This window comes from Athene noctua, chromosome 2 (genome assembly GCF_965140245.1).
Source record: "Athene noctua chromosome 2, bAthNoc1.hap1.1, whole genome shotgun sequence".
Taxonomy (NCBI): domain Eukaryota; kingdom Metazoa; phylum Chordata; class Aves; order Strigiformes; family Strigidae; genus Athene; species Athene noctua.
In genome coordinates, this window is record NC_134038.1 from 123,193,193 (window position 1) to 123,318,341 (window position 125,149).

A 125,149-nucleotide genomic window follows, 5' to 3' on the forward strand; every position below is an offset into this window, starting at 1 on the left:
TAACTTTATGAAGAGAATACTTTGAACATCCTGAACAAATTTCCAAATATTACCCTGAATTTTTAACTGGACGGCAATTAAAAAAAAAACCCCAACCTGTGGAAACATCAGTCTTGAGTAAATATTGTAGTTTATGTTCACCTCTCATAGCTTTCAGTTCACTCTCTGAATGGACTCAATCCTTTTATTAAATTTGTATCCCACAAACCAAATGCTGTCCATGTTTAATTCCTACATACTTTTGCTGTAACAAGCTCTTCTGTCGTACTGTTAGCATGTTGTGCTTCTAGTTGCACAGTTTCTCTGTGCATGGTCATAGTTACATGTTATATGTATTAATATGTCGATTATATATAATATATGTTATAATATGTACTAACGTATATATATATCTATATGTAGTAATGTATATATGTACAAATTCATTTTATGTGATGTATTTTTGATTTTGGATTTGCCTGACTGTTTTTCTCTTCTCTGAAATTTTATGGTGCTAGTACCTTGCTTTCTCATGAGGGTACCTTGGCAAATGTCACAAACATACGTACCTACCATGTTAATAAATGAGAGATGAGTGTTATGTACTGACAAATGAAATTGTATAATCTTCATAACAATACGCAAATTTGCCGATGATATTTAAACTTGTTATTTTCATTCGCCAAATCAAATTCTTTTTTTAATTATTCCTAACAGCTCCTCTGTGACAAAGCAATGAGTACAAGGAGGAACCAAGCAGAAACAAAACAGCACTGGAAGCATTGCACAGTGAGTTAGAATCAACTGAAGTAGTACGATTCTATGATTCTATGGTAAGTGTTAGGATACTGGGTGCAGTACTGAATTATTACTGTTACCTTCCTTAGTGCCTAGATGGGTTTCCTGTACAAGGCAGCACAGTCTGGGACTTGACAGAGGCACCGTAAAACCATGTGCACAACAAGGACCGAAGCAGCTCTCCCGTAGCAGCCATCTTGTACCACCTCTTCGTGGTCCTCCAGCTTGCTCCCCCAGCTACTGTCTTAACGTTAGAGCAGTCAAAGTTGGAAAAAATGCTAAAGATGTCCCTCTGGTGTATTTTTAGGTCTGCACACTTCTTTTTTAATCACATCTGCAATTACTGTGAAGTAGAAAAGGACCTTGGAAGGGTCATGCATCTATGAAACCGATAGAAAATGTTCTCTCCGGAGAAATAGTTCTTTGCCCCCTGGTGGTGAATTAATTTTGAAAAATATTACAAAACACTTTTAGGCTAAATTTACTTGAAATTAAAAAGAGATACTAATTGCTTCATTCAATACAAGTAAAAGTAAACTGCCAAGCAATACTTAATGTGTCAAACATAATTAAGAAAAATCCTGTTATGATCAAGGTCCATCAATCTCCGATAGTCACTGCAGAATAGAAAAAAAAGGAATCAACATCACTGTTTGAAAATTGTATCAGACTTTCAACATTTCAAAATCATGCTTATTTTGCTTTTTTTGGGGAGGGTTAACACAAATGTCTTCAGAACAGGGTTTAGTCTTGAGAATTTCCAGTGTTCTTGCATTATGGACTGTGGGAATTCTATTCATCTTCACAGCATCTTCAGATATGCCTCTCTCTGGAGACTAATAATGTTGTCCATACAGTGAGAGCTCTCATTCTGGGAAACTAGGATAAACATTCTCTGGATAAAAATTTTAAAAGAGCTGTAGATATTTCTAAAAGTTGTCTAGAGTTTTTTAAGCTTGTGTATGCTGAGCACCTCCACATGTGAATAGAGCACCAGGACGTTGCTCTTGGAATAGTAATAACAAAGTTGACATTGGACATCATTCACTTGCAGTTTAAGCCACAGATAATTTTGAAAGGTGTCCAGAATACACTGTTTAAAAAGATGGCATAAGCCTTCTAATCACTGGTTTTGTTTTGTGTTTTAATTCTTGTGCCTCCTAAACTTCTCTTTAAGACAGTGCTTCTCCATGTTGATTTTCTTCTTCGGGAAAATAGATATTAAAATATGATAGGCTATTTTCATGTCATGCAGCAAAACATTATGCATTTATACTGGAAAAGGGACATTTATAATTATCAAGTCTTCCATACACTGGCTTTATACTATTAGGACATGGCTGATATTCTGAATATGAACCCTCTTTTCCTATCCCACAGTCTGTGAGTCATCTTGTAGGATGTTAATGTGGCTTCAGGTAGTTTTTTGGTTTGGAAAATAGCATCACAGGGTATGGCATGCTCAGTAGGCAGGGATTGTTTGGGTTTCAGCACTGATGATGTAATATAAGGAAAAAGAAAAAAAAAAAAAAAAAAAAAGAATAATGTAGCTAAAAGAGAGGACTGAGCTGCCCAGACCAGGCACAAATTAGCTATTTCCTAAATAATATTCTTTCATGTCTGATGGACCGCAATAGCTTTCTGGTTTTAGCTCTGTTGCTTTTGCTTCTCTTTCCATTCCCACATTTCTTTCTCATTACTTTGACTTATGTCTGGCCTAAGGTAACAGCTGGTCTACACAAATGGCATATTCCTTACAAATCTTTCAGCGGGCAAGGTTGCTATAAAGGGATCCTGTCCCCTCTTCTTTTCCCACTGCCGGGCTGGATGTTACTTTCCCTCGGTCTCCATTCCATTCTTCTGTTTGTGTGGCTACACTCTAAACTGCATTTGCAAAATGATCTGGCTTTAAAAAGAATCCCTTAAAAAGGCAATAACCAGACCACTTGCCTATCGGGACGGAGCACCACAGGACCCTCTGGAGCGAGCGAGGTTACTGCCGCCTCGCTCGCCGCTTTTGCAGGAGAACCCTCTCTTCCGGTGCAAGTCCTCCAACGTTCCTGCCAGCTGTGGAACAGAATTCCTCCCTCCGCTCTGCTTAGCCTCACGGCTCGGGGAACAGCTTGCTTTCAGCTCTCCGGGTGTAGCTATACAAAGGGTTTTTTCCAGTGGGAAAGCCAGTTTAAGCCAGGCAGTTTCCTGCCTGCTCTGCCCTCTTGTTCTTGCTCCTTCATCACTGTTCGTTGTCCCCATGATTGTGCGAATGCAGCTGTTTGTGGGTTGTGTTGTAAATTGGATCGCTGAAGTAAGTCTGAGTTTTTGTGTGCATATGTGTATACATGTGTGCGTGAACAGCTTTTTTAATTTAAAAAAAAAAATCCCCAACCTGAATCATTTCAGTCATTTGATTTATAATGTGACCCACAAAGAGTTGAATTAGCACAGTTGAGGAGGCAGCGAACAGCGATGCAGAGGTGGGAATGAGCACCTGGGCTGGGGGGAGGGTGCAGGAAACTCTTAAGCCAGCTTTGTTAACAGAGAAAACTACTGTTACTGTACAAAACCATGTGGAGCACCTAAACTAAACAGCCGGCATAGAAAACTGGAATAGACTGCAGAGCAGTCAGGCTCTTGAATCGCTGGAGATAAGGCTTTATCTTTAGGAAGAAAAGGGGTGGTCCCTTAATAAGCTCTTTCCCCTAGACATCTTCTGTTCATTTGAGACATCGAAATCGCAGCCTGTTTAGCTATTCAGAATATGATCGTGTGAATCCTACTGGGCTTATGAAGCATGTTGGTCTTTCAGTGCTGTTAAAAACGCTAATAATAACTGGTACATGCCTCGGGCCTTGGGTGCTACTGTCAATTAGCGTCAGAACAGAGATTTGTTTAAACAAATTATTTCTGTATATGCTGCTTTCCCTTACGGTTTGCAAAGGAGAGCTTCATGACTGAGCGTACCTGATGCAGTGATACCTGCCTGTGTGTGCAGAGAAACTCAGGGCAGAGAAAGAAAATGCCATCCTTGTCTCCATAACTCTCTATATTCTTAAAGAAGCTGCCCAGCTGTGGAGACTACATATAGAATTAAAAACCTTTCTCTGATCCTCTAGACATTTAAATGTCATGTCTGAGTCATAGACGAAAATACTAATATCCCCCAACATGAGTAGTTTTAGACTGTAATGAAAAAGCCATGTGTAATATTCTACCTTCTCCTCTACCTTTGTGTCAGAGTTTGCAGTACTAAGATTTAAATCGTTGTCACCAGTCACCCAGCTCACCAGTGTTGTTGGAAATTTCTCACGTATATCAATGCAGGCTCATAGCAAAGGCAAGCATTGCTGAATTTGATTATGTTTGTTTTGTATTTTAAGGCTTTCTCCGAAACTGGGAGAGAGAACTGACTTTTAATTTAACTGATTTATTTTATATTGTGGAAGCCTAGTGTGACTTGGATTAATTGAAGTGCTGGAGAAAGGGGAAGGGCTCTCATGACTCACTGAGAAAAAATAACTTCTCATGACCTTAAAGAGGAAAACAGAAGAATGAGAGGATAATAATGTGTCATTATTGTGGTGGTGCTTACAGCATTTTAATAGCATTTTTAGCATTCTCTTCCCAAAATCTCAGTATTTATTCTTGGAGTACAGAATGATTTTAATGGAAACATTTAAACTAATCTCATAGTCCAGAATTTTTTAAAAATCCTTTTTAGAAATGCTACATGCAGTATGAGGCCTTCTCTTCTAATGGTTTAAGGAGCAGAATACAAATGAGTATTCAAATTTCCCACATTGTTAAAACCGATTGGAATAATTTAAGTATGCTGACTTAAATGTAAGCTATCTCTTAAATATGTATTTTAAATAATCATATTCCTATTATCATTAGTGCATTTTTTCTCCTGTCATTCTTTCTAAATTCACATTCCTCTTGACTGAAAGAAACCATAATTTATCTGAAGAATTCTGAGATATTTCTTTCAAAATAACTATAATCTGCTGTTGTTCTCAAAATGCTTGAAGCCACAAGCTACCTGCAGTTGATGGTCAGTGTTAGGGCAGTTTTTCATAGTCTCAGTGGAACAGAATAGATCACCTGCTTTTATCAGGTTTTTTGACGTCTGTTTTAGCAGTTTCAGCGAGAGCAGTCAGAGGTGGATTTTGAACGGGGTCATTCTTCATAACAAATTCTGAATGATGAAAAATAAGATCAAAATAACAAATGCTTCTCTTCGAGATTAATCATTGCACTAGATCAACTTAACTAAGGAGGCTTAGGAGCTGATGAGGCAAGATGAAAGCAGATATGGAAAATACAGAATGAGTCAGAAGGGAAGGAGAATTTGGAAAGCATCTATTAAGGGGAATGGAGTATTGTTAATCTCACATTTAAAAAAAATCTTTAACCTGGTTTAAAAATAATGCTATCTTGTTGAACTCTCTATTTGTCCCTAGTTTCTGAGGGTACTTTGCATTGTTAAACTTTGTTCTACCTTATGAGTAGGTAGCTTTTTGAATCCAAAGCTGGTATTTTTGTGCAGTACAGCTTGAGTCTTGAAAGCAAGGAGAATGTAGATACAACCGGCAACAAAGGGAATTTATGCTGTGAATACTGTGTGCAAACCAGAACAGATTAAGAAGGACGAGGGAAGAAACTGATCTACACCAGGTTCAGTTACTCCAGCCAGACAAAGCAGCCGATAAATTAACTAGCCCATGACTTTCTCTTTACTTTGTCATTCTCTAGAAAAGGATTATTTTTTTGGCTCTGTGATCAAGTGGGAGAAGCATTTCTTAAGATGATCAGAATGAACAGTTAAGTGCTTCTTTCTGAGAAGGGTGAATTAAAAAGAGCCCATGTCAGACGCTGTTGGTTAAATTATCATTTCCTGGCAAATGGGTTTAGGTGTCTTCAGAAAACAGAGCCAGAGGCAGAATCATGATCCTAACAGCCCAGTGGGCATGCATATGGGATATGGAAACATGAGTTTAAATATTCATCTAATTAATATTTAAATAGTTTATACAAAAGGGAATGGTTTCAACAGAAGAAAATACCTAAGACTACTCTATACTTTATGAGTTGGAAAATTGATAATGGTTACGTCGGTTCAAGTCCTTACTCTGAATTAAGCAGTGTATTTTAAAGCCGCACCTATTCCCACAGAGCATCCAAGGCAGTGCTCTACTGTACAGTGATTTTTTAAATGGTGCCTAGCTCCTCTTAGATGAATTCAAGTGCATATAAGATTGGCATTTGGGATTTTTTTTTAATTGGAAAATCGATAAAACTGTTTTCTGAACTTGATTCAGTTCATAGATATTTTTGGGATGAAATTGTCTTTTCTTGAAGATAAGATTCTCACAGTCATTAATCAGGCCAGGCTTCAAGAGAGATGAAACAGGTGGGGCGTTCCAAGGAGTCTGACCGTACCAGAGAAAAGTGATTTAATGTTGATAATTTGTATTGTTAAACCATTAAGTCTCCATCTAATTTCTCATCTAGCATTCATGTTTAACATTAATTTAAGCAAGAAAAGCATGAAAGGTCCGGAAAAACAGCTTAGAAATCGCGTTGGTACTGACAATACGCAGTTATTTTAGGGTAAACCACGTTACCATAATCAAACCCACCCCTAAGGAGTTAGTAAATCCAGTGGTGGTTCCAGGGCGTGAGGGCACCGGCGGCCCCACCTGGGGCAGCCCGCGGGGGCTGCGTTGTGCCACCACCCATCGGCACCGGCGCAGGACGGACAGAGTTACCCCAAAAAAACCTCCCGCGCGCTGCTGCCCCCGAGGAGGCGCCTGGTAACGGGGGCCGGGGCGGCGGCTGTCGCCGCTCGGGACCGCGCTCCCGGGCTGAGGGAAGGCTGCTGGGGGCGGGGGACGGGCGGACACAGGGCCCGCTCCCCACCGCCGCGGCGGGCAGCGTGTGCGTGCTGTGCGGGGACACAGGCCCTACCCTCGGAGGGTTGCCCGGGGTGGGTGGCAGGGGGCCGAGGAGGGGGGCCCGGCAGCCCGCGGCAGGGCGCGGGCGCAGCGCGGCGCCGGGCGGGCTGCGGGGGAGAGGGGGAAGGGCGGGCAGGCGGGGCGGGGCGGGGCGGGCGCGAGGACAGAGCTCGCACCGGGGCCCCGCGCGCCGCTGCCGCCCCGTCGCGCGCCCGCCCGCCCAGCCGGGCGCCGGCACCCCGCGCCGCCCTTCCCCCCGCTGCCGCTCCACTGCGCGAGCGCCAGCCGTTGCCGGGGCAGCCGACGTCACCGCCTGAGGAGGCGGCGATTGGCCAGGCGGGGAGCGCTCCCCCCGCCCCCCTCCCTGGGACTCGCCGCTGGCGGGGCCGGGCCTGGCGCCTTCCCCCTCAGTGCGGAGCCGCCGCCGCCGGGGCGCGCGCGGCCTCAGCGGTGCCTCCCCAGCCACGTCCTCGCCGCCGCCGGGGCGAGGGTCATGGGCCGCCCGCGCTCCGCGCCGCGCCTCCGGCTGCTGCCGCCGCTCCTGGCGCTGCTGGCGCTGCTGGCGCCTCGTGCCCGCGCCTGGGACAGCGGCGACCTGGAGCTCTTCGACCTGGTGGAGGAGGTGCCGCGGAACTTCTACGACTTCCTGGGGGTGCAGCAGGTGAGCGAGGGACAGGGCCCGTCCGCCCACCCGGCGCGGGCCCCCGGGCGTGCCTTCCCCGCCGCCCCTTGCCCCGGGCCCTTCCCGCGGGCACGGGCCTCGCCTGTCACCGCCGTCCCGGCCTCCGCCGAACATGGCTGGCTGGGTTCGCGCTCCGCTGCCCCCCCCCCCCCCCCCCCCCCTCCCCGCTGCCCGCTGCCGCCGCCCGGCCGCTCTCCAGCTCTCCACCGCACACGGGCGTCGGGCATGCCGCTGGCCCCTTGCCTTCCCGCCTGGCGCTGTCATCCGCCTCCAGCCCCGGCACGCGTGCGGCTGCTCCGCTCTGCCGCTGCAGGCCGGGCTTCCGCCGTGCCCCGGCCCCCGAGGCTCAGGGCAAGACTCCGGTCCCTTCCCCAGCCCCTTCCTTCCCTCTGCAGGGGCTCTGCCTTCCTTCAAGTACTGCTCTATCTTTTTATCCTTCTGGCACCACCATAAATCAACCCTCCCTCTCCACTGTACCTTTTGTGTTCCTACTGCCTGTTGCACTTCTGAATATCTCTCTTCAAATGCATCTACAGCTAGGTAAAAGTAACTCGTGGGCTTCTCCCACTACCCATACATATACTGGGTATGGCTGCGTCTCATCTTTCCCCTCATTCTGCATAGCTGCTTGTTCCTTATCTTAAGATAGTACATCGCCATGTGTTGTGGCTCCTGTTTTCTCTCACGTGTCCCGTGTGGTAGACTGTGACCCTTTGCTATGGTAATGGCTTGTAGATTGTTATATTTGTTTACTTTCCATGTGTCTTGGTTATTGTGCATGGTTTTCACCTCTGTCTGCTAGGCAACGCTTAAGATTATCTTAAAGCATTTATTATACACCTGTGATTAATTTTCAGGGATGTGTAGTCCAGAGAGGCGCTCCTGAACACTTTTAGCCCATGTTTCTTGTGTATGTTTCAGATGTGGTTGCTGGTTTCGCTGTCAGTTGGCATCTTCAACTTGTATCAGTTGTCCTGGCTCTCACTTGATGGCCTTCCTCATCTCTAGATGCTCTGCTCTGTGTGTGTGATCTTGCTCGATCTCTCTTCATGCTGCTTAGCAATCTTCTTTCTGTCTCTTTCTTCCAGTCAGTATTCTTCTCCTCAATAATTAAAGATGCAGTTCTTTATAATCTATTACTTCACCCAGAGTCCCCAAAGGACATTTTGTTGTTTCCTAGCACCTCTGTGTTCTGGTGAGTGATCTCACTATTTGAATGGCTTCCCTGACAACCTTAAAGTTTATTCTGTTATACTGCAGTTTCATGAGTCTAAAAATTTAGGTTTTAATTTCTCAAAGGCAATTTTAGTGTTAGATAGATAGGGGTACAAAATTTTGAAGTTGGGCTTCAGTAGAAACTTGTAAGCATTGCAAGACTCTGTGTAGGTTTACAGGTTTTTCTACACCGTATCCTTTGTTCCTGCTGCTTGCGTCTCCGGCTCTGACCTATACCTGAAGCTTCAAACAAGATACTCAAGCAGGGTTCTTATTTGCAGTGACTCACTAGGTAGCTGCAGCCGTTGAAGTTACTGTATGAGAAGGGTAACTGGCCTTGTAACAGGGTCAAGGAAAGTGCGCAAATCTCAGGTGTGCCATATCTTACCTTTGATGTGTTAACACAGAGTTGCCGTTTACCACAATGTCTGTTCACATGTTTCTTCAGGTTTTCAACTATTTTTTAGAACTTGTTTAATGGAACTTACTGGTTATTTTATATGTCACTGTTGTTTCAGTTGGGATAATTTTGACCAGAATGCTGTAATAAACTTCTGTAGTTCTGGTGCCAGTGGTTTTATTCCCTGTGCTCAGGTGTTTTGGCATTTTGGCACAAGAGGGACAGTGTGTGTGACAGTGCCTTTGGACTGTTACATAATTTTTCATTCATCAAGTCTTGCTTTCCTCTCTATATTCCTCTTGGTGTACATCGTCTTGTATTGTGTCCTGATAATCCCTTCTTTCATGTACTTCTGGGGGAAGGAGTACTTCTCCCTTATGCAGGATGTAACATCTGCGTCTGAGATACAGATGCTCAACCATGTTTGTTAACAGTAGCTTTTCAGGGCTGCCAGATTTTTTTCTAAACATGTCATCTTGTGTTTTGAAAAAAATATAGGGAATGATTCCAATGCTTCCTTAAGGCATTAAAGCAGCTTAGGTTTTGGTGGGTGAGTTGTGGTACTGGTTGCTTGTCGGATGTCAGAAGCTGATGTTGACCTTGACTGACAAGGTGCAGAAGGCGTGGGAAGTCCTGGAGCTCTCTAGCATGCTTTGATGAAGCCTCTGGCTGGTGGATTTTTCCCTGGGATTGGAGAGCAGTGATTTTTTTGTCTGTTTTGTTGCTAGTCTATGCTTGTGGGAGTACGGATTTTGCGTTTTGTCTTTGCAAGGGCCTTGTGGAAGCCTCCTGGCATTGTCAGGGAACGGTCATCTAGCACTGGCCGGATGTTAGGTTTGAAGCTGTTGTAGTGTTTTCCAGTATCAGTGACTTAGATAGAGGATGATCTAATGGAAGCCATTTTTGTCGTGAAAGTGGAACATCAGAAGAGTAGCAAGATTGTGACTGTCTTGGTTGTTAGAATAACTGCCCTTAGTGTTTGACTTCAAGGAGGGGTTGGCTGAGAATTCTACAAATGCTCACAGAGTGGTTGAGGTTGGAAGGGACACCTGGAGGTTGTCTTGTCCAACACCCAAATGTTAGGGCTAAGCACCTAGATTATATGTTTGATTTTTATACCGGGACACTATCTATTTGTTAATCAATCAGATCTAATGGTAACATAGCATATATAAGTAGTTTTGCACTGTTACATTGTTACTATTGCTGTTCTGAACAATTCCTTAGTTGCTCTGCCTTCCAGTTTCTTTGGTGGTTTTTAAATTGGTGATGGGATTAATTTAAATGGCTCATAAGACATTGCTGTTCTCAAAAAGTTTGACCTCATAGAATGTGGAGATAGGATAACCTTTGGCTTGAGAAAAGGTTATATTTCCATGTCCCCCCAAGTGGTTACTGAAGAAAATAAAATCATAAACTCTTGACATATCAGATGTAATAATAATTTCGGTAATCACTTCAATATAGCCAGTTTCAAACTGACAAGGGGATCAGGACCAAATAGTATTCATCTAAAAATTCAGATGAAGCAGCAGAATTAGACCAGAGGCTATGCAGACTCAGTAATAAAATGACCTCGTTTCCTGAGAATGAGAACATGCAAATCTGATGTCATCTTTTTTGAAAAAATTCCAGGAAGGTCTGGAGAACTACAAGCTTGTATGGTGGACAAACAAGCTGATCAAGTTAATTTTATTGCCTCTTACAGCTTTCAGTAGCTGATACCTGCATAAATATGATACACTCTGGATGAATCAACTTGGCATCAGTTGAACCTGTGGATCTCCTTGCCAAAATATGCTTTTGATTATAACTGTTTATATGGCTTTCAAGGGAATTACCTGCTCCTCTACTCTTTTTGCCCTAAGGAAGGCACTACAGGCCTCTGAGTGTCTTTTGAAACTTTATGATATGATTGTTGGATACAAGGGATCTGATCAAGAAATCTTTAGGAAATGTTGTTTGTGAAGATGTGTTAAAATGCATGAGCTGTGTTACTAGAATTGGCTGGTGCAGAGTATTATGTTATGTATCAGTTAGGACAAAGGAATTTCTGAATAAGGCTTTGGCTTCCTTCTGCTGGTAATCGGTTAAGGGAACAGGTTTGTATTGAAAGTTCTGCTAGGCTTGTGCAGTGTTTGAAAGCAAACACAGAAAGTTTCTCCAGGCGCTCTTTGAGGTATAGAGGAGGCCCTGGGAGCTCAGGTTCCTGAGGGAGAGTTAACACGTGGGTGGGGCTTGCTGGCCAGCACTGTGGATAAATGTAACCCCCCAAAAATGTTGAGAGAGATTATTTCCTTCAGTGTTGGGTTATGCTTTCCTTGTGGCGCATGTGATTTATTTTGAACCAGGCTCTAATCCATTCATGTGACTTTACTGTAGAGAACTGAGAGTGTTGGATCCATGTCATTGCTACATGATAGGTTTACTAGATGATGCTGCAGCACAAAGTCAGAACTGCTTGTGCAGATCTTGGTCCTACAGCCTGTGAGATGCTGGTATGTTAGCAACTCTAAGGAAGTGTAAGACTTGAAAACCAAGGAGTCAGATTTCTTGGGCTGTGGGAAGCCACAACCCCTCTAGATGAGCTGGATGTACTGGGCTAATAGGCTCATTTCGAAAACAGTGGAACAGAGGAGCTGTGTGTACTGTGGCAAGTAGCAGTGTCTGATGGGGTTTATGTCTGTAGAACGCAATGTTTGGTCCGGAGGAATTGGTATCCATATGTTTGCATTTCAGGGATTTTTTTGTTGTTGTTGTTGAGCTAATTCCAGGCCGGCTGCATAGACTCAATGCCCATTTGTGTTGATGTGCTCTTTGTGCTCGTGGTTTTACATTTTACAGTTCAGTTCTGTCGAAATCCAGTTCATCCACTCCAGGACCACTTCATGATATGCAGTCGCTGGGTACAATAAGGAAATTTGCTTTATATGTGCACTCCTGATCTGCATTAAAAAATTGAAGTAGATGTACCTTTGAGACTATAGCTTATAGTAAATGGCTGACACTGAATTTTACCTCTTGGTATTGTCCTATAAGAACCTTACCAGGAACGAGCCCCATGACAAATTCTGTGGCTTTTATGGTATTACAAGGCATTATGGGAGACTTAAGAAAATTCTCAGTAATAGGGTTTTTGTGTAGTCTGTTTTATGCAAGTGTATTGACTGATGATGTGCAGTTCTAAGGTTGTGAATTCATGTTATATAAGTAAAAATATTTGATACAGATTTGGTAACCTATTTTTCAGAAGGAATGACAGTCTGAAGCTGTCAACGTTATATTGTCTGGCACTGCTGTGGTTCTGGCACTGTCCAGAAAAAAAAAAAAAGTAGATGAAACTATTTTTGCTGTAGAGCTTTTTGGGAACTGTGAGTACACAGTGGTCCCCTCAATTGGGAAGAGGCATATGAGGGAGAGCTGTATCTGTTCAAAGAATGCTCTTAAGTCCTCAGCAAGAACAGCTTACCTGTACCCATACAGGTCTTCTGTCTTCCCTGGGAGGCAAGGTGCATGTAAGGAGGACGAGAAAGGTGAAATAAGGAGGGATAATCCAGAAACTCAGCAGTTTGTTTCTTCTTCCCAGTGTGTCCTGGTTTCAGATGGGATAGACATAATTTTTCTTCTTAGTAGCTAGAATAGTGCTGTGTTTTGGATTCAGTATAGGATTTGATATGAGCAAAATGTTGATAATACACCGATGTTTTTAGCTGTTGCTAAGAAATCAAGGACTTTTCAACTCCTCATGTCCTGCCAGTGTGCAGGTGCACAAGAAGCTGGGAGGGAGCACAGCCAGAGCAACAGACCCGAACTGGCCAATGGAATATTGCATGTCCTATAACGTCATGCTCAGTATATAGATGAGGGTTGGCTGGGCAGCTGGCTCTCTTGCTTCTGGGATCGCTAGCCAGGAACAGGCTGGGCACTGGTTGGTGGATGGTGAGCAATCCCATAGTGCGTTACTAATTTGTATTTTCTACTGTTATTATCATCATTATTGTTTCTATTTTATTTCAATTATTAAATTGTTTTTATCTCAACCTATGAGTCTGCTTACCTTCACCTCTCCAATTTTTTCTCCTGTTCCGCAGGTTGGGGGAGGGTGAGCGAGCGGCTGCATGGTGTTTGGCTGCTGGCTGGGTTTAAACCATGACATGGTGACAAGTTGGATCACACTCCAAAGACTTGAGTTACTCTTCTAACACTTAAGGCTCTTCTCACTGGTGCTTTTTAAGGTTAACATATGTGGGTGCAGTGTTACTAAAATCGTGGAGTGTGTATCATCTGCAAATGTTTTAGAGAAAATCTAGGTTGGTAATACTGCTTCAGTTTTCCCAGCTTTGGAAGTATTTGATTTAGTGAGACAGAGCTTCACATGCGTGTAGTTACAACATTAATTTTTTCAGATGATTGTATCAAAACTGTGAGCTGTAGGCTGTTCTTGCTTTGATTCTTTTGTCTTTGCTTGACAAATAGGATATTCACTGTGGCCTTTGAAAGTCTTGTGCCGTGATGTGGAGGTGTGTAGCACCTTGATGTCTCAGTTATTCATCTTTGAGGAATTAAAGTTGCTGGGCTAGAGATTAAACATCATGTCTAATGGTCAAGATTGTTTTCTAGTTGTTCAAAAGAGGCATGCGAGGGAGAGCAGTATCTATTCAAGGAATGCTGACAAGTCCTCAGCAAGAACAGCCTACATAGTAGAAATAGTAGTAAGCAGGTCCAGTAGTTTTGGAAGGCATTAGATTTTAATGAATTAGATTTTAATTGCAACAACCGAGTTCTTAGTTGGAAAGATGAAATATGTTTCAACTTTCATGCTCCAAACAATAATTAACTTCTGTAATACACCACTAGGTGATAGTAGTAGCAGACCTTTAGTTGGACAGTGAGGGATTTTAGTAATTCCAGAAACTGTACATTTCTTTTAAGTGATGGATGAGGGAGGGGTTCTTCAAAATTGTTTTTTTTTTATTTTAAGATTTGGTTCCTGTTATGGCAGTTGCAGTCAAAAAAGCCCCTCAAAGCCTCTGAATATACTATCAGCATCAAGGCAGTAATAGACTCCATTGCACTAGTTCAAGCAAAATAACATTAGAAAATCCAGATTTATTTCTAGTGGCTTTAGCTGTAACCCCAGTTCATTCCATAACAGTAATTGTGCATTTTTTTCTCAGTATGTTATTGAGACATAATTCTGCATCCCTTCATGGTTTTAAACTTCCTGTTTGAGTCTGCTACTTATAAGTTACACATGGAAATGAGGTTTCCAGCAGTTCTGGAAGCTCTGCTTTTTATAAAAAAAAAGTAAGTTATTAAAATTGTGTGAAGTCATTGTTGAGATTACTCACTTGGATCCTATAGAACAAAGTTGTTCTGAGCTATAGAGTAGTTTAATTGCTCACAAGATTCACCATAGAGAAGCACTTATGATAACTGCTCAGATTTGTAACTGAGGATGGTGCAGGATGTGGGTTTTCATGTGTGTGTTTTTGTTTTTGCCTTTTTTTAATTGCTGAACTTCCAGGTAAGCTGCTGATACATATCGTAATCCATTTACTAAGTGCCCTGACACATACCGTGTATGCCTAACATTCCCTGATGATTTTGTTCACAGTTGGTGCATTCAAAAATGATCAAGACATCTAGACTTGTAAAACTTGTATTTTCCATAAAAGTGGGTTTTCTGTATTTTTTCCTATTAAATTTCTGCTTGGGTGTTGTCCAAGGAAATTCAGGCATTTTTTGTTTTCATTGTTGGCTCCTTCCTTAAAGACACAAGTGTTTCAGAATCTACCATTATAAGTACTTTTAAAGACATTTACTGTAAATATATATACATACTGTAAATGGACATTACTGACCATTCATATAATACTTTCTTAATTTCTTTTGGATTATATTTTTCTTCTTTCTTGCTGTGTAGGACATATAGCAATAGGAAGCTACTATGTTTGGGAACCCAAGGGAACTGACAGTATGCAAAGTGCTGTGAAAAGGATAAAATAAGCAGTCTTGAATATTTTTTTTTGTCTGTAGCAGCAATAATGTTTCAGCTCTTCCTCTCTATACTTCCCACTTCACTGATCCTTTAAGGATGTATCCATAATAGCTTGATCTTCAAATTGCAGAAATAAAAAATGGGCTATTTTTCTTCCTAGAAGTTCTGTGTTTGACCTGTTATTCATTGAAGGGAGGGACAAGTTTCTTGGTGAGGAATGGTAGGTCACCTGTGCTGGTGGCTTCTGGTGCTTACACAAGGCTGGATGTTTTATGCTTGTTTCAAATTATTCTCCTTTGCTGAAGTTCTCATGTATATGCCTATGTTGGTATCTAAACCAGCCACGTAATTCATCTAACATACGGTTTTGTAAATTACTTCCCAGTGGGCTTTTCACTACTTGACTGCTGTGGATTGTGGTCATCGTGTTTGTCTGTAAAGCTGTGTTAAAAAAAAAAACCCAAACCCAACATATTAGAGGCAGCCTTAATTTCATTATGTTGAATGATAAGCTTTTTATGCTCCATCTAGAGTAATTTTACAATTAAGATTAACAGCATTTTCTAATCAGATCTAGAAAAAAACTATAGCTTTAACAGACATATTTGGAGATATCTACGGTGCTATTTTAACTTTAAGTACTTGAAAAAATTTTAAAAATAAAATGAAAATTCAGCATATAAAATGTTCCTTGGTTGGGTTGGTGCTCCTTGTGTTCTCAGTAGAGCCAGTAACAAAGAGCCTGCGGTGCTGTTGAGCAGCTGAGCCAGTAAGAAAGAGTATAAGCCGTAACAAAGGGGTTTTCATCTATAAGAATAGGTCTGATATTAAAATGCATAAAAGGAGGAAATGAATATATATTTGAAATGTGTTGGGTTTTGCCAGCATCCTAGTGAGTGAACAAAATTCATGTAGCATATGTAAACCTGCAGTTTTGCTTTTGATTTGTTTGCTAGTGTTTATGCTTTTGCTTGCTTAGCTGTAAGCTGTGCCAGTTAGAAGTTTGTTTCTCTCAATTTTGGGTTCCTAAACAGTAGTATATATTTTTTTTTCCTCGCAGCTTAAAATTAATTATGAGGATACTTGGGGCTTCTGGGTTTCTTTTGCTTCTTGTGTGTTTGTCAGCTGTGTTTGGATGTTACTAGCTCTGTATAAAAGTGATTTATAAACAATCTTACCTATGTGACAATGTATTGTACATGTGGTGTATGTTACAGTTACGTAAACAATAACGCAGTTTGAATGTAACACTTTTAAAGCAGGATTGTGTAGCACTTGGACTCTCATTTGATGGATTGCTCAAGTGCAAATTTCTTAAATGACCTGGCTTGCAGGCCTTACAGACCGTTCTTCTTTTTGTCAAACAAATGAGCGGTGGAATAAGAGAAGAAAATTCAGCAGCAGTCCCTCATATCTGCTACATCTGAAATTCTTTCTTCTCAGTGTTAATCTGGAGACTTGTGGGTGAAAACCAGAAGATGCATAGGAGCTGTTGAAATAGAGTCACTCTGCAATCTATCTTTGACTAAAGAGAGAAGGAAGAACTAGGGGAGTCTTGCTTTTGCACATGGGCCGTAATTCTGAAATGCTGGTTTCTCCAACAGTAAAGTGCTTTTGCTTGTTGAAGGAATCATTCGGTGCTGATGAGGACATGGGAAAGCTCACTGAAGTAGCCTTAATGCACTGATTTGGGGTGAGTGGCTTCTCCTTTAAGGGACAATAATTGTTTTTACTTACCTCTGAAAATATTGCAAATGATTCTGTAGTCTGATTGATTAATGTTTTGTTAAATTTCAAACTGATTTAGACTAGCTTTTATATTTAATAATTACCATTTCGTAGTCAGTTATTCCTTTAGTGTTCTTTTATGGGACACAAATGCTCTAATGGGAGAGTAAAAGGGCTGTATGCTGTTTAATTTTGTGACAGTTTGTAATCACATTAGTAATTGCTTTACTGGGTGTTGTGTCTAACAGTGGCTACTACAGTAGATTAAAAAAAATCTGTAAATTTCATCCTATATGGAATCCTCTTCCCATTTCCTATTAGGAATTATTTAAAGTCATACTCAGTGGAAAGGAAATCGTACTCAATTCAAACATGTCATTAAAAATTTGAAATAAACTTGTTTTCCAACCTCTGAGTCTACTTGTCCATTGACTAGAAAGTATTTCTTCTGTCAATTTCTAACCTGTGTGGTTTGTAGTTTCTGTTCTACTGAGTATTTCTTTGTCTGCTCCAGTAGCTTTTCAACACTACAAGCTAACCCAGAAACATTCAAAACAAAATAGCGATTTTGAATGTTGGACTGTATCTATTAAGAATAGTATTTCAACAGTTGAAATACAAATTGAGGGAATCAGCCAGTCACTTGTCTCTTGCAGCTTACAGTGGTGAAAGAACAAACCTCTTCTGTACAGAAGTTATGTACTATATTTAAAAATCAGGTATAACTAACTCACATTCATGTTCAGTTACACAGTACAGAGTTCCCATGCTGGAGCGCACCAGTAGTCCGTTTAGTAAATCTTTGGTCTTTGTTTCCTGGTTGAGTAATACTAGGTGCTTAACCAGTAAGCTATGTTCATTTTGAGAAAAAGAAAAAAAAATCTAATCCTTTGCTGGACAGATAGAGAATAACCTATCAGTGTTACTGACTTAATCTCCTCAATCATGATGATTTATGCCTTTCACACAATTACACTTACCTTCCTTACCTACAAGTGGATATGATTTATGGACACCTTCATTTTCTAGCAGAGGTGCAGACTGCTGGTTAGTGAACTTAGATTTAAGGACAATAGCTGAAGTAGATCAGTAGCTTACTCCTCTGCCACGTCCCTGTGATTCATTGGCTGAAAATCACTACCTATCTCTGTGTAGTTAGATATTCTTTTGATCACTGTGTGGTTAGATATTCTTTTGGTCACTGGAGATACCTTCTGTTTTATTTTAAAATTGTTGTATTTTCCTCAGTGTTATCATGTAGTATGGCTTCTGAAGAGGATTTACTTTTTGGATAAACATGTATCATTTAAGAAATAATGTGATTTTAAAAAAAAGTTATATACAATTGAGAATACTAAACATGCTTGCCTTGTATTGGTTGCATATATTTAGTAATAGTCTAGTATTGTCTCAGGCAATAGATCCTGGTGCCTGTGAAGGCCTGTTCCACTCCCTAGTCTTCTTGGTCTCCAGTTAGGCCACCCCTGCATGTCATCCACAAGCTCACTGGATGCTTTCAAGGCTGCTAATGTGCTCTGTCAGGTTTCCACCCTGGTTTCTCATTATTTATATATTTATTACCCTTGCATTTCTTTCTTAATAAAGCCAGTGGCAATAAATGGTGTTGCTCGGGGAGAGCATGTGAACGTAGACATGTTTTGCAGTCCATCCTCAGCCTCCGCAGTTTTTGATCAGTCATGTTAAAAGGTGCATTCCTGGTGATGCCTTTCAGTCAGCCTGTGCTGTACAGTGGGCTTGGAGAGCAGTGTGTCTTGGATCGCTTAATGGCTTGTCAGCTCCAAGCTCTGCTCTGTTTAGGCGTGGTTTAGTTGAAGGCAACAGTATATGCTGAATCTTACCCCTCAACTCTTTTGCCAGATCACTTGTTAGGCATTCCCTTGCTAGTGTCTGGTATCTACCCAAAACTGAGTGTCACCTATGAACTGTGAGATTTCTCTGCATGCTCTACTCTTCAGATTGTCATTGAAAGTGCTGAAAAAAGCCAGTCCCAGCACCAGTCCCCCAGCAGGACACCTTTCAGCTGCCTATTTGCTGCCTTGAAAACTGGCCATTAAACCTTGTTTTTTGTATCCTGTTCATTAATTTTCTATTTGTAAGACTTTCCTCCCATCCTGTAGCAAGTTAGTTTCTTTGATAACCTTTGGTGTGGAACGTTGTCAAAAGCTTTTTCAAAATGGAACTGTGCTGTGTCTGCTGGACATTCTCTCTCTATCCTTACTGATGCACTTTGAGGACTTGGGTGGGTTGGTGAGGCAGGGTTTCTCTTGGCAGAAGCCATGCAACATCTTTTCCAACAGACCACATTTATCCCTGTCAACAGTGACTTTATTTTTATAGCACCTACTGCCTTCAGTAAGGATGGATGACAGACTTTCTGGTCTGTAATTCCCAGGATCAATTCTGGTTTATTTTTTTTTTCTTTTTGTGTGTGGATGGGAATCATGTTGGCAGCCTGCCAGGTCTCTGGTGGCAGTTTTTTGCAGTACTGGGTTTCTCACCTGCAGCTCTGCAGCTTTGTATATAAATTTAATTTAGTAATCTCAGGTGAAAGCCATGATCCTGGTGACTTCTTAGCATCTAATTTGTCTGTTCAGATAGTATGTCTGTATATTTACTTCAAGTTGGGTTAGCTTCTCTTGACCTGTCTACTGCAAAGAATGTGCTGGTGTGGGAATCTTTTGAACATCTCCAACAGGAAAGATTTATTAAATTATTAAGTTGCACAGCTGTGGCTTTATTCCTTTCCATAGTTTCATCATCAAGCAGTCTGTAGCTAGCATCCTGTTTCTGAATACATTTATTTGATTTTCAAAATCCTTTATTTCTTTAAATTGCTATTCTACTTTGCTTGGACAAATACAAAAGTCTGTATTAACAAGTTAGAAAGAAGTAGTCAACATGTATTAATTTTTTTTTAGCTATACATTCCATGAATTCTACTGGAACTGGCACAAAATTCACCTCGTTGCTGTGTAGTTACTGATCATTGGAAGGAAGAATAGCTGTTGTTATGTAGTTCTTCTGTTCTGCTAACTGCTACACATGTATGATTAAGCAAATTTTCTTCAGAGGTCAGATCTTTAACTGAGATATCTGGAAGGAGTTCAGGAATGTCATCTGCTTTTGGTCACTTTGCTTTAGTAACTATCATTACCTCTGTAACCTTTCAGTCCTGGACAGTAGTTATCTTTTCAGAAGGTAAATGGAGGGCTTGGATTTGTATTACTACTTGAGTAAAAACTGAAGCAGAGTTGGTTTGTGTTGTGCGTGTCCTGTCCCCTTCCCCACCCCCCCATTTTTGACTTAGGGTTCTTTATACCATAGTAATTTTGTAGATTTATTAATTCTCCAGCAAGGTTCTTACTGGTGATGTATTTATTTTTTTCGGAATGAGATTATTTTGAGATTATTTTACTCTAGTTATCCTAATTTTGTTGGTACCACTTACTAGCAATGTCTTCGCTTAGTCCTGTTGGTTTAAGGAGGATTTTGGTATTGATTTGTTTCAGTTATATAAATCACTGTGAAAACTTAAATTTTTATGGTTTTTTTCTAACGCTAACATTGTGAGGAGAAACACATGACAGGGTTTTATGAAATGCTCTCACTTCTAGAAGTATTTAAAAGATAGAAAAAAATTTTGCAACAGGGAACTTGTTTGAAATGCAGGAACTTCAAGAGAACATTAAAGCTAAAAGTTGTATTGAATAAAATGTATTGAATTTCAAAGGTTTAATACAGTTCTTTAGTGTACAATCAGTTTTCTTTTTCTGCTAAATAGAGTTGATCTGTTTATTGTTCAGGGACCTGATAAACTCATACTTTAGGTACTATCTAAAGTAATTAAACCTTGTGTCTAATCCTACCTGTTACTTACATGCTGTGCATGTGCCTTGACTAATGTCAAGAGATGTGAATTTAGGGTAGACTTGGCTGTTTGCTAACATCTGCATATCTGAAGTGATGCACTGAGAAATTGAGTTTGAGAACCCAAAGAAAGAGTAACTAGAAAAAAAGGATGGGGTAATGAAAGACTTAAATAATTGACTGCATTTTCTGGGAAGTTTAGTTTTGTAGGTACAATGTACTGGGTGTAGAGTTCAGAGGAGAGGTGGTGAATATTACTTATTTTGAGCTACCGTAACAGTTGGACCTAGGATTGTCTCATGTGGGCTCCAGTTTGTCATGCAATATATGGGTGTAATTAAACTCTGCTTAATGCTGCAGCTGATTTTTATCACACATTTTTGCTTTAGCTTGATTTTTGGGTAAAACCATAGTGTTTAATTCTGTCAGTCTCTGAAAATGTAAGTTTGAGTAGATTATATTTAAATCCAAAATGTTTATGTAATACTGCATTCTTCCTATAAAAGGGATAGAGTTAGAAATGCACTTTAAGTAAAAATCATATCCTAACAATAGAGAACTTTAAACTTGATATTACACTTTCTATTTTAAACCATGATTTAAAGTTTTCAGTAAAAACAATTTCAGTACAAAACAATACTACAGAACATTAGCTTTGTAGTATTTGAAATATAGAAAATAAATTGGGACACTTTTTTTTAAAAAAGTGTTTGCAGAGACTGCCATTTTGCACTGCAGAATCTCAGCTTCTCTTGTAAATGTATTTGTGAATGTAAACACTGCTTAATATTGAATATGGATAGATATGGATATCAATATTTTCTTTCTAAGATATAATTTTGTTTTCTATGTGTTTGCCTTCCTCAAAGCTCAGATTTTTACCAATTTATTTCTTTTTTTTTTTTTTAAGAAAACCCCTCTGGTATTTAGAAAGCTGTTAACAGGGGCATGGTATCTTCTTAAATTTCTGACCTAAAGAAAGCAGGAGGCTGTAAAATGTGAGTTTCTATACTTCTGGAACATGTAAGATGCATTCCCATAGCTTCTGTGCTTTTTTCTAAGAGATTAACTCAAAGACACTGTCATTGAATTAACGGTATCCCGTTATTATCAGGGTATTGGTTATCCTGTCTGCTGTCATGAGATATGAGAGCCTTACATGACAGCTGGTTAGACGTGATCAGATTGATACTACGGCCAGGAAAGACAGTACTGGACTAGGTTGGTTTCTAAAATTGATTTCTCAGTCAAGATAGAATTGTATCTTGATCAGATATTCAATATTTTGCAGTCCAGCTAAGACAAATATACAGAGTATTTCCCATTCCAGCTACAAGAGCAGAATTTGCCATTAGCATAAAACCCACCTTGCACAAGGGGTTGCTTGTGGGGTCCCAGACTGTTTGGCTGCAAGCCTTAAGAAAGTACATATATTGCAGTCATTTCTATTATTCATCTGAGTATCAGATTCACATGACAATTTAGTAAGATAATTATTTTGGCTGTTCTTAAGTAGTGTGACTGAAGTAATATACAAGTTGCTAGTTTCTGTGCAAGGCTACGGTAAGAGTATTTGAGATAACTGTTCAGTCTGGAAAATGCTGTTTTGACTCTCAGCCTGATGCTTGTGCTCTGTGATCTACTGAACTTCAGTAGTAACAGATTCACACACTGGCAGCAGGCACCATGAGAACGGGACTCGTTTTCACAAGGATCTGTCTTGTAATGCCTTGGTTAAGGAAAAACATCATTAGAAGAGGTGAAGAAATAGGTGAGTTACACTAGTGTAAAATCTATCAGTTAGTCAAAGGAGATATAGTGTGGGTTAGCACTTTGCTGAGATCCAGCATGCTGGCAAGGGGAAGGAAAGTGAATGAATCTAGAGGAACCAGTGTGTGTTTGGAATGGCAGGTTATTCCAGGGAAGTTTCTTATGGTCACTCTTCATGATTGCCTAACAGGCTCAAGCTCTTCTGTGTTACATTAGGATAAATATTAAATTGATGATTTTAGCAATAATTATTGCATGTGCTCTGATATAAATGCTCTAAAATTGTATTTCATTTCAAGCATCAGTAACCTGGAAAATGTACTGCACTTGCTAATATAGCCCAAGGAAAGGAGTCAGTCTTCAAGAGAATAATTGCTGATCTTTTGATGACATGTTAAGTTGCATCTTGCTTATTGTGTTGTCCTTTGAATTCTGTTTAAGTTGGACCTTGGTAGTTTTATTTAGATAAAGTATGAAAGCCTACCCCATTTTCTGACAAAGCCAGGTTCAGACAACATTTTGGAAGAATTGATCTTCAATTTCTAGGCCATAGCCTTCCTGTAGAGTCCAAATGATATTCCCATTTTGACAAATGTGGGCAAAGGCAGGTTTCCTTCCAGCTACTACGAGAATGAACACCTGTGGCCCAAAGAAGGAAGCAGATGCTTGCTGTAGACTCTGCTGTATTTTGTTTTAGTTGTTCTTTATTATTTCCTTTCTCCAGAAAAGATGCAAAGAAATCCTCAAAATGAATGACCTGTGCTGTTTTTTTTTTTCCTCTTTGGTCTCTTCATTAGTCTCTAGACAGATTTGTTTAGACCTGCCTACCAGGGCTTCATTTTCTAGATTAATAACTGGAAACAGGTTTAGAGTTTTCACTAGCCATTATCTCACTGGGCATCATGGAGATATTTTTTTTGGCCTTTCTCCCCCCAGACTAAATCCATCTCCAAACTGTTAATCCTAGAACAGTGATGGAGAATGGGACAGTTACCTAAATGTCGTCTTGTTATTTGCTATGCCTAAAGCTTTATTTTTCACCAAGACAGCATTGTTGCTGGGACTGCACTGAGTGGTTTTCTTTAATGAGGGCAGTATGTAGGGTCCCTGGTGGCCACAGCGGAGAATTGCTGAAGCTGACTGTGATGCTTGAGTATTGTTAGGGCTTTGTAAATACATCTTAGGAACCTTCTGCTTTGCAGTTCATGGTGATTGTCCACGCAGCCCCTGGAGCTAATGATTATTCTCGCTTCTTTGATGACACTTTCCATGGGACTTCTGCTAGGTTTTTTTGCTGTTCTAATTTTCAGAAGCTGAAAGAGTGAGTAGTCTGACAGTCCTCTCTGTCCTGCTCGAGTATATACTATACTTTGTCTTCCAATTCCTCTCTTTTTGTCCCCTTATTAAGAACTACAGTTATCAATCAGGGATACTATACTGGGGTATCTGTAACTTTTAAAGCACCCTTTCTTTGGTTGCTTTTTCTCATCGGTGTACTTGATACATCCTTTTGAGAGATCTGAAATCAGCTTGAACTACATGTAATCATCATGTTTGGGAAGAAAAAATAAGGATTTTTTTTTTTTAGGTCTCCAATGTCTCCTACTTCTGTTTGTCACTCTTAATCTTGGAGGTCATCTTTTTCTCTGTATTGTGTAGTTGGTTGGTTTGTTTTTAAATGTATTCCCGCTGCCATCAGATTTTACTGCGGCTTTCACTGCTCATCATAAATTCAGTCTTTTCTTTCAGCTCAGGAGCTAAAGTGGTTGTATGCACCCTGGTTAACTTACGTTTCCATTACTTCAGGAACAGCCTCTTTGTCTAATCCCTATGCTTTCTGTAACTAAAATGACTGTCTAAAATTGGTTTTGGCTTTTCAGTTGGACCTCAAGATTGAATTGCCAAGCAACAGGCAGGCAGTGTTGGCTTGAATTTGAAGCTGCATGTGGCTTTAGGTTGCATGTTATATTCCCTTTTACATTTTTTGCTTATTCACTAATTTCTAGGCCCTTTCTATTCAGTTTTTGGGCTCTTGTTACATAATTTCTGAAGATCCATTTTTACTTCTGCATGGCAGTACTATTCTTCCTTTCCCAGCGTTGCAGAAGAAATAATTTTCCTAAGTTTCATGATATATTTATTGTTTGTGACTTTCTCCAGTCATTGAACAAATATTTAATGTAATCTCAATATGTAGGTGTTATACAAATTATTATTTTGAAGGAGTATTTTTCACAATGTTTGAAAATTGCTGGTCTAGAAATGAAGTGTCTTTGGATGAGCAGGCTGGGTTCCAGGGCCAAGCAAACACAGAAATCAGATCTTTCAGACTGACCTTTTCCAGCTGGAAAGTTTGGCTGTCTGGAGGTTCCTTTCCTAATGGCAAAGTTGTAGCAGACTGCTTTGTGTGAGCCTGCTTTTCAACAGAGAGCTGGTTCTGCTCAGTTAGAAGTAGGTAAGCAGCCACCCAGTGTTTACACAGTACAGATTTAATCTGCAGACTGGTAGACACAGGATTTGATAGAAATAGTTCAATAGTTCTTTCCTTAGCAGTGAAGTACTGATAAGGCATAAAATATCTCTGGTATAGAGAATACTATTTTTTTCAGTTCATTTGAATCTGGTAACTATTCCTTTTTCTGTTTTTTGTTTGGGTTTTTTTTTTTGTTTTGTTTGTTTGTTTTAATTTCTGTAACAGAAGTTGAATTCTTAAGTTCCATTGCATGTGCTAGTCACTCTTCTGTCTAACAGGACAACACCAAGAAGTCTTTGTACTTCAATTTCTTCCACGGACAAAATACCCAGTGGGAATGATTGCTGAAGAGAAAGTCTAGTGAAATAAGATGGTGATCATGGAAAAGCATGTAGAAGCAGTAAATGCAGTTTCACTGTGTATATATGCTAGGAGATTTATTTTAGAGGTATTCCTAGTCATGGGGAAGACCTTGTGACACTTCTGTAATCTGAAGCATTGTATGTGGGAGTGATAGGCGACTGTAGGAGTAGTTGTGCCATAAGTCACTCAAGGGGTTGAAATTGAAGTAATCAAGATCTCACAGCCTGGCTCCGTTCTGCTTTTTTCCTATTTATTTGATCTAGACAAACCCTCCCATTTTTTTGGTGTGTTGTGTTTCCCTGTAGGTCACTTCTGATTGTACAGCATTAAGACTTCTGACATAACAAATGTCCACAGTTGATTACAGCTGTGGAGCACAAAGGAAGAGACTGACATAGCTGCATATTTGCTGCATTAGACGCTGCCAAAGAGATGGGCTGCTGGTTTGCCCTTTCTTTTGAGATACTGCCAATAGGCAACACTAAGTCTGAGGAGACGTTTGTGCTGTTCCTTCTTATTATATTATGGAATGCCTCCTAATTGCCAAATTAAATATTTTTGAAGTGTTAAGTGTTACATATATTATTGCTTAAAAATTCTTTTATTGTGATGCCTTTTTGTTCTGAATATAATGTTGGGGAATATGGATGTAGATTTTTATTCTGTGCAACTTGAAGTAAAAATTAACCTTACAAAAAGAGATTTGAAACCATTGCTGAATTTATTGTGTGAGGCTTAGTAGTGCTCTGGAGCAGATATACCAGAACTTCAAGGAAAAGACCCATTCAGATTTTCAGTATTCATTATTTATAGTTGTCTCTTTACTATACTGATCGTTTAATCTGATTATTGAGATTTTACAGTTTTAAGTTCAGTTTTGGTTTCTTACCACTTGATGGCAGTGAAGGAGCTAGTGTTGCCAGGCAAAGGTTCAGGGCAAGAACCCATTATGAATAACAAAAGAGGAGGTACAAAGGAAGCCTCTGACATTTAATATTGTTCACATTTCTAGGTGATATTACATATACTACAAATGACAGTAGAGGAAGAAAAGCCTCTAGATGGAGCTTCAGTACTTCCAATGGGGGAGAGTTGTGGGGTTTTTTTATACTCAAGTGGTTTGCTTCTATTTATATTAATTATTTCAAACAACAACTTTCCCATTTAGGAATGGAATGATAACAGACATGATCAATAATTACTACCAGTGCTTCTGCTATTATAAACATACTATACTTGAAGAGCATGCGATTCTGATGTTTTTCTCACACCTTCTGTTCAAATCCTACAGCTACTCTGTGTTCTTAGGAATTCTCAGATATTGTTAGAAATGTGTGATGCAGATTAAGGATCGGCATAATTATTCAAGTTTTTTTTTAAAAAAGGAAATTGGATTTTATTGGTGGACCAAAAAGAGAAACTTGAAAAATACTGTTCAGATTGGAAACTGCCCTGCAGTATTTACTGTTTTGCATGGTCTAGTCCTAGTGAAGAAGTGTTTGTTGTAACATTAAATATTACAATGCATGAACGTGTGTTTGAGGCACTTTATTAGTGAAGGTTCTTTTGCACTTCCTACACCCATGTACACCTCTTGCCAAGCTGGTATGGGGAAATGAACCATATAATGGCCCTGCTATAGTAATTGGCTCCACATGGGTGGACTCTAGCACACAGACAAAACCTTATTTGAAGTAATTGGTGCTTTGTGTAGGTACAAGGGTCTGTACATGCAGATTTATTTTGGATCCTGGGTCAAACCTTGGCATTAGTAAAGGTTTCAATTTCATGCAGTGTCTTTGACATGTAAGTGATTTTGAATGAGTATCTAAAACATCCATGCAGATGATAGCAAGCAACTTGACAGAACTTGTTTGTGAAAAATACACATAGCTAGTATTTTGCAGTTTATAGTTTTGATTGAATACTACATAAACAACTTGGCTGGTTAAGTTTTGTGAACATAAAGTCTGTTACTAATTTTATGAAATATTGAAAAAGCAAATTATAAGTCTGCATAATTATTAAATATCTTAGTCATTAGCAGCATTATTCTAGTTCTATAATAGGCAGTACTACATAAACTCACAGTTGAAAATAAGTGAAAATTTACTGGAGTTATCAAATATTTACTTTGGTTTCAGCTGCCATTCTTATTTTTAAAAGGCATTCGTATATTTAAAAAGCATTTAAGCACATTATTTCTAGTGTTAGCTGGCATCTGTTAGCCTAATTGATGGATTGCTTTTTCTACTTTAATATAATGGCAGCCAGAGCATACTTATTGGGCAACATTAAATTTTATCTTATCAAATAAGTATCAAATACATATTCTGGCTAGTGGTAAAAAGAAAGGGTTAGAAGACAGAGTTGAAGATAGTGCGGTATTTAGAATGAATGTTTCAGCCAGTGGAGACTCATTTGCTGTAAATGCCCTTGTGAGATTGTAGCACTTCTTCATCTATGGCATTAGTTCGTCACGTGGCATAAAATGGTATTGAAATGAGTTTCTTGTCAATTCTGTTTTGAGTAAGATTTGTTAGAAAACAAATTTTACTTCATTGTGTGATATGGCTTGGCTGCATTTATTTTAATGTGAGTGGAAAATCTTGGCTACTGTGGTACCATACAATTTTAAGAGAACCTAGTGCAAGCTTTTCCAGCTGCTACTATTTGATTTAAGAGAATTTGAAAGGTACAAAGAAAAATCACAGCATTTGGAACATGAAATCAATTTGGTTTAGAAAGTTAGTGTTAATCTTGCTCTGTTTGCTTGCCAGGCTGAACACGGTAATTACCAATATCAGATATGGGAAGAATACATATATTTGTGCAAAATAAATTTTATTCTCCTAGGTGATTGTTAAGAATGTTAGCAAATGTTAGCTTTAAAAGAATCTGTTTTGGATGGTTTGTTGTTGTTTGGCTTTTTTTACCTGAGACGTAAACTTATGTAGCTGATGGGCAATTTATTAATTCAGGGATTTGTTTCATGACTCATTACAATTGTTAAATCTTGTGTTCAAGAAATCACTTTTTATAAAAGAGGAGAAAAGAAAAAGCTGTGCGTGTAATGCAATTCTTTCACTTCCTCGAGGGTAACTAGTTTATACTAAATAGTTTCTATATTAATCAGTGCAGTGGTACCAATTCCGCAGCAGCAACGTGTTATTTTGATTTCTCCTTATCTGGTTAAGAGTTGCAGATAATAGTAAAGGTCTCAATATCTAAGTTTCATCTCTGTTAAAGTCAGCAAATTCATATAGATCTTTTAAAAATCCCTATGATAACACTTGGGGTCATTTTTGCCCTGAAATTGTCTCTTAGTTATATCTTTATATCACCTTTATAATTAAAACTTTGAGGTCCATTGATGTCTTTAAAAAAACGTTGATGACATTTTTATTTATCCTTGACTGCTGAGCGAATCTCAAATGGTTACCTCCTGTTTGGGCTGAAAGAACAAGTGAATTCTTTTAAAAGGCATAAAATTGCATAAATTAACAACCAATATATGGAGTAAATTTCCTTGTGTATTCCTGGATTCACTACTGGTCTGTATTTTGAACAAAGAATTAATTCCATATCTGTAGGCAATACTTAACTTTGTAATTTAAAAGCAAAAATGCCCTACCAGAACTGAAGATTTAATACAATTATGGAGTTCATTTTTACCTTAGCTTACTTTTTAACAGTGATGGAAGAGATTCATTAATTAAAACTACTGAATTAGTAAAAACAGTCAGAAGTTTTGCTTCCATGGAGAGATTTCTAAACAATTTTATTTTACTTTGTTAGAATCATAGGAAAAAAGCTGACAAAACTGATCATCAAAAACTGTGTAATGATTAACATTTCTTGTTGTAATGTTTAGTGAGAGCAGAATAAGCAAGTATGAAGAACTTAAAATTGCTCATCGAATTAACTCGTCGTGTTTTTGTTTTATTTTGCCATAAGAGAACCTTTCAAAATTTGAATTTCATTGTGTTGTAATTCATTAATGCAGTGAGCAGCAAGTTTTTTGTTTGTGTGCCCTTATTCGATATTCACCTAAATTTCTGACCAAATTGAAGATTTCTGGAGACTAGTTCAGTAAAGAAGGCAAAAAAAAATTCCTTCTTTTTTTGTCACTATAGCTTTTTTACTTCTTGTATCTGGTTTTATTTGTACCTCCTGTTAATAACAGTGATTGACTGAACAAATACCCTTGACTTGTCTTTTAAAAATATTTTTCATTTCACTTTTTTTGGGTACAAATATTCATATAGAAATATGGAAACTAATTATAGTTGTACCTTGGTAGACCATATCCCAGTTTTCTTTTGTTGTTTCTTCATTTTTGAGAGTTACTTCTCTCCTCTAGATCCCTACTTGGTCTTATCTGAGTTGAAAGAGGTGGGTGGTAGTGAAGAGTTCTAAAAAAATAAAGTTTTTCAGGTGAAGAACATTACGTAAAGTATGTATGCATATATATTATAACCTCTGTCGGTCTAAATTATCATGATTATGGAAATTTTCCTCATTTCAGTTTTTCAAGGAACGCTTGCTATGCTAAGAATCCTTTATAAACAAGACTCTTTTATGCAACTCTAGATCAATATAAACAGAAAGGTTTTCTTGGGTAAGATAAACTGCTCTCCATATGTAAAGTTGTCTTGCTTGTAAAGGTGTCTGTAATTTTTCAGTTCATGGATATTTAAGTCTGACTCTAGATCTATAAATATTATTGAATAAAAGCTTAGCATGCCTGTCAGTTTATTTGGGAGCATAATTCTACCAGTGTTTAGGCAGCAGTCATACTTAACTCCCGTGTAAATACATGCATGAGTCCCAGGATTCCTGGCAACTTGAGGAGTTGGAATTTTAATCTTTAAAACAATGTTGTTTTAACTGCATGCAAATTTTGATTGTCCGACGTGGGAATAGTACAGTTCTATATTTTAAATTATTCTTGTATAGTGCAAAACTACCATCAAATATAAAATACATTAAATATTGTTTCAAAATTATGACTACAAACACTTTTTTTTTTTAAGAAAAAACTTAGATTATTCATGTTTATTCACCTTGATGGAGTTTGTCTTCCAGGGTACATAAGGCTTTCTAATTCTTAGTCAAATGTTTTACTAGGATGTGGTGATAAAATGAGATAGAGCTGATACAAAACTATTGCAACAATGTCTTGTATCGGTAAACACTAACAAAGCCATTCACATAAGCAAAACAGTTCTGGATTATTTGTAACTTCTGAAAATGTGCCTCACAAATTATATTTTAACGAGATTCCAAGTAATTTGGGTAAAAAATGGTTGCAGTCATTTGTGGTCTGAAAGTAGACATCTCCGTTTGTGCTTCTGGAGTACCCTCATGTGTAGAGAAGCTCTGCTGAATTATTAGGGAAGAACTTTCTTGTACTGTAACAGAACTGGTAATTAAAACAAAGACAGTTTCTCATGTGGCTGCATTTATTTTTAGAATCTCATTACTTTCATTATACTTGAGAGATTTTGCAAGGTACTGGGTCTTGTGCCTCTTTGTCTTTGATAAACATACATATGCCTTGCAGAAAGTGCTTGGTAACTACTTCTGGGTCTACTGAGACAAAACGTACACTTTCCTGTAAGAGAATCATCAGTTGCCTGGACACTCTGTGTTTCAGAACTGTCGGTCTACACCTGGGCTCATCTGCTTGTAATACGTGAAGTCTCCTTCCCCCTCCTAATTGATGCACTCGGTCAACTGATTTCTCCCTGCCCTTCTAAAATGATAAAGCATATGCTGGTTTTTAGTTCTGTGGAGATACCAGTCTAGTAATGCATATCCCTCAGAAATGTTACACTTTCATTATTTGAAGGAATAACCCATTTTATGCTATATTTAAGATTTGTAATTTGAAATAGGCAAGGTGGTAACTAGCCAGATCATTCTGTAATTTAGTAGGGCCTGTTAGAATCAAAATGATTCTTCAGAAAGCTGGGGGTTTTTTGAATGGGGGGTAAAAAGCACTCCTTGTGAGTTAGTGTTATAAAGCAGGTCTGCATTACTTACGCAAATATTTTTTTCCTTTTTGAATTTGCTCGTTTCCCTGCCTTTTTGTACAACAGCCATGTACCTTATTATTGCATTAAAAGACTAGTAACAAATTTCTGGGACTGCATACTGTAAAATTAGGGAATGTCAGTTTTCAGAATGTCTCAAATCTTAATTTGGTTTCTTTGTGCTTGTTCATTGTGATGATTTTTAATTCACTACATTATATTCTACAGGGTCTTTACTTATTCAGGCTCAGGGAGAGATCTGGCCCCAGTGCAGCTTCAGGCTTATGTATTGAAAGAGACTGTTGTCTGTAAAAACTGTTTAACCTGTAGATGTTGAGGGTATGTAGAGAGTGGGGGAGAAGATTGCAGGGGGGAAAAAAAAAAGGTTTCATGGGTAAGCTAGTCAGACGAAAAGTGCCCTTGAGGATTGGATTCTGTTCCTCTCTCTGCCACAGAATTCCTATGTGATGCTAGGCAAGTCGTTTAAACGAAACTTTTCCCAAGTGGTGACTAATTGATTTGAGTGCTCTGCAATTCTGGTTGCATAATTTGAGTTACTAGGGGCTTATATGCAGAAATGCTGAGGGTTTGCAGCTGCAGCTGAAGTCGATTAAAGTCTGTGCCCTGAATGTGTGGAATGTTGTTTGATACTGAGCGCTTGGAAAAATAATATCTGAGATAAAATTGGCACCTGAGATTACCGAAGATTTTACCTTAATCTGTGCCTCATTTTGCAATCTATAAGAAAAAAGGAACATAATACATGCTTATGTCAAGATATTACAATGGTGAATAATAATATTGATGAACTCTGTTGCCATTGTCATGGGCTTCAAAACAAATAACCACAGCTTCCAAACGTGTTTGAACAGCATGCCGCTAAGAGCAGATGAGGCCACACATGAACAAATGTGTGGAGAAAAATACTGAATAGCTGCTCACTGGGTAAGCAGTCATCTTCAGTATGTTGCATAAAGACAGAGTGGCAGGAGTAACGACGACAGACTGTAGTTCCTTTTCAAGGAACCACCGAGTTCTTCCCAAATCTCCTTTACCTGTTCAGAATAGTCATTATTGTCTGTAGCATGTACTATCTTTTTAGCTTTATCATATTTCTGTTATTCCTTAATTTTTAAACTGTAAGTTTATATTTTAGATTTAATTAAATTTAAATCTTTAACAATCTCATTTTTTTAACAATAGCTTCTCTTACTACTTGGAAAAAAAAAAAAAAAATTTACCATCCTTTCTCTTGATTCAAAAAACAGAAATAGAACTTGACAAAAAATTTTGATCCTTTTGGTCTGTTTGCCAACAGTGTGCTCTTTGTCGACATTGCCACAGGGTATACAGCTTCCACTGCTGGCATCTGCCTAAAGTTGGCCCAGGGTTTGTGTGGGACTAATTGGAAGACGGGAGCTAAATAAGGAAATGGACTAATTTTAGTCCCCTTCTTCCTTTCTTCCTGCTTCCTCAGTTTCTTTACCCTGCAATAAATATTTCTTTTATTTTGTACTTACTGTGACCGATTTTTTTTTTTTTTCCAGAAGTAGTTTTGCAGTATTTCTACCACCACTGTTTTTTGTTTGTTTGGTTGGTTGGTTTTTTTTCCTTCCAAAAAAGAAGTTATGAGAGGAAGAAATTGCATCTGATGGAACCAGATTTTAATTTCTTGGATTTGATTCCATGGCTGGGGTTATGAGACAGAGGGAAATGTGGCTTTGGCCTATTATTGATACTTGTAGGATTGTCAGTAACAGAATGCTTTTTTCCATATAGTAGCTTGTGGATTTACAATTTCAGTCCTTTCTTTTCCGCCTGTGTCAAAAGTTACTTAGTAAATGTATTCTTGCTTATCTGTCTTGACTTCATAACTTTAAAGTTAGGGGAAAAACCCATGTTAGGATTTATCTTCATTTTATTTAAGTGCTGTGATCACAAAACTTTCTCTGTAGCTTTTGCATTTGAAATATTCTATATTTGTCAGTGTTTCTCCTTGAGACAGTAGGACCACAGTTTTATTTTACGACTTTCACTGTTATCGTTGATGCTGATAATCCTGTAATCCCATGTTGAGAGGCAAGTAAATGAATTGTTAATAGCCACTATCTTCTGCAGTCAGTTGGCTGAAACAGATTTCTGGTAGCATAGTTAATGGGATGTAACCTGTGCCAAGTTTTTATTGCTGCTCACTCAACTGCTGATTCTTCTTTTTCACAGGCACAGAAAGCAGCATACTTTTACCTTTTATTTTGGTCTTTTCTCCTCTTGCAGTGTTTGTCTTGCTACTAGCTCTGCTCACCCAACTTTGTAGTTCCTGCAGTTAGCTATTGCTCTCTGTCCTGCACTGTACAGTTGCTTCCAGAATAAGGAGCTATCCTTATGTTACTTCTGCTTGTGATGGTGGGGAAATGAAAATGGAGATGGCAGAAGCAAGACATCTCTTTTTTTTTTTTTTTTTAGCTCTCTGGTGCCAACCCTACTGTTGTGACCTGAGAATAGGTTTCTATGGATGGATGAGAGATGACAGGAGGCAAATAAACTCCATGCCACTGCTGCCTTTTAGTATCAGTGGTTGAAAAATCTGACCTCATGTTTGCCCCTTTGCTTACTTTTCTCTCAGCAGTAAGGAGCATTTCCCAATCTGTTTCACTTGTGACTTCAGAAGGAACATTGGGTAAGAGCTATCATTTTCACAGAATAGCATATTTTGCCTCTCTCAGCCCAATGATGGTGGTGATAGGCTGTTTAGCTTCCCAGCAGAAAAGGCTTGGTTTTGCTGAATTATTTTATATCTGCATAAGGAGAGAAGCAGGCACATAGATGTGTTTGATACCCACTGCCTTTTGTAGTGATGAGGTTGTTGGGTGTTGCGCTTACCTAACTGAAGAATGCTCGAAGTAGATCGGGAGAGGTGTTTACTTCACACTCATCTTCTCAGCTTTTTTGTCCTTGTGCAGACCTGCCCTCTGTCTCTTCTTGACTTGTCTGGGTTTTCAGAGTGTATGGTTCAGCAGCAGCCTTGCTGTGGATATTGCTATGAGAGCAAAAGCTCAGCACATGCTGCTGTTCCCTAGGCTGTTTCTGTAGGGGAATGCCCCGTTGTGAGGGTCTCCCAGTTTGGGTTGAGTCTGTCTTCTGCTCTTCTTCCGGCTCTTGCAGGCCCAGAGGGAGGCAGTTTATGGATCAGTATGAATTACTCCCCTCCTTCCCTGATGCAAATGATGCCTCCAAGGTAGTGCTGGGAAAGCAGAGCAGTAACTGCTTGCAGGGAATGGCTTTATGAAAAGCAGGGAAGTGATCTTTCTGTGTCTCACTTGGGCCTCTGTGGTTCAGTTCAAATGTTTTGATTTCAAATACATAGAGGGCAATTCAGGGAACAGCATGCCCCTGTGTGTAACAGTATCTGCCCACAGCTGCCATAAATCTTGAGAAGTAGTTATCTTCCTTAAGGATTATTTGGCTCATTCTCACTAGAAATAATTTCAGATAAGCATTTTCAGTGACCATAACACCAGTTTTCCATACAAAATTGCTAGTGAATGGGAAGGGAATGGGAACTGTCTTCAAGTCAGTTTCATCACAGGTCTTTGCATATTTGTGAGCTTTTAATTGTGGGCACGATTTTCTAACTTAATTTTTATTTAGCTTTCAGTTGCTTTTAAATTAATTTTCTGTGTGAATTTTAATTGATGGTTCCTAATGCTAAACTTGATTTCTTTATCCAGGTACCTTTGAATATCCGCTGGCTAATTTATGTCTCATATAGACTCTGGCAGGTTTTGTGAATAGTCTTTGGGATGTTAGTGTCCCCTGCCTTCTGCCCTGGCCCTTTATCAGATTTGCCATGTTTTGTGCCATCAAACTGAGTTGAGGTGGTCAGGCAATGCTCATGCTTTCAGCTTACTTTGTTAGGAGTGTGATAACTTTTAGGAAAGTGATAGGCCATAGTAACAGGCAATCTGTTAAGCTTATTGGAGTTTAATGGAGATGTTTGTTAAGTTTTAGGCTGGGATGTGCCTTACACACAGAAATTTTGCTGACACTGGCATCTGTACTACAGAGAGTGATGGAGGGCATTCCTATATCCTTTCAAGGAGGCTATGTACTAACTCAGCAGTGAATTACTATATAGGTAGTGGCATGTTACAACCTCCCTGAGGTCTTCTGAGTCCCGAGGTAGTAATAGCTCATTAAAATGGTAGTTAATGAGAATAAAGGGATCATTATGTGACTCTCCTACATGACGGGTAGGGCTAAATCCTAACTAGTTCGGTAGAAAGTATTCTAAATAAAGAAGCAAGGAATTTTATAAATACTGCTGGTAGTTCTTCATAAACCTAGCTATTTAAAGCAATGCTTTTGAAAAAACACACGTAGAAATGCATTTTGAATAAATTAATGCAATTTTGTAAATGTATTTTAGGGCTTTCAGAGGTGTTTGTTTCCTGTATAATCTCAAAGTTACCTTAACATAGCCTGTAATGAAACATCTTTGGTTAAAAATATGCAGTGTTTTGCCACTTCTGAACAGATGGGTTTGAAGTTCGGGGGGAAAAAAAAAATTCCCCTAATTACCTGAATTTGGCTTTTTTAAGATCTCAAGAGTTGTAGACATTTTCTGTTCTATATGCCAGAAATAAATGGGGGAACAATTTCGCCCTGAAGGAGGAGAGTAACATTTACCTAGTATGATTTTGTTTGTGGAAAACATAACGACTTCATACATGAGATCATCTTTGTCATGCCTTTCATTTAACTATGGTTATTTTCTGGAGAAAAGTATTAGGGATTTAGTCAAAATGAAGAATGTGGATTTTGTAACATTAAGACAAAAAAACTCTTGATCTCATTAAATGCCTCAGGTCTTCTTCCAGACTCTAGAAGGACAAACAAACAAATAAAAGATTGCAGGCTCAGGTACACCTAGATCACAAAGCTCAAGTTCAGTGGACAGGGCTCTTTTTATACGTCTTTAAGAAAAATGACATATATTCTGCAAAATGAGTCCTTCAGAACTGTTATGGTACGGAAGCTAGGTAAACAATAGGAAAAGGAGGGTGGAAGCAAATATAAAATATGTTACTTAAATATATTTACTTACATTTACTACAGTGGCTCTACCATATCCTTTTTTTTTGTTGCAGGAATTTAGCATGTATTTATAATAAGCTAAATACAGAACACTTTAAAAGGAATAGTTTAATTTTTAAAACATTTTAATGATATTTGTAGAAATGAATGATTTTCTTGTTCCACTAGTACTTATTTTCATCTGACATTCTCAAGAAACCTTCCTGATAATATCCGTTCCATATTATCTTTCAAAGCTAAAGCTGATAACAGATGAAGAAAGTATTCCAAACTCAAATTATGTGGATGACTACTTAGTGATCATCTGCTACAGGATGACTTTCTTAGTGGTTCAGAGTAACTGCTATGTAACAGGATAAATATGCCTATTGCCTAGTGGTCCAAGTCATGGACCGGAGCCCCAGGGGGCTTCAAAATCATAGCAAAGAAGTGTTTCCTGCCAGCTCTTGATACTTGCCACTCCTTTCGAAGCCCTTTTAGGTTCTGTGAAAATCTCATTGACTCTTTATCTTCCGGCATGAGCATCTGTCATCTTCAGTGTGACAAGAATATTGTCTTTCAGCCAGGACCTTTTAAACTACATAAACAGATGCAGTAAATCCAGTTGGAATATTTTCAGGGTAATTATTAAATTGATCATCAAAGGGATATTTAAGTTCTAAAATTTAGGACTGTTGGTGACCTACTATACCCTGCTGTGACAGAACTGGTTAAATCTATGTCATGCCTGATAAATGTATGCAAAACCTGCCTTTAAAGGAGACTTCAGCAGTCTGTTCCAGTGATACACTAGTGATAACTTCTAGGAGGTTTTCCTTATACCTAACTTGAATCTTCCTGTGCTGTTATCTGACTGTTACTGCTTAGTCCTTATAGGCAATTATTTCATTTTTCTTAATGGCTACCTTTTACATATTTGAAGATGTAATTTCCTTGTGTTGGCTGCCTTTTCTTTAGGCTTCAGTCACTCTTGTTTCTTCAGTTTCTCTGAACAAGTCTCTTTTTTTTTTCTTCTTCTAGACCTCTTATTATTCTGTTTGGGGTTTTTTTTTGGGTTTTTTTTTTTTTTTTTTTGCTTATCATCTGAACATGCATATAGCTTTCTTTAACCGCATTGTTTGAACTGGACACAGCAATCTGCTGAGGTCTTAAAATTGCTGCGTGAAATGACATGGTTGCTTGTTGCCGTGCGGCTCTTGTCACGGCAGGCTGTGCTGCATGGAAAGGCAACATCATGCTCAGCTTGTGATTCACTGATCACTTCTGCCTAACTGCTTTTTTCTATCCTGTGTTTGTGTAGTTGATGAATTCTGTCCAGATGTAGACCATTAGTCTTTCACTTAAGAAATAATATCATCATTTTTTAGAGCAATTCTCCAGTTTGTCCAGATTTTTAAAATTCTGGGGTTTTTTGACAGCATCTTTGTAGGTTTTCCCAGGTTAGTGTTAACTACCAGTTTAATAGTGATTCTGTAATTCAACTTGCTGGTTAAAATACTGAGTATCAGTGGACCTGGGACACACTTCATAAAATCTTACTTGATACACCCTTTCATTTTAGACAGTTAGATCCTTAATTCAATGTATGATTTTTTTTTTCTTTTTTTTTGCACCTGCAAGAGAAACTTCATGATACCCATGTTTTTGTCATTTGTTTTAAAAACATTAAGTCGAGATTCGGAAACAATCACTGTATTCATTCCAAGTTTATGTAACAGCTTTTGTTTAACTGTGTTCTTAAAATACTTTGTGAAGCTGAGAAACAATTACAAATATAAATTAGAGCATTGAATAAGCACTAAGGACTGCTGCAGAGGTACACTTGTTTACATGTGTTTTTATATTAGAATCTGTGTGTGTGTATGAAAATATATATGATGGATGTGTGTGAGTGTAAGGGTGTATAAATTGGTGTCCTTCACTGCTGATAAGGCTGAGGAGGTTGCTAATAAATAGTTAATGTTTATTCTGAAAGTTGATGCCTGTGGGGATCATTCACCATGTAAATGTGTTGATGTGTAAGATGGGTAGATTTTTGAAAACTTCTGTGTTGGAGAGAATTGTTCTCTGCTGGTTTCTTGTGTGGCTTTATAATATTTTCTTTTCAGCCATACATCCTATATCTTGTCTCTCAAATGCCCTTTCCTCATATTTTGAATGTTAGAAGGGAGGGTAATAAATATCTTCCAGAAACAGGAAAGGTTTTATTAGAGCTTACAAGTCAATTAAAGATGTAGTCACAAAAGTGACAGGAACAGTTCAGGTGACACAGGAATTCAGTAAATAGTAGCCCAAGCATTGTGAGGTGTATCTTTTTTTTTTTTTTTTAAATTTATTTTGGTCTTCGGTTTTCTTTAAGACCTAGGTTTGTGGTCACTAGGAATCTCCTTCCAAAAAATTACTCTTAGATTGACATCTGGGAAGCAGTTATTTGAAAAGACAGGCTAGGTGTGTAGGAGCATCTGGGTCACTAGTGTCAGTTCTGGTGGAAGGGTGTAACGAGAACAGGGTAAGAGGAGGAGGAGGTAGAGCCCTGATGGGGTTGTAGCTTTGCTGATTCTCTAAATTCCTTGTCCTCTGGAAAGAAGTTGGAAACATACTAAAGCTGAAATGTAGCAAGACAACTATTATATAAACAGTCAAATAGCAGCGTCTTGTTGTAGGAAGGGTTGGAACTTGTGAGATCCGACACCACAAAAATCTCAGTTGATGCTCCCCAGTGGTGAGTGTGGACTGCCTTCAGCTGTCCTTGGGCATAGTGTCACCTCTGTTGTAAATCAGGGGGTTGTGCTATCTAGGGGCAAAGGCATTGAGCAAGAAATGCACTGTAAGAGATGTCATATTTTGCTTTCTCTGCCAACCTGGACTGTAAAAGCAGTGGTCGGTCTTTGTAGCAATTTAGTTCCTGTGAATATGTTGCAGGATCAGGAATTTTGTAGGTAATATTTTATCTGAGATCTGTAGACTTGGAAATATCTGATGCAATAAGGAGATTTTCAAGAGCACTCCCTAGAAACAACTTTCTTTAGCCTATAAAGCAATACACACAGGTATATATAAATATATGCAACTATCTGTATTATAAAAAAATATGTAACATTATATAAATATATAAGCACAAATGTAATATATAAAATGTAATAAAAATAAATATGTAGTAATGTTCCTGGAAAAACATGTGAAATAAAGGATACCCACTCATTTCTTCATTTTGAACTACCAGAATGAAAAACTAAATGGAAGTAGACTATAAGTAGTCAGGATTTCGAATTAGTTGGTATTGGCTTGAATAGTGGCCTCTGTTGTTGTTTGATAGCTTTTCTCCATTTTGAATTTGAAGCGTAATTGTAAAGATGTTGAGAGTTGGTGACTGTTCTCTGCATCTCGGAGACAAAGCTCATGTTAAATAATAACTTGTGGTTATACATGACAGTGTTCTCCTGGGCAATCTAATGTTTCCTAAGTAATCAGTCTCTGAAAATCTAAGTAAAAAAGGTAAAAAGCTAAAATAGTTTCAACAGAAGAAAAAAAAAAATACTGTTGTTCAAATTGGTCAAGAAAACCCAAGCCCATGTAATTGTGCACATGTGCTGAAGAGAACACTTTTTTTTGGTTTCTCAAGCATGAGGCAGCAGAATTTTCATTCATTTGGCATGCTAGGCTGAAACAGAGTCTTCTTTCATTTGACACACTCCCCTGGAAACAAACATGCTAGTGAAGGGATTGTGCCAGTTATCAGAAGCTCACAGGAATACATTGTGCTGGTTTGTATTCATTTTCATTTCATGAATTGCTTTAAAACTTAGCAACATAAAAAAGCATTAAAACACCTTTTTAGCATTATTTTTAGTTCCTACATATTTCCCTGCTGTGCTGTTATTCAGCTTAAATCAACGGAATGCTTTGAGACACATGGTTCGGTTTGCAGCAGAGCAGATCTCTCCTGTCTGGGTATACTTGGAGCATTCATCTGTGGAGAAGCAGCAAATTTGAGTTTAACTCATTTTACGTCCTTGAAAAAGATGAATGTCTTAGAAAGAAGTTCAATAAAAGTAAAGGGTGAATTGAACAAAGATTATGCAGCAAGAAATTCAAGCCAAAACTCAGCTGGCATCTGTTAACTGTAGAAGTTCACAGATAATGCTTGGTCTTCTGGAAGACACTTGCTTTTCTTTCCTAGAGTTATATTCTTCAGGATTGCCAGCAGGTCCTTCCCACCTCTGGAATTTGCTGCATGGCTCTATTTCCCTCATAGATGTTTTTCCAAGTGCAAACTTGGCAAACTCAGGTGTACTTCTTGGAACTAATCTGGACATGGGAGCTTAAATTAGGACCAGGTTGCAATGGATGCATGTGAAGCAAATATGGGAGTGGTATTTTATTCAAATTTGATATGGGTAAAGATGAATTTATTTCCTAGTCTTGTGCTGTTGCTGCTGTTAGAGGAGCAACCATGTCAGATATGGGTATGTCTGCTTTATGTAACTGTTGCTTTTCCTCCTGGTGCTACTGAGCAAATTTTGTGTGTAGAAACAGGATGCAGGTTGGATTTTTGTATTATTATTGTTAAGGGGAAATTACATTCCAAAAACACGTCTGAGGAAACAGGGATGCTTGTGGTTTTGTGCAGAAGATAAGTGTTGTGATATTTAATGCTGTTGGTACTGATGGTGGGAGTTCTTGTGTTTGTTTCTGAGAGTCTCATTTATTTTGTTATTGTTTGTTTGTTTTGGTTTTTTTGTGTGTGGTTTTTTGTTTGTGTTTTTTTTTTTTTTTTTAAAAAAGAGAAAAGATACAAAGTCTAGAGCAAATGAAAGCCATGGAATTATAGTTTTGGTGGTAAGCTTCCAGAGTCAGCATGGCCTTCAAGCAGGTTGAAGAGATATGTGTCAGTTTACACTGAACTAAAGTGGGGTGAGAATCGGGTTGGAAGACAGGTCACAGCTATATGGTTTCCATTGCAAGAATTACCTAGAGAAGGGTTGTGGAGCAACAGTGGTTGCTGTTCTGTCCCCATATGAGAATGAGGCTCTTAGGAAGGGTCATATTGTGTTCCTTGATGTTGCTCAAGGAATAAGGATTGTGGATATTTAATTGTTGGCCTGCAGTCATTTGTTTGGTCTCTGACACGTATGGATGTTAGTTTTCTGTGGACTTCACATGAAAACAACCACGATATTTAATAGCCAGCTATAACTTCTGTCCAGTTATCTGCCCCTGCTTGTTTTGTAAGTTTTTGTGGGACAGCCTGTAGTTTCAAATTAATGAAGAAAAATACGCAGTTGTGAATTTACAAAGCTTACTTTTTATTTCTTCTTTTTCCCCTTCTGCTTCAACTTGTATATCTGTTGGTTACCAAAAGGAAGGTAGTGACTCACCTTCTTCACAAAAATTCTGAATGGAATATTTTGTTGAAGAAACTATAAACATTTGTATTGTTCTTGAATAAAAAAAAAAAAAAAAACAAACACAAGGGTTATGTGAGTTTGATTTATAATTTGGGGAGGCTGAAAAAGGCCTTCCTGCACAGAGGTTATATAGAGGTACAAAGTTCACACTTGAAATAGTCAGCTGGTGCTCTGTACAGTTGTCACTTTTGGTTGCCATATAGCTTCAGCATCATGCGCCGTGGAAAATTCTACACAGCTATTCAGCAGCACTGCAATGAAATAGGTACACTGATGTCTTTCTCTTTTCATCCATTAACAAGAGACTGGACATACTGTACGTGAATAGAAACATGATTTCTATCTGCATACTTGGTCTCCTGGACCACGTGACTTCCCATTGCTAATAAAGATAATATCACCTCTTTGAAGACATCGGTAGGCATATTTAAAACCCAAGATGAATTGAGCACATTTACTGTGTTAGAAGCAGTTGCTAAATTGTAAGTAACAAAGTCTTGTTATATAACTGCATTGCACTCAAGGGAACAATTTAGGTTTTGAATTGTATATGTTGGTAAGTGAAAACTATGTAGACATTGATTATTTTTTCCTCTTGACCTAATCACTGTTTGCCTATGGCAATATCTGATACGGTATGTGTTCACCAAGAATTGTCTTGGGACCACAATGAGGTTTTTTTTAGCTTCATTAGTAATCATAGTTACATTAGGAATAGAAGGCAGTGGAGTAATATACTTGTACTGTAGTACACCAGTTTTTCTGTTTATTGTAAAGATGAAAGTGAACTCTGTAGGTGGGAGTCTGAGTCTGTATAGACAGAGGAGGAGACCATTTTGAATCTTTGTGTATTTTCAGCAAAAATTTAATTTTTTAAAAAATGGAAGGCAAATACCTATTTAGATTAGGTTTTTTTTTTTATGCTGTGAAAAAATTGTCTTTGTTTCTCCTTATGTATTTTTAGTCTAATACAGAGCTGTTCTTGGTACTACTAGAGAATATGAAAATGATGCTGAGTAAAATTTAGTAATGTGTTTTTCATTGTTTGAATGGAAGAAGCTGCCAAAAGAAAATGACATAAATAGTGAGAAGAATATTTCCTTTTCTCCCCCACCCTGGGAATCTGATGTGTATCATCCTTTAGACAAAAATTAAATATTCCAACAGAGTACCTTAAGAAATGTGTTTAACCTTTGACATACCGTTGATTCCTTCAAATGGTAATTTTGTGTGCTAAAATACTTGTTCATAGTAATAAGGGATTAGGTGAAAAAATGTAAAAGACTGAACTTTTAACTTCTACCTAGAGGTCATGTAACTAGCCGCAGTCAGATGGACACTGCTTGTTCAGTAAAGTGTTAGCAATTAAAAAATTACCACATGAATACTTGCACGTTTACATGCATAAGAGGCCAAACTGTGGCCTACCTAAATGCGGACTTAGAGTTTGGTATTTCTGAGAACTAATTCTAGCATAAAACACCTTTTCCCCCATTGACTTGTCTACTATTTGCTTTTTTTCCCACTATGCATCTGACAGCAGAGCAGTTTTTATTTTAGCATAAAGCATTCATTTTGCCTTATCTTTTAATATAAGTGCTTATATTATGCTTTGCTTTTCAAAATATACGGGATGGAATATTGTCTCTTTTCCTCCTGAACAGCAGTGACTTGTATGAAAGTGGACTCGATGCCGCACGTGGAAGTCTGTGCTGTTGTTGCAGTGAGAATAGTTCTCAACTTGTAAGGTCTGTTAACTTAGATATATTCAACTTTGGAAGTATGATGGGACAATATTGCTTTGAAAAGATAGGTACCAAGAAATAGGGTGATGCTTTTGATGTTTGTATCCACATGCAGGAGACTGTGTGACAGGCTCATTTACCTTAATTGGTGGCAAAACTTGCCAGCCTGAACCACAGGAGAAGTAGGAGAAATCAGTGAATGCACTAACTGTCTTACATCACCAGCTCCTTCAGCTATTAACTGATACACCTATACAGATGTTATTTTTCCCTGCTTAAGTGTAACTGAGATTGAGATATCTGAATTGTAAATTAAGCTATCCAACATGTCTTCTGAGCTTTTTCTTTAAAACAAAACCATAGTGTGGTCATGGCTTTCTGTCTCTAATCTTTGGACTTCTGCCCTAACATGTAAAATAATATCTTTGTCTGTAGAAAACACCCAGTGATTTCCTGCAAGCCTTTATGGAAATGTTACTGAAGGTGTCCAACAGAGTCAGTTAGCTATAAATGAAAGTCCTTTAGAACAGCTGACTTCAGTATGGTAGATGTTTCGTTATTAGTTCAGAAAGAATTGTTCTTTGTGGCTTGTTTAGGCTCATACACTTCTAGGAAGCTCTGTAGTGATGAGAGGCTTTTCTCAAAACCCAACGACTTTTGTTCAGGGCAGCTCTAAGAGGACCTGGAACCTTACCTGAAGATGTGCCTAACGTTACCCATAGGTAGCATTAATTAGGAAAATGTTTGGAACATACAGAATTTTCCTGTGTTGTGTTTGGCAGTATTGTAAAGAATCGGTTAGCAGGCACACTTATTGTTGCTTTAGAATTGGACCAGTTGTAATTAAATCATTTACAGCAACATCACATATTTAATTACTGACTAGTATCATTGTCCCCTTTTTAACCTTTGAGAGGCTTGATTACAATTAGCTGATATGTTCATAAAGATCACTTTCATTGTTTAGCTGAAACCATGGCCACTAAACTATTTCCTGATTTTTTTATTTGCTGTAGTAGTGTTGAAATATTATATTTTGTTTTGAAGACAAGCCCCCATTGTTTATGAAGTGGCTGACTGGATTGGTAGATGAGGGGAAACAAAACAATCTCTGAGTTATTTCTGGTAACTAAGATGAACAATCTGTTTTTGTAAATTTATACATTTTTGTTTTAACTTGTCAAGGTGAAGCAACATAAATATTTAAGCAAACATTCTTTCAGAGTTGACTTGGGATCTTGCTTTTCTTAAGTATGAAACAGATAAACTGCCATTTGTCCTGATACTTTACACAAATAATCGAGCTTCTCCCAAGTAAAACTAAAATTTAAATTGTTTAGATACAGCTGAAAACATTGTAACTTTTTTTGCTTGTTTGTTGTTTGAAGTAGATGGGATAATACTATGAGACATCTCTTTAATATGCTTTTATCAGGTTTTTAACTGTTCATCAGGAGTGTTCCAAAAATAATACCAAGCACATCTAAATGTATGGTAGAGAAGGAATAAGTTGTGGTTTATCCCAAATACAAGGTCTGGAGGTACTAATTTATTGAGGTAATCACGGTCTCAATCTGTAATTTTTAAAAGATTTATTTATTTTGCATTTTTGCATTTATTTCATATAATTAATTCTACATCTCAAGAATTTCATGTTTCTTTGTGCTTAGAATAGATATTTAGTCACTGTCTGTTCCGTCCTCTTCACCAAGAGTTAAAAATAAACCTGTAAAACAAAGGCCATATGAAACAACTCACTGGCAGTAATCAAGCTGGAAGCAAGCTGGTACTTAACCGGCGGAATTCCGCTTTAGTGTGCACACACCTTAGAAATAGCTGTTGGAAAACTAAAAAACTTCTAAAATGCATATGCAGTCTTTTCAGGAGAAATCTTCCCTGTCAGTAGTAGTAACAGCCCCTTCCTCTGACAGACAAGAGACTGTGGAAACTTCGGTCTTGCATTAGGGAATAATAGCAGCTTCCTCAAAGTATAATTTCAAAGCTGAATTTTCTGAAATTCTACATCTTTCTCTGCTTTATCCCCTTCCCCTTCCCTTCCTCCAGTCTTTCTCTAATATTCACTCCTGGCCCAAACTTGTATACAGCATTATTATAGCCTCATGTCATAAACCGGAAAATTTTAAAATGAAAATAATGATTTGTAATAAAAAGCCTGACAGACTAATTACAGTATTGTGTTAATTATTATCTTATTTCAGCTCTGTTCCTCTCACAGCTAATTCAGATCTGGGTTTTGGTGGTTTTTAATCCCTGTTGACACTGTAATTTTGAGAGAGAGAATATACTAGGGAACAATATATATAAAATCAAGAAATAAAAATTGTCAGATAAACAGTTGGCTTCTAAAATGTTTTCTTGGACATGTTAGTAATAGAAGGCAAGTGGTTCTGTTTAAATGTGATGCCTTCTGGATCTTCTGGTGAATGTAACACCTATATAGTATAAAACACAACTCTCGAACCCTTCCGTTTCTGAATATCTTTATAGCATGTACTAAATAGCAGTCATTAATTCAGAAATTTGTGCATTGAGCAGCTAAACCGGCACATCATTGGTGTATATTATGTTCTGAGTTCTATTTTTTCTCTCAAAATGCGTGCAATTCTTATAATGATTAACGTATAGATTGATGTCAGTGTTACAGTATAGCTTCAAGACTGCAATTTGAAGCTACTATAGAAAAATACAATTCTTTAGACATGGTGAAGCTGAAGTTGAATGGAAGTGCTATTAGTGGTGAATTACATGTAAATATTAATAAGAGAAGAGTTCATATCAAGTCCTGAGTTGGGAAATTGAGCATGATGATTTGCAGAAGCTTGTCTGTCTTGAAGATACACAGATGCAATAATTTTCAGTTTTTATTTGAACTTTTAAATGGTGCAGAAGGTGCCCAGGTTAATTCTTAAGCAAGAAAGTGTTTGGAAGTTTTGGCAAATACCATTGTAATGGCTGTATGGTAATGAAGGAAGTTAAGGTTAAAGATGAATTGGGCTGAATGACTGTTCAGTCATTTAGGCTAGTCTAGTTGCATGGTTTGGGTGTTAGAAGTCTCAAATTATGATTCCTTAGTTCCTGCACTTGATTGGCTATCTTGACATCTTAAAGTTCTGGGAATTAGTTTCTGACAGTTTGCTTGTTTTTCTTTTTCAGGATGCTTCATCTGCAGACATTCGGAAAGCGTATCGAAAGCTTTCACTGATTTTACACCCAGACAAGAATAAAGATGAAAACGCAGAAACACAGTTTAGGCAAGTAAGTGCAACGTGTGGCAATAAAAGCTTTAGGCAAAATAGAAGCAGAATTTTTTATGGCGATGCCATTTTAGTAAACAATGGTACACCTCTGAAATTACTGTGTTGAACATTGAATTACATTTTTTCTGACATAGGCAGAGTAGAAACAAGTACACTTTTTTTCAGAATTAACTTGATTTACTATTCACCTGTATATTAAAAGTACTTTGAACATTATACTTAGACCTATACTCTTAGGAGGAGAATACTTTCTGCACTTTATCTAAGACTGTTTATGGTCTTCAAAAGTAGTAGGGAAAATTTCTGATCAGTTCTCAGTGCAAAGTCATGTAGGCATAATTTAATGAAAATAATTAAATTTTGTTTCTGAATTTTTGCCTTTTGAATCTTTATGGAATAAAACTACGATACTTGTAATTAGCTCTATCTTTAAAAATACACTTCTGATGGCCAAATACAGGCTACTTCAGTAAGTAGTAAATGATACCTTTTATTTTTAAGGTGTAGCTAAGACAAGACTTCAGTTTGACAGATGTGAAGAGTGGAAAAAAAGTCTTTCGTGGGAGTCGTTTGTGTATTTGATAACACTTTGTGTATGAGTGTCACTTTCTTTTGCATACTGAGTTTGCTTCTTAGTGTTGTAGGGAAAAGTCAAAATTAGGTCATGTTGGTAAATGTAGAATACGATACTACCATTCAAACTTCATAAATTCAGTCTTAAAGTAAACTCTTTTGTGAGTCGTTTTTCTGTTTCTGTTTTAGTTGGTGGCCATCTATGAGGTTTTAAAGGATGAACAAAGGAGGCAGAGGTGAGTTAATTTGCACAGGTTCTTAAAGCATTCATGCCAGTGATATACTGAAGTCCTATCTGGCTTGATTTTAACTCTTCAGTTGATCCCCCCCCCCCCCCCCCCAATTTAAGTTTCTAATTCCTATGTAGCTGTTTAAAGATTGTATGTGGCTTAAAGGGGAAGCTGGTGTGTATCTTTGTGTGATGTACTGGTTATTCTCCTTTAAAATTAGTATTTGAAAGAACTTCAAAAGCTAGCTGTTGTTTGGAGCAATATTTTGAACACTTAATTATATAACTTTTTGTTGTGTCAATTATCATTGCTTGTTTTATTTAAAGCTGTGATTGAAAATATAGGCTATGGATTCAACTGTAACTGTCAGTTGTATCTCACTATATCAATAAAAGGTTAGTTGCATGATATGTAGGGATTATTTCCAGTGTATGTCTTCTTCAGCATTGTTTTATTGTTTTCTGTTGCTTAGTTCATTGTTTTTTCTTTCAGTTGTATTAGCTAGAATACTGTAAACTTTATCTATTGAATAATTAGTTTTAAAATAAATGATAGTTGTCCTTGCTGCTTCAGTAGAAGATCCAGCAGTACCTGAAGAGGATAGCATTAAGAACTGAAAATCTGGGGCTGTCTGCTTTCTGGAAGACTATTTTAAACCTTTTGTTTTTTTCCCCTTTTTTAAGCAGATGACCATTTAATCTAATGATTATTTGGAAAACTGGGACACTGAAAGAGTTTTGCTTTCAGGTTTGAGTTTTAGTAAATAATTTTTACCTTACGAGTCTTTTATGCAAGACATTTATTGAAGGGTTTTTGGCTTTGTAGATGCTTTAGCAGGAATTCAGGTTTTATAGTACAGATTATCTACTTTTTGGTAATCCTCTCGAAGTGTCATGAAGATGTACTTCATAGAAACACTTTTGGAAATTTGTGTGGGTTTTGTTTTGTTTTAATTTCACCTCTCACAAGAGAATTTCATTGTGAAGTTATACTCAAGGAAAGTTTTAAAAAATTGTTAGTTAAGTAGTTTCAGACCACTTGAAAAATGAGTTATCCCCAAAATTCTCTCACCTTTTGGTTTGTAAGAGTGTTTACAGACAGTTTGTGATACTGCGTCTCTGAAACTTAGTTGTAGCATGGGACTTCTAGGAATTTCCTTGCAGCTGTAATAGCAGCTTTCTGCATGGAACTATGCAGTTACTTGTAAAAATTACATTTTTAAGCCTTGTATACATTAAAAATGTGACTAGCCCAATTTATTTGTGAGAGTATTGTTAATTAGTGAAGCACAGTGATTATAAATGGGAAGTTAAAGCAGCAGTAGATTGTTCTAGCTTAGATTGATTTCATTGTCAATAACTTATTTTGTACATAGACAATGTTGTATTTCTCTTGTACGGTGTGGATGTATGGTTGATACTGCTTCTATAGCTGATTAAATGTAGTGGATTAAATAGTGTTTACGTTCAGAGAATTTTGTGGAAATAATATGCAGAGTTTAGAAATGTGGAGTAGCAGAGCTATGTGGTCTCATTGCTCTGACGAAACCTTTATTGATCGGAATTATTCCACAAGCTAATGATAAACACTCAGTTGAGCTTATAAGTGGAAGGTGGTCTGTCCAGTATCCCATAAGGTGGTGTTGTAGCATGTCTTTAAAACAAGTCTTAATTAAGTGTGTTAGGAGCTGCTCCCCCTGTAATATTGGTTCTGTTGTAAGGTAACTCCTGGATTTCTTGCAGCCATGTAGCAAAGGAAAGGGGAGAGTCATGGCTTTTTGTGATCTTCCTGCTTTAGAGGTTGATACTTGGCTATGCATTGAGTGAGGTGATGGACCTAGTGGAACAGGCTCAAATTTTGCTGTCATGCCCACACACTGGGGAGAAGCTATATGCTGCACTCTTTGTCTCTTGGGGCTTATCAACTCAGTTTTATCCTGTTTCTGGGGTCACATATTTGGGTCTGCTATAACAAGGCTTTCTGCAGATTTCCTCCCTTCCACCCCCCACCCTTGGAGGTGTGGTAGTTGTTATTTCTGAAGTAACTTGAAGACTTGATGGGGTAAGATGGAAACTAGTTTAATTTCTTACAAATTAGTTGGTGAGGAATTCTGGCAGTTTAGCTGGGAATCCCTTCACAACTGGACACTGAAATAGTTTGGGGCACGGGATTATGTGACCTCGAGAATGGTGAGGTGCAGGCTTCTGCTTGTGGAGAGTGAAGTCAGCTGTACCTGCCTCTTCCTTGTCCATCTCAAAAGGGATGTAGTCCAGCATTGATCCTGGTGTGCATATAGAGAGTGGAACCAGTAAAGGCAGAATAAGGTCCTGTGCTGTATGAGTGAGCAATTAACTCATTTTGTAACAATAAAACTTGGTCTAATTATAGTCTTCCTCTATGTCTTGGTGAATGTCCAAGGTGTTAATTATTTGCGTGTGTGTACAGAAACAGCATTTGAAAGACAGGTCTGTTGGCCAGCTATATGTAATTATTTTCCTAAACCCTTTGTTTTTTCATATTTATGAGTGAATTTTTACTTTTTCTGATGTCAGAAACCTTTCTTAAAATATTACAGTTCTTCTACTGACAATTATATTACAGGGCTTTATAATTACAACTTTCTCAAAGAAGCAAACCACATTTTATAGTTGCATGTGAGGTATACTAATATTGTTAGTAGTACTGCAGAATATAACTGTGTTAGTACTTTCCTCTTACACGTTTTGACAGGTACATGATCAAAACATTCTAATATTCTAACCTTAAACGTACACGCAACGTTGTTTAATGTATCAGTGTTTAACATTAAATTAAACATACGTGCAGCAGAACATAATAATTTTATGTTTTGGATACACACTGCAGAGTGTGTGAAATTCTACAGAAAAGTTTATCTTTAGGGTATGTAGAGATAGGTGCGTTTCCTGAAATACACTTTACTTTAGGGCATTTATTGGTAAATCAACTTGATGATAAATTTTATTAGCCTTTGATTACTTTTGATTTATGAAAAAGTAGATAGTTTTACACACTTCTATTAATTGTAATTAGGCAAAAATCTTAGATTTTAATCTCTTTGTTTGTGGCCCTTTTAAGGAGCTTGTTTTATGGACCAGGCCTATCCTTGGTAACAATGTGGGCTTGATTACAGGAAGCATTTAAAAGGAATCAAGATATACTTGTATAGAGTAAGAAAGGTGTTTATCTTAGCTCTCAGTATAATTAAATGTCTGTATTCATAGGTGTAAATTGTTCTGGCTGATGTTGCACTAGATGTCTTTGACAGCTCGAGGGAAAAAAGGCCCCCAAAATAAAAAACGCCAGTGCAGTCTTTCCGTAGTTCAGGATAGATCTCGTTACTTCAAGGCTATAGTATATAAACTGTATCAGATCTCTGAAATTATTTGAAATGTGAAATGCAGTGACTCTCTTAAAGGGAAAAGTAAATTATAATTATATTAAAATAGATGATACTGTAGTTAGCTTCTACAGTTAATGGATTTTTTTTCTTGCAATGTAGTTGATTATACAAAGAGCTCTGAAAACTATTCAATGAAACTTTACAGAAGAATGAAATTTTAATAATCTTGCAGTTGGTTACTTGGTAGTACAAGACTGTGTATAGAATCCTGAGTTTTAAAATAAGGATTCAACCTAAGTTACAAACTTTGTGGTTGGTTGGTTGTTTTTTTTCTTTTTGTTTCTGTATTGGTGCTTTTGGGTTTTTTAGCTTCCTGACTGCCACATGTGAGCGAAAACTGACAGGCATACTCAGAATGCAGTAAATCTTTGACGTGTACATACATCCGAGGAAAAAATACTGCAGATGTATATTTCTCTTTCAGCTTGATTTTTTTTTTTTTTTTTTTCTCCTTACATAGAGAAACAACGTGGGTTGCCAAAAGAAAAATGCTTTGTAATTAAATTTTGAATGTAGTTCTTGATGCACGTGGAGTAACTGTCTTTCATAGTTAATATAGGTTTCTATAAAGAAAATCTTTAACAAGAAACTTGCTTTTAATTAAACCGCATCCTAAATTTGGATATCAAGATTTAAAAATTGAGAAGCTTCTGAGTTTCAGTAGGATCGTTGTCCAGTTGAAAACCTAAAAATCACTGATATCTTTATTTTTCAAATACAGAGCTTAATTACTATTGAAAGCAGTGATTTATCTTTTAACAGTATATATTCTAAAAAGTGGGTTATAATAGAAGCTATCTTCCCTTAAAATGGCCAGTCGTGTGAGCCATAATGCTCATTGATAGTAAAATCAATAGAGCATTGATTCTGAGACTTAATCCTTGGAGACTGTTGTTCAGAACAGGGAACATAGCCTAGTAAATATAGAGTGCTGTTTAAAGTGTTTAATGCAAGAGACTCTGCTGTCTTAATTTATTTTTTCTTAACAGATAATTTATAATAGAACATGGTTGCCAAATGTTAGTTTGCAATCTTGTTTTACATATTACTGTATTGTTACCATTAGCATATATGTGCCTTGTTTAATCAGTAGCCACATTTTCAGTACATCATTTAACAAGCCTTAGTGTATAAGACAGACAAATGCTTAATAAATTTATAGTAGTATTAAATTTTTTCTTGCATCTACGTGTATTTCTCTGAAGTTTTCAAAGGAATAGCATCTTTTGAGAAATTATATTAACCCAATTTATTTTTAAAATTGTTTTGTTTCTAAAATATTTTCTTCTATTCTAACAATAAAATAGCAAGTACATTATTATTTTTTAAAGAGTTATATCTTCTACTTATACTTCACTTTTTGCTTAATAATTTTAGTTTTGACAGCATCCTAAAGAATTTTTTCAGAACAGAATGCTAAGGCATCAGTAGTTAGTTCGTTCTAACTTACTGGGAAAGGAAAAAAGTTAATTTTTTGAATTTTACCATCATGGATACTAATCTTAGTATTCTCATAATTTTCATGGAAGATGGAGTTTTGTAATTTACTTCTGGTAGCATTTAGAACACTGCAGAATCTTCTGCACAGAAATAATGGTGCCAACTTGAACAAATGTGTTCTCAGAAGTCTGCTTTTCTAGATGTGCTGAACTAAAGTGTATTTTTTCATTGAAAACTATTGCCTCTTTTTCAGCTTAAAAAAAATGAATTTGATTGTGGAAATTTTTTTAGTACATCTCCAAGGTATCAATTTAATAACTATCAAAGTAGCTAGTGCAGTTGTTGCATTTAAATTGATTTACATGTCAAGACTGGCAGTTTAGCAGCTGCGCTATTATTCCTGGATCGGTCAATTTACTTGAGAAAAACCTACTACTGAGTTCTACTGACCTGCATGACAATATAGGCCCTATTTCTATTCCTGTAATTAGGCCTGCGACTAACTCAGAATATTTTTAATTAAAATATTTTGGTCAATGTGTTGCACCAAATTAGGCCTTTCAGTGCAGATTTAATTCTGGAAATGGTGTGATTAGAATATGTAATGAGTTGTGTTCAATTTAAGATTAACAGGTTGTGCATCTTGAGCATACAGGTTTTTGAGTTTCGTGTAGAGATTTTTGTTTGAAGCTTTACTCTGAAAAGTTAACAAATAAAAAAAAATCTGGTTTGTATGTCTGTTTGTTTATTTTTAAATTGATAACATACTGTAAGTAAGACCCCAGACATACTAAGATATTTCAAGACATTTGTGTGAAGAAAAACTGACAAATTGTCATAAAATGATTTCTGTATGGTCAGTAGCGTTAGTAAAATTAAACAGTTTTAAAATAGATTGATTTTTGGAGACAGCTTTTCAAATAGAAAATCAAAACTGTCTAGCTGTGGTGAACTTTGTTTTCTAACATCAAAATCAAGCCTTTAACTTAAATTCAGACAGAATGGATGTTAAGTCTGGCAGCATTTTTAGCTAACGGATATAGTGCTACTGAAGGACAAAACAAAAGCAAAGATACCTCGCCCCTCCCCCCAACACTTGTGCTTTTAATTTGTAAAAGAAAAAACGTTTCTAGTGTTGGAGACTTTTGTTCTTTGCTACCTATTTAGTAGTTTATGATTTGTTATTTACTTGTGTCATTTGGACCTGCCTACTGATCATTAGGCAGGTAGAACACGTACATTTCTAGAATTCTTTTATTTTAGAAGTAAACTAACTGGAGGTGGGATGTTGCAGGAGCAATCACATTTTTTTCTTTTTCTTTTTTTTTTTTTTTTTTTCTTCCTGAGACTAGATATGATTCCCCAGTGTTTGTTTCTGGATTCTGTTTGTTTCCAGGTGCAAGCCTAGAAGCTGACAAAACAAGGCATTGCTCCCTAATAAATAACAAAATAATATTTTGTGTGTGTATTATTCAAGTGGTCTGTGGACTGTCGTTTGTTTTGTTTTATAATTGGATGGTTTGGCTTATTTAATTTTTAGCTCTCCATGAAAGCCTGTTATATTTGCTACTGTAGGTATGATGATATTCTGATCAATGGACTACCAGATTGGCGACAGCCTGTATTCTACTACAGGCGGGTGAGAAAAATGAGCAATGCTGAGCTGGCATTACTCTTGTTCATTATACTCACAGTGGGTCATTATGCTGTGGTTTGGTCAATCTACCTGGAAAAACAGCTGGTAAGTATTGGTAATAAATCAAACTTGCTTCAATTATTAGTATTGAATTTCCTGCAGAAGTTTGCCTGTTATAGGGATCTCTCCCAGTTCCCCTGGTTTGAATTTGGATTTCGCATTTTTTAAAAGGCTTATATTTAAAAGGGTGATGATTATAGAATGAGATATTGAACATATCGGAAATAATAATCCAAAAACTACTTCATTTTTCTAGAATTGGTAATAAATAGCAAGAGATGGTTCTTTGGTTTTTAACTGGAAGGAAGAAAAGGAATAAAAAACTCTTCCATCATCTATTCATGCAGAATCATATGGTACTGTAGTCATGTGTATGGTTTTCTTTAATGTTTAAAAATCATCAGTTTTTATCCATTCAAGTCATACTTGCTCTGCCTTTGTTCTTAGCTAAATGCTTTTTTGTTTTGGGTTTTTGTTAACAGGATAGGCATTGGTGAGCAGTATAAACCACATAAATTTTGGATTATATTATTTTTTGGCATATAAAAATAGATTGCACTTAACAGACTCAAAAAAACCCCGAAGCATAACTTGAAAAATATTCATACATTAGCATCTATTTACTTTTTTTATTTTCTACTGCATTATTGAAGTTGATGAATGAGAAAGGAGGCAAGTTGAATGCTTTCTCCTCTTAGAAAACTTTGATTGCTATGGAGATACACATGAGTGACAGAACTGGACTTCATGTGTGTTTAAAGACTGGATACCATGGCAACAGTTATTGTTAAGATAGATCATTTTACTTAATCATGTAGGACCCCTAGATACATTTGCATAAATGCTACTCTACTGTTTACCCTTCACAGAAGAGTCCCAGTAACGTTTGTGGTTTACATGTTAATGATAACCTGTAACCGTAGTTCTTTCTATATCAAGGATGAACTGCTTAGCAGAAAAAAGAGGGAGAAGAAGAAAAAAACAGGCGGCAGGAGTACAGATGAAGCCAAACTTGCTGCTCTAGACAAAAATGAAAGGTGGGAAGGATCTCTCTTGTTTTCTGCATTTTAAAAGATTTTATCAGCTACTGATTTAGTTCTGTATTTTCTCCTTACATCTTTGAAATATTTTATGAGAAAAATAACTATTAGTAGTATCAGCCATTGCTGATACAAAATGTGCCATTGTAGATGTGTTTTCAGGCTTTGATTTCTGAATAAATGTCTGGTGTTTATTCAGCAAATCAGAAATAGTGGAAAGATAAAGGCTGAATTAATGGTGTCTGGTTTATAGAAGGGTATTATTTCTGCAGGTTGTTTTTAGAAGATTTTAGAACTTCTGTCTTTGAAGATTTTTGTCTATGATTACCATTAACAAATTTCAACTTATTTAAGCTTTAGCCTATTACCATACCAACCAAGGAGTTTTATGGGGTTTTAATGCTTGTGTGATTTAATGCTTTTTGTCTGATTAACTTAAAAACAAGCGTGTTGGTAAAGGCTTCTAACACCATTGTTTGTTAAGAAACACATAGGGAAATAGTGACTTTCACGACACTCCAAAAGATACCACCATTTCTTCTATTGATTCATAGAAAGAAATAAAGGGTTTAAATAGTTCACACAGCAGGGGCATGAACTGGATCAATGCAGGATGGAGATCAGAGACCATTCTGCCTGTCGTCTTTCCTGATGACATCAGTGAGTAATGCTCCAGTGAACTGCAAATGACATTAATTTTTATGTATTGTTTTGTTTATGCTACAGTCTTCATATTTGGTTGTCAGCACTTGTGAACAGTTGGTTGAGGCTTGAGGTTTTCTTGGTTTGGCTTTTTTTTTTTAAACTGAAGCGATTGTGGCATACACATTTTCTTGAAGAAAAGCCCTTTTTAATAGATTAAAATACAGTGATGATTAGAAATTAGCTGTTATGTCTTGAATATCTAATTCAAAATATGTATCTTTAATATTATGTTGTTCCACATTTTTATAGGAGTTGACAAGTGGTAGTCATCTTAAAGCATAATGGGAAAGTTCTGAGTTTGAGATTGTGTGTCAGTAATGAAAAACTTAGTTTTGTTTGACTGCAGAGTACTGGACAAACCACAGTGGCATGACTTGCTTCCATGCAAGCTGGGAATATGGTTCTGTCTCACTGTGAAAGCTTTACCTCAGCTCTTCCAGGTAATAGTAATGATTTTAAGTTATATTACTTAATTTTTCTTAATGGTGATGTTATGCATGATCAGACGTGTAGCATTTGCTCTTAGAAATCTTTTGGCTCAAGCACATACCATATATATATATATAAAACCTCTTTAGAAGCAAATTTAATATAATAAATTCATAAAATATTATTATATTTTAAATGGATATTAATTAATCTTAACGTGCTAGGGAATTCCTGTGAGGCAAAACTAAAAGAATAAGTGATGGAGATGGGTCACATATATATACATCTAATTAGGAATAGCAATGTCTTTTACACAGTCTGTTAACAAAAGTATTTTTATCTCAAATAGGCAAATGCTGTGTTTTCATAACGAATATTAATGTCATTTAAATTTGGGGGAACAGTGAAATTACTTTTTCTGATTGAGCTTTTTTTTTAAAGTTTCTGGATAACACTATAAATTGATAACTGAAGTTACTCAGGTAAAGTAACAAAGGTATAGATATAATTTATGAACATAAACATGTCAGATTTGCCCACAGTTGTGTTGTTTTAATCTAATACTACAAACTGTAAAATTCAGCTGATATTAAGCCAGTGTAAGTATTGTCAGATCACTTACAATAACTTTATTAATATCACATGCTCTCTCCTCATTTCCATTGAATATACCCATTTGTTTTTAATACCATTGTCACTGCTTGTGAGTATGGATCATGGAATGCAAGGTGGATTTTACTTTGGTTTACAGAAATACTGAGTATTATTTCGGAAGTGTAAATAGTATAAATGGCATTGGTATTCAATTTCTGTCTGTGTTCAAGCTGGAAAAAGCATATAATTCATAATCTGTTAGTAAAAGGCTTGTAGAAGTTATAAATACAATAAAGTCTGGTCTTCAGCATCCATTTTTATAGCCTTTAACTTTTCCTACAAAGAGATGCAAAAGTTAATATCTCTTCCTCTTTTTAAAGATTTATCAGAACTGTATGGCTGTTTTATTAAACAAACCTTTCTCTTTGCAAGTTTTTAAAGCAAAAATGATGATGCTGATTAAATCAACTGTTGTGTCCAAATTAAGATTTGATGTTCATCCCTCATTGAGGTGAGTCAGATGGAAAAGAATTAAATTCAGCAGTTCCTGCTGGTGCATTTTTGAAACTTTTTTTCATTATTATAGTAGTTTCCCTTTTTCCTTAATTGAAATATATTCAAAATATTACAGAATATAGTAAGATTCATGACAAATTTTAAATTAGGGCTTCTTATAATCTAAGCTGTCATTTTCTCATTTTTATGATTTTAAGATAGTTTGTTAAGAAGTCAGTAAAACAGATTTCAGATATGTTGTTCAAAAAGCACCTCCTATGTTGGCCAGAATAGTCAGAAAAGGTGAATACAGCAGAAGTGATGTTTTGCACTTTGTAGACACCTAGCCACTACCTCTTGCTGTGGAGTTTAAATCCGTTAAATTAATGGTAGTAGAGAAAAAGTTATCCAACAACTCATGGAAAATGGGAAACCAGAAAGCAGAGATTTGGTGTCAGGGGAAGCATGATGTAGCGGAATTTAGAACAGGAAGGCTTTGGAGCAAGGAGGAAGCAAAGAGAGGGAGTTCTAGAGTAAATTACACTGCTTTTTAACTCCGACGTATGTTTTCTTGTTGTTTAAGATGACCTGCCAATTATGTAAGTTAAAATGCAGTAAAACTTAAGTAATCTTCAATATTAAGAATATACAGGACTTGAGGTAACTGGAATAGATTACTGTAGGTTATTAGTTAACAATGCTTAAAGAAGTATTACCTCTTCTGAAGAGTGTAAGAGCAGCAGTGACCTCCTGTTGGAGATGTTTTCTGAAATGACGGTGCAGAAGATACCTTGTATGTTGTAGCTAGCTGAATGGAGAGACCTCTGGGCTCTTTTTGAGTTGTATTTAAAGTTTTAGCAAGTTCTGCCTTAATTGCAATTACCATCATATAGCAAAAAAGCAGCTGAACTTATATGATTATATCCTGGTACAGAGATCCTGTTTTGAATATAAGTGTTTTTCTCTTCAATGGTACACTAACAAAGGCTTGAGATTTCAGAGTATTTCAGGCTTTTAGTAAAAGTAGAATCACTAAGACAGCCTATCTAGAAGATAAGATCCTACAGATACCAAGCAGTTCTAGTTACACGTGCAAATTATTTAACAAGGTGTTACAGTGGTTGGCATGAGGATGGCTGCTACAGATTGCAGGTGTTTATTGAGTTAATCTAAATGATTTCTTCAGTCATTTAAGAGCCAACAAATTCTTTTCAAAGTTGGCTGTCATTCATCTGCAAATAATGCAATTGTAGATTAACTTTAAAAGTGCATCCATATTTAAATGAACCCTGTTTGGGACAGAAAAGGTTAAAAGTTAGGCATACTTTTAATTAAAATGTGGCTTCTGCCGCTGAGTTTTTCAAAGCCCTGGTCAATGAAATAGCTGAACTGCTTCCTCAAATTAAGGAAACAAAACCACCTGCCTGTGTATACCAGTTCTTCCTCAAAGGAAACTTTATTTTAAAAAAAAAAACAAACACAAAAAACCAAAACCACAAGACCAAGCCAACAAAAAAATTCACAACAAGACAAAAAACATAATGAGAGGCCAGTTTAAACTTTTTGCCAGTTCTTGTATTGATTCCTTTTACATAGTATCCATCTCTCCTCCTATTCATTAATGTGAATATTCTACTTAAAACAGCTCTGTCTGAGAAGTCAGGTTGCTGAGCTTCTGCCTGTGCCTGGCTCTTATTTATCCAACTGAGTGTATTTCTCCTACTTCCCCTCCTCCTTCAAAATGTCAGATTTCCGAAGGAGGCACTTAAAATAATTAAGGTGGGCCTTTCTGAAGAAAAATGCTTTGTTTGCATGCCCTTGTGATGGCCTATGCCATTTTATCGTAGTCTGCATTTTGTGTCAAGAAACGGGAAGAAAAATGGGTGAGAAGAGGATGAGAGAAACTAAAAAATGATTGTTTTTTTTAAACTGTTGACAATTGTATTTTGAGAGACTAAATAGCATTTTATATCCATGCATTTAGTTTAGTTAAATTTGGGGGTGAAAACAACATCTTTAAGCTTGCTTGAAGCAGCAAAGGGAAAAGAATACATAAAATGTATCATAAATCAAATATCTGTGGTGTGAAAGAAACATTAAGTGGAGTGTAAATTACATTGACTATTACCAAGTTTAATTCTTATAATGTAGGCTCAAGGAAAAGCTAGAAAAAGAATGCAAATTGTTTCTAAGGTCATTTATAGTTTACTCTTTCATGAGAATGACCTGGAAGAAGGCTATATATTTAAGAAAAATAAAAAGACAAAGAAAAAAAAGAAATAAAACTCAATTAAAATGCTTATTGGAACTGAAAATTGTTCTTACAAAGAAATAAACCAGCTAAATACAGTGTGCAAGAATTTCAGTTCAAATGGTGAATGTAATACAGAATAGACAGTTGTTAAGTATACTTTTCTTTTGTGGGAGAACAGTCATATGTAAATTGCAGTTTATTCCCAAAACAGCTGACTGGTGTTTTTTCTTTGGATGTACAGACATACAACTTAAGTGGCCTTTCTTAAGAATGTTGTTAATTATTCTTCACAAAATATTTCCTCCAGAAGACTGAAGATAGGAGTGTTTGTTAAGTGTTCCTGTCAACTACTTATCCTCTAACTTGATGTGGTGAAGCTTAGCAATGAATGTCTTTTTTTTTTTACACCAACTTCATTAATGCCAGTCAGCACTAGGAAATATGTTTTATTAGTTAATTATGAGCCTGCTATTGTCCCAAGTATAATGAAGCAGAAAGCCTTCTTGTTTGTTTCAGACAGATATGGATGCTTGTTAAGAAAATAAAGTTTCTTATTACTTTCTACCTATAATAGTGTAGGTGTAGTGGATACACCCTAGCAGTGAACTGTCAGAAGAACTTGTGGTGGCTCACCTGTCATGAGAAGGCAGTTCAATACATAGTTTCACTGGGCATAACCTAGTGAGTTTATAATCAAAGCTTTCAATTACAGTTGAAACTTTTGTTTATAAAGACCTTTGTGTAGCATGAAGTCAATTAAAACAAAAAGGCCAGTAATTTATTTTTATGTGGACTACCAGATGGTAATTACTGTAGCTGATTTAGTAGCCTGGAATAGTTTCAAACTAGTGACCCAGAGGTGTTTAATTTCTTGGCATTTTTTCCTCAGGTTTTCTTTTAATCCATGATTACATTTCAACACCTGTTTAGAGATGGTTCGGCTTTGGCCTTAAACGAATTGGCAATGTGTCATTAAACTCAAGAGGCTTTGCCAGCAGGGCATCTCCTTTGGCAAAGTTAGCTTTTAAGCAAGATTTGATTAGGTCAGCAAACATTTAGTGGGTTGTTTTTGTCTACAGATATGACTTTATATAAAATCATGTGAGATTAAAATAAAATTTATTGCATTTAATAATGTATGCTTTAAAAAAGATATTTTTGGAACGGATTTATTCAGGTCATTAAGGTTAAATATTTGCTTAATTCCATGTTTTACAGGGTTTTGAATTGTTCCAACTTACTGTACAGCACCAATGTTGATATAAGTTGTGGGGAGTGAGCAATTGCAGGATGTGTGGCACGAGTGATTGCCCATTTGCTCTCTTTCTTGCTATTTGGTAGCAGTTGGGAGAACCAAAGTAGGGATGAAGCTCTTGACCCTGAGGTCAGTTAGAAGCTCAGAAGCAGGTCAGAGGAGAGTGGATGGTAAAACAAGTATTCTGGCTGTATGGAAGTGAGCAAAAATAATTTGTGTCTAACAGGGTACCATCTGAGGCTCTGGAGACAAAATGTGCTTTGCTGCATAGTAAAAGTTTTAAGTGAACGTAAGACACTAAAGCAATTTGCCCTTAATTGCCTGCTGTTCTGTGGCAGCCAATTTTGTTCTGCTCCTTCAAATCACTTACTGTATGTCTGCATAACCCAGCACACAGGTTAGAGGAGCGTAGCTCCAAGAGCAGCTCGTGTGTACAAGGCAATGCTGGCTCTCAATTAATGGTACTGTTCTGTTGTGGTCTGAGGCCTCATGGGGTGTGAGTGGGTCCCAGGGAGGCCCTTAGAGTCAGCCTCAGTTCCCCTTTATGGCTGCCTTTGTTTTACTGCTGTGGATGTGGAATGCCCAGCAGATACGACAGTAGCTCAGCCTGCTGTTGGTCACCCGGTGCATCCGAGGCCTGGGAACCATGCTTCAACTGTCCACAGGCTATAGACAGCAGAAGAGCCTGGCCACACCTGGTATTATTTCAGGGTCAAAGCATGATTTTCTGATTATAAAGAAGGAAGTAATGCAATTCCTATTTATTTACTAGTTTGCCTTTTGAATAAATATCTGAAAACGCCAAAGAGAAATGTAAGTCATAATGTTTAACCTTTTTAAAACATTATTTCTTACCATAACACCTTGATATTATTAGTTTATGAACCCATCAAAAAATTTTTTTTGCTGTGATATACTGGCTTGCATTTTTGTGGAGAAATAGCAAATTGAATGTGGGGTGTTGCAGTGATTTCAGTTTAACTCCCTTTTCTCTCTTTTTTTTAAATTGTACAAGAACACTGTACTCAAAGACAAAAAATTAGTTCAGGAACGTCATACAAATTTCGTAAGTCTATAGATTGATTTGATAAGAATTAATGCAGAGGAAATTATTTCAATATACTGATTTTATATATGCTTGTGGGAAAGTTTCCAGTGAACTGTAAGTTCTGTTTGTTTCGGTCCCACACCCAGAGAACTAAAATGTGAAGCTGATTCTATCACAAAATCTGTGATGAAGATTCACATATGGCCAATACAGCAAGTTGTTTCCAATGTTTGCTTTATTTCTTCTCATTAGTCTTTCTGAGGTAGACCAGAAAGCCAGGAAGATTAACTGAAGGGGGAAGAAAAAAAACCCACAAAGCAAACAAACCAATAAAACCTCATCACCCTCTCCAAAAGTCAAGGAGAGGGCAGAGTGACTGAATGTTACTCATTTCTGAAGTTTTTAGTTCCAGAATTAGTACAGTTTGAATAAATACTGTATCTGGTGATTTAAAAGCAACAAACAAACCAAAATAGAAAAAACTAAACCACCAAACAAAGAAAAAAAACCTCTTAAAAGTACAATATCAAGAATTTCTATATTTCTGCATAATTCTGCAGCTTTGTCTTGGCAATCTCAAATTTATTGACATGAGGTGATACTGATGTAAAGAGGAACTGAAATACAAGAATTTTTCAGTATCCTTGGTTCTTATTTGGGGTTAAAATACTGAAAATATGTTAATTGTTTGTCAATTTTTATTTTTATTCTGCAACACTTGAAATTTTTGGTTAAACATGAAGGTAATCAGAGGAACTTCCTATACATGTCAGTTGAAACATAATTTAGAAATACTAATAGCAGAATTTTGTGTTTCTAACACACTTTTTTCATTCTGTTCCTTTTTGGAAAGCTTATATTTGAAATCTTAGTATAATAAACTGGCATATATTAGCCCTCTTCATTTTTTTGTTTGCTTAACTATGTGCGTATTACTGCTTTGATGGTGAAGAAAAGTAATGCATTTGTGTTGGTGTTCTTTTCTGAAAACTTCTCAAACTCCTGCAAATGAGAGCGAAATATTTCTGATTAGATAAGCTGGAGCTTTTAGTTAGAACAGTTCCAAGCTTTGTATTTGTGTGTCTCTTTCCTCTGTCCCTTTCCACTCCCAGGAAAGAAATGTTGCTTTTCTTATGTTTATTACCTATTGAAGGTGAAGTATACATCAGGTGTAAAATTTTGATGTTGTGCTTATTTTGAGCTGTTTGGGGAAAGATGCTCTAAAAGAAAAAACATTACTGTACCTTGGAGAAGGAACATTAGATGGGAGGAGTCTGTATCTGTATTGCCAGTGGTTTTAGGGCCCTAAAATATTTGTATTGAGGCAAAATGGCTGCTTAAATTTGTCACTTTGCAAAAGTAAAAAAATCTGAACATAAATCTATTTTGAAATACTCTACTACTAAAACTGAATATGCTTGAAAACAAATATTCCTGTTTAGATTGATGCTGTTGAAAACTAGTGAGGACTAAATTGAAATGTGCTTGTTTATGTTAAGGCAGAAGTTTTCTTCGAAGAACTTCCTATTTTAAACTGTTTCCCAGTGTTTTTTCATTTTGACTTACAAGGTCTAATACCCATATAGTTTGTGTCTGTGGCTAAAACCCTTACTCAGGAGTTTCTTTTAATGTCTTTTTACAACCTGTAGAGCCATTTCTTATGCTTTTGTGGGAAGGATTTGATTTTCAAATCTTAAAAATCCATTTTGATTAGATTTTTTTGTTGTTTTTTGCTTCATTTTCTATGTATAAATTTTTACATGCTTCAAAATGTGCAGTTCCCCCCTTTTTTGTTATTATGGTATTCACCATAATGAACTGTGATTAATAAGATAAAAGACTAATATTGCCTTTGTTACCTGCATATTACTCAATTTTACTCCATTTGCAGTGATAACCCATTTTATATTTATAAAGCAACAATACTACTAAATTTCATTTACGTGCTTCTGACTAGTTTTCTTTGTTGTTCAGCTATTGTGTCTCATTTTCATCTGAGCCACATTTCCAATTGTTCTGTGATTGACATGCTGGAGAGATTGACAGTTACCCCCTAGTGCCTGCTGTCTGGAGATCCCACAAGCAATAATGGATTTTACACCAGAATTTAGCATCAAATATTGGCTTTCAGTGTCAAATGGGTTAAATTTAAATGCCGGTTAATTGTAGCCATTTTGAAATCATAGCCTTAAACAGAAGCATTTTTTGGGATATCAGTATGCCTGAGTCCTGTGTGTGCCACGCAACCCAAGTATCTCAAACTTACAGCAGAGGGTAGCCATTACATTATGGCTGTGTTTCTTAATGATGTAAATAGGCCGGATCTGGAGAGTACAAGGAAAGTTTCCATATGTGGTGGAGAATTTATGTTTTGGGTAAACTGAAAAGGGAACTAACGCTGATCCTAATTTTGTAATTCAATGTTCTAACATAGAAAGTGAATATGTTTCCTCAAAGCTTTCATATCTGCTGTTATTGGTAGTGCTCCTGTACCTATGTGTTTTTTAAGCTCCAGTTCTTCTAAAACCACCAAAACCTCCCTCTTTCCCAACCTCAAAACCAAAATGTAAGCATGTGAGATGCTCTCATCTGTTATGGTCCAGCAACAAAAAGTTATGTAAACTCTTTCAGGTTTCTTCTGGGCACGGTGATCTCCTACATAAACCTGGCAGAGAAATCTAACTTCCCATTTCCCGTACCCAAATGTAAAGACAAATAGAGAGTAGGAAGAGGTATTTTGGAAGGAGAGAAAACCTTACTCATCTTTTGTTGGAATTTGTCAGAGTTGTTCTTCAGGAGCTCTGACTTGTATCAGTGAGATGTTCCACGGTATTACAAAGATCTGCTCAGAGCTGGATAGTGATTCTATCCTGTGTTTTCCCACCTTCCTCAAGTATCTTTGAAGGTGTAGGTGCCAGTGTAATGCAAAGAACAACTGTTGTGTTATAGTGTTTTTGCAGAAAGCAATGGTTTTGGATGACTTCTACCATTAGAGGTAGCAATAATGACAGTTTAACTCAGTTTTTATTTTCAAAACTTAAGATGTCTTATTTTTTAATGAGGCCAGATTTTGTTCATTTTATGAAACAATTTATGGAATTGCAGTTGAAATTATAAAAATATTTACCGATTTTTTACAATACATTCTACATTAAAATTTTAATCACCCTTTATATGTAAAAAGTGGGACTATTAATGTAATAACAAGAATAAAATGATTTTTGGCTATAAAGACCTAAAATTAGATTTATCTAATACTATAATTTTAATTTAGTACAATAGATGTTCTGCATGCTTGGAAATGATACATATTAATTTGTCTGTTTCAGTTTTTCTATTATAAATTCATTGGTTTTGAATGAATATAGAAATTTCTTAAACTAGTAAGTGAGAGTAAGAAAACTCTCCACACCTCTTACTTCAGCAAGCTGGTTGTTCATATTGGAAAGCTTTCAACACAAATCTATAATTACTAATTAATCAGATTTTGGAAATATGTACCTTGTGAGATTTGTGACAGGACTTCTAGATTTGTGTATAAATTTGCCACATAGCTTTGAGATTAGAATCTAATTTAATCCTTGGAGAGAAAACTTAATATATATTTTCAACATTTTGTAGAAGTTGGTGTAAAAAAAAAAAGTTTAAGGAAAAAAAGAACAAACCACCAACAAGTTGGATTTTGGAACATGGAGTAAGTGTTGCCCTAATGAGTTCCCGCTAAGAGGACTGCTGGCTAGCAATTGCCTTTGTCCCTGCACACACTACTCTAATTAAAAACTTTTCTTTCTTTCTTGAATTTCCAGACTGCTGATACAAGCAAAGTGGGCACATGGCCTCTTACAAAGCTCTAGGTAGTGATCAGAAATGTTTTTCTAACCATTTTGCTTTTCAGGTTGTCAGTGAGCATCATAGTCTATAATATCAATGCTATTACATTTGAACTTTTATTACACAAAAGTTCTTCATTGTAAACAAATACTTTCTGTATTGAAAATTGCTGTAACTCAGGGAAACCAATGTATCATGAATTTTTTTGCAAGGTTAATTGAGAACTTAAAACAGAGCCATTGCAATAACTTGTTTATATAAGGATGCTAATGCCATTGCAACATTTTCTTAAAGGATGCCAGACAATTATATGTAGAATATAAAGAAACAAAAACGAAGGCGAAAGAAGATGCCCTGGCTAAGGCTGAACTTGAAACACTTCAGAGTGAGTTTTTATCACTGTCTTAATAAACAAAGATATGATATACCTACTACAGAGGATGTATATGAACAAACATTTTTATAATCTTTTAAAATATTTAATATATTTCTGTACTGCTGTTAAATTTAAATAAGCTGCTAATTTTGTGACTGATTTTGCAGTAGGCTGCTGGTTTGTTCCTATAGAAGCATAAAACTCAGGTGATAGTTATATTGTAGCAAGGAAAGCATACTTTGCTAGAAATGTTATTTTACGGGAGGGGGAAATCTCAAATGTATAGATCTCGAAGTATACATTTTTCAGAAGTGACCTCCTGTGTTTTGAGTTTGCTTGTATTCTCTTTGTAAATATTTTTTGAAGATAATATGTTTTATAATTATTTTGTGCCCATTGAGTTGATTTTTGTGATAGAAATTGAACACAATTTGAATTTCCAAAAGCATGGATGCAGACTTCAGAGATGGATTCATGCTATTGTTGAAATAAATGCCTTAAAGTCTCTACACTCTCATAAAAGACCAGAGAAGGCAATTAGCATTTCCCTTAATAAAGTATTCAGACTAATTATTAGGTGACTTTTCTTTTTCTTCTTTCAGTTGTTTGCTTTTGACGATGATTAAACCTACCCTCTTCTGAAGACAATTTTAAGTTTTGTTTTTTGTGTCTGTGTTTGTATGTGCATGCTTGCTTTATTTACTGTACTTAAGTGCATGCTTTTAAGTTCCTTCCTTCTGACAAGTGCATTGAGTGCCCTATAATAATTTACCAGGTTTGAGTATGCATAAGCCCTTAGGCACTTAAAATACAGCTGCATTATTTATATTTACAAAATAGCTTAATTTTGTAAAATCAGCAAAGAGATCCAGTTTCAGTGATAATTCCCAACTTCTCTGTAGCTGAATCTATTTTGAGAAAATGGATAACATTCAGCACCTCAGTGAGCATTGTGGACCCAGGTCAAATCTAGCAAAATAGTGCACTTAATGCTTATTAGGGAAGCCTGCCATTATGTTTGAGATACCTACCACAAAATAGGCCCTTGAAAAGGGTCTTGACTTGTGTTATTAAAAACTTGTTAAATTGTCAGATAGTAACGTATTGCCGTTGTTCAAAATAGCTGGCATACATTCTTCACTGAAATCTGTAAGCTACTGTTTTAAAAGGGCTAGTTTTCAAAAACAGAAGTGCAAGTGAAAGTATAAAGTCGTTAAAATTGTAGTGTGCATGTTCCTGTGATTCAGTGAAAGACCACATGCGAACTTTTCAGTATTTCTCATCTGCCAGGTGTCATGTGAGAGCCACTTTTTTTGTTACTTCCAGTAGCAGTGCCCACACATGAGGTGCACTTTCCCCTCCAGGTCACCCCTGACCTCTTACAGAAGCACCACTCTGTCCCTTGTCATGCCTCTGGGTGTGACATGGTGTGTGACCTCCATGTCTGCCAGGTGACCCAACATCACACACGTGAGCGAGGGCCAGTCCTCACCAGTCTCACTGGTTGATATCCTGCCCTCCCTTGGTAGGTTTGCTGGCAGGGAGCAAGAGGAAGGATTGAGAGTCACCACCTGTAATTAGCAGAGTTTGAAATTTGGCATGGAATTAATTTGGTCAGCCATAGCAGTGCTATGGCTGGGCAGCAGAATGAGCTGTCAGTTACCTTGTTTTAAAGGAAATAAGACTCTCCAGAGAAGAACAAGAGATGTATCTATGTTACTGTAGGCAAAAAAACTTATATATTTTTCTTCCTGAAGCTTGCATGCAAAGCATCTGTTAAATGTGCTTGTTTCATTGTATTTTTCTCCATTGTCACTTCACACTCAGCATAGAAACATTGTAAATCAACAAATGTGCATTTTGTTTGCCCCCATTCTCCTTAATTTTACAGACCATCCGTGGAATTCGAGTTCATAATAACAGTTCCATCTATCTAATTGAGTAAATGTATCTCATGCAGATTAGCAATAGCTGTTTTACAGTGCTTGTTTTTTCATGACCTAATTGCTAGTTTACCCCCATGTCTATCTGCTCTCCTGCTGAAATTGTGTGGCATTCTGTAGGCAGCTTGAACTAAAACCAGACAAGAACACTGGTGGAGGAAAATATAATTTGCAAAGTAGGAAAGAGAGGACAGTATTGAGATTTCATTAAGGTGCTGTATTTGGTAAGGAGTGTGAAAAAGTAATTTCTTGGTAGGTCAATATTATGCACAGTTTTGATTTATTTTTCTGGCACTTTTGCAGTGTTTCTTATCACTTCTCAATCCATTGAAAAATGTCATTACTGCCTTAGTAAAATACAGCTGCTTTACAACTTTACCTTTTTACATTTAGATACTAGAACACAAGACATATTTTTAAATTAAAGTGCTTTAATTTCTTTTAAATTCTCCCACTCCTGTAGCGTCACACATGTGTATAATCTGTGCATCAGGGAATGATTCTGTAACAATAGATAGCCCTGTTCTTCATAGTCATGGGATGTAAAGTAGAGTATGCATTAACTAAACTGAGTTGTCATTAAACTGACTTAGACATACATTATCAGGATAGATGACTGCCAGTTTTTAAACTTAAATTGCAAGGTTTCTAGCAACTCTCCTGGTCCTTTTCTTGCATGGAGTACTTCTTTCAACCATGTCTGTTTTGGGGGAAAATACATCTATTTTTCTTTATACTTAGCATTAGTAGTTCTCTTACTTTCTGTTCTTCTTATGTTTGTTTACTGTGACTTTCAATGTGAAGACTTAAATTTATTTTTAAAATATGCCTTTTTAAAGAAATAGCGTCTGCTAGATATTGCAGGTGAACTCTTCGGTCACAAACATATTTGCATTGTAAATCCATAATTCTTTCCCTGATGTACAAGGCATCTGGAACAATCCATGGCAAGAAACTATTTTGTTTCTGGTTATAAACCATGCTGAATAGTACTTTTTTGTGTGTGTTTTTTCCTCACCCCCTATCATTCAAGCTTTAACTGAAATACAGTCACTAGCCCTATGGCTGCATGACTAACCTTTCTGTACTGGGGCTTTATGATGGTATCTATAGTGTAATTTCTATTTCTGTGTAGGGCTTTATAGTAAGACATGTCTTACCTGAGTTCCTGCCGTGAAAAATCGAGAGCGGTAGTGAAACCTTTAATATATTTGATTGAGTTGGGTTAGGCTTGGTGGTTCTTCCTTTCCAGATGGCCTGTTTTGGCAGGCCTGCTGAAAGGATTTTGAACTTGCAAGCTTGTATGCTTTTTCCAATTGTTTCAACTACAGCATGTCTTTGGGTAGCTTTTTATATTGTTTCATGAAACTTAGGGATAGAAGACATGACTAGATCTTTTAGTATGTGTCTTTCAAAGCCTTACAGGCAAAAATCAGTGAAAAAATACTGCTTTTCGTGGCTCATCTTGTTTGACTTGTACCAGTGATATGCTTCAGCTTTTAGCATCTTGTTATGCAAGTTACAATATTGATCAGAAAACCCTGGGATGCCTTCTGTTCTTCATGGTTTGTTCAGACAGATAGTTTTACTGTTATATAGTTACATATTAATTTCAGTGTGGATTTCTCTAGCTTTAGCTTTCAGTTGTTCATTATTAGCATTTTTCTGTGCTTAAAAAAAGAAGTTTCATTTGTGTGCAGGTTTTCTTTATAATAAAGCATTTCTTTAGCTCTTAATTTCTGTGGATTTTCTGTACTCTAGTTTTCTGATGTAGCTGCAAGTATTAGACCCTGGATTTGTACATAGTGTTCTAATGTTTGTCATCTGATTATAAAATCATGTTTCTTCTAGTATTACTGTTCTGTTTACAGAATCAGATTACCTTACTTCCCATTGCTCTTATAGCTCGTTTCAGATTGCTTGTCCACCATAACCGCAAGCTCTTGCGTCAGAGATTCCTTGCACACAGTTCCTCATAAGTGCAGATATGGCATAAGGTTCTTATGTGTAATTTTCAAAAAGACTTCTGATTTCATTGGTTCCTGACTACCAGCCAGTCTGTATTCCTACTTCTTCCTGTACTTCCCTCTTGATGCTAAGCCATTTTGACCAAATTTATGTTATCGAGCACTATACTGAAGGTGACTTTACATTTACTTCCAAATAATTGACAAATACCTTGGGTAATTGTGTTTGGTATTAATCCCTGCCAAAATGCAGTGTTCACACGCCTGCTCTGTAATGATTTGCTGACAAGAAGGTTCAGAGAAAATGAATTCATATAATGCATGCTTTTTTGGTTGGCGTGGGTGTGAATGTTCTGATCACTTAATTGTTACCTCTGAAGCTTAATTATGGCAAACTAAGTATCATCTGTTTCACTGATTGTTTTGGCAGGCCTGCTGAAAGGATTTAGAACTTGCAAGCTTGTGTGCTTTTTCCAGTTGTTTTAACTAGGCTATATGATGCCTCTCCCTACAAAACTGGCTTCAGATTTTATGGAAAATATTCCATGAACATACAGTGTTATGAGACTTATTTGAAAGAGGCATGCATGGTTTATTTCTAACCCTTTCATATTATGGGGATGACGTGTTTTGGGAAGGGTAGATAGAGAAAAGGATGAAAGACGTCATACCCCACAGCTTGTGAGAAGTTTTCTGTAGTTGAGAATATATTCATCACTAAGCATGTTTTTAGTTAGTTTGCTCAAAAGTAAACTAGCCTCCAGATCACAGTACAGCAGATGTATACATCAGTCTCTAACTTGCGATGCATTAATGTAATCCCATTGACTTTATTGTGAGTACAGAAATGTATATGTTTCAAACATATGTTTGTCCCATATTTGCATTAATATTGAATATAGTTTGCTCCATTTTTTCGATAGACTGTCAAAACCTTAGTATGATTTTTTTCCAGACTTTTGGGTCTGTTGTATTCTATCTGACTGTGTTGCTATACATGCAAGTGAATTTTTCTGTCATGTTTTAAACAAATTTTAATGCTGTAAATGCTTTTGTTGTCTTACATAGTTACATAGGTAAGTGAACAGTGTTGAAAGAAAAGGAGATCTCAGTGCACTATCTTACTGCCTTGCCAAAAAGGTGTTTGTTGTCTACCTGTGTGTGTGGTCATATTTCTTGCTTAACACATGAGATACCAATTAGTCTGTCCCTTTCTGTGATTTTTTTCAAAACATCACTGTCTTTTTTGACCATATTGTCTGTGAATTCTTGTTCATGCTTAAAGCTTGGAAGTCTGGCAGAGAGAGGGAGCTCCAGCTTGATGTGGCGTATTTTCTTTTCAGAAGTGTTGCACTTCTTTTTGTTTCGTTTCTTTCTATATGAAGTGGTCACTTTTTCTGTGAGAAATTATCTGAATTCTTTACATCAGCTGGCAGGTAAAAATTGCTAAGATTGATAAAATTAATGTAGTAACAAGGTGGAAGGACTAACAAGGAAGGTCAAAATATCTGATTATGTGCAAATAATTAATCAAACTTCAAAACACAGATTATGACATCATAAACTAGTAAAATGTATAGCCGGTACTGGAATAATATTGGAGGCATTTAGAAACATAAAGTCCTGTACTCTTAGAAGAGTTAGCTAGTTGTTATCTTGTTAAAGTCTAGGGATCCCAGTCATGGGAATGTTTATATGCTGTTCAAACATAGGGGACAAATTATATTTCTCCTTTTAACTCTTAAATTGTAAGTCAAATTTAGTCTTCTGGTAAAGAACTTGATAGATCTAAAGGTGGAAAATACTCATAGAAAATTAGTATTCTTGGAGTATGAATTCAGCAAATGATAAAGTAATAAATCGTGTAAAATACTGATCATTTTACATTGGAGTGGCAGACATCAAACAATTTCCATAGTGCTTATGATCTTGGATTATCCATTTACTTTCTGCTGTTGCCTGTTTTTTTTTTTTATTCTATTTAATAAACTAGAAAAGTTACTACACTGTAATTTGGCAATTGAAATACATAATGTTCTCAGAACATAGTAGTGGTAGTAAGCTATTCATTTACCTTATTGAGCTTGAAGTCAGGCACTGGTTTCACCATGACTGTTTCTCTCCACTGCATTTAGTTGTATGAGCACTAGTAACTCTGGCATAGTTGTTTGCTGGTTATTGGTGCCCACATAGGGCATAGTGGTCTGATTGGGTCTCCAGTGGACAGCAGGTAGGCTGTCATAAAACTGGGAGGAACCTCTGAAATATTTTTCTGTATTCTTTTCCTGCATTTCAGTTAGGTTTATACACAGCAGTATTAGAACACTATTTGAGACTGGAGGAGAAAAATGCATTTTAAGAGCCTGTTCTGTTACAGTGGATGGCCATGTAGCCTAAACCCTGCACCATCAGAAGATGATGTGGAGCATTAAGGGAACACTTGTGTTTCAAAACTCTGAATCGCATTTGCAGTTGTGGCTGCTGTTGGCACCTTCAAACACATCCTTGCTTTAGGTTGTGGTGGTGATGGCAGCACCAGCTTCCTGGCTGTCTGTCAAGCCTTAGCAGATGAAGGATTCAGCTGTCCAGGCATCATCTACTGTTTGAAAAACCTGATCCTTATTCTCTTCAGGGGAAAGCGGCAGGTCAGGTCAGAGGTGTCTTTTGGGGTGCCAGCTGAACTGCTGATAATGAAAAGATGACATGAAGGAGAGAAATTTCAGTCTTAGGTGTCTGCTGTGGACTTTTGTTGTTTGGGTGAAATAGTTTGTGATCTGTTTTGTTTTCTCCATCTTCACCTGAAAGAACAACAGTGCTTGGCTGCCTTAAGTTGAAGCTTCATGGTGTACATCATTACCTCTGAACATGACTTCTGAACTACCCCTGTCTAAAATCCTTTACTGTTAAATCACTTTTATGTGCTTCCCTATTCTAAAAAGTGGCTTTGGAAAATTCTGAGGTGAAACTGTTCTCAGTGGGTTATTGGGAGCCCTATGTCAAAGGTGCTGTGACTTCAATTCTGTTTATTTTTTTAATTCAATATGGCAGCCATTGTGGTATGTAAGGAATATGCTGAACTCTCTATTTATTTATTTTATATATGCATGGGAGACAGTAGAGACAAGTATTTTAATTCTGGTTGAGTGCTTGTTTGAGGTTATACAGCCATCTTCTCTAGGTGGGAGTTCTCATTCCTTTGATAGTGAGCAAACAGTGGGGTGTCTTACCTATGTTAGGTCTTTCTCTCCCACTGATTGCCTGAAGCAAGCTTAGATACCATCTTTTTGATACCTCATTTTAAAGTGGGGTGCAGTGTCTTCTGGAAATACAGAATTAGTTCTGAAACTACAGAAATAATCAAGATGACCTATTGTAGGCTAGGCTTTAATTTTAAAATGTTAGTTAGATGCATTCAGGCATTTTCAACTGTTTGAATATTTTGAGTGGGAAAATGAGCAAACAGTAGCCGATGGGGTGCAAGATACAGGGAAATCTAACTGTCTTGGTGTGTTTCCACTGTAAAGTCAACACACAGTGTGCTTGATTATTTTGCAGGATTGAAATACAGTAGTGGAAATTGTAATTTAAGGTAACTTCCTAGAATATTTTTGCCAGTATATGTTTGCAGTAAATAGCCGGTGAAGCCATTGTTACTTATCCATGCAAACCTTAACTCTTGACTCCAGAAGCTATTATACGGCAGCTTTGGAGAAAAAGGAGATAATGGTTAATATATGTGATTTGTTTATAAAAATTACCTTTTGAAATAGATCAAAAGAATTTTGCACCAGTATTGTCTTTAATAACATCCACACAATGAGAGAAATTCTGGTTAACATTTTGGGCTTTCTTTTAGTTTTGTTTTCTGGAGGAGTATATGTAATTTCAGTATATTTGCTATGTGTGCCTATAGAAGGATGCTAAAAAAAAATTCCAAATAGATCTTTTTACTTAGTATTTTGTTTATTGAGAGTAATTTGACAATTACAAGCAAAGTTAGAGATTTTTTCATAAAACCAAGTCTCTGAACAACGTATATTTAAAAGTTTAAAAGATTAGTCATTCTGTTGACTTCCAAGATCTGTATGAATTTCCTGTTCTTTTTAGACTTGCACAAGGTGTTAGGAAACAGTTCTTTCTCCATTTATGGTTTTCTTAAATATTCAGTTCCTACAAGTTTGTCAAGTCCATGGAGTCTTTTCACTGTGCTCTTCCTGTACAAATACTGTTAGGAAATGGAATTCTGCATCAGAGTATGTAGGGAACAGTCCTTCTGTCCTCTTCAGGATTTTTTTTTTAAGAAGGTTTTTTATGATAAAAAGACATTACTTCTCTGATGCTCAGAAAAGCATTAGGGCATGGTTGCAAAGGCAGATAAGCTGATCTAATGGCCCACTGCTGTGGAGAAGTGTATTTCTCCTTTTCCTTGCCCACCACCTTTAAACAACTTGGATTTTTTCTTCTGGAGTGTAAAGGAGTAATTTTCTACAAGATTAGTGAATTAGTTTGGTAAGCGATTGGAGGACTGTCGAAGCACAAATAGAAGAGAGAGGAGCACATAAGCACACAACGGAGAGTGGAAAGGTGGAGGTAGAGCAGCAGTTTTCTCTTTTAACTGCAGCCAGCCATTAAATCAGCTCTTTCAGTTCAGTAGCATCCAGTTATATTTTTAAAACAATAAGAAAATAACAAGAGTCCCACTTGACATACCTGAGGTTTCTGGATGATTTCTGAGGGTTCAAGCTTCTTTTTCTGATCCTCGTCCTCTTGTCTTTTCTATGTTCTGGCAATTTTCAATCAATCTTAAATCTTCCAGATAATCTTCTATAGCAGTTATGTTTTCAGTTGCTGAGATTTAAGTGGCTGCTGTCTCTCCTTCCTGTCCCCTAAGTCTGCTGCTCCCATTTAATATATTTGAAGGACAGAGAGTAGAAAAGAGTGATCAATTTGAGAAATTAGGTCCAACATTTAAATATTCCTAAATGTGAAAGTGCTAGAACAGAGCTATTTATAGTTACAGAAGTCTGAGAACAGAGAAACTAACCACTGATTCAGAAGCTTTTACTCAGCACAGCTGACCATAAAGTAATACAAAATTGTCTAAAACTCACCTTTCTACCTTTGCCAGTTTCTTTGAAGCCACCTGGACTTTCAAAATCTTTTAACAGTTCCCTATGCTTTTGCTTCTACTAATCTTAATTGCCAGGTGGTGTAGGAGTGACAAGAGCTAACTGTGATTTTTGAGGAGCTCTTCATTTGGCCCTTTAAAGCATAGTTCAGGTAGAAGAGGGTCTTAGTGGGTGCATTGCTATTTACTTTTCATAAAAATAAAAATACTATGCAAAACTGAATTCTCTTTTTAGCAAAGAAATTGAAGTCCCTTCCTCAGTGAAAATTTTAATATAGCATTAAGAGTTGAGGAGCTAGGCCTGCTTCTGAATTACACTTCTCTGCTGTATTAGTAGCAATACTTTTTTCTTCTTTTTTACTTTTCTGTAGAGGAGAAGAAGCCTAAAGTCAAGAAACCAAAATCAGAATTCCCTGTATACACGGTCCTGGAATCAAGTGCATATATACCATCGTATGATCATGGAGCTTCAATTGAAGAGATTGAGGAACAAATGGATGATTGGTTGGGAGGCAGGAACAAAACACAAAAAAAGAAGGTAAGTTAAAAATTTTTCCTGTGTTATATATGTTTCATTTGCTTGCCTTTTAAGAAAATGGAATATTGTATGCATACCACCACAATATTCATATACCATTGAAGTCTAGAGAAGTATTAATTGTCAGGCAGAGACATAATGGAAAAGATTATATCGAAATTCAGTATAATTTGTGTAATGATACTGGAAATCTTGTTATAATAAGATGTCGATTAAAATATATGGAAGCTCTCTACAGTTTCTAATGTAAATACTGTTCTTGTTTGCTAGAAATTAGCAGAACATAATGCAGTCAAGTTTTGAAGCTTGGTTCTTTCTCTTAATTCCAGTTAATAACATTTTGATTGCTAGAATAGATTCTTCTCTACTTGAAACAAAAGCAAAGTGGGGGAAAAAAGAGAAACCTTTGCTTTTTAATATCCAGGTGTAGTATCTTTTGATTACAGAACTGCTTATGTACTTGTGCATTTCATCCGACTTATACAAAAGCCATAACAATTCACCTTAGGCCTGTTGTTAAGGTTCTTTCTACTTAGAGATAAGGTGTCTTAGTTACAGTGTAACTGTCTTCTGGTAAACTTTATTAAAACATACTGGCTTGAAAATGTGTAGTTTTCATCTTAGAACTGAGATACACAGGTGACAGAAAAAATGTTATAAATTGGTCTCCTGACTTGAAAATCTGCCTTGCTTGTAAGACTGAAGTGAGAGGAATGGTGTGTTTGGTGTAGAGTTAAGGCAATACATTGATTTCAGCATCAAAGCAGTGAAAGAAGTTCCTGCTGTCATTTGTTTGATTCCTCTCTGCTGCAGATTTGCTTACTCCTTGGTTGTTTTCAAGCCTGTGAAAAACACTCCCTCCCGTTCTAGCCAGACCTAAAATTCTTACTAAAAGAATTTTGTGTCACCTGTTTAATCATCTACCACTATTGGATTCTGAAGTTTCACAACTTCCCAGTTGTCACTCTTCTTTTGATGTTACTTTTATCTTTCTGTATTATTTAGTACATCTGCGTTATGTTTGCTTTTATATTTCTGTAACAAATCCGTTGTGCAAATGTGCTTAGCTTTTGACTTCTGTGTAAGGGATTGGATCCTTATTAAACACTGGAGCATATTTTCACGTACTTCGAGAAAGTAAGAACTCAGGTTCTTAACTCTGTAGAGTTATCTGGGAGTCAAGACCCTATGTACAGTCATTACTTTGTGTACCTTAACACAAGAGCACCCCTGGATTGGCTTCCTGTTAGTTGCAGCTGTGAACCAGCTTTGTTTACCAGGCTGTGTGGGCAGATGATTAAAGGAGAAAAGATGTATGTTTGTTTACAATCGCTTGGGTTGGTTGCATGCTTGACTACCTGAATCCCCAAATTCACCCTCCCCTCTGATGGAAATTAAGCCCTTCTTTGGATTTCCATGAAAATCAAGGAATTGAATAAGGCTGGGCCTAGTCCATTTATAATTTTGCACCTCCTACAGAGAATATATAGAAGTTGTGTCTTCAGAGACACTGCTAAGAGAACAAGTTGTAGGTACATGCTTTCAGAAACAGGAGTCACAAAAATTAAAACATATCGAACTGTTATTAAAAGGTAAGTAACTTGTTTTTCTATGCTTACACCTGGATGTTCACTATTGCATCTCATCACTTTGATTCATGAGGAGTTTTTTTGACTTATATTTGGTTACAAATGAGGTTAACATTTTAGGGATAAGCAGGCAATTTGCAGGTATACTGTCTGGGTAAAGTGTTTGACCTGAACAAACGGTGATGAGGTGTGCTTCCGTTCCTTGACAGCTAATATGTTACCATAATGCAAAATCGACATTTAATACAGCAGTGGAGAGAAACAGATTCATAAACTGTACAAAGAAATGGAGAATATGAGTTACTGGCTCTAGTAGTTTTTAAGAGACATTTGTATGTCAATATGAGAATGTCTGTGTCATACAATTTGTAATAAGCTCACTGGAAAAACTGTTGTACCACAAGTGAATTGTTCCTAACTGTCATTCGACACATTTTACATTTTAAAGATGTATTTTCCTCCACTACACATCATAGATGAACTAGGACAGCATCCCTCTTCTACCTCCCTCTTCTACTTCTTGCATGGATGTGCAATAAAGTGGTATGTAACATTCACCTTTCAGTTCTGCTTTTCTTACGAGGAACTTACTTAACTTCTGCAAATCATTTTGCCATCAGAATTTTTCTTGGGATTGTCATGCTTCACTCATGAGAAAGCTTGTTAGCTTTTCTTTTTAATTCTTTTATTTCATGATAGCTGAGGGATGTGGACTGTGTACAGCCAGCCAGGCTTGAGAACAGTTATCTGTGTAGAAAGGTCAGAGTATCTTGATAAAATAGTATGTTACTCTGTCATCCATCCAGAAATGAGGAAATGAAGTTGCTGTCCCTGGTGTTGGTATCCTGAGTATAGATGATTACAATTAATTTCATACTGCTCGTGAGCTCCTTTGCTTTAGGAGGTGCCTATAATCCATGGACTAGTGTTTTGGAAGTGTTGTACCATGCGGAGTGCCCAGTTTCATAAAAATTTAGATTATATTCAGTTGTTAGTGATTACTTTTTTTTTTTAGTACTTTATGATATTTGAATGCTTAGATCCCTTTCATGTTGGTGTTCAGTGTTTTAGTTTTTTGTTTTTTGTTTTTTTTTTTTAAAGCTGGTTTAATGGCTCATGGGCTACAGTCCTGTAAGCTGTTTACTAATGTTTTTTCCAGTTTGAGAGAGTATGTTTGCGCTTTTTGGAAGAGTGAATTTGGAAGTCTAAGGTTATGAATTCAAATGCATCTAAGTTGTATAAAAGAAAACTTCTATTGTTCCATCTGCAACAGGAATCCAGATATTTTTCTGACAGATATTAATCTAGGAAATAACATTATCATAGACTAAATAGCTCTGTAAAGTAGATTTGCCAACATGAAGAAGATATAATGGCTTTCAGAAGTGTCTGACTCACCATGGTTTCATTAAGGTTACATAAGAGCTCTACATCTTATTTGTAGATCAAGAGTGTGGCTTTGGCACTGCAGAAAAATAAAATGACAATTTTCTTTGTAAAATAAATATTGCTAATTTTTGATGATAACTGGAATTACGTTTGGTTGACACAACACCTAAGGATATGGTGTAGTTGGCAACTGTCAATGTTAGGTTAATGGTTGGACTAGGTGATCTTCAAGGTCTTTTCCAACCTAGATGGTTCTGTGATTCTTATGTTGGGGGCCCCAGAGCTGGACACTGCACTCCAGGTGGGGTCTCATGAGAGTGGAATAGAGGAGCAGAATCACCTCCCTCGACCTGCTGGTCATGCTTTTCTTGATGCAGCCCGTTTGGCTTTCTGGACTACAGATGCACACTGCCAGGATCATGTTGAGCTTCTCGTCAACCAGCACCCTCAAGTCCTTCTCCTCAAGGCTGCTCTTAGTCTGTACTCCACCCAGCCTGTATTTGTGCTTGGGATTGCCCATGTGCAGGACCTTGCACTTGGCCTTATTGAACTTCACGAGGTTCGCATGGGCCTACCCGTCAAGCTTGTCAAGGTCCCTCTGGAAGGCACATCCCTTCCCTGCAGCAGCAAACTTGCTTCATTCTCCCAGTTCCTGCCTTTGCCTTCTGCATCTTAGCCATTGTGACTGGAGCACTCGAGCACTTGCTGGTGAAGACTGAGGCAAGAAAGTCGTTGAGTACCTCAGCCTTCTCTGTGTCCCAGGTAACCAGGTCTCCTGTCTCCTTCTAGAGAGGGCCCACATTTTCCCTAGTCTCCCTTTTATCACCAACGTACCTATGGAAGCTTTTCTTGTCACCCTTGATGTCCCCAGCCAGATTTAATTCTGTCAGGGCTTTCACTTTTCTAACCCGATCCCTGGCTGCTTGGACAGTTTCACCGTACTCGTCCCAGGCTACCTGTCCTTGCTTCAATCCTCTGTAGGCTTCCTTTTCATGTTTGAACTTGTCCAGGAGCTTGCTGTTCATCCATGCAGGCCTCCTGGCATTGGACTTTTTGTATAGTTTTGATTGTTGCACTTTTCAGAAGAAAGTAACAGAAAGACTAGATCAGAAGACAGAAAGACAAAAAGAAATTTAGAAAATCATATTTATGAGGAAAGGTTAAATAAATTAAGTTTTTGACCAGAAGAGGGAAGCTTTTGGGAAATAACTGGATGCATGGTTTTAACAGTCCGTTACGGGCTGTTTTAGGTAAAATGGTGATAATTTATCATTACTTACTGCCTTTCATGGATTTGGAGAGAAAGACATACTGAATTTAATTTGCAGCAAGTATGTTTAAATTCAGATTTGGGAACAAATATAGGGGAACATGAGTAACTAGATTATTTATGAAACCTTTCTTTGGTCATCTATCCCATTAAACTCTATCTGTTGAAAATAGTGTAAGCAGACTCAATTGTATTTGAGAGCATGAAAATGAAGTAATGAGACGATTTTTTTTTTATATATATGAAATCATATACTTAGCTAGCACTAAATTGCATATTCATATAGCACTGTTTACACTATTAATGCCAACTGGATGACTACAGAGCTGAGAGGAGTTACTAAAAGCTGATTCTCATGATGATAACAAAACTCTTCAAAGCAAGTACTGAAAAAGTTTATTTCTGAAACTGGTTTTGTTTTGTCACTGAATGTTTGTACTCCCAGATTACATCTTCTTTTCAGGTTGTTAAAAGGAGATAAGTAGCTTAATTTACTTAGCTCAAACTTCTGATTTTTTTGTCTTTGTCATGAAAAATTGGCTGGAAAAAGTGTTCTGTGTGTGCTTGTTGGGAATTAAGAGAAATTTAGAGAGAATGTTACTGTGGGCTTCCTTCTAGGTTGCATTATTTTGTAGTCTGCATATATTATTAAGCCATTATTGCATTCCTTTGTAGTTGTTTAACACTTTACTTTCCTGTTGAGCGACCTATTATGTGGAGCTGGAAGAAAAAAGAGGAATTTGTTAGAGGACATGTTTTGTTACATCTGATCTTGTTCTGTCCTTTCTGCAAATATTCATGCAAGAATATATCTATTTACTGTTTCTGGAATCATTCAATTGATGAATCATTGCCAAGTAATTTCTCTCCCAGTGGGATTTCTTTCATATTCTTTGTTCTGGGTTGATTTTACATGATTTGTAACACACGTTGTTTTCATGAGGGTTCATTGTTTATGTGAATAATGTTGTTGTTGCATGAAAATCTTGGCCCTTGAGAAATCAATGGGAGATTTATCGTTGTCTTCAGTGCGACCAGGATTATAATTCCTTTTGGTTTACAGATTCCTCATCTTCTCACGCTGGAATCTCCTCTTCATTCCATATCATTATTTGACTGATTCATCTCTGAAGATAGAGTTCCAAGTTCTACCTCAATGAGGGGTGAATACTTTTGACCTTTTGGTATTTACTTGCTCTGTAAAGGGGAGATAAAGGTGGAGAAAGACAGTGCCTGATCCCTTCCAGCTGGGCCAGATGTATGGATAAAAAATCATGTTTCTCATTATTTTTGTTTTTCATGTTATCCTGCGGCACTTCTTGGCATTTGGGGGTTTTTTGATATTGCAGGAGCACCTGGCTTGATTTTACTAAAGCAGGACTAGTAAAAACTATTTTTGTGCACAGAGCTTGGGAAGCATAGTTAACATGGATCTCCTGCATTTGCTACACTTTACATTTTGCCCTTAAATTAGGATTATTAAAAATACTGTGAAACGAAAGTATATGTAAGTATTGGTTTTATACTATTTATTGGTAGATGCTGGAAATACAGTAGTTACCATTTTTTCCAATTACTGAACTGTAGGCTGTGGTCATCTCGTACTGAACTCTTTTCTGGTTAAAATGGAGTTTGTGTTTTTATTTTTTTCAGCCTAGGCCATCAAAGCACTGTGTTTCATAGATAGGATATTGATAACTGAGTGAGCTTTTTAATCATGAAGGTTTTATTTGAAAGCTGGCTGTGGAACAACAATATAAAATAACTTTAAATGTACAAAGGAGGTCTTGCTTTATAGCATTGAAAGGCAAAATGCTGTACAAATGCTAAATTATTATTTTGTTAGTTTAAAAAGTATAGTTTTGACAATTAAATCTTAGTCATTTTATAGTCTTGCACATTTCATAATTGCCAGCTAGCCTGCCACCTGCTCTCTGCTGCCTTGAATCTTCCCACATCTGTGCTGCTTTGAAATCTGAGTATGCTTTTTCTTTAGTAGCAAATAACATGGTGCTTGTTCTAATCAGACGTCATATGACGGATTACCTGAATACAGTTTCCAGGCTTTTAAAAAATGTTAATTCCTTAAGCAAGCAGTTTGTATCTTAGCAGGATTAAGGTGCTGTGTAAACCAGATGTTTTAATAAATTGGTCTTTGAGGGGAAGGGTTATTCTGTTTTGGTGTGCTACCTGAGGTCATCTAATTTTGAAATAATTTTATTTTTCTGAGCAGTGAAACAAATATGGTATCTGAAAAGTGCGTCTGTATTCTAAATCTCTTTTATTCCTCGTGCAGGTACAAGTTAGAAACTAGCAGTCCAAGGTCCTCATGGTATCCTGCTAGTGTGCCTCAACTCTGACCCAGAGGGATTGCTATAGGTTGAGAAAGTAAATCATTCTGTGCCCACTGAATTTAAGGCTCTATATTGAGACTGCCAGCAACTATACCTGTTAGTGTCAGTTATGAAGCTGTTCACTAGGAGCTAGTCTTAGCTCATAATACATTTTAACCAGAGCTCCAAACTCATCAAATGGTGATGACTTTGAGTCACTATTGATCTGGACCATATTGAATTTAGTAACCCTGAGGTGAAAACTCAGTATTCTATTACCAAACTCTTAAGCAATGCAGTGTCTCTGAAAAGATACTTCATTTAAAAAAAACGCCCAAAAGCCTCCATTAGAGTGGTACTGAAAATGTTAAGTCAGAAGACTCCAGGTTTTCCTGTGGTTTATTATGCTTTATGTCACCACAAATGTGGCAGACTCAGCCTGAGTAGCATATTGGGTTTTGCATTTTAAAATAACTCCACATTTATGTCCTATAGGTAACTCCTACAGTTATTATATTTACATTAGAGTTATTAGTGGTTAATGGAAAAGCTACTTTTGTCCTATGTGCATTTTGAAGTAGGTGTTTAAGTCCACCTATATAATATACTTGGGCTCCTGCCTGAAGTCAGTGGACAGGTACAGAACAATGTGTACATGTTTCTTCTGTGTAGCAGAATGATATTGATGGGACAGTGTGGAAAAGGCACCCTTTTGTTTATATACTGTGTTTGTGAAGTAGGGAACAGGACTAAATTTATCAGTAGAGAGACATCTTGGTTATTCTAAAATGTTTGTGTAAATTTTTTTGCCCTATACATACATATTAGTGATTAGATTCCTCTTTCTCTTCCTCTTTGCTAGCCAGCAAGTCAGCCTAATGAACAAAACTAGAAAAACTTTGATTTTTTTTTTCCAAGTATCACACTTAACAGCCATTGTTTTTGTTGGTCTTATAGCCGATCTTTTTGTTTCTTTATGTGACTGTTGAACCAGAGCAGTCTATTTCTAGCAAATTAGTGTATTTAGCATACTTCTAGCCAATTGGTGTATTTTTAATTTTGTTTAGAAACAATAGATTTATGTACTCCTTGAATCATCTTTCCTTAAATGCAGACAATAACCTTCTTTGCAGTCTTCTGTCTTAAATATTTAAGTCTCTATGGACTTTACTTTGGACTTGAATAGCTTTAAGGAGAAAATAAATATGGGATTTTTTAATAACAGTGGTTTTAATTATTGAGTTTTCCTTGGACAGGATGACCCACGTTTAAATCTAGAATAAGACCTTTCTGCTTTTGAGCTGTGAATATCAAATTCATTAGGGTCAGAAATCTAACTTCATCTGCAGTATTAAACTTCCAGGTTTTTTAATTCTCAGCTTTTCTTAAGGAAGAAGAAAGTTATAGGATGATGATATATTCTTCAGCTAGCATCTCAAGTTGATGTTTTCAGTGTTATGGCAGATATACATCAAAGAACAAATTCTATTTGTAAATACAAAGTGAAGAAAATAAATTCTCCTCGTGATGGATTCAGAGAAAATAGTTATGACTGGAACAAATGCCAGTAAGTAATTGTAAGCATTGTAGTAAGCATTGAACCAAGAGTTATGGAGTTATGCCTAAAATAGGTCAGGAATATATAAAAAGTGTGAAGAAACACTAACAACTGGTATGTAAAAATGTGAAATTTACGTATTTCCTTTTCTGCCTTTCTCTCTTCAACTAGTTAGGTTGGATGGGTTAACAAAGCTAACTTTATTTATTCTTGTGTTTATAAAAAGTAATAATGTATTTATAGAATATGTAATTCAATAATAATCTGCATTAAAGTGTGTCATGTTCAGGCTGCTGATAACTAGTATGGGTGGAGAGGTGTTGTAACCTATGCAAGCCGGAAAGTTATGCTGTGTGCCTTTAAGGAGAATATTAAAAAGCATCTAAATTACATAGAGAAATGATTTGATATGACAGCCAGGGAGAAAGTTTTTTGGGAACAGTATGTTTCACAGCACAACCAAAATTCAGTCTAGATTGCAAAGGAAACAATCAGCCAAAATATATATTTCCCTAAGGATATTTCCTAAAGATAGTAACAATATGTTATATAAACACTTATACACTAGTTTTTTAAAAAAAATCAGCTGTGCATATGTGTTGAATTAAGGCTATACAGTTGACATTTGCCTGATATTTCCTGATCTTGATTGAGTTTTTAAACTTTCTGTCTAATTAAATATAGTAGCACAGGTTCTTGTCTTGTACAGACAAGAAGAATAATGCACTGATTTCAACACCATGCTATAGATGCTGTGGTGTCAAATTCTAGCTTTCAGTAGTTTTTCAACTGAATATGTATTCCAGAAGAAGTGATTGATGTGATTTGCTGCCATAATTCAGTCTGACTAGTTTTATGTGTGTGTCTTCTGTATGTAGTTCTCAGTTTTTTGAGTCTCAGTTGAAAACTACCCAAGAGCTCAAATTAACTGTGCAGACTCTTAATCTGTGTGGACAAATATGCAGGGTTTTGAAATAGCAACTCCATGTCTGCACTACGCAGCACTGTAAGCTCTGTTTAGACACCTGCCTGGGTCCAAACTAGGGCTATATAGCTTCTGCTGTATGAACTCCTATAACTCAGGTTGGACTTCTTAATTTACCTCAGGTCTTGAGTCCTGTTTCACTTCTGAGATTGACACAATAGTTGTCTATCAGAGAGAGACATGGTAGTTGACATAAGAGAAAGCTCATGCCTGTGAGGAGAAACGGGAACTCGATCTTTCCCAGTCAACTGTTGAAAATGTGACTCTTGACATTGCGAGCATCTCTTCTGTCCTGAAGCTGATATCCATTTCACATAAATTTACAAGAAGCCATGCGGTGCCTTTGTAAATATTAGTCTTCATTGCACAGGTTTTGTCTTCCTGTCAGCCTGGGAGAGATGTAGAAAAACATCCAACAGGACTGCTCTGATTTAGCCCAGTTGGGGTCAGGTAGTGGTGGAAATCCTGATTTTCCTTGGCAGTCACCCCCGTCTCAACTACAAAATGAAAGGTAGAGTAGAGATGCAGAAGGAAGAGACCGTAGTTGCACATGTAAAGGGTAGAAGCTAGAGGAAGATGTGATAGCTGGTTAATCACTGTGACCTTGTTTCTCCTGCCCATCCAACAGAAGGGAGAGGGAGCAGTCCAGCATTGACATAGTGTATCCTTGGAATTTTACCAATAAATGAGAGGCAAGGATGATACCTATCCCTGAAACGGGATTTTCATAGAATCCACAATTTAGGGATCAGAATTTGTAGTTTATGGCAGCAACTTCTGCAGTGCAATTCACTGTTGCTCTTTTTGGCTTTTCAATGTAAATTTAAAATGTGCAGACTGTTGCAAAATAGTTACTTCTCTTGGTATGACCTTACCTGTCTTTAAATTGGAGAATGAAGTTAGCTTCAAATTAATCTAGTTTTAATTTATAAATGTAAATAAATATTGATGTTTCTGTGTCTTATTTTTCCAGACAAACCGATTGAAATCTGGTTAGATTCAGCATCTTGCCTTCTTTCATAATGCCCAATGCTGCTGCTTTCCTTCTCTTCCTAAGGCCATGACTATAGTGGTGTTTGGCCAAATTTATTTATAGAAATTGCTCAGAAATTATAATCTAGGGTGAACTCCAGAAACTAAAAATAAACCAAACAATGTAAGAGATGTTTGGCTTTTGTTTTCCCAGTGAAGATATATATGTAATCCTGCCTTGCCAATGAATCATTTAATTCTACTGATATAAGCATTTTGCCACTTAAAATTTTCAGAGAATCTCAATTTAGTTATAAGCCATTTTCTATGTAGTTTTTGATAGGCAGGATGCAGTCTTGAAAAGATCACTTTTAGTCTTCAAACCTTCAGTTCAGCACACTTGAGCATGCAGTTGCATTCTGTTTAAATTAATAGGAGTTGGATCCATATTTAAAGTTAAGTTGTATTGGGTTTGCATGGCAAGATTTTGGTAGCAGGAAACTGCAGGGGTGGCTTCTGTGAAAGGCTGCCAGAAGCTTCCCCTATGTCCAGTGGAGCCAATGCCACCCGGCTTCAAGATGGACCCACTGCTGGCTAAGGCCGAACCCATCAGTGATGGTGGTAGTGCCTCTGGGATAACATATTTAAGAAGGGGGGAAAAAAACAACCTGCACACCTGCAGCTGAAGAGAGGAGTGAGAATATGTGAGAGAAACAACTCTGCAGACACCAAGGTCAGTGCAGAAGGAGGGGGAGGAGGTGCTCCAGGCACTGGATCAGAGATTCCCCTGCAGCCTGTGGTGCAGCACATGGAGGGTAATGGTGGAGCAGAGATCCACCTGAAGCCCCTAGAGGACACCACACCGGAGCAGGTGGATGCCCAAAGGAGGCTGTGACCCTGTGGGAAGCCCAGGTTGGAGCAGGCTCCTGGCAGGACTGTGGACCCATGGAGAGAGAGGAGCCCACACTGGAGCAGGTTTGCTGGCAGGACTTTTGACCTCATGGGGGACCCACACTGGAGCAGCCTGTTCCCGAAGGACTGCAGCCTGTGGGAAGGCTTCATGTTGGAGAAGTTTGTTGTGAACTGTCTCCTGTGGGAGGGACCCCACACTGGAGCAGGGGAAGAGTGTGAGGAGTCCTCCCCCTGAGGAGGGAGGAGTGGCAGAAATGACAAGTGATGAACTGACCACACCCCCATTCTCTGTCCCTCTGCACCCCTGAGGTAGGAGGTAGAGAAAATTGGGAATCAAGTTGAGCCCAGGAAGAACGGAGGGGTGGGAGCAAGGTGTCAGAGACCTATCAGAACATAGACCTGTCAGCCTGACCTCTGTGCCAGGGAAGGTCATGGAACAGGTCATCTCGAGTGCCATTAAAAGCCATATAATGGACAACCAGGGGATCAGGCCCAGTCAGCGTGGGTTTACAAAAGGCAGGTCCTGCTTGACAAACCTGATCTCCTTCTACGACAGGGCAACCTGCTTACTGGATGAGGGAAAGGCTGTGGACGTTGTTTACCTTGACTTCAGTAAGGCCTTTGACACCGTTTCCCACAGCATTCTCCTGGCGAAACTGGCTGCTCGTGGCTTGGATGGGCACACGCTTCGCTGGGTAAAGAACTGGCTGGATGGCCGGGCCCAGAGACTTGTGGTGACTGGAGTTAAATCCAGTTGGCGGCCGGTCACGAGTGGTGTCCCCCAGGGCTCGGTTTTGGGGCCACTCCTGTTTAACATCTTTATTGATGATCTGGATGAGGGGATCGAGTGCACCCTCAGTCAGTTTGCAGATGACACCAGGTTGGGTGGGAGTGTTGATCTGCTCGAGGGTAGGGAGGCTCTGCAGAGAGACCTGGACAGGCTGGAGCCATGGGCTGAGGCCAACTGGAGGAGTTTCAATCAGGCCAAATGCCGGGGGCTGCCCTTGGGCCACAACAACCCCCAGCAGCGCTACAGGCCTGGGGAGGAGTGGCTGGAGAGCTGCCAGTCAGAGAGGGACCTGGGGGTGCTGATTGACAGCCGGCTGAACAGGAGCCAGCAGTGTGCCCAGGTGTCCAAGAAGGCCAATGGCATCCTGGCTTGTGTCAGCAATAGCGTGGCCAGCAGGGACAGGGAAGGGATCTTACCCCTGTACTCGGCCCTGGTGAGGCCACCCCTCGATTCCTGTGTTCAGTTTTGGGCCCCTCACTACAAAAAGGACATTGAATGACTCGAGGGTGTCCAGAGAAGGGCAATGAAGCTGGTGCAGGGTCTGGAGCACAGGTCGTAGGAGGAGCAGCTGAGAGAACTGGGGGTGTTTAGTCTGGAGAAGAGGAGGCTGAGGGGAGACCTCATCGTCCTCTACAGCTACCTGACAGGAGGGTGCAGAGAGCTGGGGATGAGTCTCTTGAACCAAGTAATAAGTGATAGGGCAAGAGGGAATGGCCTCAAGTTGCACCAGGGAAGGTTTAGACTGGATATTAGGAAGCATTTCTTTCCAGAAGAGGTTGTTAGGCATTGGAATGGGCTGCCCAGGGCAGTGGTGGAGTCCCCATCCCTGGAGGTGTTGAAGAGTTGGGTTGACATAGTGCTGAGGGATCTGGTGTAGTTGGGAACTGTCAGTGTTGGGTTAGTGGTTGGACTGGATGATCTTCAAGGTCTTTTCCAACCTAGATGATTCTGTGATTCTTTGTTTTAAGATTTAGTTTTTATTTCTTATTATCCTACTCTGATTTGATAATAAATTAAATTAATTTTCCCTAAGTGGAGTGCATTTTGCCTATTACAATAATTGGTGAATGATCCCTCCCTGTCCTTAACTTGACCCCCAGACCTTTTGTCCTATTTTCTCTCCCCTGTCCAGCTGAGGTGGGGAGTGATACATGTGGCGTCCAGCCAGGTAAGCCCACCACATAAGTAGACTTTAAATTTGGATGCAAATTATTTAGCCTAAACAATTCTTTATAAAATTCTACTGGATAATACATTGCTTACCCAAACCTGCAAAATAGGATAATACTCTTAATGATGGCACAATATGAAAAATAGTACATTGCACTTGAGGTTGGTTTGTCATATTGGTGGTGGCACTTTCCCTAATTTCCCAAAGGCAGAATTTCTTAAACATGTTGACTATCCTTGAGATGTAAATTGTGAAGTAGATGAGGTTCTCCAATCATTTGCAGCTGAGTACTGTTCTGTGAAAGGAGATTCTGTGTTTTGGTGCAGCGCTTGAGCTTTCACAAAGTAAGCATGTATTTACTTAACAAAAGTAGCAGATTTGGTGTGTTGTATATAATCAGATTTTTTACATAGTCCTCTTCAGAGAACATCAGCATTATGACCATCCAAGGCTCTCCTACTCGTGTTCTCTTTCAATCATGAGATAAAACTATGTGACTGGTTTTGTTATTTTGTTGAAACACACACATGAACACAGAAAACATAATACTTCGATTTTTACTATTTACTTGGTGATACTTGTAATTCACATTGGAAATCTGCATTGCAGCAGCTCTATAAAGAAAATAATGTCAACAGAATCTAGGTGCTAAGTTAGTAACTTCTAATGTGTATCTTTTGTTGTTTGTTTTTTTTTTTTTTTTTAACTATGCTAGTCTTGACTGGATATTTACCGGTATCAGCAATATTTTGCTGCTTTTACTTTATTGTAAAATAAAGTATTTTATTTCTTTCTTGTATGAAAGACTTTCCCAGTGATGAGAAAGTGAGTGCGGGAAGAATGATACTAACATTAATGGTACATTTTCAAATGGCCACAAACTATGGGAAGGAAAAGCTGTGCATATGAAAAAAAAAAACAAAGGCTAACTGATTTTTAATTAGCCTAGCTTCTGAGGTTATATCTGGGAATTTGTCAGGCAGATTCAATGTTCATATGTTAAGTAGTTTAAGTAGCGATGCCCTTATTTTTAATTACACATACTATTTCATGATAACTAACAATTTAGAAATTTGGGTTTCTTTTGGAAGTGCAGTTGCTTGAGGTTGCCATCACAGATTTATGTTTCATGAATTCATGAAAACTTCTCAGATTTCCTTCCCACTTCCCACTATGTTACTACATGACATCTTGGACTGTTGGATGACAACTGAAAATTTAGTTCAGTATGAGCCATGTTCACGACACTTTCCAGGTAGCCTATTTAGAGTCTTAAATGCATACTGTTTCTGATTCTTGCAGGCATATTCTTGTAGGACTTAAATTCTTGTAACTTATTACTGGCAGAGCAAAATAACATTACCAGTGAAAGAATTTAGTTGCATTTGATGTGGAAGGAAGAATGTTATTTAGACGTTAACTATGGTGTTGAAATACTTCTGATGGAGACAGTTGAATTTATGTTATGAAGGAAGGCAAGGGATTAAAAAAACCCACCTGGCTTTCGATGAACTATTTAAGGTGTATGAAGGTAGGAGAAAAAGGTTGCCAGCAACAGACCAAGGTTTTTTTTAAAAAAAATAAAAATTCCCAGTTATTGAGATAAGGTCTGTATCTTATGGTAAAGTGTGCCAGGAAGCAAGACAGAAAAGCTGGACAAAGAGCAGAAGAAGACAGCACTGAGGAGCGGTCAGTCATTAGGCTTAGCTGTGTAGTATTATCTTGTTCATTATGACACAGTCTATGAGTTTGAGGATGGTTTGGTGTATTGAGTGGTTTTTGATACCATATGTTAGTGCTTTCAAAATACCCATAAGATGCCATATTTTACTGAAGAGGATTAAAGAAGAGCATACAGCCTGATACATAACAGCCCTGTGCTGTTAAATATTTGACACTTGCTTAGTCTGCTTAGTATTTCATGAGACAAATAATAACCTTGCAAGGAAAAACACTCCTTACTAATAAAGACTAATCATACGCTTTAATGTATCTGCATGCTTTTGGACTCATCTTCTCTAGTGAATTTAACATCATGGCCAAAGATTTTTTTAATATATCAAGTAATTATGAAAAAAGTTGCCACTGCAGTCTGTTGAGGACTTATTACCCTATGCACTTATTTATTGAAGTTTATGAAAATTACAGAATTCTTTTCCTGAAGAATTCATTGACCTATGTACTTTAGAAGATTTGCAAGTTCGTGTTCTCTATCAAATGAAAATATTTTTCAAATTGCATTTAAAAATCCAAACAGGGTGGTGTTTTGAGAAAGAGTTAAATAAAAAACATTTTTTCCCCTCTCTTTGGGAATTTGTTTCCACATTAATGTATCACAGGCCAAACCTAATTCCTTATTCAACCTATAGTTTATTTGATCTGCATGCCTGAGTGTCCTGCAATCAAATTTACTGAAGAGCTTCTCACTTTTTTCTGCATTAAAACAATTGCCATGAAGCAGCTAACAATTAAAAAATAAATGAGTTAACACTTAAGTGTTAATACATTTAAGTTGTAGTATGCAAGTAAAAACTACATTTTAATTTCTGTTCAGTTACATTGACTTAAATAGTAATTTTACTGTTATATTTATGAACCATTTAATTGTGATATTTTTCCTCTGGCTTGCCTGATGGAAAAGTGGATTTGATTTTGAGAATGAGGCAAGAAATAACCTTTTTTCCCCCCATGGTTTGCTGCAATGACAAACAAAAAAAGACAAAATTAGCTGGGTTTTGTGTAAATATGATAAAACAATTTAATTTCAGAAGCCATAAAAATATGTCCTAATTTGAATTTTTTCATGTTTTTGAAAACTTATCTACTTCATAGGAGGAATATTCAGATTGCTTTATGGTAATATAGGTAGATATTTGAAACATTCCTGCATGTATTTGGTCATGTTAACAGCTATAGGTTAAAGAAAGCTTTGTATTAAGTTTAGAATCAAAGCCTGGTAGAACCTGAGGTGTGAAAATATTGACTGGAGAGCAGCAGCCTTTTCCAGGTGTGTATTGCTAGAGACGGATGCTTTCCTACTTTTGGCTGTAGCTCCTTTTTTAAAAAAGAAAATGGTATTTGAGTTAATGCATTACAAATAACTAGTTAACATAGTTTTATGTTAATGTTAGAGGGAGCTTCCTATGGAATAAGCTCTGTATTAGAATGGATTTTCTCTTCAGCTCTGAACCCAAGTCCTTCTGGCTCCTTTCAGCATGCTGAAAATCACTTTCTTTGAAACCTAAACTTACGGTAAATTAACACTTGTGAGCTCATGTCCCACTTCTGAGATGTGTTAGTCCATTGTGTTCATGTAACTGGGTGTAGAGGTGTGAACAGGATCAGAAAACCATGCTGGACTAAACAAGACAAAACCTGGCCTGAAAAGCATATATGTATGTGTGTTTATTTTCTAAAGCTAGATCCTGTGTGTCTCTGAAAGGTCTTTATTTCATCCATTTGGTAGTATCTCTTGCTTTTTTTTAATTTCTGAATAACACTGGAAGTTTATAGTCATGCTTCTACCAGTAAACCTGGCTCTTTTTTTGTCAACTCTGGTTGTTGAGCTTCCAGTTTATGTATAAATTGAAAGGATCATGCACTTTGATGCCATCCCATTTGTATTACCAGATTTATGAAGTTCTTAGATACACTGATCTCTTGACAAGAAACAGAATTTTAAATACCATTTTTTTTCTGATGTCCAATCCTATTTCATGAAAATCTGTCTTAGGGCTGGAATGAACCTTAAGACATGACAATACCTGACAAGTTTAGGTGTTGCAGTGACCTGTGCCTTGATTAGATGTTGAATATAGCTTATTTTGGTGAGGAAACAGCAGCTTTATTACCAAGGAGGGTTCTTAGTATCTCTTAATTAGACCATTGCTGGAGAAGTCATCACAAAACAGTCTTTCAATTCCTGTCCCAACGTCATAACTCAGTGTCTTCCATACAGCCAGTATCAGCATGACTGGTGGATCTACTTAAGAAAGGAGGAAGAGTATAATGTAAGAAAAAATATGCTTTTTCTTCTGGGGTTTTTGAAGTTTGATGTGAGTGGGCTAGCAGGAGAAAGTTGGCAATAAATGATGTGATGAGTACATACTGAGAGATGTACTAGGAGAACTGTAGCTCCTGAAATGTCATCCCCTCATACCATAGGAAGGATGACTTCTGGAAACAAAACTCAGATTTACTAGAAGTGCAACAGTAGATTATAGGAGGCTGTTCTTCCATGTATATGTTGTGACTACATGGAGGAGTTTTGGATGCATTTCTGTACTGACTTTGATAAATACCTTTTTTGTCCCCTCAAGCCATATAGAATTTTAAGAAATGTAACTTTCAAAAGTTTTATCTTTGTTAATGCTTTCCTAACCTATAAATTACTTAACTTCACCAAAATTTAACTGTTTTAATGGTTCAGTATACAAGAATGGGCGTAAATGTGAGTGTCTCTCTGAACATCTTGGTCACGGTCCTCAGCAACTGGCTCAAGGTAGCTCTGCTTGAGTAAAGTGTTGGACCAGATGACCTCCCAAGATCCCTTCTAACCTCAACCATTCTGTGATTGTGTACTGTTAAGTGGAATGCATTTATTCAATAACTCCATTCTCAGAGAATGCAAAGGTAATAATGTCAGTTTTAACTGACTAAAAGTGTTTTAAGAGAAAAATCTTACCCATCAAATATAAGTTACGTCTTTTCTGATCAAGGAAAACTGAAATAGAGATGATTCTTCAAAACACCTCTCATTAAAGACAGACAGTGGTAGGAAGTTCACTAGTTAATTCAGGCTTCTAATACTGTTTGAGGACTGTGTAGGGAGTAATTATTCTCTAACTTTAAATGAGGACATTTACACTGTAATAACTTTGTTGTTGGTGTGTGTCCGTTTTATATATGCTCATTTTATCTGCGTTTTATGGAAATGTCATTTTTATCTATGATCTCCTTGAACCTTTGTGATCATGAAAGGACTTCAGTATTTAGTGCAGGCAACCAATACATACTGCCATTTAAAAGAGGTGGCAATAACATCTTTAAAATGTAGACATCCGTGGAAGATTCTTCTTTTTTGTAAGTTAATCAAAAAAAGAAAGTATGTGAGTAAATTTTTTCAGAAGTGCCTAAACCACTGAGGGAGTAACTTTTCATTAGAAGTCAATAACTTTTACCTAAGATCATCACTGGCTAGTTTAGGAAAGCAAATCAATTTGTATGTAATACTTAATAGATAACAATTTTTTTTTACCCAGTAGAAACCAATATTTTATTTCTTATGGAGGTAGACTTGCAGACTACTGTATTGCTAGCAGAGTTTTACTTTGAATCTGGTATTTGTGCTGTTGTAACCAACAACAGCAATTGTAGCTGCCGGTAATCCACTCCTGTAGTTTAGAGGGGAGATCACCAAAGATTTCTTCCCCAAAACTTCTCCTAAATACAAACCAGGATGTTGTCATTTGTTATTTCTTCATAATTCTTTGGTTGGTTTACTGTGGCTGGCTGCCAGATGCTTGCCCAGCCACACTCTCCCTCTCCTCAGCAGAACTGGAGAAGAAAATAAGATAAAAAAACCTCATAGGTTGCTCGTTGGCATGGAGATCAAGTAATCAATTACTATCACAGACAAAACAGACTTGACCTGGGGAAAGTTAATTTACTGCCATTTAAAATAGAGTTGGATGGTAAGAAACAAAGACCAAATCTAAACCATCTTCCTTGCAATCCCCTTGAATTTGAAGGCTCAACTCCTTTCCTAATTCCTCTACCTTCTCCCTGCTCCCAGTGGTGCAGAGGGAATGGGGTATAGGGGTTTTGGTCAGTCTGTAACAGTTCCTCGCTGCCACTCCTCCGTCCTCACGCCTTTCCCTGCTTTAGCGTTGGACCACAGGTTGCAGTCCTTCAGGATAAATCTCCTCCAGTGTGGGTCCTTCAGGGCATATTCACTTGCTCCAGCATGGTCTCCTGTACACGCTGCCAGGGAATCTCTGCTCTGGTGCCTGGAGCACCTTCTCCCTGCCTTTCTCTGACGTGGGTGTCTGTAGGGCTGTTTCTCACACTTTCTTTCTCTCCTCACACTGCTGTGCGGCATTTTGCCCTTTCTTTAAATATGTTTCTCCAGAGGTGTCACCAGCTTGGCTGATGGGCTCAGCTGTGTCCTGCAGTGGGTCTCTTGGAGCCAGCTGGAGCTGTCTCTGTCTGACACAGGGCAGCCCCTCATCTCCTTCCAGGGAGGTCACCCCTGCTACCAAAATCTTGCCTACAGATGCCTGATAATTCTCTCTTTTCCTATCATACTTCTAAAGATTTTTACAATAGGATGTTTTCATTCTTTTTACCTCTCATGTTTTTCCAGGTGATGTAGCTTTAACCAGATGATCTTTCATACCAATGACTAGTCATTAACAAGTCATTTCAGAGCAATTTCAGCTCTATTGACAAGAAAATATTTTTATTAAAGTAACTTAGAGATATTTTTTGAGGTGTTCTTTTTCTTCAAAACTTGAAAATGACTGCTCAGCATTGCTTTCCTCTACAGATTCTTTAGAACTGGAGCACTTTCAAAGAAAGTATTAAAAACTGCTCTTGGCTCCGACTTCTCAACGTAGGAATAAATAATAAGTAGGAAAGGGGAGGAGAGATCAGCTCTGAATGGCTTTGTGTACTTTGGGGATTTACATGAAAAAATGGTAGAAAACAGACATAAAGAAAATCTGCAGACTCCAACTCAAGGCTTGGAAATTATTATCTTTGATATTTGGAGAGTGACCTTTTAACTTGGCAGGCACCTTTGTGGGAGAAAATACTTGTTAAAGCGCCACTCAGTCTGGGAGGAACACACAGAAGATCCAATGTCTAGAAGTGAAAGCCTGAGATGTTGGAATGAATCTAGTGTAACAGCAATCATCTTGTGAGTATATAGCTCATCCAGTGCTTCATTTTTAAATCACTGTTTGCCACCTTTTCTGTCAGATGACTGATGGCTACTGTTTTTCGAGTATCTGCAACTTTCTGAATATAATCATAACTTTAAAAAATTGTCTTACTGCTTCACATAGCTAGTTCTTAACTTGATTTATATTTACTTCTCATCCTTCTCTCTCACTTTTTGTCTGTCTGCTAGAATACAAATTTTTCAGTGTTAAGGTATGGCTTATTATAAGTCTAGGAATAGTCTGGCAGCACCATGTAATACTGCCGAAGGTGGTGGTGGGAGAATCTATTACTCACTCAGGCTTCCCGCTAAGGTTAAGTAAGCAATATATATATATATATTATATGTAGGTACATATAGATGCACATCCTAGGAATGAGAAAGCTGAATAATAATTCATTTTTGACCTGCATTAGCTGTGAAGTGCACTTGTAAATAAATATTTTAGTTAATATTTCTGAAGAGATGGCAACTGGTTTTGCTTTCCCAAAAATATGGGGGAGCTGTTACATTAACATTATACAGTTACAGACATACATGTATTTTGGTTTCTAATATACTTGAACTCTGAAAGTAAACTTAGGTCTTATTTTACTTTTTAATGTTTAAAAATTGGCTATTAACATGCTGTTAGGATGGGTTAACAGACTGCTTAAAGTTTTTTTTAAAAAATTGTCAAAATTGTGACTAATCAATATGGTAGCCAGTAGAAGAATCTCAAATATACCCATTTTATTGGAATTAAGTTATTCATGTCTGAGACTAAAAAGTGAAGATAGCTGCTTAATTGGGGGGAAAAAAACTTCGGAAAGGGAAAGGCTTATGCAAAAGAGCATAACATTTGCAAGTTATGTGCAAATCCAAAATAAGATAAGCAAGAGCAAAAAATTATTACTTTTTGTTCCAAAGAAAATAGATGCCAAGGATTTTGTTGGAAGTAGTGGATGATCAGAATGTAAAGCAGTTTCCAGGAGATGTTAGGGCTAAAAGTCCTTTCCACCCATATTTACTATAAAGGAGTTTAGGAAGTTTTTGACATCAGGTACTGAAGGCAAGTAGGGGAGTCAGTGTTTTAGGTTGAAGCATTCATCTGAAGTTGATAAATAAAAAATTGCTTGGAACAATGGTCTTCACTATTAGTTGACCTAAAAAAACTCTAATATTCATTTAATGCTGCTGTTAATATTATAGCAATTACTTAAATGAGCCTTGAAATGAGAGATGGAAATAGAATATCAATTTTTGAGCTTCATTGAGGATTCTGAAAAGTGCAGACTGGTTAGCATGGATTCCATACTGGGTAATTTTTTGAAATTATTAAATGAATGATAGTATTAGATGCACTAATTTTAAAATTATAGTGAAAAGTTAGTGTGAATTTAAAGAAAAGTTATGCCTTATTAGAGCTTTACAGTGTACTTGGATTTTATAAAGCTTTTGACAGGTTCTGTCAGCGAAACTTTTTGTAGAGACAAAGTAATGATAGGGACAAAGATGGAAGATATTTAGAGTAATGCTTAGTTAAAGAACAGGGAACAGATACAATTTTGTTATTGCAAAATGTCACTAGAGGAGTTTCATGTGTATCTGCAAGGCTCCGTTCAGCATTGGAAATGGTCTATAGTGCGGTAAATTGCAAGGGGTGATGGAGAACTATTCAGGGCAGCACTAATTGAAATGTCTGTGAAATCCCTATTCTGAAACAGGGAAGGTCTAGAGAAAAGCTCTCCTGAGGAGTCTTATCTTTTCCTACAGACTCTCCTACTGCAGAAAAATTGTCTTTGACTGTATGTATAGAAATTAAAGAAACCACGCAGCTTGTTGGTAGTGGTGGTGGTTCAGGTTTGGTTTTTTTTTTTTTTTCTTTCTCCCTCCTATATGATACATAGAGCTGTAGAGGAGGGCAGAAATATATTAGACAAATGAAAAGGTAGGAGGGTATGGTGAGAAGTGAGAAACTGAATGTGTGTGGAAAGCCAGTTTATAACATTGATTAAGAGCAAAAATGGGATGAGAGAGTGGACAGCTTCATCACTGGTTTTGTAACAGCAATAAATTCAACTTCATGCGCAGGAAATCCCTAATCCGGGTTAAGGGCAGCTGTGAGGGAAACAATCTCTCTGTCCTAAAACGTTTGCTGCTGCACATGGTAGAAGACCTGATACTGAGGCGGATGAAACTTAATGCTTCTGTTCTTAGGTTCTCTTCCCTAAGAGCTATTGTCTACTTATGTTATGTACATTGTTTAATATTTTAATGCTTTTAATGCTGAAGGCATTCCTGTGTAAGCAATAGTATAAACAAAAAATATTATGGTTAGGTTATTATCTTGATAAGCTTATGATATAAGTGAAGATAATTAGTTTTATCTTCATATTTACATGTAGTTGCTTTGAAAAATTCTAAAATTAATCTGTGATGTTCTTTTAGACCCATGTAATATATTGTTTAAGATTAAATTATTCAAGTTACCGGGACCAGGGGATATGCAACCAAGAGTTCAAAGAAAATTTAAGGATTAAATAATTCAATTAACTGATTATTTTCTTGGATGCCTGAGGACTGAAATGACAAATGTGTCTATTTATTTATTAAGTTGTCAGTGGAATTCAGGACCTTTACAGGCCTGTACATCTGACATCTCTTTAGGGAAGACTATCAAAAACTGAAATAGATTTAGCAAGCACCAGGTAAATATGACCTGCATGGAGTCCTGAACATTGCTTCTATAAATGTCCTGCCTTAAACCCTCTGGGCTTCATAGAAGGATTAACAAATATGCAGGGAGAAGGTTATCTAATTGATAAAGTCCATTTGATTTTCCAGAAGGGTTTAAGAAGGCTTGTAGGCTTTTAAGGAAAGAAAGCGGTCATGTGATAAGAGGAAGGATGTTTTCTGAGATAAATAATTAGTTAGAAAATAGGAGATGGAGGGTAGAAATAAACAGCTCTTTCAGTAGAGCAAGGTTAGCAGTGGAGTTCAGCTGAGTTTCTGCTAGGAACTGTGCTGCTCAGTGTAGTCATATAGTATAGTGAACATGATAATATGGTAAAAAGATGAGCCTTGAGGTGAGAAGATTTATTAATGACAATATTATTTGGAATAGTGAAGATGAGAACTGACACTGAAGAACTGCAGAGTGATCTCATGAGTTCACTTGAGCAATGGCAAAATGGCAGAAAAATTTCCCAGTATGTGAATATAGTAATGCAAATGATGACTGTCCTAACTTCATGCACATAATGATGAGCTCTGAGCTGGTTGTGATCCTTGAGGAGTGAGATCTTCAGAGTTATCAGTGCTGGCTTCATTCAAAACACCAGCTCAGGATCATTTGAAAAACCAATGTGAAAGTTAAGAATTGTTGAGAAAGTAATATAGAGCAAAACAGAAGAATCCTTATTCCACTGTATAAAGTTGTGATTAATCCTGCTGCGTGCAGTTTGGTACCTCATTTCAGAGAGGTTGGTTATAATGGAACTGCAGGGTGTTTGGAAAAAGGCATCATGGGCAGTATTATGCATAAAACAGCTTTTACATGAGAAACCAGCTGAGTACATTAGGACTCTTTAGCCAGGAAGAAACAATTTACGGGGGAATACTATAGAGGGGTATTTTGAACAAAGTTGTGAGATGGAAGTCAGTAGACATAGACTATTTGCTGGTTCTTCACTCAAATCCAAGAACTAGGTGTTATCAGAGCTAGCAGGAGCCAGGTTCAAAACAGATAAAATAAGGTGGTTCCTTGTATAATGGGTAGCAGATGTGTGCAGCTCCTCATGAAGAAGATGTTGCAAATCCAGAAAGTTCACATAGTTTCGGGGTAGACTGGAAAACACGCTGAAAGACAGATTCATTGAGTGTAGTATGCCAGCCTAGAGAAATGCCTTGAGCTGAAAATAATTGGAGTCTGGGAAAATATTAGGGGAAGTATAGGTAACCTATATGCTTGTCTTCCTCTTACTCTTGGTATCCGCATAGGGTCCCTGTTTTTTTCAGAGTAGAGTGGGGCTGGAAAGGATGAATGATAAACTTAATCATTCTTGGTATTGTGAAGTATGGAGTAAAGTTTTCTGCAGCTGCATTCCCTGAGCACAGATGATGAACTTACTGGCCTACCTTGACCATTGTTCTGAAACAGTAGACCTGTCTGGTTTTGTTGGCTCACATAATAAAAACTGTATCTGTGGAAGTTGGTTTTGACAAAGAACTTTGAAGGACCAAAGGGTTATATGAACATGTGGCTTTGAATATGAGTTCAGATCATTAATAACCTTTAGCAGATATTTAGAGCTTCATAAGAGATTTTTAGAACTGTAGTAGGTCCAGCAACTGCTGGATCAATGCCAGATGTGTATTAGACTTCATAAAACATAACTGACTTCAGACTTCTTGCAGGTAAAGCAAGAAATAGTAAGAATATAGAAGAATACTTTGAGAAAAACAAGACATTATGGGCAAGAAATTAAATCAGGAAAACTTTTATATTCTGTTCTTACAGTTACTAGATAGAAACACCACCACCTTGTAGGTTAAATGTTTCCTGATTCGCAAAACTGTCTGGGATTTTACTTAGGACCCTTGTTCTACAAATGCTTGCACAGGTATTTTTAAATAGATACTGCCTCATGGTTTATTTGCAAGATCATGGACTAGATATGCTTCATCTGATTCATCGATTTAAGCATAACACAAAGTCCTAGCCAGATTGAAAACATTAGCCAAACTTCTATACCACAGTAATTTTAACTGAATCTACAGTATGTTGATAACAGGAAGAAACAGTCTAAAGCTAAAATTTAATCTAAAAAAATCCAATTATCTTACATTGTTAAGTCAATATAAATAACTTTAGAAGTTTCTTTGTAAACTCTCAAATACTAGCCACTTCTCAATTTTATCAATAAAAGGGTATATAGTTTTATACTTATTAATGTTAACAAGTCTAAACAAGTCAAGACTTTTTTTTTTTTTAAAGAAATGCTTTGTTGTCTAAAAATTTGCTTTTAATATAATTGAAAATAGAGTTGATCATATTTTTTAAAAATCCTAATAGCGTAAGACTGTCATGCTGGAAGAGGTGGTATGGAATTGCTAAGTTGATGTGCACATGGAAGAGATACTAAACAGTAAAACACATTTCTTTTCTGTAGAAGGTGCATAGTGGTTTGGGTGAACTAGTCCTCCAGTATTGCCAGCTAAGTATGATAAACCATGTTAAAGGATTATTATTTATGGGAATGCAATGAATTTTTTATATCTACACTTGTAGCTTGTTTTCATTTTAAAGACTGTAGACCATAACTCTGTACTTTTAATTTTGTATTCAGTATGGGGAGTTAATCCCAGAATGGGGCTTTTTTGATGCAAAATCTGAATGCTTGTGTAGTAACAACAGCTGTCCCCTCACCATGTGGTGTCTTCCATTGCTTTACTGTAGAGATGAATTTTGGCCCAGTGTTTCAGTAATATTGGACACACATGGTTTTAGGTGACAAAGCAGTATGTTTATGCATTCATTTGACTCTCACAGTTACAGTTGGCCACAGATTAGAACAGGGAGAATACATTCACACCATGACCACCCTCATAGCGGCTTGTAGTAGTTGGATCACAGTAGGCGCTGTTGCATCTAAAGACACAATTAACTGTTGCTGAGGAATTGCAAATTCACAAAAGCTCTTTTAAAGCTTTAGTGGATGAGAGTGGATTTTCTAAAAGCTTTTTCAAAGATTTCACAAATTTATAAATGTTTTAGATCTTCACATTCTCAAATTATTGTCAGCTTGAAATAAGATTAACAAATTGATATTTTAATGTAGCTAATGAATTCTTGTGCTGTGAATTAGCTATGTAATTAGCTACAGATCTATAGAATGATTGTAGTTTTGTCTGTTATTTTAGGAGGATAACCTTGTTCTGTAATATTTACAAATGGTTAGTAAAGTTGTGAGCACATAGGAAAATCAAAGAAGTCTGAAAATAAAACTTATCAGGAAACTTCTGACATGTGTACATCACTGAGAAGATCATCTTGATTTCCACGTGTAATTGCTTAGATATGCTTAGGATATGGTAAGAGAGAATGTCTGTGAATTTAGTTTAAAAAAAAAACAAACCAAAAAGCCGAACCACAACAAAAATCAACACACGCGCCCGCCCGCCCCCCCCCCCCCCCCGTTTTAGTACAAATTAAATAGACAATTACAGTAAACTGCATATTAATACTAATTTTGAGGTATGAAATTTTACTAATTTTTGAACAAAAGCCTTTAAGCCAAAGATCTTAGAATTCATTATTTCAATTAGTGATAAAAATTTTTATAAGTAGAACATTAAGTACCCCAAATATTCCCTTCCAAAAATCTCTGGGAAAATATTTTCATATAAGATATATATATATATATATATATATATATATATATATATATATATATGTGGAGTATAATATAATAAATAAATGGAGTATATTAACTTGTTTAATAGAATACAAGTAATAAGGTTGTTACTGTGTAATGTGATTTTCTATGCATTTATAATTTCTTCTGTAAACCAGAGTATAATTGTATGATAATGCATGTAATGTATGTGCAAGATCTCACATACATATTATTTAAACGTCTCGCATTTGAATCATCATAGATAACTCCTTTTAGACTTACTTGTATTAAAAACTATCCAAATATGAATGTCTGAGGCTTTCAGCATTGAATAAAGGACTACATGGATCCAAACTAGGACGATTGATGAAATCCTTGCTACTATTGGCTATTATTTACTGTCTTTTAAGTGGCAGGTTGTATTTATGCCAATTTATCTGCTTCAGGGAACACTCTTGATAGCAGAACAAAGTGAATAAAAGTAGTTTGCTTTGCAAATGAATGCAAATGGTGGAGCCTTTCGGGAAGCCCTTTAACAGGAGCAATGCACTTTGATTATGAGTGAAGCTGCCATTTGGACATGGTGAAAAGAGCACGCTTGAACCATTGATTGGGGGAGACAGTAAAAAGTCAGGAAGGGCCCCGTTAAGCTTGCAGTGCGGCAGGCGGATGTCAGTGTGGTTAGAGCACAGTGGGAGAATGACAGGCAGGATTAGTGTCAGGGAGAAGCTTTGCTGTAGTTGTGGAGATGGTCCCTGGGGTCACTCACCTCTGACTGTTGTTCTGTGCTGATGGCTCTGTAATGCAAACCGCTTGATATGTGCCTGTTCATTATCGGAAATGGTGATTAGAAGAGGTATGTCATAAAGAATCCCTTAAAAATAAATAAAATGGCAAACTACTGATGGTAACAAAGATGTGGCTCTTCGGTTGTTGCCAAAGATGCTGCAAATGTCAGAGATGGTTACTGCGTCTTGCCTTCTGAGGCAAGCACAATTTCATGCCTTAAACTGCTGTAATTCTGTGTTCCTTGCTTTGTTCACTTCTATTTGGCTGTTACAAATACAGTTATTTTTAATAGCTTTATTTTTTTAATAACTTCTTTTAAATAGTTTTTTATTTAATAACTTATTTTTAATAGTTTTATGTAGTTAGAGCAAACCATTTTTACATCTTTTGGTTATTGGGTAGTAGAAGAATCCCCTTTGGTTTTATGTCATAACCATATGGGGGGGGCGGGGGGGGGGGGGGGGGAGGGCTGTTGTTTAACAGTATTAATGGAATATTCGAATCAACAGATTTCATTCCTGAATCATCCCAGGATGCTAAAGCATAGGATGATTACAGTGGGAAAAAGCTAAAATGACTGTTTTGTTTCATGTGGAGGCTTTTTTTAAAATATAAAAATGAGGATATTTTCTTTGCTGAAAAATCTGACAGGTACAATTAAATAAATGTGTAAAATTTTACGTCTTAAACTGAGATATAATCTTTAATAAAATTATTGTTCCATTTTACCTTTACTGCATTTTATAGTGTTATGCATATTGCATAAATGTCGATAGAAATTAAATACGTTAGTGTGTACAATATACAAAATGCATTTTTGGAGTGTTAAGGATTTTTAATATTTCACTGTTGGCCTGTTGTTTTCATGTGGTTTTGGCAGCTGCACAGGGAGCTGGTACCCAGGTCCTTGAAACTATTACTTTTTTTTTTTTACGCAATTTGATGAATTAATTTGAAGCTGGTTTTTTCAGTATATTACCTCAAAAAAATATGTCCAATATCCCAGTGTAATGAATGTTTTACAAATGTTTTACAGGCACCTGAATGGACAGAGGAGGACCTCAGCCAGCTGACAAGAAGTATGGTTAAGTTCCCAGGGGGGACTCCAGGTCGATGGGAAAAGATTGCTCACGAATTGGGTCGATCAGTGGCAGATGTGAGTTCACTCAGATTTGCATTGTATAGAGAGTGACAAACCAGAACAAGACAGGCAGTGTAGAAGGCAGACGTATATGGGGGCCGACTTTGTCTTTTGAGAGAGGCTACAATCCTTTTAGGACCTGGAAGTGAACCATTAACTAACTATGCAAGAAGCAGATGTCAGCCAGTCTCTCCCTCCACGATTAACAGCTGTAACTGATCAGCTGGATGGGGGATTCTGGTGCTTACAGACCTGAGCTACTGTAACCCAATAACAGAAAAACAATGCACTTTGGGTTTTGTAGCAATCTCCTTTCACTGCAAGCAAATGTTTGTGTTACTTGGTTAAAGATTACATTTCTGTTTCAAGCTAGTCCTTAAAAAATGTAGATGAGCTAATGATGTTTAGACAGGTGGTTTCCATTAATTAAACGGAATCTTTGCAAACTTTAAAGTGAGTTATACATATGATACTATTTCAGTCCCTTTTTCTGGATTATAGCATGGTTAATAATGATATTGTGTAAAATGATTAATATCCTTGTTAATTCATATTTTATAGTATTGTACCAGATATCAAAGAAAGCTTGTACTTACGGATTTTAAGTGTTATGATCTTAAAACCCTTAGGGGTTAGGCTGTAAAAGACTTTTCCTTTTCAAGCAATAGATCACTAGAACATGATGTAGTATCTGCTGAGGACCATTTGAAAGCCCTTTCAGCTGACCCTATTTTATAGGCTCTGGAGGGGTTAATGAGAATAATGTTTCAATCTGTTGATGTACATTTTAAGATTAAATGTTCTTTATTTATTGTATTTCAGGAATTATCTTAAATAATGGGAAACAAAGGTTCTGGCAAGAGTGAAACGTAACCCATTAGAGCCTTCTGGGCAATTTGTGTGCTACTTAAGTGTTTTGGGGTTTTTTCTTCCCTGCTGATATAATCACAGAAAGATATTTTTCAAAGTTATTTTTAAAGATTTAATGCATCTATACAATTACATTACTCACATATACTAGAAAACAAGCCATTTGCATTCTTATCATTTTAGAACAAACCACTATTTGCATATAAGTGGATGTAAGCAAGAAGTTACTAACCCGTTATGCAAATGAAATTGAGTCTTTTTTTTTGTTTGTTCTGTTTAATGTTGTTTATCATAGTCCTTGAAGTATTTACACTACTCAAGTGGAGTGACTTTATTAAAAAGATGCTACATTTTACTGAACACCTATTAACAGCAAAAATATTTCACATGACTTGGTAGTAGGCAGTGTGCATGGGGAAGATCTTTTTGAGATTGCTTTGGAAAAACTAATTTGCTTGATACTGATAATACAGACATATGGAATGGTTTCACAGAAACCCATCACAAATCTAACACTATCTTAAGATTGCCTTTTGCATTCATTTTCTGCTTTACTCCTTTATGCAGGTGTAAAAACATTCTTTCTTAAGAATCCTTTGCATAATATATTTAGCTACCATACTTAGACCCAGTACTGGAAAGGAAAAAAACCCTCACCTCTTCCATTAGGTGAGAAGTCCTGGGCAACATGCTCTTCTTTTCAGCGAATTGGTAAGAGATCTGAAAGAAAGGTCTATGTTCTAAGAGCTGTCATTTTCTTGTATGGAAAAAAAGAATTTTCAGCGATTTTTATGTGTGGAGAGAGGTCTGAGTGTAATCCTTTTTCCTTCCAGTGACCTCCATCTATGTGATTAACGTAAGTGTTCTCTACACAAGTTTTTACTTCTCTACAAATTTCCAACCGATGATAATGCCAGGTCAGCTTTCATGGTGCAGAATACTTTAGTACTAGAGTTTCTGCTACTTTGATGATCACGTTGCACAGAGTTGCAGCAATTAGGTTTTAAGAGGAAACACTTAAACGAAAACTTCCTGGAAACTTCTCTGGATCTCAAACTGTTACTGCATCAGTATCAGAAATGTTGAAACTGGGAACTACTTCAGATATATCTGTTCAGCTATTGGACAGGAAGTACAGGCTATCCCTTATATTTGTGAAAGGTGACAGAATACAGCAAGGATTCTTACTTTGCTTGGACATAACCATAGTTGAATAAGAAACCTTATGCTAAAGCTGCAGGAAAATCTTCTGGTTTTGTTAAGCTTTGCATCCAGAAGAGGAGGTGTTTACATGTATGGGCAGCACTTGCCCCCCAAACAACTGTTCCCTCTTTCCACTGGAAGAGGTGCAGGGAGGTAAGTTTGGTGTATGAGATGCTGTTTTGAAATAGCTTGTGTAGCAGAGTTTGGGAATCTCTTGTTTACAGGTAATCTAACATTAGTCAATCCAGAGAGTATGAAGTGTGTATTATCTGGCAAATGCACTAGATCTTAAGAAAACCATTTAAGGCCAAATTTGAATATTTTTTTTGACATTTTCTGTGACACAGGAAATACTTTTTAAAAACTTGCTTTCTGCTTGTTTCTTCTCCTGTAAAGTATCAAGAGCAGTAAGGCTTGGTTTTCCTTTCACAGTCAGAAAACTATAGTAGAAAGGATTGACAAGGTACAGTGTGTTTGTTTCCATGTGATTTTACACATTCAAACCCTTTTTAATAGTAGATTAGCTAAATAGGTGGTAATAGTAACAGTATAAAGTAATCCAGTGCAAAGTGATCTCTCCATTGTTGCTTCTGTCTTAGAGCTTTCTTCCTCAGCAAAAAAATTTGGAAATATATTTCAATATTTTTTAAAGAATAAGCTGAAAGCATTCATACATACCAGAAGACAATCAGTGAAATTCACTCCCTCTAACCACCCCAGAGATTCCATTTTAAATTGTCTTAGACTCCATCCTTTTTTAAAAAGTAAATTCCCACATCAGAATATATTTGTTTCCACTGGCAATTTTTAAGCAGGATAAAATGTCTTGAGGAGACTGTACTTGGCTTTTGTGAACTTTTTAGCTTCATGGTGTTGTTTTTAACTTAGTTTTGTGGGTTTATTTGTTGTGGAGGTTTTTTAATAGATTTCTAAATTTTCCTCTTGACATTGAGTTTTGCAACAGTGTGAAGAAAAGTTTCTAATACGTGGAGCTTTTCACATACAAGAAGCCCCCAAAAGTTTTTCTGACTCCTTTCCAGAGAGATTTGTTCAGCTTGGAAAATTCTTCCTTGCTTTTGCTAGAACATGACTTTGATACCCCAGAATCTGGTGAGCACATGTAAATCTTAAAGAGCTAAGAGGGACTGAAAGTATATTGGAAGATCAGTAGAATTCAGAAAGGTCAGGACAAATTAGAAAAATAAGATACAAAAAATATGGTGAAGTTAAACAGACAATATATGCAAGGACACGCAGCAAGATGGTGATCAGGTTCACAGATAAAAGATGCCAAACAACTGTCTAGGGGTAGCTCTTAAAGGAACATGGGGATCAGTGGAGATAATGAGCGAGGTACAAGTCAACAAATAGTGAGTTGTTGTGAAAAAGGCAAGGATCTTACTTGAGAATGTACAAACAGGAAGATGCTGAACCTGCATCTACATCCTTAGTTTGTGTCTGTTCTTCAGTATTGCCTCAAACATGCGATTCAATAAAAAGAGTCCAGATGAGAATAAAGAAAATAATAGGTCCCCTAAAGTGTGACTACAAGGAGAGATTGTGAAGGAATTCATGTCATTGAACTGAAAGAAAATGTGAACTGAAGATGTAATATTCAACTAAATAAAAATAAAACTGTAAAGAGGAAGGGGATTGTGCACTGTATTAGTTTTATAGGGCAAGAGTTAATTACATTTTATCACAGGCTGTGGGGTTAGACATGGAGGGGCAAAGAATTATAATGGACATGATAAAGCAGTAGAATAAGCTGTTGTGGAATCTCCATATTTGTAGGCCTTTAAGAACAGGTTACACAAACATCTGCAAGAAACAACATCACTGTAGTGATTCTGCCTTGAGGTTAGGTCCTTCTCTTCATATGGTCTATGATTAGACTAGCAAGTGCAAGCTATCTAGGAGGAAAGGGGGAGGAAACAAAACCTTCCCTACAATTGGAAGCATGTGTGAACTCATTTTAAAAAATGTAAAATTAAAGCCAGATAGTCACCATAGCTGGTTTAGTAATCACTGCATATATCTTAGCCTGACTGTTCTTAAATTCAGTAATTCCTAACAGAGTGTTCTTTCAGATTTATTTTTTTCTTTTCTACTACTACTCACATTGGGGGGTTGTGGACAGTTAAGTTTGTTAACTGTTATTTCCCAACCTACTGCACAAACAAGATTACTATGAGGCCCATTATATGGATATGTCTACCAGATTCCCTATGCAAACAGGTACATACACGTGATGTGATGCAGGCCACTAGGAAAGTGCCAGCCAGAACCTGACAATAAACAGCTCTGTCCGTGCTGTAATGCCCATGAGTTCAGTCAGCTCCACTGTTTCTGTTTATGCTGCCTGATGCGATACCAGCATGAGTATCTTTGCTGGTATTTATAAATTTATTAAATTTTATATATTTATGCTGGTATCGCATCAGGCAGCATAAATATCTTTGCAAACATGCCTATTTTTTTCAGCTGAGAGCTAGGTTAAGCTTGCAACTGTGGTGCGGACATACTGTAGGAAGGCTTATTACTTTCACTTTTGTCATGTTAAATATAGGATATGTTTGTCTGTCTCTCTGCAGGAAGACATCTTTTAACAGCCAATGAATAGTCAACCCAAAATAGATGAGGTTAAAATGTGCTGGTTTTATCAGTATGCTTAATTATTTAAATTGCTAATTGTCATTTTAATATGTGTGTATTGAGAATTTAGCAATCTTTTCCCATAAAGATGATTTTCAACTGGCTTAGTATAATGAAATCTTACAGCTTTCACAACTGAAAGCTTCTACAGCTTTTTAAGTAATTTTTACTGCAGTTGGCTGGTGTTATAAATTAGATTTTCAAGTATTTTGATTATGAAGGGGAAATGGAGTTCAGTTAACTCTAATCAGGATTCCTGCCTGATGACCTGGTTACCTGTACCACTGCTCTCTGTCATCCTCTAAACATCTGTTCTTTGACCCATTTTCCTTGCTGAATTTGTTGCTCCAGGCTTAGTTCTCATTCCTGTCCTCCAATACTTAAGGAAATAATTGACCTTTTAAAACGAAATAAAAAGTTATGTTTGAATTTCCAAAGCACTGTGAACACACTAGAACATAGTATAAATAATGAATGGAATGGAGTTTCAAGACTATTTCTGCAAAAAGTAATCTTGTTTGATTTGACAAATGCTAAGCTTTATGAAGATTTATAATGATTGTCAGCATTTGCTGAATTAAAAAATTGAGAAAAAACACTTAGATGTGAAATTATAGAAGTATATTGTACTTGACAATACCTACCTTTATAGATAAAAAGTTTAAAAAAATATTTGCTGAAAGGCATAAATTAATTTCAGTAACTACAAAGGATGTCCAAATTGTAAAAATAACAGAGGAAGTAAAAGCTGTCTGGCATGCCAAACAGACTTTAATGTGATTATTAGGTACAGGTTTTTTAAATTAAAGGCAAAGAGATCTCAGATTTCATACTTGTGAAGTAATATCATTCACTTACAGGATTTAAACTGATTCTGTTTTCTCCAGCAGTCACTAATCTCGTGCATTTGTGTTGCAGAAACAGACTGATTGATATTTGCTGCCTGTATAGAAAAACCCTAAGGTGACAGCAAAACAATAGACAGGTGATTATATTTGAGCAGATATTCTGAATTATCATGAAACCCAAAAGCATAAGGTTCGGAGGGGCGTGCTTATTTTGTGATCTCTTGTATGTCCAAGCAACAAGTTCAGCCTTTAAGTCTGATTCCATGAGTTCATACTCATTGTACTTTATATGCCATTCTACAATAGGTGTCTTATTTTTGACAAATGCAAGCTCATTGCCTTGCCAGCAAGAAAACATCTGTATGAGGAGTGATCCATATGTAAAAGTTTGTGAATGTATTCATTTTTTTGCTTTTGAAGATTGTTTTCCTAAGTCTGTTTTATGTTTAATTTTGAATACCATGTCAGTGTTCACTCAGTTACTTCACTCTCCAGTTGTGGATATTCTGAAACATTCACCCTTACAGCTTGCATACATTTACGTAATCAATAGTTCTTCCAGTTGCTTATTGATGTATAAAGACCTAGCTCTGGATTGAGGTCCAGAAGGGGTTATCAATATCTAAAATGGGATTGAGATCATATGTAGGTCATGTAGATCCCTCAGTATGAGAGTGAATCTTGGAAACACCTGTCTAATCCCACAGACTCAGCAGAATGTCTCTGCTTATACTTGGGGGGGTGCTGTGGTTGCTGTTTACAGTTCCCTCATTGTACTAATTTTGCAATTAATTTGTGCAATCTTAGAGTCATCCCTACAGTTTTTGCAGAATTGGGCAGCATAATGCATCTTACACCCAAATGCAAAATGGATTGATTTCTTTCTCATAAAGAGCATGACCAGAGCATTCTTTTCATTTAGAGGAAAAAGTTTTTTACAGAAGACAGTGGGATACCAGCTTTTAATTCAAATAGATGGCTTGTGGAGTGATCAAGCCTGTGATGCAGCAACTTTTTTAGTGGCTTGAATTCATGGAATTCATACATTCTGGTGAGCTAGGTTTAAATTCCATTGCAGAATTCAAATCTTCTGACTCTCAGGAAAGGTAATGTGTTTGCAACAGTCAGAAAATAGGATGTACAAGTAGTTGTTGCAATGGACTTTTGAGCCAAGCTCCTCTCTAGGGTGAGTGCCATAGTATTGAGCTCAATTGACTCTCAAACATGGATTTTAACTGACAAAAAAAAAGGAGCATAGTATAAAGTTTCCAACATCATGACAATTCTGGTTGTTGAGTTCTTCCCCTTTCTGTGTCCTTAAAAAAGGAGCATTCCTGCTGCTGCTTTAAATTAACTATTTGGGCACTTAAACAGGAGAGGGCTAGTGTTCTATGTATGGTGATTTAGGCCAAGTGTATCTTTTTTGCAGGCCACATCTTAAACTGCCTCATAATTAAACTCACAGTTGTGGGGATTTCTGTTGAGGTAGCTACCTCCTCTCCATCTGCTGTGGCAAAGTTCAGAATAACCATAAGAAGATTGTACTGTTGCCGGCTGCAACTGCTTGGTCTAAGCAAATTGGTTAAATTTGTAACATGTCTCTTGGTTCTTTCAAGAATAAAAGCACATTGTCCTTAAATACTCATTCGCAATGTTATCATTAAATCCAATGTGTAATTTACACAGTAGATAAAGACTAGTTATGTTACGTACGCCTGGGAAAGTTGGTAACAATCTATTAAGCAAACTGTTATAAACAGGGCCAAAACAAAGATGCATCTTCTGATCTGAAATATTTTGTTTCAAGGGATGTAGTAAGTTGTAGATTTAGGATATTTGCGAAAGTACGGAAAATAATCTGACTTGATGCTTCAGTATTCAGAGTTTCACTGAAGTATTTCAAGTTTCTTCCAAACTGGAAAACAATTTTAGCAGCCTTTTAAGTGGATATAAGGGAAGGCGGTTTGTAAAGCAACAAATTTTGAGTCTGTCATGAAAATAAAGGAATGGGTCATTATTGTTGACTGACTTGGGTCAGATGGTTCTTGATACAATTGTGGTTGCTATGAAAAAGCTGTTTAGATCTAGATTGGAAGAACAACTCAGTGCAGCAGGTAATATCTTGGTTGTAAGGGGAGAACTTCAAATTCAGCAATTTATTCCATGGTGTTCTGGAAGGTTCTGCAAAAGCCTACTACTTTGACAAAGCCAGGAAGGCCTTAAAATCCTGTGTCTGGCTTTTCTCTATGAGAAAAATGTGGGGTTTAACTCAAATTAGCCTCAAAGCTTCAAGAAATTTCTCACTGCTGCATATTAGCCTCAGCTACTCACAGGCTGTCTCCATGTTATTTTTTTCTCTAATTCCACAGATCTTGGAATTTTTGTACACTAACTAGATGGAGAGCAACCAGGAGGATAACAACTGGGTGAACAGAACACTGCTACTGGGACAGCAAACTTCTGACAGTTGATGCTGAGAAACTATGTTAGCTTTAGTAAATATTCTGCTCAGGAAGATTATAAGAATAGTAAACAATTTTATCAGAACCTGCAGGTTTTAGTAGCACAATAACATGTTCTCCTGCCTTGCAAGAAGGTTATATACATATGAGAAGCCAAGTGACATGTGTTATTCCTTCCTCTCTAAACCCCACATTATTTTCTCATAATGTTTTCAGAACCAAAGAGATTTGTACTTCTGTAATTATCTGGTGCAATCTTGATCAAACTAGTTTCCTATTCAGAGAAGGAAGATAGATTGTTGCCCCTGGAAGATTGCCAGGAGACAGCAAAATGGCAAAGGCTTCAAAGCCTCGTTGGTGTGGGCCCTGTGAAGCTGGGCTGGTTGTGATGCAGGTGGGGTCAGCCTAAGTGATGCGCTGGCGTCTGCTGCTGTGGGAATGGGAGTTGCTCTGCATCTTCTGCAAAAGGGCTGTTTCTCTCTGGCATCGGTAGGATCGCTGTACCTGACTTTACAGGGTTTTCCCTCTAGGTCTGTCACAATTCCGTGCTTTTTTGTCAGCCTTCCCTGCAGGATGGAAAGTAGCCTCTCATTCATGTGACAGCAGAATTTGCTTTTGCCTACACTACTGAGAGTCTTTTAAGCTGACTCGGAATAATTTTACTTTTCTTTCTATATCTCTGAAGCATCGATTGTCCCATCTGAAAGAGGTGGCAGGTGTCCAGGGTAACAAGAGATTTAACATCTGGATGGTCATGATGAGGAATGTTTTTACTGCTGGGTGTCTTGCTGGGTAGCAACTAGTCTTGTGATCTGGACTAATTGTCAGCAGTACAGGAGGAAACCAGCTCTGTCTGGCTTTCATCGCATAAAATCATCCCACTAATCCCCCTCGCTTTCAATAAAATCTTTTTGTAGCTGAAGAGCTATTGAAACTGAATTCTGAAGGGAGTCCTCAGAAGCAAACTGTTCCTGGGGCGTCTTTCTGTAGGTCCCATAGTAAGATGGTTTGATTTCTACTTCAGCAATTTTATTGCTTGCATCCAACGTTAATTTTTTGGTCATCTTTCTCTGTCTAAGAAAATCTGTTTCACTGTGGGTGTGATTACCTGACTTTGTGACTTCTGTTATCCCTGGTGGACCACAGGGATGCCAAGGTTATTTGGGCATAGAAACAGCAATGTTTAAAGTTGATTCCTATAAAATAATGCAGTGTGTCTGTTCAGCAGTACAAATACTTGCAGGAATATGGGATCTGCCCTCTTCATTTTTAAAACAATTTCATAGTCTTGATCCTTATTATTTAAGGTGTCCACAGACCCAGGATTTCTTAAGGGCTGACCAATACTTTGGTGAAAGCTGTTGTCAACAACAGCAGGCTTTTAGCACAACTTCTCAGTCATGATAACACTCATAATTTAATATACATGAAAACAGTAATTTTAGAGCATTATGCAGAAACAATCTGCAATAATAACTAGAAGAGTAATTCTGCAACTGCGTCACACTTTGAATAACAGTATTTCCAAGTATGTTATCTGTTACCTAATGAAAAAGTAATAATATAAGGAAGTTATAAGAAATTCAAGTAGAGAAAGCAATGGATCAATTTACATTACATAACTTAGTGATTTATTTTTTTTTTTTAAATCACTAAGAACTAGCTAGTGGACAACACTACTCACCACTGGAGAGGAAATTTAAATTGATAGTAAGGATGTCAAAGTATAGAGGAACTGGCAACAGAAGGGTCTGCAAATTTGAGTGGCAAGAGCAATGACCAAACTCGGATCAGACTGAAATACAATTTCATATGTTCCATAGGTTGGATACCTAATAATCCTTAGTGGTTTAATACTGACATGTTACGATTCTTGCTCTGTGTCAGCATCTTTAACAGCAATGACAGTTGAAGCAGATGGACAAATCTTAATTCTAAATAAGTGATACTTGAACTCTAAGTGAAAAGAGCTGGAGTAAACATGAACTGTACATAACACCTGGGAAAGGGCTTGCAAAATCATCTGTATGATGAAGAAAGCTGACTCAAAAAAAAAAAAAAGAATAATACACAAATAATCTTCTCATGTAACCTGTGAATGGTGATAGTAAAGCTGTAAGAAGCTTGATGAGTTGTCAAACTTATGTCGACTGAAGGTGTTTGTTCAGTGTTTGAAATTGTAGATTTTCAGTATCTAAACCATGCACACAGTTGTTATTTCCAGCTTACCTGGTGAATGTTCAAATTGAAAGTCCATCAAAATATGGACAGATATCATAATGCCTTCAGAAGAGAAAGTCTTGGAAATGTTACATGTGATAAACGGAGTAACTTACTACAAATGCTACATCTGGGTTCACCAAGTTGTTATGGCTAAAGTTATCCAAAATAAATTAACCTGTGGCAAGGTTACTTCCCCAACACGCAAAAAGTTCAGGAACTGCAGAATGCCATTAGGGTCTAGGAATAAACCAAAATCCTTCACTGTTCTAGTGGAGGGGGTTGGTTTAGATTCTAATTCAGTTGGATGTAATACGCAGCAAAATTTATATGTTATGGGATACCTGTACTAACCTAATTTGGGAACGTCCGTCTTGTAAAGGAAAACTTGAACCCAGCATATTGATTTGCACCACTAGCAACTTATGTTGCATGTGTAGCCTGAGGTTGAAAGATAAAATAATTACCAACCTCCGTTAAAAACGTCAGAGGTGCAACATAGAGAAAACCAAACAGTGGCATTGGGCTAGCAACTAAGTATACCTGTCTTTGTCTTGGCTTGCAATTTATTTTGCTCTGTTTTGTTCAGGGAATCTTTTATTATCTTTTTTTTTTCTTGCTTTCTTGGCCTTTCTGGAATATGTGAACATAGATAATGCCTTGCATATTTGCAGTGAATCCACTGCATCGTTGCAGTAAACTCTAAAGGATCAGCTACTTGTTTGCATGACAAGTTCTTCTCACTCTTTTCAAAATATGGTATATTAACTGGATTAGAATACACTAATTTCTATTTAAAAGATGCATAGCAGGACACCACTAAGGATCCATTCTGTTCCGCAGTCAAGAATGGATTCCCCTCCACTCAGCCTTTTAAAGCATTGGCCCTACAGAGACACCCTGCTAATAATGAAAATTAAAGACATTTTAATTTGGATTATTTTAGACTATAAACTCCTCAAGGAAGGCAAGGCAATTTCTATTAGTGGATCACCTATTTCAAGGAGGATCCATCCTGTTGTTTCAAAATCAGGATCATGCAGATCAGACAGAACTGTTAGTGCTACTTAAAGTTATCTGTTTATATTACTATTATGAGATTTCTCCTTGAACTATTAAAACTTTATCATATTGCAGCAGTAGAAACCAAAGTTTTCCATGCCAGATGTCTACCTCTGGATAAAGGTTTTGGTTAGAGTTGGGGGTTCTTTGTTCACAGAGTTTTCATTTAAACTTAATCATCCCAGAAAATTTGGCTTAATTTGTAAGGAAAATAGACCGCTTGGCCTTGTTAAGTCTTGCTGTCATTTAGTTAAGGAGATCCAGCACTTGCCTATTTTTAAAGCGAAGTCCTGTAGTTTCATGGGCAGAAAGGTGGGTTGGAGAACCAGATTAGACTAGAAGCAGACAGTACCAAAGTTATTAAATACTGAAGTACTCAATTATGAATCTCGTCATAGAATAAAAATCCTGAATCTTTATATTTTCTTCTTCTTCCAGCAAATAGCTGTACAACCCCCTGGCAGGTTTGCTCTCTGGTGCTGCTCTGTATAGAGGATACTAGTCTGTTGTTTTTAACATGCATTAGTTAAAACAAGAGAGGTCTGTGCAGTGGCTCTGAAGGTCTAGGTGACTCATATTTTTGGTAAATAAGATCCCACATGGAGGAATTTCTGACTTTGTAGGCGATGTGGTTTTTATTTCTGCTCTGGGCAGCACACTGCAAAGTGCCTTAGGCTAAACAGATGATAACATCTGAAGGCCCAAGTTCAAACAGCAGGAAATGCAGGCTACCCATCCCAGGTAGTATTGGTGCTGATTCAGTGCGTTACCCGCTTACATTTTAAGTTGTATTTGATTTGGGTGGCTCAGACTACTTGATTTCAATTTCTAGCTTTTTCATAAAGACTTCAAAAAAACTGGAATTGAGATCTGATATTCATAAAACGTTTTCAGTAATTAAAAAGTGTGTGAATTTCTTTGAGTATACTACATTTTAAGATGCTTTTATGTGGTACTTGGATTTTGGACTCTAGACCATTTGCTATAACAAACGCTAAGTGATTAAAAGCATCTTAATTTTAAATGAAACCTATTGTCTTTGTTATCTATAACGAGGTCTAGAAATTTGGGATGGGGAAGCTCCTTGGTTTGGGTGGGGAGAAAGCCTGTTTGTTTCCTTACTTAAGTGAAAATGAAAACGCTAAACCTGGTGTTATTTTTCTCTCAGGACACAGATTTCAGTATACATGGAGAGGTTGAAACAGGCAAGTTTTTTCCTGAAATATCAGGACTTAGGAGGTGCCTTTGGTGATCTTTGGCAGTCATACAGATCAGTCATACTGTAACATTTAATTTGGGACTGAGTGCCTGCCCATTAGTGTGCTTCATCATCTGGACCTACATGGGTTATTTTGTTCTTTTGCTGAGTTTTGAGAAACTAATATATAGAAGGTAACTATACCTTATACCTTAAACTAATATATAGAAGGTAACTATACCTTATACCTTAACCTTCCCCACCCTGGTATTTTTAGGTTAGAGAATTAGGACTTAACAATGAAAGAAAATAAAACTTGAATATCAGCTGTGATGTATTATGGTGATAGAAATGTGTGGCGTTGCTTACATTATTTTAATAAGATAGGAATGTTTTAGAAAGGACAAAGTCTAGAAAGTTACTTTTTGCCAGTTTGGGATCCATACATGAACAAAGCCAGCTGAAGAACGTCAGCCTCGCTGTATTTGAAGTATGTTCAGTGTTGGTACTTTGCAGTAAGTTGCCAATGAATTCTTCAATAGCCCCAATAATGTAATTTTTTAATATTTTTTGTTGTTGTTTTAATGCAGGTTACCATGAAAGCCAAACAACTGAAGGATTCTGTTACTCATACACCAGGTGTGTCCTACTAGATCCTCATTGATGCTTAGAAAAAATGCTGTATTTGGATGATAGCTATGCAAATACGGTGCATTTTGTACCTTTGGGGGTATGCTTTGCAGAGGGACTGTTCCGACCTTGCCTTAGTTTGAGCAAAGAGAAGAACTGCTGGGTATTCTGAGGGAATGTTTCCCTTTACCTACCTCCTCCCAGGCTTCTTTATTCTGTTTATTGTGGGTTTTGTTCACTGGTTGAGGCTGTTCTGTTTGTTTGTATCAGTGTGGTAATTTACTAGTACTTCACATATACCCAATGAGGTCATAATTGGCAAAGTTTGTAACAAATACCGTGATGTCTTGATAAGCATTTTCCTTGAGCTCTTAATCCAGAGGATCTTTATTTTTCTCTCTGCACTATATTGTGTACCTATTATTTGTGGGAAGTTCCCTGGTTGTTTGCGGTTTATTTTTTTTAGAAGTGTAACAACAATACTTCTAACAGGTATCATTAGGCTCTCTGAGCTTAAAACGCTGGCCCAGAATTCCAAGAACATCAAAGTCAGCATGAATTTGCCAGACCATATAATCACCCAGCGAGAAAGGGATGAGGAAGAGGAGGGAAACTACGATCATATCCCAGAGCAGATGGATGTCCAAATAGATCAAAAGGAGACCATTGCAAGTGAAACTAGACACCGCAAACGAAAAATTGTCAAAACACCTGAAATTGTTTCACCAGCAATGAAAGAGATACCTGAAGAGAAAGGCAGAGGAAGACGCCAGAAAGATTTCGATAACACCGAGCAAGAGGAAGAGAGTGATGATGAGAGCAGAAAAAGAGAGAAAAGTCGTGCCCCAGAAGAACTGTGGACTCAAAATCAGCAGAAACTTCTTGAAATGGCCTTGCAGCAGTATCCAAAGGGAACATCAGATCGCTGGGATAAAATAGCAAAATGTGTTCCTGGAAAAAGCAAGGTATTTAGTTTTGGCTTAACTGTAGTATAAACTGAGGGGAAACATTTTCTACCAATTAATGATTACCTTAAGAACTGAGGGTCCATGCAGAAAGGTGAGGTCTTTACTTAGCCTGTCAGTTGACATAATCGACCTGGAGAGCATTACTGTCATGTTTGTTGCTTTTATTTAAAATATATTTTCATTTAATGCAGTTTGTTTCATCTGTTACAGAAAATGTTGAAATACCTCCTGTTTCATTTAAAATACCTACCTCTCCTCTGCCTTTCAGATCTTCAATTGCAGGACAAATTAGATTTTAAAACAAATTTTGATTCAAAGTTAGTAACCAAATGTTGGTGAGCTGCTTTGCTTACACTCTTACCTTTCTCAACCCATCTCAATGAACAAACAAAATAAGTAATCCATCTGCAAGTGTTAAATGCTCAATAATCTAATGTTCTTTTTTGTAAGTATAATCTTTTTAAAATAGCGTTCATTGTCATTGATATAGTTGGTCTGTGCTAGATTTCATAATAGTTGTGATAGCTTAGGTTGCTTGCTTCAGTCATTGTAGCTGCAGAAAATCCTAGTTTTATGTGTGTCAAACACAGTGTGAGAGCAGAAATCGTGGGTGGGGGATTTGAGTGTTTCTCTGGCTCTGAAGCTGTTTAACAGTATCTGGTGGCATGGGTGCTGAGTTAGCAAATGTAAAGACTTGTCTTAACCCATCTGCAGCGTGGCTCTTACCAGAGTAACTATTCTGAAGTAGGTATTACAATACGACTGTTTAATAATTGCCTTTACAGTCATTGTCAAGAAGTACCAGGCAACTGTTTTCTTGGGTTTGTGTACTCTTTATAGAGAGAAATTATCCATTAAGAAGCATAAACTGCAAGTTCATTTTTCTAATCTGCTTTTCACTAGATGCAGGTTCTCCTTCTGAAATCCAGTGTACAGCTTTAAAGCATTTTTAAAAACACCCCCACCAAAACCAGAGACCCCAAAACCCCCACACACAACCCCCAGAACTTAGCTGCTCTTCTAGAATGAGGTAGCGTGTATAGAGTTAAAACAGTACTAAAATATCAAACTTTTAATTAACACTTTTGTTTTTCCTTTTAGGAGGAGTGTATAGCAAGATACAAGTTGCTTGTTGAACTGGTACAAAAGAAAAAAATGGCTAAAAGCTGAATGTTTGAGCAGAAGAGATGTAGCTCATCTTTGTCAAAATGGGGTTTTAAATCTCACGTGCAGGAAACTGCATTTTTGTACCTCAGTATTTCTATACGTCATGTGCCTTAGTAAAAGAAAATATTAATAAATCTGATACCATCTTACCTGTTTTGTGTGTTGAAGAATGAAGGTGTGTTTTTGTGTTGAGAGTTGCTTTCGCAGATGTGTGATAATAATGTTTCAAGAATTAGTGGACCTTCAGGAAAATCCACACTGGTAATTGCATACCGGAACTGGTGGGTTTACAGCCAATGAATAGACAGCATATAAAGAATCTACATTTGTTTTGAGAGAGAGAGAGAATTGATCTGAAACTGTTAAGCAAGCATGAGAGTAATGGAACTCTGAGCTCAAAATAATTTATTTTTTTTTCTTGCAACTATAAATCCAAGACCATCTGCTTATAAGCATGGCTGCTGCTACATGAAATGTCTAGTGGTTCTGACAATATTTTGAAATAAGTAGGATTTCTAATCCTATCTTCCATGTACTTTTATTTGCACCTGCAATATAATACCTTTTTTACCAACACTGCAGACTAACACACAGTGATATCTGATAGTGCTGTTAATTTGGTATGATTGAAATGGGTATGAACATTTTAGGCGTTGGAATGGGCTGCCCAGGGAGGTGGTGGAGTCCCCATCCCTGGAGGTGTTTAAGCCCTAAATTGACCCTACTCTTAAGGATCTGGTGTAGTTGGGAACGGTCAGTGTGAGGTTAATGGCTGGACTGGATGATCTTTGAGGTCCTTTCCAACATAGCTGATTCTGTGATTCTATGATTAAAGGCTTTAGTTTCCTAATTAGAATTAAGATACATAAGGCATATGCTACAGGACCAGTTTTTAAGTACAGACTTTAACATTATTGGGCTAAGAGTTCTTGTACTTGGGAGGGTTCTTGTATACCCTGGATTCAGTATAATTTGATTTTTATATTTTAAGAACAGGTAATAAGAGTTATTACTGCTTACTTGCTATTTTGTTTTTCATAATTTTGGCAGTTATACAAAACTTAAAATGCTGGAATAAAGGGTATTAATGGGCTGTAAATTGTATCAATTAATCCGAGCAGTGATCATAGTCCTTTGAGAGAAACATTAAGGACTTGCATTTTTTAATGAATTATTTACCACTCAAATTCTGATTTAAGACCAGGATTCTGATAAGTTTTTGCACTTTAATTCAAAATTAAAATGAAAGATCAGAGGATCATGTATGGAACTCAAAATTGCAACTCGGTGGCTGAAATTCTGTTAACCTTCTGCCATTGACACTGTTGATTTTCACCAGTAACTGTTTGCCAATTGTGTTGCTTCTGACAGATCATCATTTTACAAAATTTCATCCCATAAAACTTCAAGGGAGCAGTATTTAGGGAAGAAGTGTTCCATATGTGTTCCTCTGCCAATTGGAACTTTTTTTTCATATATAAAAACTTAAATTGGTAGAAATAATTATATTACAGAAACTTTACTGGACACAAAATAATGCATCTAAATTTTGTTTCATGGAGAACTTCACAGGTTAACTGCATTGGAAACTAAACCTATTTAGAAGCTGTGCTGTGATCTGTGTGTACTAAGTGATCAAACTAATTCTGTACTACTCATGCACCTATGAAGGGTCTTGAGATCAAGTGAGGCATTTTCAAGAGCAATCAGGAAATCTTAACTTTAAAAAGATGTTAATCATCCAGAACACTCAAAGATGGATGGCTGTAGCTGTAAAGCAAGGTAACAGAAATGACTACAAAGAAAATCTGCTGCAATGGTTTGGTGAATTGGTGAAAATTAACTTGGTGGAGCATTGATAGGGCTGGGATAGAAGAACATGAGCAAATGGAGGTGCATTGTTCATGAAAAAAATAGACTGGTAATTGGAATATTTCTTCTGCTTTAAAAAAAGAAAGCAAGTAACAGAGTATAGCCTGTGAGGATAAAGGGGTCATCTTTCCTTTCCAGTCTGGGCTTAAGATGACTTCACCTTGAATGGTGTGCCCAGTTTGGTGTATCACACTTCAAGGAAGATGTAGACCATCCAGAAGAGAGCAAAGCCTGATTTGCTAGGAAGGACAGAAGGAATTGGTGGTATTGGCTCTACACTAGCAAGAGAGAGAGAGAAATCTGACCAAGTATGTAAAAGGGGAACTTTGCACTTGTGTGATCTCTGTGTCTCCCTGATGCAGTTGATACAGAACTGTTACATGAATAATAATAATGGGCTCAGTTTGAGGCAAGAAATAGTTTTGTTAGATACGGGGGTAACAAAATCCAGTGGCAAATGTAACAAGGACTTGGGAGGACTTCAACACTTTTTTAGTTTGGTTTTAAAGATTGGAAATCTTAAACTTGCATGTGTAAGAGTACCTGCAACACTTGCCCGTATCACTGCTGTGTATGTGGCAATAATTACATACTACCTGCCAAACACACTCAGCTTCTCTCCACCCTAGACTTTCCAGATGGGGTTTAAGGAAGAAGGACAAGAGCCACTTACTTACTGGTAAGAAACCTTTTTTTTCTCTTTTTTGTTTCGAAGAACATTCGTGCTGAGAAACTTAAAGCGGTGCTCCTGACAAATACACTTTATCTGAAGAAAGATCCTTAAGGATGGGCAAAGGTTGTACCTGCCATTCTGTCACGCTTGTCAGGCTGAGTACACTGAAGCGATGGTGTCTAATCACAGGTGCTGCTCAGGTCTGGATGGAAGGCAGTTGATGGATTGCATCCCTCCTGCTTGAACAATCAAGCTGCCTGGAAGCAGAGGCGAGCTGGCTGGGTAAGGGAAATGTATTGGCCTCTTCCGCAGTGCAACAGCATTGTGAATTGAGGCTGGGCCCAACTGTCTCATCGTCAAGAACTGGAAAGGATTTGCAATGCACTGGTGGGTCATTTGGGACAGGAAGTGTGTTTCACACTGAGTAGTCTGGCAGTGCAGGTCTTGGGATGAGGATCTAACCTTTGGATCTCATCTTTGCAGCCAGACGCTCAGAGATGCCTGTGGAGGAGGGCTCCTTCACCTTGTGATGTAGTGAAAGCCTGGGCCAGGTCCAACCCAGTCCTACCTCACACTTGGGTCTTCAAGGGCCAAAGGTGTTGGCCCAGCCTAAGCTTTAGCTTTTGTGTTTGGCTGTGGGGAAGAAGGTTGGAGGGGTGAGTCCAAGACTGTCAGGGCCTCTCTGGGTCCTCTCCCAGGGTTGGTAGGTGTTTCCTGGATGCAACTTCTTCCAACTTCTGTTCTGGCATAGAATGCAGATTTCCTTTAAGTAAGGTTAATACTTGCCTGCTAGGAAAATATTTTTTTCTCTCCTGGGCAGTTCTGCACTGTAACTTCATGCATGAAAAGCTTTCAGCCTTCAAGGGTCTGTGCTGTAGCTTCTAAACTGTGACTTGCACCTAAATGAGTTGGTTCTGAGTCTGTTTTGAGCATCTTTACACATCCCGGGTGATGGGAGAGGCAGAACACTATGGAAAAGGACATTTGGGGCAGACTAGCCAGGGAGGGCAGTATTGCCATACCATGCTGAGGGTACAGTCCAAATGCCAAGCTAAAGCATCAGAATTTTGTGAAATTATAGCCTGGCAATCATACACAAGTATATGAGTAGAATATGATTGAGATGGTATAAAGGTTAACGGTGCTCTAATTTAGGTTAGTTATAGAAGACTAACAGATGCTGTTCTGTAATGTCCTGTAGATCTAAATTTTTGGACTAAATTATTCTCAACTTTACAGCTGTCAGGGTATGAACTGATAAAAGTTGTTTCAGGGAAGATACTGCAATGTGACCTCTCCATGAGATGACAGGGTTTGAAAACAATAGAAACACAGAGTGTTTGACTTTAAAAGAGCTCTCCTTTAGGCAGAGCCAACTGATATATGAGTGCAGCTTATGAAAAACAGGCACCAGAAAAATCAGTCAGTTAAATGTCACACAATGATAATGCTGAAAGAGTAGCTCCTGCTAACACAGCCTGAATGGCTGAAGTTGATAAAACCAGGATTTGAGATGTCACAGGCTGTCCAGAATTAGTTGGCTCCTGTAAGCCGTAAGGTGTGTTGTCACTGTTGTCAGTAAAGCTGGATTGTGGTGAAAAAAACACCAGCAGAAAGTTCAAAAGCCTGTTAACATGAAACTCTTGTGAAATGCAGTGTGTTTAATTCTGTGCTGCTCTCGTGACACTGAGCCCAGAGTGGTTCCCGATGCATTTGAGGAGAGCTCAGAAACCCATGACTCGGCTACCAGGGACCTGCATCGTGGCTTGGGCTGCTTGGCATCATCAGAAGCATTCCACAGGGACGGCGGTATCGGCTTCTACTGAACTGGTGCCAAATCAGCCACAGACCATCATCTTTGATGTCAGGATCTGCAAAATCATTGCAACAAGGTTGGTTTTGACTACATCTGGCCCTCATGTGAACTTGGCTTTGATGTGGTCTCTTTCTTTAAAGGGCTAGTGAATTGGATTTTTGTTTGGATGTCAGAACTGTCCTTTTCATTATCTCCCTGCTGTTGATTGCTGGTCCATCAGGACTACACGTACTGTAAAACATCCACTGCTATCTTGGGCTTCTGGCACCAATTTCTAATGAGCCGAGATTGTAAGGATGTCCTTAATTTGACAATTGCAGCAGTATTTCCAACCTTGCCCCTTTCATGGAGACCGACACCAGTGTTTGGGCAGTCTCCCTCAAATAAAAGAAACACAAGGAGAAGCAGGATGTACCGCTGTTACTGGTTTCTGTGGTGCTGCTCCAAGAGGAGCAAGATGACTTACCGATATTTCTTGTCTTCAGCTGAGGTCCACAAATAAAGCAGCAGTAACGTAACCCTCCAGTCCCTGCCTCCGATAGAAGGGACACGCGGGAAGCCCCACGCCAGTGGGCAGTGTGGGCTTTTCTTCCCCCTCACCTACAGGTCTAGCAGGAGGTGGTGTAAGTCTGCATACTCTTCCCCTCTTGGCACTGGCTAACAAATAGTCAAAGCCCAACAGAGCCCAAAGACAGTACCCTCAGTGCTAGAGCTTGTCTAGACAGGTCTCAGCAGTAGAAACACCTTGTTTTCTGAGCCTCTTCACCTAACAGCATAAAATCAGCTACCCCTCAAAGGTATGGATTTTTTTCTGGCCCTGATGGCTGAGGAGCCATTCAGCAGCTGGAGGCTAGGGATGCATGCCCCTAGCTGATGATGTTTCACACTACCCTAGTGCTAGTTCTGCCTTTGCTCATTTACCTGTCTCCTTTCAGGACTCCAGTTTTCCCCATTTGAAAACAAAAATGTTCAATCCTTAGGACTTGAGCAGACGGAACAATATATGAATGGCAGAGGCCTGTGGCACCAGCACCTTCCTGCTGCTTGTTCCAAAGGTGAGTCTCAGCCTGAGCCTGCACTGGACTAGCAAGGAGCTAAAAATCCTGAGGAAGCCGTAACGCAGCCCTTGTCTGCCAAAACCTGCACTACCCCAAACCTCACGCTCTAACTTCAAGTGACAGTAAGGGAAGGGTCAAGTTCCTCCTTGGTGCCTGGGAAATAAAAGACCAGGAGTTCAGCTGTGCATCTGCCAACCCCTCCACAGACAGTAAGCACAATTCCTAGAAAAAACATTGAGCTGATTTTACAGCAAAGAGTACAAAATTTACAGCAACAACCAAAAGCCTCAATCACCTCAACCCAGGCACGATGTAGATAAAGAACCCGTCCCCTCTCTGCAGTGCTCTCACCACATCATTTCAGAATGAACTGGGGCCATTAGAGCAGCAGCTCCCTCCTTCTTCCATTTCACAGTGATTTCTCTTTGAAGGATGAAAGCAAAAAACT

General features: G+C 37.3%; 1 protein-coding gene across 1 annotated transcript; it reads left to right on the forward strand.

Annotated features, from left to right (window-relative positions):
* Positions 1–7,109: 7,109 nt before the first annotated feature.
* Positions 7,110–119,425, forward strand: DNAJC1 (DnaJ heat shock protein family (Hsp40) member C1). Its single transcript, XM_074900161.1, has 12 exons — positions 7,110–7,392; positions 46,711–46,812; positions 47,577–47,623; positions 54,054–54,219; positions 55,114–55,211; positions 56,266–56,359; positions 66,120–66,210; positions 75,611–75,777; positions 103,895–104,014; positions 117,108–117,156; positions 117,640–118,112; positions 119,217–119,425. The coding sequence occupies exons 1-12, from the start codon at positions 7,225–7,227 to the stop codon at positions 119,283–119,285; spliced, it is 1,644 nt and encodes a 547-aa protein (XP_074756262.1). The 5' UTR covers positions 7,110–7,224; the 3' UTR covers positions 119,286–119,425.
* The last annotated feature ends 5,724 nt before the right edge of the window (positions 119,426–125,149 follow it).

Bases quoted from the DNA above. Each gene is read 5' to 3' on its own strand.
- DNAJC1 (XM_074900161.1), top strand. From the start codon at position 7,225: ATGGGCCGCCCGCGCTCCGCGCCGCGCCTCCGGCTGCTGCCGCCGCTC. The intron at 75,778-103,894 runs GTAAGTTAAAAA...AATGTTTTACAG, and splicing joins ACAAAACACAAAAAAAGAAG to GCACCTGAATGGACAGAGGA. The intron at 117,157-117,639 runs GTGTGTCCTACT...TACTTCTAACAG, and splicing joins TTCTGTTACTCATACACCAG to GTATCATTAGGCTCTCTGAG.